The 121,896-nt window shown below is 43.6% G+C and overlaps 3 protein-coding genes across 4 annotated transcripts; 1 reads left to right on the forward strand and 2 right to left on the reverse strand.

Annotated features, from left to right (window-relative positions):
• Positions 1-7,657: 7,657 nt before the first annotated feature.
• On the reverse strand, positions 7,658-23,197 carry SKA1 (spindle and kinetochore associated complex subunit 1). Of its 2 annotated transcripts, XM_058170951.1 has the most exons (7): positions 23,079-23,197; positions 22,188-22,289; positions 20,900-21,024; positions 19,129-19,220; positions 14,651-14,788; positions 9,407-9,576; positions 7,658-8,145 (listed from the first exon to the last, which is right to left on the reverse strand). In XM_058170951.1, exons 1-7 carry the CDS (start codon positions 23,182-23,184, stop codon positions 7,997-7,999), a joined length of 882 nt encoding a protein of 293 aa, XP_058026934.1. In that variant the 5' UTR covers positions 23,185-23,197; the 3' UTR covers positions 7,658-7,996. The 2 variants fall into 2 exon arrangements, with proteins under 2 accessions (XP_058026934.1, XP_058026935.1); XM_058170952.1 differs by lacking the exon at positions 14,651-14,788.
• A 3,392-nt stretch (positions 23,198-26,589) lies between these two features.
• On the reverse strand, positions 26,590-64,324 carry LOC131192116 (tetraspanin-36-like). Its single transcript, XM_058170953.1, has 7 exons — positions 64,071-64,324; positions 43,029-43,220; positions 42,250-42,324; positions 40,707-40,802; positions 36,486-36,644; positions 31,069-31,146; positions 26,590-27,383 (listed from the first exon to the last, which is right to left on the reverse strand). Exons 1-7 carry the CDS (start codon positions 64,128-64,130, stop codon positions 27,297-27,299), a joined length of 747 nt encoding a protein of 248 aa, XP_058026936.1. The 5' UTR covers positions 64,131-64,324; the 3' UTR covers positions 26,590-27,296.
• Positions 64,325-76,294: 11,970 nt separating this feature from the next.
• On the forward strand, positions 76,295-100,313 carry CFAP53 (cilia and flagella associated protein 53). The gene is made up of 8 exons (XM_058170949.1): positions 76,295-76,361; positions 78,478-78,710; positions 81,646-81,819; positions 87,812-88,115; positions 94,410-94,628; positions 97,195-97,411; positions 99,029-99,131; positions 99,947-100,313. The coding sequence occupies exons 1-8, from the start codon at positions 76,296-76,298 to the stop codon at positions 100,173-100,175; spliced, it is 1,545 nt and encodes a 514-aa protein (XP_058026932.1). The 5' UTR covers position 76,295; the 3' UTR covers positions 100,176-100,313.
• The last annotated feature ends 21,583 nt before the right edge of the window (positions 100,314-121,896 follow it).

A 121,896-nucleotide genomic window follows, 5' to 3' on the forward strand; every position in this document is an offset into this window, starting at 1 on the left:
CTCATGAAGGCGGTTAAGAGTAACTCATTTCATTGTTAAATCTCCCCCCAAATGCAAAAAAAGGGAGGCAAGGAATAGAGGAAGAAACTATTAAGTCACTCCGTATCCCCCTTTTTTCCTGCTTAGATAAATATGCTTATATAAAAATGCTGCTAAAAAAAGATATTCAGCGAGATTGATAGCTCCCATTAAACTGTCTGCATTTTCTTAAGCTTTTAAGTAAGAATTAGAGAGAAAAACGAACAGTGCCAACCAGCTAAATCCTGATCAAAGAAGGCAGCCTGTCCCAAACAGGAAAACAAAAAGCTAAGAAAATAATATTCTTTATATTCTTGCCCTGCCAAAGGTTTACAGAACAAACTTTAAGTAGAGATATACTAAGACGGATAAGCTGGAATTTAAATAGCTAACAGTAACCTATAATCTTAAATATGTCTCTGAAAAGCAAAACTAAATGAACTTGACCTTTTAATAATTTGACAGAGGGCACAATTCAGAGGCCATTAAGCATGTTTAAATTCCACTGAAATTAATAGCAAAAGCTCAGCACTAAGCTCTCAATTTAAATGAGATTTAGACAATCACGTTATGATTTCCATGTAAGAAGAAGGCAGACCAAGAGGGAAATTTGGGCTCCATTATACTGGCACAACTGACCCTGCCACTTGAAAAAAAATTTTTTCAAGAAACTGACCATACCAGGGGTAGTCAACCTTTTTATACCTAGCGCCACTTTTGTATCTTTTTTTTTTAATTTGCATTTATATCCCGCCCTTCTCCGAAGACTCAGGGTGGCTTACACTATGTCAAGCAATAGTCTTCATCCATTTGTATATTATATACAAAGTCAACTTATTGCCCCCAACAATCTGGGTCCTCATTTTACCTACCTTATAAAGGATGGAAGGCTGAGTCAACCTTGGGCCTGGTGGGGCTTGAACCTGCAGTAATTGCAAGCAGCTGCTGTTAATAACAGACTGCATTAGTCTGTTGAGCCACCAGAGGCCCGTATCTCTGTTAGTGGTAAAATTTTCTAACCACCTACCAGTTCCACAGTAATGTGCCGTGTATCGTCATCTGCGCATGCCTCTTGCGCATTGTGGATTGAGTTGGGGGGGGCGCCAGCTACCAGCTCTGCTTGTCTGTTACAGCTGGGTGGTGTGGGGGGAGATGCATGAGCTATTCTGGGACGAGGCTCTTTTGTTTGCGGTCGCACTAGCGCGATTTAGTTTCACTTACGTAATGTGAACTAAACTTATGCGCAGGTTATACAAATAGTATATTTGCAGAAATTTAAATTGTCACGGGGAATTTTATGAAAACCTAATGAAAATGTTTTTAAATAATGCTATGAAATTTTTTAAAAAAACTAAATTAAATAAAAAAAAAAGGAAAGTGCTTCAGTATCAGACAAAATCCCTACCGCCCACTATGAAAGCTGGAACGCCCACTAGTGGGCGGTAGGGACCAGGTTGACTACCACTGGACCATACTATAAAAATCTGCTACCACCCAATAAAAACCATAGACCGATTTACTATTTACATCCTCAGTGGTTACAATTCCCACCAACTGCAGGAACAAGACTGAGGGATGCTGGGAATTGTAGTTCAGCAAGATCAAGGTTGCCAAGGGTACTTAATGATTTATTGATTACTTGTCATCAAGTTTGTTTTCAGCTCTTAGCAACCACATAGGTAGTTTTTCTCCAGCGATGGCATTGAAAAATTTCAGCAGCCAGTTTTGCTGCCATCGTCACTCCAGTTAAGTCCATCACCTTGTTGCTGGTCCTCCTCTTCTTCTGTTTCCTTCCATCTTTCCCGGCATTAGAACCTTTTCCAAGACAGTTGGGTCTTCTGGAAACGTGTCCAAAGTAGGATAATTTGAGCTTGCTCATCTGTACTTTGAGTGAGAACTTTGGAATGATTTATTCAATGATCCATTGGTTTGTTTTCTTAGCTGTCCACAGTATTCTGATCTTCTCCAGCATCAAAGTTCAAAAGCATCAATATCCTTCCTATCCTACTTCTTTCAAGATCCAGCTTTTGCATCCATCGAGCGTCACAGGGAATATCGCAGCATGCCTGATTTTGATCATCTCAGTGGTGGGCTGCAACCAATTTAACAATTGGTTCGGTGATCGCGTGCAAGCTTCGTGCACACACATGCCTTATGCGCTTGCGGGCAGCATTCAAAATACAGCAATTTGAAGCTCAGCTGCTTACCCGTCTAAGGCAGCCTCGCAAGTAGAACAGCGGAGGGGCGGAAATCAGCTGTGCTGCGCGAATCAGCTGAGCCAGAAAGAAGGAAATACAGGACAGGATAGGGTGGGGCTGGATGGGTGGGACCAGCTGATCATCGGAACTACTGGTTCACCTGAACTGGTCTGAACCGGCAGCAACCTACCACTGCAGCATCTGAATATCTTTTCTGGGCTAGCCTAGAACCTATTTCTTGAATTCTTGTTCCTTTACTTACAGACCCTAAAAGGCAGAAAGTATTTACCATTTTGATATTCTGTTAATTCTAAGGCTCTACTTGTTGTCATTAATTTGGATGTCTTTATATTTAATTTTAGTCCTATTTTTTCATGGTTTTTTTTACTTTTAAGACGACTTTCAAATCTTTTGCATTTTCAGTTATCAGCATACAGCAAATTATTGTTGGTTTCCTCCTGCAGTTTTAAAACCATGCTCATCTTCCATGCCTACTTAGTACTGCAAGACTTATATAGACCCTGAATTGATTGCCCGTTACTATGTAGGACATAAGGGAGGAAGCTAACTATCAGATTTCAAGAACACAAGCGAGGTCAGATGAGGAGACCCGAACTCATTGGTAGCCTCATACTGCAATGAACAAGGACATACATTCAATTCCGTAGTGCCTAAAATTATTGGCTGAGCAGGTACAAAAATAGCCAGGGAAATGATTGAAGCCTGGGAAAGAGGCCTCTTGTTAATCAATGCTGATTTATTGTTTGTGAGTGCTGATTTGTTGTTGCTGTTAGTTGCAAAGTCGTGTCCCACCCATCGCGACCCCATGGACAACGTTCCTCCAAGCCTTCCTGTCCTTTACCATCCTCTGGAGTCCAGTTAAGTTCACACTTACTGCTTTAGTTACTCCATCCAGCCACCTTGTTCTCGGTCGTCCCCTTCTTCTTTTGCCCTTAATCTTTCCCAGCATTAGGCTCTTCTCCAGTAAGTTCTTCCTTCTCATTAGGTGGCTGAGCCGGGAGCGTTTGCATGCACAGGGAGACTCCAGTGTGAAATGGCAGGAAGCGAAGGATGCCTTACGTGCAAATGTCGCGTGAAAGTAGATACAGAGCAGTTTCGTTCCTGCACTCTCTGGCTACCCTTTTCCCCCTCGTCCTCTCTGGACACCCAGGATAGCCTTGGCTGAGCCGGGAGTGTGCACATATGCAGGGAGACCCTCCTCAAGCAAGCACCAAAACTTGCACGGCACGCACGGGACAAGCAGCGGCTCGTTTACGAAGGGTCTCTCCGTGCATGCGCACACTCCCAGCTTAGCCACAGCCTGCCAAGGATTTACGAGAGGAGGTGGGGGAGGAAAGTGCAGGAGTGAAGATGCCTTGTACCTGCCTTCACACCACATTTATGCGTAAGGCAGCCTTCGCTTCCTGCCACTTCGGGCTGGAGTCCAAAAAAGAAATAAGAGGGGCGGGGCAAACCAGTGATGGGACAGGGAGCCACGGCAGAGGGCCCAAAGAACCACTTGTGGCTCTGGAGCTGCGGGTTGCCGACCCCTGTTCTAAAGAGCAGTCAGGGTTGATCTCCTCTAGGACCTACCGGTTTGATCGCCTTGCAGTCCAAAGGACTTGCAGGAGTCTTCTCCAGCACCAGAGTTCAAAGGCCAAACAGGAAAGTCAACATTACCTGAACCTCAATCACTGGATCCCTTCTACAAAGCAGCTCTGAAAAATAACAGCATCTGGCATGTAATAACTTTTTCCCTTAGAATTATTAGAGGCAGCAGAAATGTACAAACATCCAAGTAATTTAAATAGGGAGAAAAGTTGCCCCATCATCTTCATGGTTAACAATTGGCCATGGACATCCAGTTGCTTTACAGAATCCTTCCTTAAAGATGTGACCTTTGTTGTCAAGTTGTTTCAGACCTGCTCTGTGAACACCAGCCACAAAATGTCATTATGTCCTGTGGCATTCCCTCAAAGTAATTTCACCATGTCCATTCTGCTGCCAATATAAATTGAATCCATGAAGTCACCAGGAGTCAGGCTTGTCTTGAAGAGTTTACTTAATCCATGCAGTTAGAAACTATCACCAGCGAAGGATATTTGGGCGGATGAGTTAGAACCACCCTGTTCCTGATTTTATGGCAGGACAAAGAACATAAACTAATCTATTGTGGTGTGCTAGTAATACAGATAGCTGAAAAAAGTAGACTGACTTACTGTATTTTTCGGAGTATAAGATGCACTTTTTTCTCCCAAAAATGAGGGTGAAAATCTGGGTGCGTCTTATACTCCAAATGTAGCCCTGCCCAGCTTCTCAAATGGAGGTTTCAGAGGCTGAAAAAAAGCATCAGAAATGAAGCTTCAGAAAAGGAGCCTCCAAACAGAGCTTCAGAAAAGAAGCCCCCAAACAGAGCTTCAGAAAAGAAGCCTTCAAACAGAGCTTCAGAGGCTTTTTTTCTGAAGCTGTTTTGGAGGCTTTCAGAGGCAGAAAAAAGTTTTTTCTGAAACAAAATTTCAGAGGCAGGGAAAAAAAGCCAAAAAAAGCAAGGCACATTGCTCACAACCAAGGAACCTGTTGCTAAATTTCACCTCTGGGAACAGCTGATTGGGGGTATTCCAGGAGGCCAATCCACCTGCCAATCAGCTTTTTTCTTATTTTCCTCCCCAAAAACTAAGGTACTTATACCCCGAAAAATATGGTACCTGGGGCATTTTTTAAAAAAATGATTCCTCATATATTGAGATCTGGTGTGCATATCCAGGGGTACTATTTCCATTGATCATACCGCGTGCAGCAGTCAACAGCGTGCAGCATTTCAATGATTCTAGGTTTTCAGCATGCAGTTCAAGGTGTTGGTCATCACCTTTAAAGCGCTCCATGGCACAGGACCGGGTTACCTTCGGGACCCCCTACTGCCGCCTATAGCCTCCCATCGGCCTGTGCGCTCCCATAGGGAGGGCCTCCTCAGGGTGCCGTCAGTCAAACAATGTCGACTGGCGGCCCCCAGGGGGAGGGCCTTTTCTGTGGGGGCTCCAGCCCTATGGAATGAGTTGCCTCTGGGGCTGCGTCAACTCCCCGACTTCCGGTCTTTTAAATGCAAGCTCAAGACTTTCCTATTCCACCGTGCGGGGCTAGCTTGAGGAAATTTTAAGAGGGGTTTTAGGACTGTTTATTTTAGTGTTAATTTTAAATTTGGCCAGTTTATAATTAGTTTTTAGTATGTTTTTAAGCTTGTCAATGTACTGGTTGTTTTTTACTTGGCTGTTCACTGCCCTGAGTCCTTCGGGAGAAGGGCGGTATAAAAATCTAATTAAATAAATAAATAAATAAAATAAATAAATTAGAATACATAGAACAGAACAGGAATAGAATAGGAATAGGTGGAATAGTGAATCAATAGGCTAGAATAGTAAATAGAATCGAATTGAATCAATATAACTCATTAATTGAATCAAATAAATCGAATAAATAGAACAGAACAAGAATAGAATAGAATATTGAATCAAGAGGATAGAATAGTCAGTAGAATAGAATCAATTATCAAATCAAATAAATAGAATCAAATAGAATAGAACAGAACAGAATCCTTTACTGGTCAAATGTCAGGGTTCCAAGTAACACCAACGAAAGAACTCTGAGGCTCGAGTTTCCTCAAAGTTCCATTTTATTAGAGATGTCATATTGGCACATCTGGGAAAACCCAAATCTGAAAGTTTCCAGGTTTCCCCCACCCAAAGGAAAGTTCAAGTCCCTGCCCAACACCCACTTGTCCATCATCACATGGTCCAATCAAACCGCTGTCCCAACTGGAGATGCCTCCCAGTTTCAGCCTTCCAGGTGCAGGGCAAGATGGCCTTGACTCCTTGAGAAAGGAATGTTATTATGACTATATATCAGCCTGGCTCCACACCATTCCCCCTCCCAGTTTCCCACAGTAGTAAATGTGGCAGGCCTGAAGATCCAACAAAAAAGGTGGCTTCTAGGCCTGACACCAAGTATGATTGTACACCCAAGTAATTTGTTTCTGGTGCATAAACTCTCAGTGTACATGCAAAGCAACAGAATAATAATAATGATGATGATGATGATACCAATAAGAGAAGGTAGTAGAAAAAGATGAAAAGGATACAATAACAATTCAGCTCTACTACATGGGTACATCCATAGACATAAGACACTGCTGTGAGAATTAGGTGTTTAGCAGTGATGGAACGAGGGGGAAAACTGTCTGTGTCTAGTTGTTTTGGCACACAATGCCCTTTAGCCATGTCCCGAGAGGTTTGAAAAACCGTACAAGCTCTTACACCCCTCCAAAGGAATCCTTTATGCCAAGAGTGGGTGTCAGAAATTTTAGAAAGGGGTTCTTGCCAAGTTGCTGGTTGGGCGTGGCCAGGGTGGGCATAGCCTAGTTGGCCGCCTGCACCATGGCAGGGTGTGTGTGACGTTTTTGCCCTCCCTGTGCTCTGGAGGCTTTCCTTGAGCTTCCGAGACGGTGAAAACAGTCTCCCCAGGCTCTGGAAGCCCTCTGGAGGCTGGAAATGGGCCTGTTTCCGGCCTTCCCGAACTTCCAGTAGGTGTTGTATCTGCGCCCCCAAGCCGGCCCTCCTGCCAGAAAGTGACTTGGAGCCGGGCCTGCTGCCAGAAAGTCACTTGGAAAGTGAGGGGGAAGGGCCGTCAGGACTTACCTCGGGATCACCGGCTTCCCTGGCTCAGCTCCAGGAGCCAGAGGAAGAAATAACGAGGCCTCCATCCCCTGACTCTTCCCCCCCCGGGCCACGCCTTCTGACCCAACTGACGGCAATCAGGCTTGGTTGGATCCTAGGTTTTGTAGGCAGGAGAGGAGGGAACAACAGAAGCAGGGGTGGGGCAGGCCTAGGAAGTGCTGAGTCATGGAGCCATACCCCACAAGATATAAAAGGCAGCGAGAGCTGCTGTGTCTCTTTGTAACAGGCAAATCCACTGATTGACTAAGAGCTGAAGTTTGTTCTTGGGTGAGTCACCAGCGTCGTGGAAGATAATGGAAGCTTTTGGCAGACGCTGGCTATTCTGCTGCCAGAGCTGATAGTGCCGGCTAATTAAGGCATCACTCGGACGGAGGCGAAGGAAGACAGAACAGTAGGCCTGTTTTTCACCCTCCCCGAACCTCCGTGCACACCCTGCACTTACCTGCATCCAAAACAGGCTATGTGGGGACTCCTGGGAGGGGTGGGCGGGGCCAGCCAGGAGTGGGATTTGGAGGTTCTCTGAACTGCACAGAATTTTAGCTAGAGGTTCTCCTGAGCCCCTGCGAACCCCTAGCAGCCCATCCGTACTTTATGCTGAAAATCTATTTTGGGAAGAAATCTACACCAATGTTTTTTTCATGAACAGACACTGTGATTCCACAAACTCTCATTCACACCCAAATACGAGCCAGCACAGTTTTTTTGCACATTTATTCCTTCTCTGATTTATTAGCAACAAACAACTTCCATAGTTCTAGTTCCAAAGACTTTGAGGGAATCACATTTCAAACGCTTCATCTATGACGCTTCTCATGTTGCCGAATTAAAATGTCTTAAACCCACCAAGTAGAAAATTAAAGTGGAACGAGGAGATGGCAGGAAAAGCTGTGATATTGGTTCCTCTGCCTTCACCACGGCAAAAAGCTAAAAAAATCTTTGTCCCACAACAAACATTTTACTAATGCCGACCCATCTTTTCTAATAATAGTGGCAGGAAGGAAGCAAAACAAGAATCAGCATTGTCAGGGGAAAAACAGGGGTGACCAATAATTTTTAGCAGATGGCATAGCGGACTAGTCGGGATCCTCGGATTTCTCGCACTCGGTGGCAATGTCGCAAGATTGTCAGGATACTGTGAAAACGTTTGTCAGCCTTCAGCTGGGTGAACTCTTCGATATCAGCCTCCACAATAAAATATTCACCTGGGGAGACACAAGGTTTCATTTGGGGCAGGGGTGAAACGCTCCCGGTTCGGACCGGATCGCACAATCCGGTAGCGATAGGGACGGGTAGTTCGGAGAACTGGTAGCAAAAATCCCTGCCTCCACCCCCACCGCCCATGCCTCGCTGTTCCTATTCTCTGTCCCTGAAGCTCTCAGTGGTGATATAACTGCAGACGGCCTTAAATGACTGCTGCGGCACTTCAAAGGGCCGCACTACAGCTGATCAGCACTGTAGGCGGCTAGTAGACTGGTGCCTCTATTTTTAAAGAAGGTAGACCGGTGTGCTCCCAAGTTTTGTATACTTTGTTTATTATTTTTATTATTATTGGCCATGCCCTTTCAGTCACCTGACCACCAAGCCTCGCCCACTGGGTCACCTGACCACCAAGCCACGCCCACAGAACCAGTAGGGAAAATATTTAGATTTCACCCCTGATTTGGGGGGGGGGGCATACACACACACACCGCAAACCCAGTCTGAAAGCATCTGGAGGTCCTGTATTGGCCACAAGTATCTACCACAATTGCATTAGGAGCTGTGGTGACGCGGTGGTTAGAATGCAGTATTGCAGGCTAACTCTGCCCACAGACAGTAGTCCAATCCTGACTGGCTCAAGGTTGACTCGGCCTTCCATCCTTCCAAAGTCGGTAAACTGAGGACCCAAATTGCTGGGGGCAATAAGCTGGCTCTGTAAACCACTTAGGAGGGGACTGTAATGAACTATGAAGCAGTATATACATCTAAGTGCTGTGGCTATGCTCTCTTTGGCCATCTCTAAAGAGTCTTGTTAAGGGCTGAAAATGGTTGGCGATCCCAGGCTCTTCTGCACCATGATGTGATACAAAGAAGAGCGCTTGGTCAGTTTCAGAAAATATTCCCATATATAGATTTTCCTTCAGTTGTAACATAGAAACACAATAATTTTCATCTTGTTGTAGGAATGATGGCACAGCCTTTAATCGATTATTCTTTGGTCACAGAGTGAAGTTTCCCAAGCGTAGAAGAACTCTTTCACAGCTGATACAGGACTGACCAAAAAAAAATGGTGCCTTCTTCCCCGTGGTGAAATGCAAAATTTGTTACTGCCGGTTCTGTGGGCGTGGCTTGGTGGTGGCGGTAATGTGACTGGATGGGCGTGGCCAACTTTTCTTTTCTTTTTTAACTTTTTAAAAGCATTTTTTTCTACAACCTCTTCAGGGACCCCCGATTTAGAGACGTGCACTTCACTTAACAACTTACCTTTTGTGTCTTTGGTCTCTTCTTCCTGGAATCGGAAGTAGAGGTTCCTGGTTGGGTTCGCCATGGTTTTGAGAGGTTGGCGCATGATGCTGTATTTGCTAGCAACAGCTTTGTTGATCTCTGCAATGACCGCGTTCACGTGGCTGCATGTCAGACGCCCTTTCATGTACCTTCAGGGGAGAAGAACAAAATTTAATGTAAGTAACTGTTGTGACCCAGGCCCAAGTAGATAGTATTAAACGCAATCAGTTCAGATTGCTTTATTAGAACAGCTGAGAATTAACTCATTCTCAGCATAGTCCAAACTAAATCAAAGCAAATTCTTCATAACACAGTTCTTCAGTCTTATCATCAACCTTGGTCTAATTAGGCAAACTGCCAAAGGCTTTTCTTGGCAAAAGTTCAAAACCAGAAGACGCCGACAAGAAATAAATACAGCAAGACAAGGAGCAAGTCTATCAACGTTGTTTTTCGACAAAGAGCCCAAATGCCATTGCTGGTCTTTTAAGTCTTATAGGAGGGGGCAATCATCTCTTGGCCTTACTCCCGAGGCATCCTCTTTGCTTTAGCTGCTCTTGCCTTCTGGCAGTTGTTCTCATGCATGCATTAGGAACAGGCTCCTCCTGTTCCTCTGCCTCACTACTGTCAGCTTCTGGAGGCTCCGGAGTCCGCACATCACTCCCAGATGACCCTGGCCCCACCTCAGCCTCCGACGCAGAGCCCTCATCCGAGCCTTCCCCAGCCTCCAGGACTGGCCCATGTTCTTCCTCAGCCTCATTGCTGTCCAACTCTGTTGCCAGCTCTGCAGGCTGCTGGCGGACCACAACAGTAAGACTGAAAGCGTGTTTTCCAAAGGACGGATGCAATATGAGAATGACATACACAGTCTGTGGAGATTCTCAGTCATCCAGGTCATGGTTGTCCCAAAGGTGTTTTTTCAAGAGGCAACTGGACTTTCTGGTTTCTTTGAAGATATTTCACTTCTCATCTAAGAAACTTCTTCGGCTCTGACTGGATGCTGGGGAATGGTTCATACTGCTTGAATACTCCTAGTCATTTGCATTCTTTCAGAGAATTGTTGAGGCCACTTGGGGGTTTGTCTGTGTCCTTAGGGACACAGTGCGGAAGTATGAACGAATGGGGTGGGAGTATGCGCAGATTTCCAGAAAAATTGCAGACTACAGGAAACATTTGCACTTCCACTACTCAGGTGACCTTGAGGACACAATAAACCTCCAAGTGGCCTCAATGACTCTGTAAAAGAATGCAAATGACCAGCTGTCTGCAAGGAATATTTCATTCCAGTCAGAGCTGAAGAAGCTTCTTGGAGAAGCGAAACGTCTTCAAAAAAATTTATCAGTCGGACCTTATTAACTTAGCCAACTTTAAATGATATACTTCTGCGTCATTGAAGTGTATAATATTGGCAGTGAGCCCAAGGAATAGAACACAACTCTCATATAGAAACATCTTCAACCTACGCTTACCCCTCTACCCTTTGGCAGCCTAGGTATGCATCAGTGTCTATGTCAGGGTGTCAAACTCGATTTCATTGAGGGTCACATCAGGGTTGTGTTTGACCTCGGGGTGGGTGTGGCCAGCACGATGTCACTAGTGGTGGCCCGAGCGCTCTGCCAGGAGGAGGCTCTTGAGCTCAATTTTCGGCTGTGATGGCCTCCTGTAACCCCCTGCCAGTGAAAATGCGGCACGCAGCCCTCTTGAGCTCTGTTTTTGGTGGCAGAGGCACCGTGGACCGGTCCTTTGCTGTTTCCAGGTTGGCCCTGTGGGCCAGATCTAAGCAAATCTGGCTCACAACCCTGGTCTACGTGAATCAAGCTTTGTACTATCTCTGAACAACTCAGTGAGCCCAGAATAGGGCCTTGTGAGACGCCAATCAAGCCATTAAGGATCACTCATCGAATCTGGCTTTTGAGTCATGGCTGAGTCACCCACTGTATTATCTTTTTGCCCACATGACATTTTGAGGCACATTTGAGAAGAGTGCTATTGATTTGGCTGCTTTCTGAGCTTATTGTCATCCCCCCCAAAATTGACCAAGGATCCGATTATTTGTCTGAATCATTCAGCAACAAAACACAACTTAATCACATGCGGCTAAATATATCAGCTTACTCCAGCGGTCACCAACTGCTGATCCTTGGACCACTGGTGGTCTGTGAGAAAATTTTGGTGGTCCGCAGAAAAATTATTTGCATTTTTTATATTGCACTAAATCAGGGGTTCTCAAACTACAGCCCCTGTGCCGGATACGTGCAATGAACACTTTTGTTACTGCAGAGTCTCCCCCTTCAGGGTCTTTTTGTACAGGGTGGAGGGGGAGCAGAAATTCCGACTTGGGGTCTGTTTTAGCTTCCTGGTGTGGGGCTTTGGGGAAAGGCTGGAGTGAAGTACCGCTGGTGGCGAAGAGCTGGAGGGCCTTGTTCCAGTGGGACTGTATCATGGCCTGGAACTGGCTGACCATCTCAGCCCACTGAGCCTCCAGGCGCCAGTACCTGGTCTTGCACTTCTGCAGGTCTTCCCTCTGCTTGGAAAGCCTATGCTTGTAGTCCTCAGCGAGGTGCTTCTGCTGGGCCTCCTTCTCAATCAGATCCAATTTGAACTGAGCCAGCTGTTTTGCCAACTCTTTCTCATGGTGGCTGCTTAGCTCCAACAACTGCCTCCTGTTGAGGCCCTAAGGAGCCTGGGCAGGCAGGCAAGGAGTGGCTGGGAGAGGAGGGGAGAATAGAGGCCGTCAAGGCGCCCCTCGACGTGAGTGACATCAAGTTGGACATCCCCACCCAGTCACATGACCACCTAGCCACACCCACCCAGCCGGTCATTAAGCAGATCATATTATTGGGATTAAAAATTATGAATTTAGTGGTCCCTGAGGTCCAAAAGGTTGGTGACCCCTGAGCTACTCTGTAGGTGATTATATTTTAAAGAAGCAACAAAATATATCCCTCGGGCTCGAGATCAACAGTTAGACTAGGACAGTGATGGCGATCCTTTTCAGCACCGAGTGCCCAAACTGGAATGTCTGTGCATGCGTGTGCGCCAGAGACCTGAAGACCAGGTGGCCAGCGCACGCATGTCTGTTTTTGTCGTGTCCCACTCCTCCGCTGACGGCCGGGTCAGGGAAATCTGAATCAGGCTTGCCTCTGCAGCTCTGCCCAAAGTCCTAGCAAAGTCCTCAGAGCAGGCAGGAGACCAGAAAGTGACTTCAGCAAGATAAGTTCTACTTTGCCTGACTCAGAGACTGCCAGAAAGCAGATCCTTTATATAGGCCATGGGGTGTGGCTCCATGACTCAGCACTCATTAAGGCCTGCCCCTCCCTTCCTTCTGTTGCCTCCACCTATCCAGTCTTCTGATGCGAGGGTCACTCCAATCAGCAGCTGTTGGAAATAAACTTTCCTCAGGCTCACATGCTGTGGAGGAGGGGGAGGGGTCTAGCTGCTCCGTTTGCCTGGGCATGGAGCCAGGGCTGGGGCCGGGGGGTGCTCCCTCCTCTGCAGCCTGCTTGGGCATGGAGCCAGGGCTGGGACCGGGAGGTGCCCCCTCCTCTTCAGCTTGTCTGGGCATGGAGCCAGGACTGGGGCCGGGAGGCATACATTCCTCCGTGTTCGGGAGCAGATAAGAAGGCCCCGGCTGCTGTGAGAGCGGGCAAGACACAACAGTTTTTTTGGCCATTTTCAGGCTGCTTCAGGGCCATCTTCAGCTCCAAAAACAGCCTGAAAAATGGCCGTTTTTTGGCACTTCAGGACATGTGTGCGGCGGAAACCAGAAGAAGAGCTGGCGACGGCACGCGTGCCCACAGAGAAGGCTCTATGTGCCGCCTCTGGGACACGTGCCATAGGTTCGCCATCACGGGACCAGGATAAGGACAAAAGAATGGCACCCTTGTTTTCATCGTGTAACAACTGCACATTAACCGTAGACTTTTCCTCATTCTTACGTTTATGGATATAGAGGAAAAGAAAATCAGATAGAATGGCGCATTATACAATCCCAAAGCTGCCTCATTTCATTTGGAAGTCCACATGTTGTACCTCAACACCCATAATCCCCTAACCACAATTAATTTATCACTTTCCCCTCCACCTTTATTACAGGTAGTCGTCAACTTCCAAGAGGATTTGTTTAGCGACTGTTCATAATTATAACGTCATTGAAGAAGGTAACTTGTGATCGTTGCAGCATCCCCATGGTCATGTGATTAAAATCCAGACCCCTGGCAACGTATTTATGACAGTGGCACTGTCCTGGGGTCATGTGATCCTATTTTGTGACTTTCTGACAAACAAAGTCAATGGGGAAGCCAGTTTCACTTAATGACCATTTTTCTAATTTAACTGCAATGATTCACGTATGAACTGTGGCAAGAAAGATTGTAAGATGGGGCAAAATTCGCTTAACAACACTCAGGCTTAGCAATGCAAACATTGGACTCAATTATGATCGTCAGTCAACGGCTATCTGGAGTTTATAAATAACTTAAGACGATGAATATAACAAAATATAAGGTTAGATATAACATATATCAATCTCTTTCTTTCCACAACCACCCTTTGAGGTGGGTTGGGCTGAGAGAGATTGACTGGCCCAAAATCATCCAGATGGCTTTCATGCCTAAGGCGGGACTAGAACTGTCTCCTTGTGATTGGCCCAAAGTCACCAACCAGCTTTCATGCCTAAACTGAGATTAGAACCCAGTCTCTTAGTGATTGGTCCAAAATCATCCAGATGGTTTCATGCCTAAGGCGGGACTAGAACTCACAGTCTCCTGGTGATTGGCCCAAAGTCACCCAAATGGCTTCATGCCTGAGGCAGAACTAGAACTCAGTCTCCTGGTGATTGCCCTAAAGTCACCCAAATGGCTTTCATGCCTGAGGCAGAACTAGAACTCAGTCTCCTGGTGATTGTCCCAAAGTCACCCAAATGGCTTTCATGCCTGAGGCAGAACTAGAACTCACAGTCTCCTGGTGATTGACCCAAAGTCACCCAAATGGCTTTCATGCCTGAGGCAGAACTAGAACTCACAGTCTCCTGGTGATTGACCCAAAAGGGCTTTCATGCCTGAGGCAGAACTAGAACTCACAGTCTCCTGGTGATTGTCCCAAAGTCACCCAAATGGCTTTCATGCCTGAGGCAGAACTAGAACTCATTATGGTCATTATGATGGTTCAGATCCAGCACAATAATAGCAAGCACCAGATTAACTTTCCTGTTTGCAGTTTACTCACGAGGGAACGCTCTCAAACTCCGTGTCCGTTATGAAGGGTGCTTCTCTGATGCACTGGGAGATTTTGGCTGACTTCTTTGCAGGTTTATTCTCCTCGGCTTTGCACGGTTCCTTCCCCTTTAGAGGTACGCCTGTCGAACTGCAATGCATAACGAAGAGAGCCCATCAAAAGGTGACCAGGCCAGCAACTATAAATAACACTTAATCCCATCAACTTTGGTATTAGCCACAAGGAAAACAATACAATTTTCTTTGATTTCGCCGCATTTTTCGTGGCAGAGACAGAATTCTTTTGCAAAAGGCCAAGAAAAAGAAAATGCTCAAGTGCCAATTGTCCAAGAAATATTAATCGACAAAGGAATAGGTTTCTTTGATGTTCGCAAATAGTATAAAGAGTTAGTTTTGAGAGCTAAGCCTCACCTCTGAGGAAAACGTACTAGCAAAGAACAACACATACAGGTAGCCCTGGACTCACAACCACAATTGAGCCAACATTTTTATTGCTAAGTGAGACATGCGTTAAGTCATGGGTCCTCAAACTACGGCCCGCGGGGCAGATACCGCCCGCTGAAGCCATTAATCCGGCCCGCATGGGACCACAAGGCTGTCCCGCCCACATTGCCCCGCCCACCCGCTGGTCCCACCCTTCAGCCAAGCACAGGAGGGACCTACTGGAGGTGGGGGAGAGGCCAAAAACGCAGTCCTTTTTGGCTGGCGGAAGGCTTCTGGGAACCAGGAATGCCAAAAAGGCCCAGCATTACATCCTGTGTGGTTTCCCTTTCACTGGGACCGCCCCCACCCTGCCCCGCGTGGGAACGCCAGAGTGGCGGTAAGCACGGCCACCAGCAGCACTGCCAAACTCTGGAACCAGATGGGAATGAGAAGGCGGCAGGCAGGGAAAGTAGGAAGGAAGATGAGAAGGAAGGAAGGAAGAAGAAAGAGAGGTTCTTTTTGTGGGGAGGCAGCAAAAACAGCAGCATTCCTTGGCTGGGATGCGGGCAAAAGTGTTGTGACCCAGGCCCCAGTAGGTAGTATTTAAACGCAATCAGTTCAAAAACAAACAGACTTTATTAGAACAGCTGAGAATTAACTCATTCTCAGCGTCGTCCAAACTAAATCAAAGCAAATTCTCCATAACACAATTCTTATCATCAACCTTGGTCTAATCAGGCAAACTGCCAAAGGCTTTTCTTGACAAAAGTTCAAAAGCAGAAGACGCCGACAAGAAATAAATACAGCAAGACAAAGAGCAATTCTATCAACGTTGTTTTCTGACAAAGAGCCCAAACACCATTGCTGGTCTTTTAAGCCTTATGGGAGGGACCAATCATCTCTTGGCCCTATTCCCGAGTCGTCCTCTTTGCTTGAGCTGCTCTTGCCTTCTGGCAGCTCTTCTCATGCATGCATTAGGAACAGGCTCCTCCTGTTCCTCTGCCTCACTACTGTCAGCCTTTGGAGGCTCCGGAGTCCGCACATCACTTCCAGATGATCCTGGCCCCATCTCTGCCTCCGAAGCAGAGCCCTCATTTGGGCCTTCCCCAGCCTTCAGGACTGGCCCATATTCTTCCTCAGCCTCATTACTGTCCGACTCCGCTGCCAGCTCCGCAGGCTGCTGGCGGACCACAACCAAAGGCAGAAAAGGAAAGTAAATTTTAGACCCTGCAAACTACCGCTCACTGGAAATGGAAGGAAGAAAAAGGGGAACCCAAATCCCCAGGACTGTCATCGACTGGCTGGCATTTGATCTCCCACACTAGCTTCCCTGCTCAGTTTAGTAGCTTTCATTAGTTCAGAAGCAGCCACGTGGAGGGGGGGCTCTCCCTGAGTTTTTAAAGTCCCGAGGTTTTTCTTCCTATTCTACTGCAAGTGCAGCTCTCCAGCTCTGGGAGCACTGTTTCTGGGCTGGGAGCTTTTTCCCTTGGATTCAGAAAAAAAGGGGGTGGGAGTGGAAAATCAGTGTTTCTGATCAGTCCTCCTGATTTGGCCTCTTTTAAATTTAATCAGCATTAAGGTATTGCTTGTAACATTTACTTTATATATAATATTTACCTTTTAAAGCAGATTGGTGTGTGTGAGAGAGCAAATCGGTGGGGGTTGTGTTTGGCTACAGACAATCTCAAATCTCAATGAGGTTTATATAATTAGAAATCTGTTCGTTTTAAATAAAATAAGACATGCAGATTAATATTCCTGGAAGCAGTAACAAAAGATAATTCCAGAAGTTAAATGCATCAGAAATCAATTTACAACACATAAGAGAAAGATATATGGTGCATTCAGAGAAATGCAATGCTAATGGATTTTAGAGTGATTCTTTTTCCCAAATCTTGGGGTTTTTATTTGCAGTCTTAATTGGTGCAGTTCTCAGTCTGGTTTGTTGTGTGGTCTTCTGAACCATATCACCAGGAGTTATTTTGAAGGAAATCCTCTTTGTTTTATTCTTTTTTTAATGGCCTATTTTAAGAAGCCTGAAGCTGCTGTTGTACTGTGTCCTCTTTTTCCCTTGGGGAGGGGGTGTCTTATTAAATAAATAGAGGCCTTGGGTTCAACAAGTACACCTTAGGAAGGACAGAGGCAAAATGGACTGCTAAATTGACCACGCCCACCCAGTCACATGGCCACCTAGCCACGCCTACTCAGCCGGCCCGCCCCCCCCCAACAGTCTGAGGGACCGTAAATTGGCCCCGTTTAAAAAGTTTGAGGACCCCTGTGTTAAGTGAATTTTGCCCCACTTTACAACCATGTCAGTTGTTAAGTGAGTCACTGCACTTGTTAAACTACTGAACTGAGTAACAGATTTGATTAGACATCTTCTAAAGCAGGGGTGTCAAATTAAAGGCCGGGGTGCTGGATCCCACCCGCCGGGTGCTTAGATCTGGCCCGTGGAGTCACCCTGGAAATAGCGAAGAATAGGCCCGTTATGCCTGCTAGAGAAAACGGAGCTTGTGAGGACTGTGCCCCCCACAGCTCCGTTTTCACTTGCAGAGAGTTTTAGGAGGCTATCCCAGCCGAAAACGGAGCTTGGAAGGGCCACGTGTGGCCACCCTGAGCTCTGTTTTCGCTGGAGAGGGTTGCAGGAGGCCGTCGCAGCCAAAAATGGAGCTTGGGAGCCCGTTTTCACTGGCAGAACATGCGCCAGGCACTCCCCAACACGAGTGACATCATACTGGCCATACCCATCCCGGCCACCCCAGAGATCAAACACAACTCTGATGCGGCCCTCAGTGAAATTGAGTTTGACACCCCTGTTCTAAAGCCTCTTCCAACGATATCTTTTCTATGTGTTTTTCTGGTGAGACCGGTCTATCAGGGCAACCTGATCTACCCAAATATGGGACGGAGCATACTGTTGTGACCCAGGCCCAAGTAGGTAGTAGGAAACTCAGTCAGTGAAAAAAACCAAAACAACTTTTTTCGAATAACTGAGAATTACTTCATTCCCAGCGTAGTTCAACTAAATTAAAGCAAATCCCTCCCAACACAAATTCCTCAGTCCTATCATAAACCTTGGTCCAATTAGGCAAACTGCCAAAGGCCTTTCTTGGCAAACGTTCAGAAGTCACAGATACAAAAGTAAATTCAAGAAGATGAAGCTACCAACATTGTTTTCTAGCAAAGCCCAAACACCGTTGCTGGTCTGTTTTAAGCCTTATGGGGCCAATCATCTCTTGGCCCTACTCACAAGTCGTCCTCTTTGCTTTAGCTGCTCTTGCCTTCTGGCAGCTCTTCTCATGCATGCATTAGGAACAGGCTCCTCCTGTCCCTCTGCCTCACTACTGTCAGCCTCTGGAGGCTCTGGAGTCCGGACCTCACTCCCCGATGGCCCTGGCCCCACCTCAGCCTCTGATGCAGAGCCCTCATCTTGGCCTTCCCCAGCCTCATCGCTGTCCGACTCAGTTGCCAGCTCCGCAGGCTACTGGTGGACCACAACACATACTGGTTCCACTTTCTACATATCTTTTCTATGTATTCTAGCATTTGAGAGCCATTTTGGTCTAGCAGTTAAGGCATCAGGCTAGAAAGCAAGAGACCCTGAGTTCAAGTCCCATGACAGCTATCTGGGTGACTTTGGGCTAGTCACATGTCTCAGCCCAACACACCTCACAAAGTTTATTTATTTATAAAATATATTGGCCACCAGTCTTACCACAGAGTAATTGGGTTGTTGTGGGGAAAAATAGGAGGAGGAAGATGTGTTGGATATGTTTGCTGCCCTGAGTTATTTGTAAAAATAATAAAGGCGGGTTACAAATAAATAAAACAATATGGCATCAAATTGCAACCAAGCAGAAACAGGAAGGCAGTAACGCTTTTGTAGTCGTTTAAGATATCTTGCCTGTGATTCAGGAATTACTGTCGCACTGATACTCCATATAATTGTTCAGTCCGATTGTAAAACGTGAAGACACCGGCTATTTCTTCATAGTACATATATCTCTTTTGCACCTTGGTAACTAAAGTGATTGACAGGAAACAGACCTGCCTTGTGTGGCTCGGGGAAGGTAGATTGGCACGTTTTCTTCAAGACGCTGGGCTTCGAGGTAGTCCCTCTCCATCGAGTCTTGCAGATCCTGAAATCAGAAATATCAGTGCACAAGATTGGATTATTAGATATTGACGGTCATTTGGAACATGGAGAAAATCAAGTAGACCAGCTGGTTTCTCATTTGCGAGATGCCAACTCAGAAATGGTGAAGCTAAATCTACTTCAGAGGTCTCATACAGTAAGTATACATAGAAAGAAATATAGAACACTCTAGGAAAAATGAAAGCAAAATGATATCTTAGGGCATGGGGAAAAATCCAGGGGCCTCCCTAAAATTTTTGTTTTCAAAATATTATAATGACTATTTTCACATCAAAATACTGTGATAGGATTCTTATGATGCCTAATGAAATTACTTCAAATATACTAGTGATACAAATTCCAACCTATCTTGCATTAATCCATGAACTTGGATGCTTCTGTTGATTTCTAGCTAATGTGCAAATCTTATTTTAGTTCACTCTGAGTTAAGTTTAAATAAGGTGCACTTTGTTTACTTTTTGCATATTTAGAATAGAATATAATTTTTTATTGGCCAAGTGTGATTGGACACACAAGGAATTTGTCTTGGTACATATGCTCAGTGTACATAAAAGAAAAGATACCTTCATCATGGTACAACACTTATAACACTTAATGATAGTCATAGGGTACAAATTTAATACTTAATGATGCACTTAATGATAGTCATCGGCTACAATTAAGCAATCAGGAAACAGTCAATTACAGTATAAATCATAAGGATACAAGCAACAAAGTTACAGTCATAAGTGGAAGGAGATGGGTGATGGGAACAATGAGAAGATTAACAATAGTGCAGATTTAGTAAATAGTTTGATTACTAGATTTATTTCCCATCTTTCAGGAACTCAAGGTACCTTATGCAGGGAACTTCATTCTGTTGCCACAAGAAGTAGCTTTTAGTACTACAGACCACAAACAATTCTCCAAACACATTTCTGCAGCTAAGAGTGAAACACAGGTAGTCCTCAAGTTACGATCAGAATTGAGCCCAAAATTTATGTTGCTAAGTGAAACATTTCACCACTTTTCTTGCTATTGTTGTTAAGTGGATCATTGCATTTGTTAAGTTAGTAACATGGTTGTTAAGTGAATCTGGCTTTCCCATTGACTTTGCTTTTCTGAAAGTTGCAAATTTTGATCATATGACCCCAAGACACGGCAACCGCCAGAAATAGGAATCGGTTGCCAAGCATCTCATTTCGTGACCATGGGGATGCTGCAATGAGAGCCATGAAAAACGGTCATAAATCACTATTTTCAGTGCCGTTGTAACTTCAAATGGTCACTAAATGAACTGTTGTAAGTCAAGGACTACCTGTAGTTAGGATTAATTCATAACTCTTGGTCCTCTGCTGAAGAAGACACTATAGCAATTTTCTAGAATAATGTAAATACAGTAGTTCTTGACTGGTGGTCCACAGACCCCTGGGAGCTGCGATGTCATCACAGAGGGTCCACAAAGACTTGAAGAAATGTTATGATTTAAATCTTGAGTATTGGGAGTCTGTGGCCACAAAAGGTATTTAAAGAGGTCCGTGGTGAAGAAAAGGTTGAGAACCATTGATGTAATGTAGGCAAGTGGAACAATACTTGCCTCAGATGCTTAACATCTGTAGAGGCCCCCTTCATCTCAGAAGATATATTTTATTGTGGTTCTGAGGCACCAAATGTCATTAGTACCTTGAGTTGTTTCTGCAGTCTCTTCTGATGGTGACATTCCTCTTCCAATTTATTGAGGAGGCTATTTAAGAGAAACATTTCGTGGACTACCTTACTGAGCACTGTCTTCAAAGATGGATCCTGGTCTACAAATAAAGAAGATCAATCAAAACATGGAAAAACTGGAATGGAATATAGAACAGAACAGAACAGAATAAACAGCATTGGAAAGGACCCTGGACATCTTCTAGTCCAACCCCCTTTCAGGCAGGAAATCCGCCTATACCATTTCAGACAAATGGCTGCCCAATTTCTTCTTAAAAACATTGCTGGAACATTCACAACTCCTGGAGGCAAGCCATTCTACTGATCAATTGTCAGGATTTTTTTTTAGTTCTAGGTTGCCTCTTTCCTCAACTAAGTAAAGTAAATGTAGGTCTAATCCAAAACTGCTGAACAGTTTTGTTGAACACAAGCCAATTCCTCATCATGTTAGTACTGAGAATTGTTTTCTGAAGTCTTCTCCTTCATAATCTGAAATCCTTCATTCTTTCTATAACTGTTGTTGGCTATCCTCCAAGATGATGTCAGACTTTCACTAATACTTCTATGGGTTTTGATGCCTGTCATTTAAGAAAGAGCTTTATAAAATTAGCTAAAACATGAGCCAGCATTTGAGAGCCAGTTTGGTCTGGTGGTTAAGACATCAGGTTGGAAAGTAGGAGACCCTGAGTTCAAGTCCCAGTTTAGCCATGGAAGCCCTCTAGGTGACTTTGGGCTACTCACATTTCTCAGCCTAACACACCTCACAAGGTTTATTAATTTATAAAATTTATTGGCCGCCCATCTTACCACAGAGTAACTGGGTTGTTGTTATGGGGAAAACAGGGAGGAAGGTGTGTTTTGGATACGTTTGCTGCTCCGAGTTATTTGCAAAAATAATAAAGGTGGGATACAAATAAATAAATAAAATGTGGCATCAGTGACTATGCAGATGCATTGAGGAAGGCAGGCACACTTTTGTGGTTGTTTAAGATATTCTTCCTGTGATTCAGGAATTATTGTAGCATTAATTATCCATATAATTGTTCAGTCTGATTGTACAAATATCTCAATTGGCAAACACCGCAACCTTTGATGGCAGTAAATTGCATAGCTTATGTCTTGTACAAAGGGAATGAAATGATCTGCAAGTATATTTATCAGACTGGCATTTTCCACGCATACGTTCCCAACAGACTCCCAGATCAATTTACAAAACACTATTGCAAACACCAGATCTGCCCTAAAGAAAATGAAATGTTCTTACCTATTTTTCTCAACTGAAGTGACTTTTTGATATTTGAGATCTTGGAGTTGAGATGAAAGCATAAGTCATTTAAGTTTGAAGAAATTGTATCCCAATTTCTTGCTTTAAGGAAGAAGAAGGAAACAATGTTCAATTTTAAAGGTAACAATAGCTAATGTTGTTTTACACATTTTCACTTTGTAAGAAAAACAAGTATTTTTTACCCATTTGCAATAGACACAAAAATGTTTAATATCTTAGGTGGAGGGAACACAAAGGCAGGAATGGTTTTAAAAGTATTATAAAAATATATAAAAATTAGAATTAAATTATTATAATGGCACTTTTTGCACAACATTTTCACACTTTTCTAAGGATACAAATATTTTTACAAATCTGCCTACAAATAAATAGCAGAAATATTTAATATCATAAGACCAAAATAAAAATGAAAGCATTCTTTAGTTGAAAACGAAGAACAATTGATCTCTTTACTAGCAACACATGGTTGTATTTTATTAGAACTATTATTAATTTCCCAAAAGAATCACAGCCAGTTCCAAAAATACTAAAAGGGAAGCAGGGTTTGTATGTATGCACACACACACACACATGAATAGAAGTTAATTCCATATTATAAAAATAATGCGGTATAATAGCAATAACACATAATGTAATAATTTTATAATAATGCAAAATATAACAATCATTACATACTAAATATGTATTTATTTCAGCTAATGTAATATTAAACTTTATTATAATTTTGGAATTTTAAGTCTCCCAGGGTCACTGATTGAGATGGGCGGCTGGAGTAATAGAATAAATATATAAATAAATGTTAATAAACTGTTAATAAATACTATTTAAACTGTGTTCCAAAGAAAGACATAAAGGCCATCGTGATCTCACCTTCAGAATCACCGGGAGAATCCAATGCCGCCTTGTCCTCTTCCATGTCCACGATCACCAGCTGCACAAAACCAAAAATTTCAGTCCAGCGGCGACTCGCTCTCATTCAAACAACCCGCCCAAGCGGTTGAGCATCTCAAATCGCGCGAGAACTCCGGTCGTCTCTCCGCGGAGGCTTGCCCCGCTCATTCCCAATCTCGGAGGGAGTGACGAGTTTAGCCATAGACGAGAAATATAGAGCAGCACACAGTTTAGCCACTCATATATGAATAGTGAGGCATTTAGCCATTGACGAGAAATATAGAGCGGCACACAAGTGTTGGGAGATAGAAATGGTAGAGCCGCGCAGCATCGTCATACTTGGAGAGGGAGGGAGATGGATTTTACTGTTGGAAAGAGAAGGATTAAGAACTAGGTCCTTAATTTGAACTAAGGGGGTTTGCATCTGAATTGACAAGCAGCTTTATCAATAGGGTAGACCAGGGGTCTGCAAACTTGGCTCCTTTAAGACTTGTGGACTTCAACTCCCAGAGTTCCTCAGCCAGCAAAGCTGGCTGAGGAACTCTGGGAGTTGAAGTCCACAAGTCTTAAAGGAGCCAAGTTTGCAGACCCCTGCGGTAGACTTTAAAGTTTTGCTCGGATGGAGTTTTTCCTCCTGCGCTTTCAGACAATCAGCGATAAGACTTGTCAAGCTGTAAATATTTAAGATGAATGGACTTCAACTCCCAGAATTCCTCAGTCGGCAGAATTCTGGGAGTTGAAGTCCATACGTCTTTAAAAACAGTAACAGAGGTGGAAGGGAGCCTGGAGGTTTTTCTAGTCTAACCTCCAAATGCTGATCTGGACGGTAGCAAAGAAACAGGCAATTCCTGTCCTCACATGATTGTCCTCATTTCTGCAGCCCAGTTAGATGTCCTAGGTCGGGGGTCTGCAAACTTGGCTCTTTTAAGCAAAGCTCGCTGAGGAACCCTGGGAGTTGAAGTCCACGAGTCTTAAAAGAGCCAAGTTTGCAGACCCTAGGTGAAGGCAGAAAAAAACATGCCAGAAAAACCAGCCAAAAGGCAAAAAGTCCATTAGAAATATGCCTAAGTACAGTGTTTGTCAACCTTGACAGCTTTAAGATGGATGGACCAACTCCCAGAATTCCCCAGAGCCATGCTCTGGCTGGAGAATTCTGGGAATTGAAGTCCAACCATTTTAAAGCTGCCAAGGTTGAGAAACACTGCTATAATGAATCTATGCATTCTCTACACAAGGTGCTGGCCCTCTGTGCTAATTGTTGTATGGTCAAGATCATGAATTCCATAAAGTGGAATGGGAGTACAGGTAGTCCTTGACTTACAACCATTCCTTTAGTGACCGTTTGAAGTTACAACACTTTAAAAAGTGACTTATGACCAGTTTTCACACCATTGCACCATTCCCATGGTCACATGATCAAAATTTGGGCACTTGCCAACTGGCATGTATTTGACAGTTGCAGGGGTCATGTGATTACCAGTTGTAATCTTCCCAGATGGCTTCTGACAAGCCAAGCCAATGGGAAAAATCAGATCTGCTTAAGACTATATGATCCACTTAACTGCAGTATTCATTTGACAACTGTGGCGTAAAAGGCATAAAATGAGGCATAAACTCACTTAACAACTGCCTCTCTTGATAATTGTAAGTCAAGGACTGCCTGTACTTCATGGCAGGAATACTGACCAATAACAGAATATCAGAGTTGGAAGGGACCTTGGAGGTCTTCTAGTCCAACCCCCTGCTCAAGCAGGAGACCTTATACCATTTCAGACAAGTGGTTGTCCAGTCTCTTCTTAAAAGCCTCCAGTGATGAAGCACCTACAACTTCTGAAGGCAAAGCTGTTCCACTGGTTAATTGTTCTCACTGTAAGGAAGTTCTAGGTTGCTTCTCGCCTCAATTACTTTCCATCTATTGTTTCTTGCCTTGCCTTCTGGTACTTTCGAAAATGCAACTGTTCCAGTATTCAAGCATAAGGACTGGTTGAATCATGGGTTGTATGAATACAATCTTAGCAAACAAATGAGAAGATCCAGGAATTTGCTGTAATAGGATAGTTTGGCTTTTCTTTTGTCATTCTCATCATTTGTTCCTGGCAGATCTTGACTAGATTCTGAAACTCTTTGAGGGATGAGCCTGATTGGCACTTGGATGGGAGACCACCAAGTGATTCCAGAGTTCAAAATTAGAGTGGGATATTTTTTAAAAAAATTCAAGAAGGTAGCAATTACATAGCACCACCATACTGCCAGCTCCATGGAACTGTAAGTGGAGTCATGACCTAAATTCATCTTGGAGACTTTATTGTATGTGGTAGGTGAATTCCAGAGCAAATTGTCGAAAAGTCATTGAGTATTTTGTCATTTTATGTATTGATAAAAACCCAGAACATGTATTAAAAATTGGGGGGAAAATAATAATTTCAGAGCAGGACACTGGCAAAGTCCTTCTATATTTTCCAAGTTGTTTTGTGAAGTTATCAAAAGTTTAACTAAAATACCTTAGTATCCTTGTGTTACTTATTTTACACTTTGGCTTTTTCAATTCTCCTTATATTTTCAAATAAAATAAAATACTGCACTTTTTTTTGAAGTTTTTATTTAAGGTTTCAGGAGGCTCTTTATGTAATCTAAGTAGCCATTACAACACTCAAAAATTAAAGAGAAATAGTTTGAAAAACCAAAACTGCTTTTTCCCCCAGCAACACATATGTTATATAAGTTGTTTCGTGGCTTACAAAAACAAGAAGACAAAAGATAAAGAATACATCTGTTTGTGCCCCAGCAAGTCAACATCCTTCATCTGGAGAAATTGTTTTAATGCCGTCCAAAAATGCAGAATAATATCAAGCTCAGCTGTTATTGGAATAAAAGTAGCATCATGTTTTTAATATATTTCCAGGTACATCCTGAAATTTTACTCAACTGCGGTGCATACTGGATTATTGGGACCAAAAATAGACTGTATTCAAACTGGAGCATCCAGTGAATAAAGACTAAAAAATTAAACCACATACACCTATATCGGCCTTCTGTAACCCGGTGTCTCAGGAATACATACGGTAATTACTCTGTGCAGATGTGGCTGGGAATAAGTAATTAATCCATCACTTCTGAAGGATTCTTGCAACTCTGATTTTGTTCTGTAGCGCAACAAATTTATAGCTGGGAATTGTACTTAGCTTTGACAGACCAGAACTAAGGATGCAGTGGTAACAAGGAGTAAATATATATTTTTCCAGAGATAAGGCTATGATTGATATTTACAGCACAGTATCTTCTTTGCTTAAAACAGGGGTGTCCAACCTTGGCAACTTTAGTGGAATTCAACTCCCAGAATTCTGCAGCAAATATGGGTAGTTGGGGAATGCTGGAAGTTGAAGTCCACAAATTTTAAACATTCCAATGTTGGACACCCTGAAGCCTATTTTAGGGATTATGTTACAACTTTATTGCGCTTCCCCCTATATGAATTGTCAGTTGGGAGAACTTTTACCACCAGAATTCATCATGAGCTAAAAAAAAATGGAATCTTATATGCATTTCTGACCTAACTCAAGCAAAAGAGCAAAAGAATTCATACGGTCAGACATTTAATGGATATTCTGTTAGAAAAGCTGGTCACTCCCAGATAAAAGTCTGCCTATGTCTAAATCTCTCAAGTTACTCTAGAAAATGTCAGTCTAGAGTAAAAGAAATTGTCAGCATTCATACCTGCAACTTTTCTTGGGAGAAGAATCCAGCTTCAATCCAAGGCATGCTATATTCTCAACATTTATCTCAGAGTGGATTTCAACATGTCTAACGTTTAGCTATTTTCCACTGGATTTTAGAGATTTGCTATAAGCACCTAGCTCTTTACCATATGCCAATGGCCCAGCCAATCAGGGAAATATAATTTCTTTTAAGTCTCTTCAAGGATAGATTCACAAATTATATCAGCCACTGGAATCGCAGGCGTTGGTCTGCCTTTTCTGGTGAATGTCTCCATCTGCTGTTTTAAAAAGGGCACCTTAATTTCAACGATATCTGACAAATCTCAGGCTTATCAGGATGTTAATGCCAACCACCTTTAATATGACTTCTGAAAGCCAGTGTAATCTCCTTTGGGATTTCATAAAAAGTAGGCTAATGCTTTCTACTCTTTTCCATTTTTGTTCATGGAGATCCCAAAAGGAAAAGTCCTCGATTTCTTGGTCAGGCAAAGACTCCGGTGCTCAGGGACTGATACCCTTGGCTTTCCGTCTTGCAGGCCAACATGCAGATCCTAAGCATTCCAAAAAACTGAAATGAAAAACAAACAAACACCTGTAATTAATCTTTCAGTCTGCGTACATAGTAACAAAGAGAATATTTTTAAGTCAAGTCAAGTTGAACTGTGGGGTCCTTGATCCTTTTTGAGCTTGGCAGCTTTTCTTGAAGACATTTCACTACCAAACTAGGTAACACCATCAGGGCTACTGGTTTTAAATGTTCCTTCTAGAATTTTAGTTGATTAGCATCACCTGTATTGAAGTGGAGGCCTCTCTGTAAAATATTGTGTTCTGCAGTAGATAGTGAATGGCTGGACATGTTTACCACCCATTCCGACTCCGTGGCCTCTTTGATTCTGGGATTTAGTTTTAGGTAGTACTAATGATGTTACCTAGTTCGGTAATGAAATGCCTATAAGAAAGCTATCAAGCTCAGAGAGCACGAAGGACCCAATACTTGCAATCTTTACAGAATTTATAGTTGGAAAATAGATTGCTCTTCTCTCAAATCTGACGGTTAACACTCTTTCCACATCTATTAATTTTCATTATCAAATTCAGTTTTGCCCTTCTGAGTGCCCTCTAGATCAGTGGTCACCAACCAGTGGTCTGTGAGAAAATTTTGGTGATCCACAGAAAAATTATTTGCATTTTTTATATTGCACGAAATACTATTTTTCTTTTTTAAAAATCCATATTAGTGGTCCACAGGATTTAAAATTATGAATTTAGAGGTCCCTGAGGTCCGAAAGGTTGGTGACCCCTGCTCTAGATATTCTGGATTATAGATAGTCCTCAATTTATGACTGGTTGCTTAGCAACTGTTTGAAGTTCCAACTGAGCTCTATGGAGGGGGGGTACCCACAACCTAGATTTATTTATTTATTTATTTGCATTTATATCCTCCCGCCCTTAACATAACATAACATAACATCAGAGTTGGAAGGGACCTTGGAGGCCTTCTAGTCCAACCCCCTGCCCAGGCAGGAAACCCTACACCATCTCAGTCAGATGGTTATCCAACATTTTCTTAAAAATTTCCAGTGTTGGAGCATTCACAACTTCTGAAGGCAAGTCGTTCCACTTATTAATTGTTCTAACTGTCAGGAAATTTCTCCTTAGTTCTAAGTTGCTTCTTTCCTTGATCAGTTTCCACCCATTGCTTCTTGTTCTACCCTCAGGTGCTCTGGAGAACAGCCCAACTCCCACTTCTCTGTGGCAGCCCCTGAGATATTGGAACACTGCTATCATGTCTCCCCTAGTCCTTCTTTTTGTTAAACTAGACATACCCAGTTCCTGCAACCGTTCTTCATATGTTTTATCCTCCAGTCCCCTAATCATCTTTGTTGCTCTTCTCTGCACTCTTTCTAGAGTCTCAACATCTTTTTTACATCGTGGCGACCAAAACTGGATGCAATATTCCAAGTGTGGCCTTACCAAGGCATTATAAAGTGGTACTAGCACTTCACGTGATCTTGATTCTATCCCTCTGTTTATGCAGCCCAGAACTGTGTTGGCTTTTTTAACAGCTGCTGCACACTGCTGGCTCATATCTAGATATCTAGCCTTCTCTGAAGACTCAGGGCGGCTTACACTATGTCAATTTGAAGTTCTAATGCTCCCCTGCAGTCATTTATTTATTTATTTGTTTATTTATTTGTTCGTACTTTTATACTGCCCTATCTCCCTAGGGATTCAGGGCGGTTTACAGCCAAATAAAACATAAATATATACAGAATAAAACTTTAATTTAAAAAACTTATTAAATAGGCCGAATATTTAAAATAGAAATATAAATAATAAAACCCCATTAAAACCAGATTTAAAATTTAAAAATTCTAGTCCAGTCCTGCGCAAATAAATAGATGTGTCTTGTGGTCATGTGACCACATGCTGGGTACTTGGCAACCATTTGCTTCCAGTTTGGGGCTAAACTGGTTTGCTAAACAACCATGGTGTTCACTTAACTATCATTACATAAAAGATTGTAAAATCAGGCTGGTCATGTGAGTGACCTGTTTTATGATCATCACCACTTACAACCATGGGGCAGACTCCTTTACGGTCATAAGGCAAGGACTCCCTATATATGCTCTATCCATTCCAGTTAGCACAATCTTTGGTGCGCAACACATCAAGTGGGGAACCGACTGGAGAATACGAAGGTAGTTGTAACTCAGGTGTTCTGACCCAGCTCCCTGAACACAACAAACCCTCTGTAGTTAAATCAATGATTCCTTTATTAAGAGCGCCAGTAGCCCCGGCAAAAAGTCTCTCTCTCTTTCACCTCAAGCTAACAAGTCCAGCAGGGAGATGAATAGTTGTCTGCCACATCTATTCACCTTCGCCCCCTGCCTTTTATCCCCAGAGCTAGGGTGGGGCTTCGTTAGCAGCTGTGGCTCTTCCTTCCCAAGGATCAGCCCACAGATTTCCACTGCTCTCCTCTCCTCTGCCTTCTGTGCATCTGTGCGTCAGGTACTGGACCCAGCTATTCCTCCTCTTCCTCATCAGTCACCTCCAGATCTGGGGGCTGTTGACTCACCCTCTGAGGGCTGATGGATGGCCCAGGCTCCGCCCCTCTCTCTCTCTCTCTCTCTCTCTCTCTCTCTGTGCCAGCTCCATTCCCTCTTCCCCCTCGGAGCTCTCAGGTTGCCTTGATGCTGACTCTGACTCCCACACTGCCTCCTCATCTGATTCGATGGCTGACAGGCCACATCATCAGAGCTAAACAACCTGGTGCTCTCCAGATGTTTGCAGCTTCATAATAAAACAACAGAAGGGCTTGTACCACAGAAGTGCTCAATGGGATCCATAGACTGAAATGTCTGGAGGGACGCAGATTGTCCACCCACTTCTTCAAAATCAATCAAAAGGCAGTAAATTGGATTGCAAAATATTATACAGTCTTTTTTTGTTGTTGTTGCTTCCCTGCAGGTCCAGAGTAAAGATGCAAACAATCTAATAGTGGAGTTGATTCCATAACTCGCTTCGTTTTGGCTTATTGCATAGTGTAGTTTTAGTGTAGGTTTGTGGCCTCATGTACTGTTTGGATTCAGTCCATTACAGTTTATTCAACAACCAGGACTAAGCAAGCCATAGCTACATGTAGTATGGTCATGGGTGGCCTGGTTTATAAAGTAAATACTGCATGAACTCTGTGCTTCTGGGTTGTTGTTTTTTAAAGAAACCACTGGCTGTTTGTGGATTATGGCTGTGTATAATTATTCATAAGGGAAGATCCAAGCAAATAATGAATCAATTTCGTAATTGGCCCTGGAAAGACACCTACTAAGCTAGAAAAGGCAGAGATAGAAATATAACGGGATGATTATTGCTTAAGCATTCGAAGGGAAGATAAGAGCCCTTGGAATGTTCCACTTAATCTGGAGGGTGGAGTTTTCAATTGAGGAAACGAAAAGACAAAAACCTTTAGAATCAAAAGAACATTAGAGGAGACTGGCAGGATCAGGCCATGTTTCTCTAGCAACCGTCTATGAAATTCTTAGACACCATTTGGACAGAAACAGCCAATTTTGAGGCTTGTTGTTTTTCCTTTTTTAAAAAACAAACAAACCAACAAACCCAAATCAGGATGGGAACGAGAAGAGGCGGCCATTCGGATTGAAAGTGGATTGGAACCATTTGGGGTCCGCCATGCAGTTTTTTTCTTTCAGATCTAACTGAAAAGCAGGTTCAAACTTGGCAATTGCACATACCTTCACAATGGCAAAACCCAAGACAATGAGCATCGCGTAATTGAGCAGGTCACGGAGATCCATGGTCTTTTCACAGCCCTGCAGTGAGGGGAGATAATGGGGAAGAATTGATTACATAAGTTCAAGAGTTTTGTTCAAGAACTTGGTAAAGTTAGCAACAGCGCTTAAGACTTATATACCGCTTCACGGGGCTTTTACAACCCACTCTAAACCGTTTACAGAATCAGCATGCTGCCACCAACCATCTGGGTCCTCATTTTACTGACCTCACAAGGATGGAAGGCTGAGTCAACCTTGAGATGCTCAGAATTGAACTGCTGGAGTGAGCAGTGAGTTAGCCCCATGTACTGCATTCTAACCACCTGCGCCACCACGGCTCTGTAAGGATAAGGACACAAAGGCCTCTGGACCTGCCCAGAAGTTCATCTAGTCCCGTGATGGCGAACCTATGGCACGTGTGTCACAGGTGGTACGCCAGCTGTTCTGCCCCCCCACCTCAGTCCGCGAGGCACATGAACTGACTCAATTAGCCAGCAATTTAGTCCACGGCAGCTATCAGCTCTGGCAGCAAACCAGCGAGCGTCTGCCAAGGTTTTCTTTTATCTTCCTTGATGCCGGCGTGTCAGAAGCTCGTTACCGGAGCAACCAGGAAGTCAGGAACAAACAGCAATCCAAGCCAAATGCTCAGTCAAATAGTTCAGCTCAAGTTTTCTCCAGTCAGTTTGGTTTGTCTGTCACAAAGTAGTAGAGCAGCCCCTCCTGCTTTTATACCCTGTGGGGTGTGGCTCCGTGACTCAGCACTTTCTAGGCCTGCTCCAACCCTTCTTCTGTGTTCCCGCCTCTCTTGTCTATGAAATCTGGGATCTAACCAGGACTGATTGTCCACAGCTGGGTCTGGAAGCATTGCCTGGGCAGGGGGAAGATACAGGAGACAGAGGCCTCGTCACCTCCTCCACCTGGCCTGCCTTTGGCTCCTGGAGCTGAGCCAGAAAGGCCAGCCCTGCAGAAGGGAGCCTTGACGGCCCTTCCCCCTCACTCTCTGAGTCACTTTCTGGCAGGGGGCGAGGCCCGGGGGGGGGGCCTGGAGCCACAACACCAGCCATCGCCCCAGCCCCGCCTCACTGCACATGCATGGGGAGGTGGGGTCTTCCCCAATCTCTGCAGGTTCCCCCCCCCGTGTGCCCTATTTTTCTACTCCATTTCTGCCGCCCACACCAACCTGGAAGCCAAAACGGGGTGCGGAGGTGCCATGCAAGCCCTCCCCCGTGCCCCGTTTTGGGCCTGGAAAGCCTCCTGCACCAACCTGGAAGCCATAACGGGGCACGGGAGGGAGCAGGGCGCATGCGTGGGGGGGGGCAGGGTGCATGCGCAGGGGATGAGCTGTATGCGCAGGGGGCACTCACATTGCATTTTGGGGGTTCGGGCATGCGTGCGTGCATACACGCTTTGGGCACTCAGTACCAAAAAGGTTAACCATCACTGATCTAGTCCTATGTTTTCATCTTTGGCAACTTTGGGTGGGCTTTAATTCCCAGAATTCTCAGAATTCTCCAGCCAGCCATGAGTTGAAGTCCATTCATCTTAAAAGCTGCCAAGGTTGAGAAACACAACGAGCTAGTCCATTCTCATATTTTCCACAGTAGCCAATCAGAGACTTGATGATGGACTATAGAGTGAGGAGGTGGATCCTCAGGAGGGAGAGGGTGCAACAATCCAGAAGAATAAGAGGCAACTCAGCCCAGATATTATGTGTGATAGAAAGAGGATGAATATGGCTCCTCTCTAATAGTTCCCAGAGTATATTGTAGATGCGGATAGTAGAGTCCTACGTCTTTCAAGATCTTGTCTAACGTGTTTCCCCAAAAATAAGACCCTGTCTTTTTTACATAGCCTGACTAGGTGGCTCAAGTGGCTAAAACACTGAGCTTGTCTATCAGAAAGGTCGGCAGTTCGGCGGTTCGAATCCCTAGTACAGGTCTCCTGCGTGAGCAGGGGGTTTGACTAGATGAACTCCAAGGTCCCTTCCAACTCTGTTACCATTATTATATTTATACTTATATATATACATACATACATACATACATATGCAGGTTTTGGTATGTTCGGGTCTTTTCCCGTGTAAGATTGAAAGTATTTAGCCTAAATACTTTCAATCTTACACAGGAAAAGACCCGAACATACCAAAACCTGCATACATATACCCGTGAAAACCTACAAAAACAAATACATACATATACATATGCATATACATATACATACATACATACATATAAATGCTTCTTTGTTGGAGGGGGTCGTCCCTGCTGCCTTGAAAGAGGCGGTGGTGAGACCCTTCCTCAAGAATCCTTCCCTGGATCCGCCTGTTTTAGAAAATTATCGTCCAGTCTCCAACCTTCGCTTTGTGGCGAAGGTTGTAGAGTGTGTGGTGGCATGTCAATTTCCCCGGTACCTGGATGAAACTGTCTATCTAGACCCGTTCCAGTCCGGCTTTCGACTCGGTTATAGCACGGAGACGGCTTTGGTCGCGTTGGTTGATGATCTCTGGAGGGCCAGGGATAGGGGTTATTATTCTGCCCTGGTCCTATTAGACCTCTCAGCGGCTTTTGATACCATCGACCATGGTATACTGCTGCACCGATTGGAGGGATTGGGAGTGGGAGGCACCGTTTATCGGTGGTTTTCCTCCTATCTCTCTGATAGGTCGCAGACGGTGTTGATGGGGGGGCAGAGGTCGTCCCCGAGGCACCTCACTTGTGGGGTGCCGCAGGGGTCGATTCTCTCGCCCCTTCTGTTCAACATCTATATGAAGCCGCTGGGTGAGATCATCAGTGGCTTTGGGGTGAGGTACCATCTGTACGCTGATGATACTCAGCTGTACTTTTCCACCCCGGGCCACCTCAACGAAGCTATCAAAGTGCTGTCCCGGTGTCTGGAAGTCGTATGGGTCTGGATGGGGAGAAACAGGCTCAAACTCAATCCCTCCAAGACGGAGTGGCTGTGGATGCCGGCACCCCAGTACAGTCAGTTGCAGCCACGGCTGAGTGTTGGGGGCGAGTCACTGGCCCCGATGGAAAGGGTGGGCAACTTGGGCGTTCTCCTGGATGGACGGCTGTCCTTTGAAGATCATTTGACGGCCGTCTCCAGGAGAGCTTTTTACCAGGTTCGCCTGGTTCGCCAGTTGTGCCCCTTTCTAGACCGGGATGCCCTATGCACGGTCACTCATGCGCTCGTCACATCTCGCTTGGATTACTGCAATGCTCTCTACATGGGGCTCCCCTTGAAGAGCATCCGGAGGCTTCAGTTGGTTCAGAATGCAGCTGCGCGGGTGATAGAGGGAGCCCCTCGTGGCTCCCATGTGACACCACTCCTGCGCAGATTGCACTGGCTACCTGTGGCCTTTCGGGTGCGCTTCAAGGTTTTGGTTACCATCTTTAAAACGCTCCATGGCATAGGGCCGGGTTACTTACGGGACCGCCTACTGCCACCGACTGCCTCCCACCGACCAGTACGCTCTCACAGAGAGGGACTCCTTAGGGTGCCGTCCGCCAGCCAGTGCCGACTGGCGACACCCAGGGGAAGGGCTTTCTCTGTGGGGGCCCCCACCCTCTGGAACGAGCTTCCCCCAGGTCTTCGTCAACTTCCGGACCTTCGAACCTTCCGCCTCGAGCTTAAGACACATCTATTTATTTGTGCGGGGCTGGCCTAGAGTTTAGTTTTAAAGTTAGTTTTAAATGGGGTTTTGTATTATTTTAACGATAGTTTTAAATTCGGCCTAATGTAATAAGTTTTTTAACTGTTGTTTTAACTTGTATTTATTCTTATGTTTTATAAGGCTGTGAACCGCCTGAGTCCTTTGGGAGATAGGGCGGTATAAAAATTTGAATAATAAATAAATATAAATAAATAAATATATATCCACCAAAAAAGGCACCAGGTCTTATTTTCGGGGGATATCATCCACTGAGTAACCTCACTTGCGGGCGTCACCCCTGGCCTTCTTTTCACTGTCAGAGGCCTTCAGGAACTTCTTCTGTGGCTGGCAAGGCTTTCCTGAAGGCTTCTGCAGCCGATAACAGAGCTCCGGATCGATCCGGAGCTCTGTTATCGGCTACAGAGGCCTTCAGGAAAGCCTTCCTGGCTGCCAAAAAAAATGGGCCGAGGTGTGCAAGGCCTGGCTGCAGCTGACCAAAGGTAAGTAGTAGGCCAGTTCCACTACCCGCATCCCTACCCTAGCTCAATGTTTACCCGTGCGCCCTGGAGTGGGCGGGGTCTTAATTAGGGCTTATATTGGGGGTAGGGCTTATATTGAGTGCATGTGTAAAAATCAAGCTAGGACTTATTTTCAGGGTAGGTCGTATTATCGGGTAAACGGTATAGGTGTGAGAACAATAAAGAACTCAGCTTGGAAGATCATCATGTGTCGTTCTCGGATTAGATTATTCTATTCCTCTCAAAACACATTGGATGAAGCCCTATCTTGGGGCGGTGAATTCCACCAGTTAATGATAGCACGCATTGGTTTCATCAGCTCAATCCATAAACATGAAAGGGCTGGAAGACAAGCGTTTTCTTCGAAGTTAAATGCTGGGAGAGGGCTCTCAAAGGTGGTTTTTCAAAAGGCAACTGGACTGTGTTTTTTCCCCTTGAGGAAGAAGACGATGTTTTGCTTCTCATCCAAGAGGCTTCATCAGTTCTGGCTGGGTGGTGGTGGGGGAAGGGGGGGGAATGGAAGGATTAGTTCTGACAGGAGGTATTATATTCTTTGCATATAATATATATATTATATGACTGCAAAGAAATATAATCCTTCCATACACACACACACGCAACATCCAGTCGGAACTAATCTTTCCATTTCCCCACCGCCGCCACCGGCTAAGCCAGAACTGATGAAGCGTCTTGGATCGGAAGCAAAAGGTCTTCTTCCTCAAGGGAAAAAACAGCAATAGCACTTAGACTTATATACCGCTTTACAGCCCTCTCTAAATGGTTTACAGAGTCAGCATATTGCCCCCCATAATCTGGGTCCTCATTTTATCAAACTCAAGAAGGATGGAAGACTGAATCAACCTGGAACTGGTCAGGATCGAACTCCTGGCAATAGGCAGAGTCAGCCTGCAATACCGCATGCTAACGACTGCGCCACCGTAGCTCTTAAAAACATCTGTCAGTTGTCTTTTGAAAAAAAAACACCTTGGAGACAACCATGGCTTGGATGATTGAGAATCTCCACATAAATGTAGGGAGAGGAATTTTGTCTATGAAACAGGAGACATATATTCCAGAATAAGGTAAGTAAAGACAGCCAGCAAAGCCAAAAAAAAACAAACAACCATTGTAGGAAGCTGGTTCATACAATTTAAATTCTCATTTCCTACAACTTCGATCGCACTCAAGCAAACTCTGAATGCTCTTACTTGTGTGTTGAAAAGATGCTTCTCACTTAGCTGTCCTGTACAATTCTTGAAAGCCGAACCTTGCTTGCAGCAGCTCTGAGGAAGACTGTGGTTGCCTATAGTGTTGAACCACTGGGTCCCAATCCAGTCAGTGTAGTTTTGGATACCACAACACTGAAGCTGAAAGAACAAGAACTGTGGTTGGAAGAGGCACATCCAAAGTTCAGTTCATTTGCCTTAGAAACTTTGGAGGGCTTATCCCTCAAGGTCACCTTCTCCAGAACGTGATACCTTCCAGATGTGCTAGAATGGCAAGGCCCAGAATCCCCCAGAATGGCATGCATCTGGACAGTGCCAGGTAAAGAATGATCAGTAAGAGCAATAATAGCAATAGCAATAAGACTTATACACCGCTTCACAGTGCTTTACAGTCCTCTCTAAATCAAGGGTCTCCAACCTTGGCAACTTTAAGACTTGTGGACTTCAACTCCCAGAGTTCTTCAGCCAGCTGGCTGATGAACTCTGGGAGTTGAAGACCACAAGTCTTAAAAGTTGCCAAGGTTGGAGACCCCTGCTCTAAATGGTTTACAGAGTCAACCTATTGCCCCCAACAATCTGGATCCTCATTTTATCCACCTCAGAAGGATGGAAGGCTGAGTCAACCTTGAGCCTGGTGAGATTCAAACTGCTAAACTGCAGGCAGCCGGCAGTCAGCAGAAGTAGCCTGCAGTACTGCACTGTGCCACCGTGGCTCATAATATAATATAATATAACGATTCTCTTCCTTCTTGGGAAAACACTGCAATCAAGTTCTGAAATTGGCAACTGTATGTTGTGGAGACTCCTGCCCAGATAGAGTATGCTAGAGAACTTTCCAGAAACATCGAACTATTGTTACTGATGCTTCACAATGAAAAGAAAAAAACTTCAACTTCAACTTGACCTTCCCTTGTGATGTTTATGTGGGTACAACTATATAGGGTTTGTTTGTTTTTTGGCAATAAAGTAGTTTTTTATTGCCTTGTCTAGCTTTAAAAAAATAACCGTTATTTTCCAAGGCCTCCCATCTAAGGGCCAAACAGACATTCAACTTTTCTCAGTTTTGTTAAAAGATTCTCACCAGATCCTTCGCTATGTTCTGCGAAAGATTAATCCCTCTGGTGAAAAGTCAATTCATACAGTGACCGTAACGTTCTTTATTGTTAAGGAAAGGCCTTTATTTCAGAAGGCTGTCTTTTAGATGGACTTATTTTTCACAAAATCACTTTTGTCCTTTCTTTTAGGACAATTGTTTACTGTACAAAATGGTACCACGGTGCGCAGTTTTTCTCATTTGAGTGAAAAACATGGACATTGAATTGCCTTTTTCATACATTTATACATAGGGCTCAATTTTTTTGATATCTTTATTACAATATACATTTTTACAAAGTATTTTTTTGTTGGTTTTGCTCTCGAATTTTCCTTTGTAAAGCAGAGTTAGAAACAAAGAATTAAAATGTTTTATCTTTATGAATCTCTTTTATATTTGCCTCTTTTTCTGGTTTGTCCTTTTTTTCAAGAAAATACGGTCACCGTAACGATAGATTACATTAAAGATACAGCTAATGTACTCCTGCGAGTCCCTTGGACTGAAAGGCGATCCAGCTGGTCAGTCCTAGAGGAGATCATCCCTGACTGCTCTTTAGAAGGCCAGATCCTGAAGATGAGACTCAAATACTTTGGCCACCTAATGAGAAGGAAGGACTCAGTGGAGAAGAGCCTAATGCTGGGAAAGATTGAGGGCAAAAGAAGAAGGGGATGGCAGAGAATGAGGTGGCTGGATGGAGCCACTGAAGCAGTATGCGTGAACTTAAATGGACTCCAAGAGGATGGTAGTGAACAGGAAGGCCCGGAGGAACGTTGTCCATGAGATTGCAAAATGGGTCGGACATGATTTCGCAACTAACAACAAAATATACTCCCATCAACAATCACAATGTAATGTTTCTGGGTTTTTGACTGCAATAACACTTCTTTTTCCTTCTTTCCATCCTCCCTCCCTCCCTCCTTCCCTCCTTCCCCCACTTTAGGCTAATTGAACAAGTGAGATTTAGGAAGAGAACTGGTCTCTAATCTCCTTAAATATAGTATCAGCACTGTATAACTAATTTTTGGAACAAGAATGTATTGAAAATGTTGTGTTTTTTCACATGATCGGGAAATACTTGTTTAAATGCAATCATTACTTTGGAAGCAAAACCATCTGCTTCGCAACACTAACAGATATGATCTTTCATACCAAGCCATTCATCACAACATTAATATGATCAACATTTCTGCTGAAAAAAAGACCCTAAAATGGAATATATTAATTTTAAAAAATTACAATCAAAGCTAAGCCCCTTATTGAATATTTTATACTTTTAACTTCAGCTGTTGCAAAAACGAAGTGAAAGAATTAGATAAATTTATACAGAAGAATGGCCTTATTTTTGTGAACTGGGCAAAATGGTTTTGGTTCACCATACAATGTGAATCAATCCTTCTTGGTTATAAACCAAGCCTAAATTTTGGTGAATTTGGAAATCTAGCTGGCTACTCTTTAGTCAATAACTCTTGGCCTAACCATGTCTTAGCAAACCAGTGTCCTTCCAATATGATGTCCTCCAACTTGGCAAGGAATTCTAGATCTAACACCTAGATCCAGCAAACAGGTTGATAAAGCTGGCTTAGGCATTGTTTTTAATTAATCTCTAGCTGCTTTAGAGAACTCTATGGGGAAATGCACAACCTCAATCTATTCAAGATTTTCCCATTATTATATAATACGCATGCCTTTTTACTTATCTTTTATACCACCAATCGTATCTCCCCTACAAGGTGACTCTATCTATCTATCTATCTATCTATCTATCTATCTATCTATCTATCTATCTATCTATCTATCTATCTATCTATCTATCTATCTATCTATCTAAATATCTATCTATCTAAATATCTAAATATCTATCTAAATATCTATCTATCTATCATCTATCGACGTACGTATCTATTTAATCTATCTACAACAGGTGTGTCAAACTCTATTTCACTGAAGGCCGCATCAGGGTTGTGTTTGACCTTGGAGAGATGGGGTGGTGGTGGAGGGGCGTGGCCATGGTGGACGTGGCCAGCTCGACATCACTCGTGTCAGGGGCACCTGTGCTAGTCAAGTGCTAAGGCAGGACTTCCCCGAGACTCTCCCTCACTCTCATTATAATCTCCATCCTTCCCTTCCCTTCCCTTCCTTCTTTTCTTCTTTTTCTCTCCCTCAATTGCAAAAGGGGAAACATTTCTCCTTTTGTTTTGTTTTTAGTTTGTTTTGATAGCCCTCTACCAGTGAAAATGGAGCTTGGGGTGGGCAGGGTGTTTTCACCGGCAGAGGCGTCGTGAGCCAGTCCTTCGCTGTTTCCAGGCAGGCCCTATGGGCCAGATCTAAAAACACTGCCGGCCAAATCTGGACCGCGGGCTTTGAGTTTGACACTCCTGATCTATGGCATCTACCTACCTATTTACCTACAGCTGTTAAGTTAGTAACGTGGTTATTAATTGAATCTGGCTTCCCATTGACTTTGCTCGTCAGGTCTCAAAAGCTGATCACATGACTCTGGGCCACTGCAACTGTCACATGAGTCAGTTGCCAAGCATCTGAATTTTGATTACATGACCGTGTGGATGCTGCAGCGTACGTAAGTGTGAAAAACGGACGTAGGTCACTGTAACTTGAACAGTCACTAATTAAACCATCATTTGTGTTGTAAATGTTAAATGTTGTACCTTGATGAAGGTATCTTTTCTTTTATGTACACTGAGAGCCTATGCACCAAGACAAATTCCTTGTGTGTACAACCACACTTGGCCAATAAAAATTCTATTCTATTCTATTCTATAAGTCAAGGACTACCTGTATTACTGTCTCTATTCACTTTATGGTGGTTTTGCTATTTTTCTTTTATCTAGGGATCACAGATCTATGTCTATTTTATGTTGATTGCCCACAGTTCAATAATTCTTCAGTAATTGTTTTAAAATGTGTGTTTCTACCCCAACTCCAATTCAAAATCCAGTTTTCTGTTCTTAAAAACAACACCGCCACCAACTAGGGAGACTGCAGCCAGAATGAACATACAGCAGAATAAAAATACATCCATGTTTCCAAAACCAATATCGTCGTATCAGGAATTGAGACACAAATGCTAGCTCAAAACCAGTTTTTCCTACCTGCTGCTGCAGGTAATCCACACTACGAGAGTGTTCTGATTTTCCATCGTAGGCTGCAAATGCTTTCGACATAGAGTCATGGAACTCGGCTATTATCTGTGGCAAGAAAAGAAACGCACAGATTGTTATTACATCTTTTCATCCATCTGAAATGCAATGGAAAGCATTAAGCCTTAAAAAGGCAAGATTTGTGTATCAAATAGCAGCACCTCTAAACAATGAGGTTTTGCTGTCCTTCCTCCCTAATAAGAGTTTAAGCACTGGTGACCCAATTTAAAAAGGCAACACGTGATTATTTAACAACTGCGTCTTACAATAACCTGTAGAAATGACCCAAGGGCTGAATTTCTTTTATTACCATTACAGAGAGTATGTATAGCATTTCATAGTTCAGCTAACATATGTGTCACTTCATCATTGGTTAATAGTATCTCCAAGGCACAACAATTGGTTAGTTATCAACTTCTGCTTTCAGGCGAATATAATACTAATAACACAGTTGGAAGGGACCTTGGAGGTCTTCTAGTCCAACCCCCTGCCCAGGCAGGAAACCCTACACCATTTCAGACAAATGGCTGTCCAACATTTTCTTAAAATTTTCCAGTGTTGGAGCATTCACAGCTTCTGCAGGCAAGTTGTTCCACTGATTAATTGTTCTAACTGTCAGGAAATTTATCCTTAGTTCTAAGTTGCATCTCTCCTTGATTAGTTTCCACCCATTGCTTCTTATCCTACCCTCAGGTGCTTTGGAGAATAGTTTGACTCCCTCTTCTTTGTGGCAACCCCTGAGATATTGGAATGTTATCATGTCTCCCCTAGTCCTCCTTTTCATTAAACTAGGCATACCGAGTTCTTGCAAACTAGGCATACCGAGTTCTTGCAACCGAATATGCACGCATGCAAGGAACAACAAATATTTCATCTCATACTTTGTTTCATCTTGTGTCTTTGTACTATGCTGGGAACATTGCTTAACTGAGGTTTGACATCCAAGATAAGAATGCTGCCCGCATTCCAACATGTACAAGATGCTGTACAAAGTATTAACCCTACAATAACCCAGCTGAAAGCCCTGATAAATTACTTTCACTGAAACAACAAGTAGTCCTTGATTTACAACCATTTATTCAATAACTATTCAACGTTATGAAGGTACTGAAAAGAAATGACTTGCAACCAACCGGTCCTTGCACTTATGACCATCAAAGTGACTTTGTGGTCATGTGATCATGATTTATATGCTTGGCAACCAGCATGTATTCACAATGGTTTCAATGCCCCAGGATCACAAAATCACCATCTGCGATCTTCCCAGTGGGTCTCTAACAAGCAAGGTCAATGGGGGAATCCTGAAATGCTTAAAAGCCCATGAGGTTTGCTTAGTGACCACAGGGTTGCTGCAATGGTCATGTGAGGATCACTGCAAGTCACTTTTTTCCAGGGTCCTCATAACTTTGAACTATCATTAAACGGATAGTTGTTAAGTTGAGGACTACTGGTGTTGCTTCATTACCTGGATGCTCTTTAGATATTTTCCACTCACCTTTCCTTTGTAAACAAATCCAAGCACAAAGGCTGCCATTTCTGCAGTGAAGATCAGCAGGATAATGACAAAGAACTGAAGAAAAGAAAAGAAGACGACTTAAGAAGCGGGCGGACATGTGATCTTCTCCAAATGTTGCCAACAAACCAACCTCTGGAAGATTTGACTGTTCTATGGAAAGATCTACCCTCTTTTAAGATGTGTGGAATTCTGGGAGTTGAAGTCACATTTTCAAATTGCCATGGTTGAGAAACTCTGCTGTAGGCAACAGGGTTTTTTAGACATCTGTGGGCATGATGGAATCAACCCTCAAGCAAGTTGACAAGTTTCAGGGATTTCTGGATCACTTGAATCCAGTAATTTACTAAAAATACCCCTTCCTATTAGGCAACCGCAAGAGTCCAGGAATGGAGGGACTGGGAATGGGATAATCTCATTGTCCACCTCCACCATTGTGCACCTTCCAGCATCACCTCCATTATTATTATTTTTTTGTCTTTTAATGAGCCCGTAATCCTTTGCATTGGAGTGGAGTTGGGGCAACTGAATGGAGCTGAGTGTTTACCGGCCAGATGCCCTTCCTGTCACCAATGCAGAGTTCACAGCAGATATATTCTCATTGTGCCCAGAGAGAGAAATATCTGCCACTACCTAGGATTGAACTCCCAGACTCCTGATTGTGAGGCGAGAGCTCCACCTCTAGGCAACTACACCACTCTCCAGCATCACCTCCATGCAATGGTATTATTATACCACCAGCTGCCAGGTTCTATTCTTACCACTCCGAGGCCAATCTTGGATTCACGAAGGGTGGCACAGCAGCCAACTATGCCAATGACCATCATGACCACAGCAACGGCAATGATAATGAGGGGGGGCAAGAGAGCATCTCGGTTATGAAGAAAAGGGTCGTATTCCTTGTAAGCGTTGAGGATGTGCGCGCCAACATAGAGAAGTCCAGCTGCTGCACCCTTTAAAAGATAAGGAGATGGTTTCAAAGTGTAATCCAATCAATCAGCTTATGTTAGGATCTTCTATCACCCTACCTCCTCTATAAACCCAATGGACTCCTTCCAACAGCGCCTGATACAAGATTCACTCCAGATTCCATGTCACTGGCAGCCATCCATTTGCAAGCAAAATCTAATTATACTTATACTTTCATATTGTATTACAGTGTGTTTTGGAGGTATTACTGTTTCGGATAGGAAGGCTGTACAGAGAGTGGTGAGGACAGCAAAAAAAGATATTGGTCATTCACTTCCTCCTATCCAGGACATAGCATATAAGCGATGCTTGACCAGGGTCAGCAAGATTATCTGGAACGCTACACATCCTCTCCATGACTGATTTTCTTTGTTACCTTCTGGGAGGAGACTTTGCAGTATCCGAAGCAGAACGACTAGATTCTGTAACAGCTTTATACCACTCCATACAGTATCGACCAAGAACTTTCAAGGCTCTTTTGTTCTGCTATGTATTCTAAATTGTCTGTGATTTACACATACACACAAACATATACATACATACATACGTATATACATATGTACTGTGTTTCTCCAAAAAGGAGGTCAGGTCTTATATTCTTTTGACCCCTGAAAAAACGGCTAGGCCTTATTTCTGGAGGTTTCTAATTATTGACTCACCTTGCGGTAGTGGCACCGACAGCCCCACCCAGCAGGAGCCTGCTGCTGGCCCACTTCTTCTGCGTGCGCTTGCCTCCACTTGCATTCATCACCCTGGCTTCCGTTTTGCCTTCAGATACCTGCCGGAAAGCATCTGCAGCCAATAATAGAGCTCTGGATCTGTTATCGGTTGCAGATGCCTTCTGGCAGGCATCTAAAAGTGAAATGGAGGCCAGGGCGATGCGTGTGAGTGGCAGCAAGTGGCCGCAGAAGGCGGCGAGGAAGGTGTGTGAACTAGTAAGTAGGGCAGCTCCACCCCCATCCCCACCCTAGCTTACTCGCCCCACCCACTGAGCCCTGGGGTGGACAAGGTCTTAATTAGGGCTAATTTTGTGGGTGGGGCTTAATTTGATCGCATGCACTCAAAAACATATAGGGCGTCTTTTCAAGGTGGGTCGTCTTTTTGGAGAAACACGGTACATGTATACATACACACACACACACACACACACACACACACATGTATGTATGAATGAATGTGTGTATATATGTATGTAGAGAGAGATCATAATTTATTTTTATTAATCTTGTTAGAAAGAAGATTCTCAGTTATCTGGGTAGAGTTGTCTGGACGCTGAGTGGACTTCTTGAAGTCCAGTTGCCATGATTCAACTTCCACACCTTGATACGAACTGAGCATGGGAGGAGAGGTGTGGGGTTTCAATACATTAGCCACAGATGTCCTCTTGCTGAGAGCGTCAATACCACATGGAGCCACATCTTTTGAGTGACGAAGTGGCCAGATGCCAGAAGAATGATGGGACAGCAGAAAAAAGCTTACTCCACAGGCATTTTAGCCAGGAGGTTGAGAGACTGAGTGGTCTGCCCTTACCTGCTTCTTTCTAGGGCTAAGAGAAACTGGTCCATGATCACCCAGCTTGTTTTGTGCTCAAGGTAAGACTAGAACTCCCAGTCACTCAGTTTCTAGCCTGATATCTTAACCGTAACAAACCGGCACTCCTAACCTATAGTGAATTTTTCGAAATAAATAAATAAATAAATAAATAAATAAATAAATAACCTGAAATTCTGCACTTACACCGGATATAAATCTATAATCCCGTTGTATTAACTCAAGAGCAGTACTACGTACCAAGGGATGGGCAACTTATGGCCTCTTTACGACTTGTGGACTTCAGCTCCCAGAATTCCTGAGCCAGCATGGAATTCTGGGGATTGATGTCCACAGATCATAGAGAGGCCACAGATGCCCAGCCCTGGTCTACCACATGCATTCTGGTAACCAGTTTTGAAAACTGGCAAAGCACAGCGGAATATAAGTAAAAATATAAAAAGAAAGCAGGTGAGCTGTCAGAATTAAACTACTAGAGAAAAGGATGGGGAAGAGCCTGTTTCTCAAGTCTACTCACAGCTGTGGAAACTTACTAGCGGACTCTGAGCCCACCAGAATTACAAGTTGTGTTGTTGAGGAGAAAAACTGGCGAAGAGAACATTACGCTTGTGCCTGATTATTTTTTTTAAGGAGACGCATGATTTCGTCTAATGAGTGGAGGAATGCACGGATGAACAACAGATAAAAACACTTGACTATTCATCATATGCAAAATCAAAACTGAAAAGGCCACATGAGACAAACTCATGTGATGTAAATCGTAATTTTTTTCCTCCTCTGCCTAATTATCTTCAAAACTCTAGCAGGGGGTTGGACTAGAACAGGGGTCCCCAACCTTTCGGATCTCAGGGACCACCAAATTCATAATTTTAAATCCTGTGAACCACTAATATGATCTGCCTAATAACCGCTGGGTGGGTGTGGCTAGGTTTATTTATTTTTATTTATTTATTTATTTATCAAATTTTTATACCGCCCTTCTCCCGAAGGACTCAGGGCGGTGTACAGCCAAAGATAAAACACAGAATATGTACAATTAAAACCAAATTAAAAAATAGCAAATTACAAAAAAAGGCTGATAATCAAAATTTAAATTTAAATTTTTTAAAAAAATATTAATAAAACCCCAATTTAAAATCAACTATTATGCCAGTCCCGCTTGAATGAATAAGTATGTTTTTAGCTCACGATGGAAGGTCCGAAGATCAGGCACTTGACGTAGGCCAGGGGGAAGTTCATTCCAGAGCGTTGATGCTCCCACAGAGAGGGCCCTACTCCTGGGGGCCGCCAGCCGACACTGTTTGGCGGACGGCACCCTGAGGAGACCCTCTATGAGAGCGTACGGGTCGGTGGGAGGCATAGGGTAACAGCAGGCGGTCTCGTAAGTACCCGGGTCCTAAGCCATGGAGCGCTTTAAAGGTGGTAACCAAAATCTTGAAGCGCACCCGAAAGACCACAGGAAGCCAGTGCAGACTACGGAGCAGTGGTGTTATGTGAGAGCCACGAGTGGCTCCCATTACTACTCGCGCAGCCACATTCTGGACTAACTGCAGCCTCCGGGTGCACCTCAAGGGCAGCCCCATGTAGAGAGCATTGCAGTAATCCAACCGAGACGTAACCAGAGCAGGTTGTCATGTGACTGAGTGGCCGTGGCCAACTCAATGTCACTCACGTTGAGGAGCACCTCACTGGCCTCTACTTGCTCATCCCCTCCCAGCCCCTCCTTGCCTCCCCGCCCGGACTCCTTAGGGCCCCAATAGGAAGCAGTTGTTGGAGCTAAGTAGCCACTACGAGAAAGAGTTGGCAAAACAGCTGGATCAGTTCAAATTGGATCTGACAGAGAAGGAGGTTCAGCAGAAGCACCTCACTGAGGACTAGGAACATAGGCTTTCCAAGCAGAGGGAAGACCTGCAGAAGGGCAAGGCCAGATACCGGTGCCTGGAGGCTCAGTGGGCTGAGATGGTCAGCCAGTTCCAGGCTATGAAGCAGTCCCACTGAAACAAGGACCTCCAGCTCTTCACCACCAGCAGCGTTTCCCTCCAACCTTCGCCCAAAGCCCCACACCAGGAGGCTGAAGCAGACCCCAAGTTGGAATTTCCTCTCTGACCCACGCAAAAAACCCCCGAAGGGGGAGACTCGCTGCAGCAACAAACGTTCATTGCATGTATCCATCCCAGGTGCTGTAATTTGAGGACCCCTGATTTAGTGCAATATAAAAAATGCAAATAATTTTTCTGCGGACCACCAAAAATTTCTCGCGGACCACCAGTGGTCCATGGACCACCAGTTGGTGACCACTGGACTAGAAGACCTCCAAGGTCCCTTCCAACTCTGTTATCCTGTTATGTACATTAGCTTCATTGAACCCAAGAAGACCGACCCAATTGTCTATTTGGCATACTAAAGCAGGGGTCTCCAACCTGCTGGCTGAAGAACTCTGGGAGTTGAAGTCCACAAGTCTGAAAGTTGCCAAGGTTGGAGACCCTGTACTAAAGGTCAAATTATAGTATTGGTTCTTCTATTTCAGCTATCATCCTTAATGTATGGCCATAATTAGGATCAGAATTTATGTTGCTAAAGAAGGCAGTTGTTTGGTGACTTGCACCCAATTTTCCAACCTTCCCTGTCATTATTAAGAGAGTCCCTACAGTTGTTAAGTGAGTCATGCGACGGTCATTAAGTGAATCCAGCTCCCCCCACCCCTTGACTCTGCTTGTTGGAAGCTGGCTGGGAAAGTCACGACGGCAATCACATGATCCCAAATGATGGTAAACACATGATAAACACATGCCTGTTGCCAAGTCTCACTGGGTAGTGCCTGCCAACTTACACAAGGATAGGGTAGGTGTGTTTGTGTGGGTATTCAAATATTTTAATTTAATTTAGTTGGGATTCAAATAATTTAACAACCGGTTCTCTGCCGTAATGACCAGCTAGGTGGGCGTGGCCAATGGTGGGTGTAGCCAGGGATGTGTGACAGGCAGCATTTGCCCTCCTGCACCCGCCAGAAGCAAAAACGGGCCGCAGGCATGGGGGGGACTCACGGAAGGCGGGGGCAGCCAGCAATTTAACAACCGGTTCGCCCGAACCCACCCTTACCAGCTGAATCCCACCACTCTGTCTCTGTGTGTGTGTGTGCGTGTCTCAAATGTGCGTCCGGTGCGTTCCCACAGAGAGGGACTCCTCAGGGTGCGGTCAGCCAAACAATGTCGACTGGCGGCCCCTAGGGGGAGGGCCTTCTCTGTGGGGGCTCCGACCCTGTGGAACGAGCTTCCCCTTGGGCTTCGACAACTACCTGACCTTAGGACCTTTCGCCACGAACTTAAAACCTATTTATTCCATATGGCTGGACTGGCCCGATTTTAAATTTTTAAATTTTAATTCTGGGTTTTAAATTGTTGTAATTTGAATGGGGTGTAATGTTATTTTAAATTTCTGGCATACTTGAATCAGTTTTTTAAGGGTTGTTTTAATTATGGTGTATATTTCTGTTTTGTATTTTATTTGCCTGTTCACCGCCCTGGGTCCTTCGGGAGAAGGGCGGTATACAAATTAAAACATTATTATTATTATTATTATTATTATTATTATTATTATTATTATTATTATTATTATTATTATTATTATTATTATTATTATTATTATTATTATTATTATTATTATAATATTTGGTGATAAAGAAATATCTTTATCAGCAAATATAAATTTGGTATAAAATGGTTTGTGGTGAATGCAACTGCTTGAGGGCTCCTGGATTGGAGCTAAAAGGCAAAAGAGAGGCAGTATGCTCCCACCCCAGCCTTCGCAGAAGCAAGAAACAGACTCATCGGCAAAGAAAAACCCCTCTTTATTTACACCTTGGGAATTAACTGCTGTTGTGTCTCGTCCGATCTCACCACCACAGCCGGGGCCTTCTTATCTGCTTCCGAACGCTGAAGAATGTCCTAGCATGCCTCCCGGCCCCAGCCCTGGCTCCATGCCCAGACAGGCTGAGGAGGGGGCATCTCCCGGCCCCAGCCCTGGCTCCATGCCCAGACAGGCTGAAGAAGAGCAAGTATCTCCAGCCCCCAGCTCTGGCTCCATGCCCAGGCAAACGGACCAACTAGACCCCTCCCCCCCCTCCACAGCATGTGAGCCTGAGGAAGGTATATTACCAACAGCTGCCGACTGGAGTGACCCTTGCTTCAGAAGAATTGATAGGCGGCGGCGTCAGAAGGAAGGGAGGGGCAGGCCTGGATAAGTGCTGAGTCATGGAGCCACACCCCATGGCCTATATAAAGGATCTGCTTTCTGGCATTCTCTGAGTCAGGCAAAGTCTAAACATATCTTGCTGAAGTCACTTTCTGGTCTCCTGCCTGCCCTGAGGACTTTGCTAGGACTTTGGCAGAGCTGCAGAGGCACACCTGATTTGGATTTCCCTGACCCGGCCGTCAGCGGAGGAGTGGGACACGACAACTGCATTCACCAAACAGAAAGTCCAGGCAAGAGACCTGCAAGGAGTTAACTGAAGCAATAGTCCTTATCAGCTCGTTAAGATAAATGCAAGGTCGTGAGCTCCCAACTGGAAGGCTGCAAATTAAGTCAGAGAAATAGACAAACCTCAGTCCTGGCAAGGCAGACTTTGTCCCACAAAACACACAAGGAGTAAACTTTCTAGAAATGAGAATGGTTGTCTCCTATAACCAAACCACTCCCCTTTCCTCCTATTTATTCCCTAGCCAGGGAGGAGCTATTCAGCGTCCACGTTTGTTTTGCTTCCGAATCATTGTCCTCTGTTATTCACTTCTCCTATCTGCTCTGCGCAATTGGAACAGGCCCCAGCTGTTCCTCCTCCTCCTCCTCACTCATCTCTGACTCCAAAGGCAATTGCCTCTCCAGTGGCTGGAAAATCTCTATCTCTGTCGAGCATCCATCAGAGCCTTCCCCAGGTGCCAAAAGTGGCCCATGTTCTTCCCCAACCTCCTCCTCATCCGAGTCTGCGGACCACAACAATGTGTTCGGTTGAAAGTGATTTGAGTACGGCTGTTAACCAGAGTTGTGAGTAAGTGACCACAAGCCAAATCAGGGAGAGGGTATTATTAAAACAACAACTAAAAGATGTGATCTAATGACTGAGCTCACTTACAGGTAGTCCTTGACTTACAACAGTTCATTCAGTGACCATTTTAAGGTTACAATGGCACTGAACCAAAGTGACATGGCCATTTTTCACACTTACAACCGTTGCACATCCCAGTGGTCACGTGATCGAAATTCAGATGCTTGGCAACTGGCTCTTATTAATGATGAGTGCAGTGTCCTGTGGGGTCACACAATCCCCTTTTGTGACCTTCTGACAAGCAAAGTCAATGGGGAAGCCAGCCATGTTACTAACTTAACAACTGTAGTGGTTCACTTAACAACTATGGCAAGAAAGGTCATAACTCAATTAACAACTGTCTTGCTTAGCATCAAAAATCTGGGGCTCAATTGCGTTGTTAAGTGGAGGCATACCTGTATTTCTTCCCCATAGCTTATTTTTCATTAAATCTTGCCTGAAGAAGAATCTTACAGAGCTGGAAAGCTTGCATATTCTCTCTCACTTAAGTTCATTCAAATAAATATAGATTCTGAATCATCTTTCTCTTATGATTATGATTGATTATTGGTGAATTTTATTAGAGTGAATGGTTAGGGTTAGGGTTAATGCAACTGGAGCACTACCATTCTTGACTGAAATGGAGACTTACTCATCCCATTTTTGGTTGCAAGATAAACAAAACTAACAACTCTATACAGGTAGTCCTCAACCAGGAGTGAAATTCTCCCAGTTCTGATCAGATCTGGCAATCCGGTAGCGATCATGGCTGGTGGTTTGGTGATCGAGTAGCAATGGCGGAGCAAAGCAGGGTGTGTGCACTTCTGAATTGGTAAGGAAGGTAAGTAGATTTCACTCTTGTCCTCAACTTATGACCACAACAGAGCCCAACACTTATGTTGTTAACTGAGAAATTTGTTAAGGGAGTTTGCTCCATTTTATGATTTTTCTCACCACATTTGTTAAGTGAATCACTGCCGTTCTTAAATTAGTAACACACTTGTTAAGTGAATCTGCCTTCCCTGTTGACTTTGCTTGTCAGAAGGTCGCAAAAGGGTGACACATAACTCCAGGACCCTGCAAGTATCATAAATGTGAATCAGCTGTCAATCAACCAAATCGCATGACCATAGGGATGTTGCAATGGTCATACGTGTGAAAAATGATCGTTAACTCACTTTTTTCAGTGCCGTTTTAACTTTGAACGGTCACTAAATGAACTTTTGTAAGTCGAGGGCTACCTGTATACATTGCTGAAACTCAAGAACCCGTTTGCATTTCATCTACCTACATTTTTCTGCGGAAGCTTCACCCAATGTGTTGCAATCCTGCAGTTCTTCCCAGCATCTTCGTGGCTGGTGTAACCAACGTCCAAACATCTGGACCACATCAAGCAAAGTGGTCAATTGAATTGTTTGTTCATTTCTTGGCCTCCCCGGTACTCAAGGAGTTTCCTTATGGTTCTTCATACAAGTACACTCAACATTTCTGGTAATTAAAAACGGGATCTTCATATCAAGAGGTTCAATGAGAACAAAGGGTTAGTAGGGCAGGCAAATTTGATCATCCAAAGTTTACAAAACTTTGGTCCTGTTTGACCCCAGAGATGAAGCAAGAAAAAGAAGGACTCTTAGCTTACCATTTAGCCAATCCTAAGAAGACTTTTATCAATTGTTCTGGCTAAAATCCAGAAGATACTCTTATACAAGAGAACTACAGTAATAGTTGTATGGACATAATAATAACAACAACAACAACAACAACAGAGTTGGATGTGACCTTGGAGGTCTTCTAGTCCAACCCCCTGCCCAGACAGGAAACCCTACACCATTGCAGACAAATGGTTATCCAACATTTTCTTAAAAATTTCCAGTGTTGCAGCATTCACAACTTCTGCAGGTAAGTTATTCCACTGATTAATTGTTCTTGCTATCAGGAAATGTCTCCTTAGTTCTAAGTTGCTTCTCTCCTTGATTAGTTTCTACCCATTGCTTATTGTTCTACCCTCAGGTGCTTTGGAGAATAGTTTGACTCCCTCCTTGAGTCTATGTTAGCGTAAGAATGAGTTCAACCAATGGCTGAAATACTATATTTATTTAATCTTTATAGCTTGCCTTTATTATATTTATAAATGCAGGTAAGTCCTTGACTTACAACAGTTTATTTAGTGACCATTCAAAATTACAACAGCTCTGAAAAAGCTTACCAACATTGGTACACTTACCAACATTGTAGCATCCCCTGGGTCACGTGATTTACATTCGGATGTTTGACAACCGACTCACATTTATGACGGTTGCAGTGTGCTGTGATCATGTGATCAAATTTTGCAACTTTCTAACAAGAAAAGTCAATTAAGTGAAACCAGATTCACTTAACAACCATGTTATTATCTTAACAATGGCAGTGATTCGCTTAACAAATCTGGCAAGAAATGTCATAAAATGGAGCAAAACTCACTTAATGAATTTTTCACTTAGCAACATTAATTTTGGGCTCAAACGTCATAAGTCAAGGACTGTTTGTTGTTAATGCTTTAGTAGCCCTACAAAAGTATCTGGAAATGAGGCTCTCTTATCTCTGCCACTTGCAATGAGGCAAGGAGCTAGGGGAAAAACATTTGAAGATGCGTACTCAGTTTTCAATTTCTATCTCAAGACAATGTACTGTAGAGTTATCTTCAGGCCATCCGCCAGTACAAGATACTTCTTCCTCTTTTTAAATCAAAAATTTTTCAGCAGGGGTAGCTTCCTGCGGCTTACATTAATGTAGATTCCTCAAACAGTCTTCTATCTTATAATTATGGAAACTTTATGGGGAAATCGTGCTGTGTAAAAGCTAAAATCATTTAGCTGCAAAAGCTCATTATGTAAATTTATTCAGTATTTCTTGCTGTGAAATGGGAACATTCCTATTTAAAGCATTAGAAGATGTAATTTAACTGAGCTCTGCTACAATTTACTAATAAGCTAGTTATACAAATTAGAAGAATTAAGTAGAATTCCAAGGTATCTTTTTACTGGATGTTGTATGGGGTGAAATGTAAAATTTGTTACTACCAGTTCTGTGGGTGTGGCTTGGTAGGTGGAGGGTAATGTGACTGGGTGGGCGTGGCCAACTTTTAAAAAAAACTTTTAAAAGTATTTTTTCTACAACTTCTTCGGCTGAAGAGGTTGTAGAAAAAATGCTTTTAAAGGGTTCTTCTGATGATCCCAGATGAGCTGCGCGATCATCAGAGTCTTTTTTTTACTTTTAAAAGCATTTTTTCAGCCAAAGAAAAAATGCTTTTAAAAGTAAAAAAACAAACACTCTGATGATCGTGCAGCTCAGCTTGGCGGGGTGGGGGGAGGGATTTTTGCTAACGGTTCTCCGAACCAACCGCTGCCATCGCTACCGGATCGAGCGATCTGGTCAGAACCGGGAGTATTTCACCCCGATGTTGTAGCATGTTGCTTCCTCTCCCCAATTGAAATATTTAAGAAAGGAAAGGAACGGCACCTCCACATACTGTTTTCCAAATACAAAATAACTAATGCCGCTTCATGTAACAGGTACTGTAATCCTCGATTTATGACCATAACTGAGCCCACAATTTTGATCGCAAGTCATAACAGTTGTCAAAATAAGGCTGTGCCTAATTTTATGACCTGTTTTGCAATGGCTGTTAAGCAAACACAGCGGTTGTAAAGACAGCAACGCAGCCCTTAAGTGGATGCTGTGGTTGTTAAGCAAATCCACTCTTAAGGAAACAGCGTGGTTGCTCACTATAAGGCATTTTTTTTTGCAGGAAAGTGGAAGTAATGACCAGTATTTGGGCAAAAAACATTGTAAATTGTGGTCAGATGATCACGGGGCATTGTAAATGGCTGTAAATGCAGCCAATTGCCAAGTGCCCAAAATGTGATCCTGTGACCATTGGAATGAGATCAGATATTGGGATTCTGAATCCTGTTTTGGGGCTCTGACATAATTTTGAACAGTTGCTAAACAATCCATCACAAGTTGAGGATTACTTGTAGTGTTTATTCAAGCACTGGGGTAACAGGCTTCCTTACTGTAGTACAGTACAAGCAATTTTCCTACTATTAATTTTGATGTCAATATTCCATTTTCCTGCAGGTTTCCAATGTGATATTTTTCCTGTGGTTGCCATTTGGAATGAGACACACCTGAAGTGCCAATTAAACTGATTTTATAATTAATAATTGTTTCAGACTCCATTTATGTTAGAGATGGTGCAGCGCATTCATTCCAGGGCAAGAACAACTTCTAGAAAATAAATAAATAAAACCTTCTCTGGTGTGTCTGGAAGAAGCCTGAAAATCTAACCATCCTGAACTTAGTTGACCAAACAGGGAAGATATGTGCAACTTTTTGTGTATTGTGTAACCTCATCCTGTGGTTTCTTTGAGGTTTGCCTCACAATTTGTGAGAATCTAGGCATCGCTCTTGGGGAGATGTTTGCCTTGGGATCCTGTGGGTATCCTGCTTGTTGCGGTTTCTTCAAGAGCAAACCCAAAGATGGTTTAGTTTTGTGGTGCTATGATGCTCCTAAAACACAGTTTCTTAAAATTTGGCAACTTTGGCTGGGTGTTGGGAGTCCATACACTTTAAGTTGAGAAGGCTGAGAAGCCCAGCCCTTATATAATGAATGGGTTTGTCTGACCTCTGCAAGGATTATTGTTATTATTGCTATGGATAGCAATTAAATCAACTTTTTCCAGTTGAGTATGACTTGTTGCACAGGACAATTCTGTGTGTGTCAACCATCCGGCCTACACGCACAAAGCTGGAGGGTTGGTCTTGTTCTAGGCTTGGCTTGGAAAAGCCAGTGATATGTTCCACAAATAGTCCTCAACTTATAACCGTTTAGCAACTCTTTGAAGTTACAATGGCACAGATTCACTTAACAACTGCAGTGATTGGCTCAACAACCATGGCAAAACAGTCATAAAATCAGGGGTATCTCACTAAAGAACCGCCATTCTGCCCCCAATTCTCTGCAAAGTTGACAGCTTAGACTTACTGCCTTGCTCCTACGTTGTGTAATAATTGTTTAAACAATTATTTAAAACTTTCCTTTAATACAGGTAGTCCTCAACTTACGAGGACAATTGAGCCCAGAATTTATGTTGCTAAGTGAGGCATTTGTTAAGTGAGCTTTGCCCCATTTTACGACTTCTCTTGCCACGTTTGTTAAGTGAATCACTGCAGTTGTTAAGTTAGTGACACAGTTGTTACATGAATCTGGCTCCCCCATTGACTTTGCTTTGTCAGAAGGTCGCAAAAGAGAATCATGTGATCCCGGGACACTGCAACCGTCATAAATATGAACCAATTGTCAATCATCCAATTTTGATCATGTCACCAAAAGGATGGTGCAATGGTCGTAAGTGTGAAAAATGGTCATGCGTCACTTTTTTCAGTGCCGTTGTAACTTTGAACCGTGACTAAATGAACTGTGGTAAGTCGAGGACTACCTATATTAAACAGTCTTTATTTTCTACTTCAAATATAGCCCTGGCAGTGTCCTAAATCCAAAACAATGATGCAATCATTGTTAATACAAAGTTAATACAAAGAACACTTTGCCATTTACTTTTCTACTAGATAAAAGATAACTGAGATAATATATCTCACCTGCTTTTACTTTCAGTATCAAATAGCGAAATATTGGGAAGTAATCTAGCCAAAGAAAACTTCTGGATATAGACCAGTGGTAGTCAACCTGATCAGTGGTAGTCAACCTAAATGTAAACTAAATGTACCACCCACTAGTGGGCGTTCCAGCTTTCATGGTGGGCAATAGGGGTTTTGTCCGATACTGAAGCACTTTCCTTTTTTTTAATTTAATTGACTTTTTTTAAAAAAATCATAGCATTATTTCAAAACATTTTCATTAGGTTTTCATAAAATTCCCCATGACAATTTAAATTTCTGAAAATGTACTATTTGTATCACCCACGTATAAGTTTAGTTCACATTACGAAAGTGAAAGTAAATGGCGCTATAGTGCGACCGCAAACAAAGCCTCGTCCCAGAATAGCACGCGCATTTTCCCCCCACACCACCCAGCTGTAACAGACAAGCAGAGCTGGTAGCCGGCGCCCCCTCTAAACCCAATCCACGATGCGCGAGAGGCATGCGCCGACGATGATACACGGCACATTACTGTGGAACTGGTGGGCGGTTAGAAAATTTTACTACTAACAGAGATACAAAAGTGGGCGGTAGGTATAAAAAGGTTGACTACCCCTGATATAGAGGATAGAAACATATTCTGGATGAAAAGAGTTAATAGAACACTAAAAATCACTAAACTAAATGTAAACCTGTTGAACGTGAACTACATAAAATCCATAGATCTAATTTCATTCAGGAATGTTACAATTAATTTTTTTTGACTAATCACACTTACATGGCCCTCTGACTAAATTTACAGAGATTAAAGATAATCATGCTTTTCTTCTAAAACACCTGTGGTTGGCCCATAAAAATTCAGGAGTGCAACATCACCCATTCTGACAATATTTGACACCCAGCTGACATTTCTCCTTCAACAAACAGCTTTAAAAATCTAATAAATCAGCCACACTTCTTGTATTATTTGGAAGTACCACTTGGAGAATTCTCATCCACCCAAACGTTCAGTAATATCTGCTTTTTTAGGGAGAACATAAACCTCCTACAGAAAAACAAGAATTCTGAGAGCTGCAACACATCCACAGCCTGCTGAATTGAAGAGATCTGGACTAGATCTAATTTTAATGTAATTTGTTCAATTTAGGCACCGCCTGACTCCAAAATGACTCTGGTCAGTGCACAATAAAACCAAACAAAATAGAAAATAAAATATTGCATTATACAAGAAAACAAAACCCAAAGGAGAGTCCAGCTAACAATATGTATACTTTGAAAAAAAATCTGACAGGGGCCAGACCTAGGATAATGGCCTAGACCAGAGGTCTGCAAACTTGGCTCTTTTAAGACTTGTGGTCTTCAACTGGCTGAGGAACTCTGGGAGTTGAAGTCCACAAATCTTAAAAGAGCCAAGTTTGCAGACCCCTGGCCTAGGACAGTGTTGGCGAACATTTTCGGCACCGAGGGCCGAAACTGGCCAGCTGGTCTTCGCGCGTGGGGGAGTGCCAGAAACCGGAAGAGCAGCTGCCCAGTGCGCATGCCCACGTCAGGAAGATGATCTTCTGGTTTTCGGCATGCGCACCGGCTACCTGGTCTTCCGGTTTCTGGTGCACATGCATGAGCAAAGACTGGCTGGCCGGTATGCATGTGTGTGCCGGAAACAGGAAGATCATTTTCCTGTTGCGCGCATGTGCACTGGGTGGCTACTCTTCTGGTTTCCGGCGCTCCCGCACATGTAAAGACAAGCTGGCCAGCGTACCAGAACCTGGAAGAGCAACAGGCAATAACTCGCATGCCTGGAGAAATGGCTCTGCATGCCACTTCCGGCACGCATGCTACAGGTTTGCCATCACGGGCCTAAGACAACTGATTCCCTAAATTTTCTTTCCTTCCTTCCTTCCTTCCTTCCTTCCTTCCTTCCTTCCTTCCTTCCTTCCTTCCTTCCCTACATCCCTCCCATTTCCTTCCCTTTGTGAAATGTACATAAGAATATATTCAAAATGTAGTTTCAATTAGGAATCTGTGGCAGTTCCAATCCAAGCTAAGGTGATTTCCATAAATGCCATGTAAAAACTAACAAGAGTGGATGTGATTCTTTCTTCCGGAAATTTCCACCTTATAGCTGTGATTTAAATTTAACTTGAAAAAGAGAAGTAGATATGGAAATTGCAGAACAGCTTCATTTAGTTCCTTTAATTTCGGCATCTTTGCATTGGCACAGAGAGGGCGACTGTGCCATCATACACCCTGATCGGGTTTGAAGATAAAACACTGCATCAATTGTGAAGATCTTCCTTGCACCAGATTGTCAAATGCAGAAGCTTAAAGGCCTTGTTCTTTCCACAAGCTTTGCTTCAGAAGGTCATAAATCCCAGTGAAGATCAGAAGAGGGAATTTTTCTCAGCTAGCAGCCCTGCTCAACCTTCCTCTTAAGTGTGAACAATTCAAGCAGGCTGGGGATGGACATATTCCATGGAGATAAGCGTGCAAGATCAAACCTTCAGGTCTGGCACGCTGCTCCTTCAGAGCTGATTTGGACCTTCCTCCTTTTAGCAACCCCTTCTCCCATCCTGCCCTGCAGTGGCATCTAGAAAACAAGATCTTCTTTGTAACGCCAGGGGAATTTTCAGCAGGGAAGGAAGAATGAGAAGAAGACAAAGAGGCAGTTGAATAGAAGCAAAGTGTCCCTAATTATGGAAACACAGTAATGGTGCCACTGCATTCTGCATTTATCAGCTCTGACCTTCATCCGTCTCCTGTTTGGAGCTACATAATTTAAAGAGGTCTTAGATAAACTGGAACAGAGTCATAGAAGAGAGGAATGAGAGGAACAAGGGCAGGCTGGAAATTGAAAGCTGAGGATAGTTAGCGCTGACAAAAGAAGGAACATGATAGTACTTCTAAATACCATGAGGGGGTGTCCAGTTACAGAAAAGATAATTCCCATCGACGACAGATGAAAATTCGGTTCCATAGGGAGATGGCGGTCTCCCTGAATTTGGATTCCTACACTGAACAAGAAACGAACAAGAGGGAGTAGAACTCCATTCTAATTTTGGGCTGGTAGAACATTTGTATGCCCCAACCACATGTTGTGAGAGATGCTCCATAGCAGGGGTCTCCAACCTTGGCAACTTTAAGCTTGGAGGACTTCAACTCCCAGAATTCTGGAAGTTGAAGTCCTCCAGGCTTAAAGTTGCCAAGGTTGGAGACCCCTGCCTGCTCCGTAGCTAATGAACACAAACTTTCATTAACACCGTAGACTTGTATTTCTCAAACTGAACAATTTTAAAACGAGCAGACTTCAACTCCCAGAATTCCCCAGCCAGTATGGGAGTTGATCCATACATGAATTCTGGGAGTAAGATCCATACACATTAAAGTTGCAAGGTTGAGAAACGCTGATATAGACAAACAATGGCAAATAATGAGGTTCCTTTCAGTGTCCTATGAAAAATAGTCCATGCCTTAGTAACCCAGTACAGAGTTAAATCAAGGTGTCCTTGAACTCAATTCCAGAGAATTCTTTCATGGATATCCCATCCATTCTTTTATTGATTTATGTCAGTTCTACCACAAAAACAAAGATAGATAGATATATAATTGACGGACAAAAGTCAGGTTCCAAAGATTAAAAAGATTTAAAAAAGAGCCTAGTAACAATGGTTTTAAAAATTGCAATGATAATCTGGAGAGCAATGGGTGGAAACTAATCAAGGAGAGAAGCAACCTAGAACTAAGGAGAAATTTCCTGACAGTTAGAACAATTAATCGGTGGAACAACTTGCCTGCAGAAGTTGTAAATGCTCCAATACTGGAAATTTTTAAGAAAATGTTGGATAGCCATTTGTCTGAAATGGTGTAGGGTTTCCTGCCTGGGGAGGGGGTTGGACTAGAAGACCTCCAAGGTCCCTTCCAACTCTGATATTATTATTATTATTATTATTATTATTATTATTATTATTATTATTATTATTATTATTATTATTATTATTATTATTATTATTAGGTTAGATTGGCAAAGCATGTCTGGGGAATTCTGGGAGTTGAAGTCCAGATATCTTATAGTTGCAAAGGCTGGGAATCACTGTGTCAAGGCTCCAACTAATGAACCCAAGCAAATCAGAACTCTTTGAGACTGGGCTCCTTCTCAAAGGTCTTCTTTATTTGGGTACACCATATCAGCACAGCTTCAAAGGTAAACCAATTCTAAATCTTTCCCGCCATTACAGTATAATTAAACTAGGAAATAATCACCATCCCCAAGTGTCACAGGTCATCTTGGCCAACTGGGTTAAGTGGCAGGTTCCCCAGGCACTCCTTCCCTCACCTTATCCGCTGCAAGTAAGAGATGACCTTGGTTCTCAGGAGAATGCTCTCTGTTGTGTCTAGTCAGTTATTCCAATCCCCTCCCCCTCATCCCTCTCTGTGTGGCAACTGAGAAACAGAAAAATAGCTGTCTGCCAGTTTCGGTTCGAAGTTGTCATGCAGCTGTAAGGAATTCATAACCATCCTGTATATGAATGTTTGTATAAAAGTTCAGTTTTGAGCACCTAACACACTTTGAGTGGTTATAAGGTTCAGCAAATATTTTCCCCCCACTGTGGAGAACCCTACATTTTGTTTTTGTTTTTCTGTCAAAAATGAAAACCAACCCTTTGCTGAGCATATGGGATTATTCAGGAATCCAGATTCTGAGAAACAGCCCCAGTGCCTGCAATCCTAAAACAGCAGATGTGGTCTTCACCACTATTGCCAAAGATGACGCAAGATGGTGCGGGCAACCAGTGTGAGAAGACGGCGGTTAGTAAGATCAGCAACAGATGCATCCTGTTTCTCCTTTAAAAGTCAAACCATCTTCAAGTCATGCTTGACTTCTGATGAACCACACTGACATGCAATTTTCTTGTGAGGAAGTGCTTTGCCATTGCCTTTTGAGATTTTTTTTTCAACTTTCTAATCTATAGCTCTGGGATTTCCAAGTCCAATCCCAAGGGTAATTGGGTCCAACCCAGCTTAGCTTTTTTGGACCCAGTCAAAGTCAACAACTTATGAGCAGCTTTGGTGGAAATGAATCAGCAATCCAACAAGGGTACCCAAACTGTGATTTCCTCTTTGTCTGGTATTTTGAGTTCTTCACATCCATAACTTACTTTCTTCATTTTTCCTGTCTCATTTGTGGAAGTTAATTTGGCAAGGGACATCAACAGATGGATGAGTTCCTTCTGCAAGCCTTCAATCAGACGACTTGCAGAAGGAACCTATCCTAGAAGGTTATCTAGCCTGCTTAAAGCTAGATAACCCATTCTTACCCAACCAGCTAGCTGAGAATTTGAAGGGCATTTGTCCAAGAAACTTGGAGAGGGTCAACCAGATTAAAGAAGACTGGCCTAGTTGCTAGAGTTGTGACATGCTAGAGAAATGACAGAATATTTCCATTCATTTATACAGAAGACAATTATTATACATACTGTTGTCTTAATGCCATTCTGAATAGCATTGGTCCTGCTAAATGATACTGACAAACTTCACTTCACCACTACCAGGGGACTACTGGAGCTCTCTGTGTATCAACATACAGAGAACCATACATTAGAAACTCTCTTCTAATGGAGGAATTACAGATTTGAAAGCAGAAGGAAGCTAATATACTAGCAACTGATATAAACAACAATAAACACTGCTATTCCTTATCTGAAGTGGAGATTTGGCTCTTTGTTAGAATCAGAGATGGAAGGAACTTTGAAGGCCTTCTAATCTCTCTCACACACACACACACACAGCCCAGGGCAGGATTCTCCATACCATCTCAGACAAATGGCCCAAACTTTGCTTGATGCTTCCAGTGATGGAGTACCCACAACTTTGAAAGGCAGGCTGTTCCACTACTTAATAGTCTCAAAGTTCTTCCTTAGAGTTTGAATCTCCTCCTGTAACACTTCCATTCACTAGCACCATGCCAGAGGTGGCATGTGGAGCCCTCTCTGAGGGCACGTGAGCTGCTGCCCAGCTCAGCTCCACCGCGCATGCCTGCACGCCTCCCGCCAGCCAGTTGATTTATTGGTCTCTGGCGTGGGAGTGGGGAGCATGCAGGTGCATGCACCCCCCCCTCAGTGGCCCATTTTTGGTCCCAGGTGGCTTCATGGAGGCCTACTAGGCCCAAAATTGGCCATGGGGTGCCGCACACGAATGCACAGGGAGATAGGGCATGCGCAGGGACATTGCATTATGGGTGTGGGCACATACGCATGCAGCCCCCCCCCCGTGCTCCCCCCACTTTTGGCATGCGACGGTTAGTCATCACTGCACTCGTAATTCTTGTCCTGTCCTCTAGAACTATGAAAAATAAATTCACAACCTCTTTCCAATTAGTGCTCACATGTTTCCCCTTAGCCTTCTTGTCTTTAAGCCAGTATTCCTCAATCTTAGCAACCTTTAAGATGGATGGTCTTCAATTCCCAGAATTTCCCAGCCGGCATGGTAGCTGGGAAATTCTGGAAGTTTAAATCTACCTACCTTAAAGTTGCAAAGGTTGAGAAATACTGCTTTAAACCCAACATACCCTGTTCTTTTCCCCTTTATTTACAATATACAGCATCCACACCCGTCACTAACTAAATTTCATTAACTGTAATTAATGTACACTTAATTCAGAGTTGAACTTGAAACAGAATGTACAAATTCAGCAACGTATAAGATTTGTGGACTTCAGCTCCCAGAATTCCCCACCTACTACCATACTAGCTGCCGAAATTGAGAACCAGTACTAATAGATTGATGATTTTCAATAAATCTGCAACCATTACTAATCTCACTTGTTTCACAATAGCATCCACTTAAGATCACATAACAAAGCTTTTTTGGGGGACGGGGGGGATAGGGTGGATGGATGTGGGAAAGGACTCAATTCTCCAGGTTTTTTTTGAAGCTCAGTTTCTGAGTAACCATTGACTCAAAGTCATTTTTCTTCCTTATTCCCAAAGTCATTTCTTCCACAATCCTGCTGTAAAACCTTATATGGTTTACTCCTTATGATAGGCACTGGTTGATTTATCATCACAACTTCTCTAAGAATTCAAGGAAACATACACAACAGGCATTATTCACTGTATTTTAGCCCCACAACATCCCCGTGAGGTATATTTTTGGTTGGGAGATCCACATTCCCTGCATCCAAAATCCAAAATCACCCAATGGTGATGTAAAATTATAGTCAAGAATTAGGATTTAATTTGGAATCCTTTATGTTCAATTCCTGAACAATAATATTGCAGTGTTTTTCAGTCTTCTCAATTCCACAGTAAAGCTGGCTGGGGGAATTCTGGGAAGTGAATTTCACCTATCTTAAAGTTGGCTAGGAACTGGAAACTAAAAGCCATCTATCTTAAATTTGGCTGGGGGATTTAGGAGGTGAACCCCACCAGTTGGCTTGGCAACTCTGGAAGCAAAAATCCAACTATCTTACAGTTGACTGGAAACTTTGGGAGTTCAAATCCACCTTTCTTGGAGTTGCCACTAAACACTGCTTCAGTGGCTTTTACTCTGGAACTAGAACTTGGGTTTCTACTGACAAAGTACTTATCTTCTTCACTCAGTCTGCTACTACCTCTTCTGAATGGAGAAGCAATTCATGATTTCAGACAAAAAAAAATAATTACTCCACCTAAATTTTGCTGCTAAGGATCAGCAGAAGCAGCAAGAACTTCAGGAGGCTATCATCCTGTAACCTGGTTCTTTTGGAAGAAGGCTTAAACAAAATGGATCTTAGTTAAAGGAAGGTATCACAAATAGTCCAGCTTCTTAATGAGTACATCTCACCCCTAAATGATGGAAAATTCCAGTTGCAACAGGAAAAAAAGAAGAAGGTAAAAATTAATTTATACCCCAGAGATGTCAGACTGCATCTAAAGAATATCTTTAGACCAGTGGTCACCGATCAGTGGTCCGTAAACCACTGGTGGTCCTCGAGAAAATTTTGGTGGTCCGCAGAAAAATTATTTGCATTTTTAATATTGCACTAAATACTATTTATCTTTTTAAAAAAATCATATTAGCGGTCCTCGGGATTTAAAATTATGAATTTAGTGGTCCCTGAGGTCCGAAAAGTTGGAGACCCCTGCTATAGACAATTGCACTGGCTTATAATGTAACCCGGGAACTGGGTTTACACAAACTACGACAAACTATGGTTAACAAGCCCTAATGGCCAGTTTTCAAACAATACACCTAAGCCAGAATCACATTAGAGGTTAGTGAACCGTATTAAAGAAAACCATAACCATCTTTTGAGGCTTAACTCCGAGTTAAACTCGGCAAGAAAAACTTTCTAATTCGGAGCCAAAACTTGGGGAGTCAAATCTTCGCTTCTTTCAAGCCGCCATCCTGTCCAGGTTTCTTGCAAAATAACAGCTAGTCGGTTTTTAGAAACCCCAACCGTCCTCCGCGCGGTTGTATTAATTCATTAAATAAAATAAAATTAAAAACAAAAAAAAAGCTGCGTCTTCATTTCAGAGGAAGGTTTTGAGTAAGAAGGATGGCAGCTTTCCAGAGAGAGAGAGAGACTTACCCAGAAGAGGAAACTGATAAATAGCAGCACGGTCTTGGAAACGATCACCCCAAAATCCATCTTGTCCTTTGTATGTTTTTCCCAAAAAAAAAAAAAAGGAAAGAAGAGGGGGGGGAAAGGTGGGGGAGAATTAGAAACGCAGAGAAAGTAAACGCGACGCAGTTTCTGGCTGGCGCGATGAACTTTTCTGGGACGCTGAACTGAACTTCTGCCAGTTTATCACATGACGTCCTCGTAACTTGCTATTTCCTGGAGAATGAAAACCAACACCTTACTGTAAACTTCACCTCCCTCCCTCGGCTATTAGTTTGATTGACGAGGCTACTGCAAACTTGCTAAAATAGCCGCAGAACGAAAAAAGGGAGGTACCGAAGAGTTCCTAGTAGCAGGCTCGCCAGGAAAATGATTTTTGTTTTCCTTCTTCTTCTTTCTTCTTCTTCTTCTTCTTCTTCTTCTAAACAAGATCTTCTTGTCTAAATAAGCCTGGTGCAAACACAGGGTTGTGTTCACAAGACACCGTAACTTAACTCCCAAGTGCATTGTTGTTTACAGAATAGAATAGAATAGAATAGAATAGAATAGAATAGAATAGAATAGAATAGAATAGAATTTTTATTGGCCAAATGTGATTGGACACACAAGGAATTTGTCTTGGTGCATATGCTCTCGGTGTGAATAGAATAGAATAGAATAGAATAGAATAGAATAGAATAGAATAGAATAGAATAGAATAGAATAGAATAGAATAGAATAGAATTTTTATTGGCCAAGTGTGATTGGGCACACAAGGAATTTGTCTTGGTGCATATGCTCTCGGTGTGAATAGAATAGAATAGAATAGAATAGAATAGAATAGAATAGAATAGAATAGAATAGAATAGAATAGAATTTTTATTGGCCAAGTGTGATTGGGCACACAAGGAATTTGTCTTGGTGCATATGCTCTCGGTGTGAATAGAATAGAATAGAATAGAATAGAATAGAATAGAATAGAATTTTTATTGGCCAAGTGTGATTGGACACACAAGGAATTTGTCTTGGTGCCTATGCTCTCAGTGTACATAAAAGAAAAGATACCTTCATCAAGGTACAACACTTACAACACTTAATGATAATCATAGGCAGTGGTGGGTTTCAATTTTTTTTACTACATCTGTGTAGTATCTGTGGGTGTGGCTTGGTGGGCATGGCAGGGGAAGGATAATGTAAAATCTCCATTCCCACCCCACTCCAGGGGAAGGATACTGCAAAATCTCTATTTCCTCCTGATCAGCTGGGATTTGGGAGGCAGAGAATAGATAGGGACAGGACCAGTCAGAATTTTTACTACTGGTTCTCCAAACTACTCAAAATTTCCGCTACCGGTTCTCCAGAACTGGTCAGAACCTGCTGAAACCCACCTCTGGTCATAGGGTACAAATTTAATGATACAACACATAACAATAGTCATAGGGTACAAATAAGGAATCAGGAAACAATACCAATATAAATCATAAGGATACAAGCAACAAAGTTACAGTCATACAGTCATAAGTGGAAGGAGATGGGTGATGGGAACGATAGTCGTGCAGACTTAGTAAATAGTCTGACAGTGTTGAGGGAATTAGTTGTTTAGCAGAGTGATGGCTTTCTGGAAGAAACTGTTCTTGTATCTAGTTGTTCTGGTGTGTAATGTTCTATAGTGTCGTTTTGAGGGTAGGAGTTGAAACAGTTTATGTCCAGGATGTGAGGGCTCTGTAAATATTTTCACAGCCCTCTTTTTGACTCGTGCAGTATACAGGTCCTCAATGGAAGGCAGGTTGGTAGCAACTGTTTTTTCTGAAGTTCTAATTATCCTCTGAAGTCTGTATTTCCAGTTTCCAGCAGTTACAGCGCACATTGAATTATAAGGGGTTCTTGGTGCTCTCTGAGCTTGGCTGTTTTCTTGCAAGAAGTTTCATTATCCAAACTAGATAACATCACCAGTGCTGGGCCTAGCACTGATGATTTTATCTAGTTTGGGTAATGAAACATCTGCAAGAAAACAACCAAGCTCAGAGAGCACCAAGTCAGGTTCCACCCTGAACTATAAATATTCTCCTTTATTGAGACTGAATTGTAAGCTAGTGTGTTAGCTGGGGCTATATACTTTTATTTTCTTTTTGTCTTCAAGTTGTAGGAAGTTAGCACCTTTTGGCCATTTTATGGACACATCTCCCTAATCCAGCATTCCAAAATAGGCCCTCAATTTTCAGCCTAGGCATTGATAGATCGTTCTCCGAATGGGTTCGAATTTCCCGGCTGGGAGCTCCTCTCCAGCAGATTGGAGCGTTGCCGATGTATTAACTGTTTCAACTCCTACCCTCAAAACGACGCTATAGAGCACTGCACACCAGAACAACTAGACACAAGAACAGTTTTTTCCCGAAGGCCATCACTCTGCTAAACAAATAATTCCCTCAACACTGTCAGACTATTTACTGAATCTGCACTACTATTAATCGTTTCATAGTTCCCATCACCAATCTCTTTCCACTTATGACTGTATGACTATAACGTTACTGGCAATCCTTATGATTTATATTGATATATTGACCATCAATTGTGTTGTAAATGTTGTACCTTGATGAACGTATCTTTTCTTTTATGTAACACTGAGAGCATATGCACCAAGACAAATTCCTTGTGTGTCCAATCACACTTGGCCAATAAAATTCTATTCTATTCTATTCTATTAGAAGGAATTGAGATCGAAGCGAGCTGCATGAAAGCGAGGTTTCTTTATTTTTCAGGAAGACGAATCCAGCAAGCGCAAGGACCGCGTTCCTGGGTGAGCTGACAACCATATACAGTAAGTGTACATTTTTTATACTCTTTTTCCCTTTACATTTCTTTGTTTTGGGAGTACTTGATGGGATTTCCCTTTGTGTGTGTGCTTGCTAAGTTTTCTGTGTTTTGTCTTTCTGATTATGTTAATGTGGGTGGGTTTCGTGTTCGGGCGTGCGTTCCAGTTTAATCTGTTCTTTCTAACGATTTGATTTCCTCAAGTATTCTCCCTTCCGTTAGTTGTTTTCCATATGCTTTGACTGAAGTTAATCTATTCAGGCTTGTGATTGACTCTTGTCCTGATCTAATCTATTCCTTTATTTGGTCGGCTATGTCTGTGTGACCTAATTATTTCCTTTCCTGTATTTCTTGGTATTGTCTTTTAAATAGCCTTGAGGTTTGTGGGTTTTTCCCTGGCCAGATTTAATTCTGAGCCAGTGTCTTTTGTTATTATGATGTGCCCTTGCTTGGTTTCCTTTTGCTCAACACTGCCTAGGTGAAGTTCCCTTCCTACAGCATTTTTAGATTATAACAAAGCCAACCTCTTGTGAATTTACAGGATCCTGTCCTGTGGGCTCCCACCTTGCATTCAGCTGTGGTTTATTTTTATTTTTTAAATAAGCCACCTTGTCGGTATTTATAAACAATGAGAAGCTATAAACCACAGCTGGATTCACATAACACTTCCACCCACATTCAGGTTTAAAGACATAAGTGTTTCTGAATCTCAGTGCAAATTTATTTTCTGTAAGCATTGCTAATTTTAAAATTACCAAAGCTGAACAAAATTATTTTGCTTTATTTCTTTTGAACTACTCTTATTTTACTTGCCAGCTTTCCTAGAGATGAAAAAAAAGAAAATTTATTACCTTTCATCTAAATTCACTTTTTGAGCTATCATACTTCAGCAACAATTATTGCATTTAATGAAACTGAACAGGCACTAGAGGGCAGAATTGTCCTTTTAAAAAAGAAATTCCTTTTTAAAAAGAATGATAGAGTGGATGAAGAAAAATAATCTCTTTTCTTTAATAATTAAAAGTGATGTTTATTTTATTGCTGCCTATCCTACCATTATATCTTTGAAAGGCTACAAAGAAATACACCTTGTATTTAAAATATCCTTAAAATGCTTTCTTCTCTTTATTTAACATTGCCAAAAGATCATGGAAACAAACAGCTGAAGTCCCAAAGGTGCTTTTTCGAAAGGCAACTGGACTTTGTTTTTCCTTGAAGATGTTTTGCTTCTCATCCAAGAAGCTTCTTTGGTTCTGAACTAAAGAAACTTCTTGGATGGGAAGCAAAACGTCTCCAAGATTAAACAAAGCCCAGTTGCCTTTTGAAAAAGCACTTTTGGGACAACCATGACCTGGAAGACCGAGAATCTCCATATTATAGGCCAGGGGTAGTCAACCTTTTTATACCTACTGTCCACTTTTGTATCTCTGTCAGTAGTAAAATTTTCTATCCTCTACCGGTTCCACAGTAATGGTGATTTATAAAGTAGGGAAGTAACTTTACTTTATAAAATTTATATAGCAGAGTTACAGCAAGTTAAAGCATATAATAATAATTACTTACCAAATACTTTATGGCGGACTTTCGCTAAGTTTGGCAGAATAAATCTTTATAAAACAACTTACTGTAGTTAAATCTATCTTTTTATTTATACTTTGCATACATAGAAGCATAAATTATGAAAACCTAATGAAAATTTTAATGCTATGAATTTTTTTTTTAAAAGTCAATTAAATTAAAAAACAGGAAAGTGCTTCAGTATCAGACAAAACCCCTACCGCCCACCATGAAAGCTGGAACACCCACTAGTGGGTGATAGGGACCAGGTTGGCTACCACTGTTATAGGCAAAAAACTTAAGCCCATCTATTTTTTCTCACCTTGCTAGGCAAGTTCTAACTTCAGTGCCAAACGTCCTTAAAGAGAACTAGGTGAGCTGAAGAACTTCTTCAGAAGACAGCACTACCCAGAGAGATGCAAGGAAAGGAAGGCAGACTGGGTCTGTCAAATGACCGGGTCCTAAGTCATACAGGGCTACATATGTCATAACAACCTCTTTGCATTTTACCTAGAGACGGGCCGGTAGCCAGGAGAGTTGTCTGAACAATCAAACTCCCCTGTTTCATATCACCAGCCTGTGTCCTGATGTGGATTCAAGTGGCATGGTGGAGCAGCTGAAACTCCACACCTGAAGTGAATACCACAAAGGGGATATCATAAAGATGATTAGGGCAGGGGTCTCCAACCTTAGCAACTTTATGACTTACGGACTTCAACTCAGCTTTGCTGGCTGAGGAATTCTGGGAGTTGAAGTCCACAAGTCTTAAAGTTGCCAAGGTTGGAGACTCCTGGATTAGGGGACTGGAGGCTAAAACATATGAAGAACGGTTGCAGGAACTGGGCATGGCTAATCTAGTGAAGAGAAGGACCAGGGGAGACATGATAGCAGTGTTTCAATACATGACGGGCTGCCACAGAGAGGAAGGGGTCTAGCTATTTTCCAAAGCACCTGAAGGCCAGACAAGGAATAATGGATGGAAACTGATCAAGGAGAGGTTCAACCTAGAAATAAGGAGAAATTTCCTGACAGTGAAAACAATCAACCCATGGAACAGAAGTTGCCTTCGGAAGTTGTGGGAGCTTCATCACTGGAAGCTTTCAAGAAGAAACTGGACAGCCATCTGTCAGAAATGGTGTAGGGTTTCCTGGTTGGGCAGGTGGCTGGACTAGATGACCTTCCAACTCTGTTAATCTGTTAAGTGTTACCATGGCTGTCTTTGATGTCTGATATCAATATATTCAGAGAAATATTCCTACTCAATGCATACACTGTAGTTCAGTGCCAGTGGTGGGTTTCAATTATTTTTACTACTGGTTCTGTGGGTGTGGCTTGGTGGGCGTGGCTTGGTGGGCATGGCAGGGGAAGGATAATGTAAAATCTCCATTCCATCTCCAATCCAGGGGAAGGATACTGCAAAATCCCCATTTCTTCCTGATCAGCTGGGACTCGGGAGGCAGAGAATAGATGGGGGCGGGGCCAATCAGAATTTTTACTACCGGTTCTCTGAACTACTCAAAATTTCTGCTACGGTTCTCCAGAACTGATCAGAACCTGCTAAAACCCACCTCTGTTCGGTGTGCCCTGCCCATCCAGATACTGTCTCTGCAGGTTGTGAGAACCAGCCTCTTAATATAGCTTGTAGAGCAGCGGTTCTCAACCTGTGGGTCGCGACCCCATTGGGGGTCGAATGACGATTTGCCAGGGTTGCCTAAGACCATCGGAAATATGGGAAGTATATTTGCGAGTTGAAGAATCGTGCTCCAATGGTTGACTCCACAAGCCAACTGCAGGCTCTTCAAATTGCTAGCCGAATTCGGCTTCAGGCGTGATGAATTAAAAAAGAGAAAAATCTTTGCTCTGATATCTCCCTCTCAAGCCAGCTGCAATCACTCCCAATTGCTAGCCTAATCTGGCTTCAGGCGCGATAAACTTAATAGGGGAGGAGTCTCCGCTTTAATGCCTCCGTCCTCAAGGCAATCGCAAGCAGTTCAGATCGCTAGCCAATACGGCTTCAGGCGCGATAAATTCAAAACAAAAATAATTTTACGATTGGGGTCGCCACATCGTGGGGAATTGTATTAAAGGGGTCGCAGCACTATAAAGGTTGAGAACCACTGTTGTAGAGTAATTGATGTTCTCTGAATTTGGTTGCTTATAGATAATCCTCAATTTATGACCAGTCGCTTGGTCATAAATTTGACCAAGGTTACAACGAACCGAGAAAAAGGGACTTATGATCTGGCTTCAAAGTTCTGATATCTGTCCCTTCCCCCTCCCCCATGGTCACATGGTCATATTTCAAATGCTCGGCAAGCAGTCCATATTTATAACCATTTGCAGCAAACTTGCAGTCACATGACTACAATTAACAATGGTGTTTATTTCTAGCTTTCGGCAAAAACTGCCCCATGGCGAACAATGAGTTTGTTTTATAACTGTCCTGTTTGCTTTACAACGGCCGTTTTGCTTAACAACTGCCACAAAAGTTGTAAAAATCCAGTCCAGTCATATGGTGATCTGCTTTACGACTGTCACAATTTACAACTGGGGGCCTCAATTAGATTTGTTGCTTGAGGATTAACTGTATTTGCAAATGTTTCATTACCTGACCAGGTAACATGATAGTAAGTGTGGAATTTGCTCCCTGTTTGCTTGGCCTTCTAGTGTGGTTGGGGATGTTGTTTTCTCCTTGATAGCTCCTTAATAAGGGAATTGTTTTCTGTTTGCTTGTTTGTCTGGTGTTAATTCCTGATTATCTGGGTATTGACTGCTACAGAGGATGTGTTCTGATCTTTTCATTTCCTTCTTAGCTTTTTTATAATCTTTTGAAAGGTATGTAAACATAATTTACCTCTATGTATCTAATATTTCCTATGCACTAATCTGCATGTATCTAATAATGTTCTAATGTGATTTCTTTGGGCATAATAGCCTCTGTGAACTCTGATTATTTCGCTAATCTGTGTTGTGTGAACCTGCATGATTCTTTTGTGCAATTCTGCATAATCCTCATACAATGCAACATCCCTTTTCCTTTTCAACCAGCCCATGACTGATACCCAAGATCCTTCTAAAAGTTAAACAGATGACGACGACGATGATATTTTCCCTTACATATGAAACTTCCCTTGAGGATCCTCTTTGAGGAAAAAGAGATGATCACCTACCTGTTGTTCGGGTCCAGTAAAGTCAGAAAAAACAGGCTTACTGTCCCTTCAGTTTTCTTCCTCTTTAATCTATTACACTTCAGAACAGAACTGGAAGGGACTTTGGAGGTCTTCTAATCCAGCCCCTTGTTCAAGCAGGAGATCTTATACCATTCCAGACAAGTGCCTATCCCATTCTTATGATTTATATGATTTATCCTTTATATATTTATATATATGATTTATTTATATATATGATTTATGATTTATATATGATTTATCCTTATGATTTATAGAATAGAATAGAAGAATAGAATTTTGTATTGGCCAAGTGTGATTGGACACACAAGGAATTTGTCTTGGTGCCTATGCTCTCAGTGTACATAAAAGAAAAGATACGTTCATCAAAGTACGACATTTACAACACAAATGATGGTCAGTATATCAATATAAATCATAAGGATTGCCAACAACAAGTTATAGTCATACAGTCATAAATGGAAAGAGATTGGTGATGGGAACTATGAGAAGATTAATAGTAGTGCAGATTCAGTAAATAGTTTGACAGTGTTGAGGGAATTATTTGTTTAGCAGAGTGATGGCCTTCGGGGAAAAAACTGTTCTTGTGTCTAGTTGTTCCGGTGTGCAGTACTCTATAGCGTCGTTTTGAGGGTAGGAGTTGAAACAGTTTATGTCCAGGATGCGAGGGATCTGCAAATATTTTCACGGCCCTCTTATATTGATATACTGACCATCAATTGTGTTGTAAATGTTGTACTTTGATGAACGTATTTTTTCTTTTATGTACACTGAGGGCATATGCACCAAGACAAATTCCTTGTGTGTCCAATCACACTTGGCCACCTCCAACGATGGAGCCCCTGCAATTTCTGAAGTCGAGCTGTTCCATTGGTTAATCGTCCTCACTGTCAGGAAGTTTCTCCATATTTCCAGGTTGATTCTCTCTCCTTGATTAGTTTCCATCCATTGTTTCTTGTCTTGCCTTCTGGTGCTTTGGAAAACAAATCGACTCCCTCTTCTTTGTGGAAGTCCCTCAAATACTTCAGAAATTGCGGGCGCTTCATCACTGGAGGTTTTTAAGACGAGACTGGACAGCCATATGTCCGAAATGGTATAGGGACTCCTGCCAGAGCAAAGGGTTGGATTAGAAGACCTCCAAGATCCCTTCCAGCTCTATTCTGTTCTGTTCTTTCGATATTCTATTCCAGGGGTCTCCAACCTTGCCAACTTTAAGCCTGGCGGACTTCAACTCCCAGAATTCCTCAGCCAGCTTTGCTTTGCAGCTTTGCTGGCGGAGGAATTCTGGAAGTTGAAGTCGGCCAGGCTTAAAATTGGCAAGGTTGGAAACCCCTATTCTATTCTGTTCTGTTCTGCTCTGTTCTGTTCTTTCGATATTCTATTCTATTCTATTCTATTCTATTCTATTCTATTCTATTCTATTCTATTCTATTCTATTCTATTCTATTCTGTATTCTATATTCTATTCTGTCCTATGCTTCTCTGAAACCTGGTTAAATGAATCCATTGAAAATAGCAGCCTGAACATTCCAGGATTTCAAATTGAACGATCAGACAGGGTTCCAGAAACATCTGGTAAAAAGAAAGGAGGAGGCTTATGCCTATATATTAATTCAACCTGGTGTCAAGATTTTAACATAATTTACAAATTCTGTGACAACAATTTAGAGACTCTAATTATCAATTGCAAACCTTACTATTCGCCTCGTGAATTTTCCTCATTTCTTCTAATTGCTGTTTATGTCCCACCACAAGCCTGTGTAAACGAGGCATTACGAACTCTAGCTGACCAAATCATGGAGGCTGAAGCCAAACACCCTGATTCACTGGCCATTGTTTTGGGAGATCTAAACAAGGCAAACTTAAGGAAAGAACTACCAAAATACTTTCAGCATGTCAATTGTCCCACCAGAGGCAAGAATACTCTAGACCACTGCTACACAACACTAAAAGATGCCTATCGGTCTTTACCACGTGCAGCTGTAGGACACTCTGATCATTGCATGATTCACCTTGTACCTGCTTACAGGCAAAGACTTAAAGCCATAAAACCAATAATTAAATCAGTGAAAACCTGGACGGAGGAATCAGAATTAAAGCTACAGGCATGTTTTGACTGCACTGATTGGAATATTTTAAAGATACCTCTGCAGACCTGGATGAACTCACAGATACTGTAACATCATATGTCAGCTTCAGAAGACCTATGTGTACCTACAAGGAACTTGCGAATACACAGTAATAACAAACCTTGGTTTACACCTAAACTTAAGCAGCTACGACATTCCAAAGAGGAAGCCTACAGAAAAGGTGATAAAATGCTGTACAATCAGGCCAGAAATGCACTAACAAGGAGATAAGAGCAGCAAAAGAAGCTACTCTGAAAAGCTAAAGAATCAATTTTCAGCAAATGAACCAGCAAACATGTGGAAAACTCTTAAAAATATCACCGCTATGGCAAACCTCCTTCCCAGGCTGAAGGTAATCAACAACTGGCAGATGACCTGAATGAGTTTTACTGCAGGTTTGAAAGGAAACTACAGCCACCTATCTCCACAACCCCCATCTCAGACACAGCAACAACAGCCAAGCCTCCTACAACTGACCCCATTTCATTGGGTTCACAACCCCTAGTGATCACAGAAAAGGAAGTGCAGGACCTATTTCACAGACAAAAGCCAGGAAAAGCGCCAGGCCCAGACAAGATAACTCCTTCTTGCTTAAAAGTCTGTGCTGACCAATTGGCCCCATCTTCACCCATATTTTCAATAAATCACTAGAGATGTGCTATGTTCCTTCTTGCTTCAAACGCTCTACCATCATCCCAGTGCCAAGAAGCCCACCATCAAGGAACTGAATGACTACAGACCAGTTGCTCTAACATCTGTAGTCATGAAAACCTTTGAAAGGCTAGTGCTTTCCTACCTGAAAACCATCACGAATCCGCTTTTAGACCCCTTGCAATTTGCATACCGAGCAAATAGATCAACAGATGATGCTGTTAATATGGCTCTGCACTACATCCTACAACATCTTGAGTCTCCAAAGACCTATGCAAGGGTCCTCTTTGTAGACTTTAGTTCAGCATTCAATACCATCATTCCAGACATTCTTCTAACTAAGCTAAACCAGCTACAGGTACCGGAACAGACTTGTAAGTGGATCACAAGCTTCCTAACAAACAGGAAGCACCAGGTGAAGCTAAGCAAGATCACATCAAATACCTGTACAATTAGCACAGGGGCCCCCCAAGGCTGTGTGCTCTCCCCACTTCTCTTCTCTCTGTATACCAATGACTGCATCTCCAATGATCCATTTGTTAAGCTACTGAAGTTCGCAGATGACACAACAGTGATTGGTCTCATTCGAGACAATGACGAATCCGCATATAGACGAGAGGTCGAACGACTAGCCTTGTGGTGCAACCAAAACAATCTGGAACTGAACACACTCAAAACCGTAGAAATGGTGGTAGATTTTAGGAAATCTACTTCCACCTCTCACAATACTTGACAACACAGTATCAACAGTAGAAACCTTCAAATTTCTGGGTTCTATCATATCGCAAGATCTCAAATGGACAGCTAACATCAAAACATCATTAAAAAAGGACAACAAAGAATGTTCTTTCTGCGCCAACTCAGTAAGCTCAAACTGCCCAAGGAGCTGCTGATCCAGTTCTACAGAGGAATTATTGAGTCTGTCATTTGCACCTCTATAACTGTCTGGTTCGGTTCTGCAACCCAACAAGAAAAACACAGACTTCAGAGGATAATTAGAACTGCAGAAAAATAATTGCTACCAACTTGCCTTCCATTGAGGACCTGTATACTGCACGAATCAAGAAGAGGGCCGTGAAAATATTTGCAGATCCTCGCATCCTGGACATAAACTGTTTCAACTCCTACCCTCAAAACGACGCTATAGAGCACTGCACACCAGAACAACTAGACACAAGAACAGTTTTTTCCCGAAGGCCATCACTCTGCTAAACAAATAATTCCCTCAACACTGTCAGACTATTTACTGAATCTGCACTACTATTAATCGTTTCATAGTTCCCATCACCAATCTCTTTCCACTTATGACTGTATGACTATAACTTGTTGCTGGCAATCCTTATGATTTATATTGATATATTGATCATCAATTGTGTTGTAAATGTTGTACCTTGATGAACGTATCTTTTCTTTTATGTACACTGAGAGCATATGCACCAAGACAAATTCCTTGTGTGTCCAATCACACTTGGCCAATAAAAATTCTATTCTATTCTATTCTGTATTCTATATTCTATTCTGTTCCATTCTGCATTCTGTATTCTATGTTCTATTCTACTGATCTAATCTCCCTCCTTCTTTCATAAATTTGCTGCAATTATTTTTTTTCCCTTGCAGTTTTTTTTAACAAGGAAACTCATTTTCGACAAGTGGAAAAAAAAAAAGAGAGAGAGGAAAAAAAAGATCAGGCTGCAAATGCTCTTTGCCCCCCACCCAGTCCCTCCCAGGCAGGGGGATCCCCACGCAAAGCCCCGGCGGGAATCGCCCTTGCGTGGTGACGTCAGCGCCCCGCCCCCGCCCCGCCTCCCCCAGCGTTGGTTGCCGCGGCAACTGCAGCGCGTCGGAGTCAGCGGCGAGTCCGAGGGGCAGCCGGCAAGATGATGGACGATCGGGGCCGCGTGCATCGGGAGGTGAAAGGCCCCAAGCCGTACGTCGTGGCCTTAGTGAGTCGCCGTTGGGGAAGCGGGTTACCTTGGTGAATGGTGGGGGACGCTCACGGGACATTCGTTCCCGTCTTCTTCTTTTTTTTTAAACCCGCGGGCCAGCCAAGCAGCTAGTCCTCAAGGAGGACGTTCCGTTGCGCACGGCTTTCCAACGGCTCCACGCGTTGGGGGGAAGCCGTCTACCAAGCTATCCCTGTTCCTCTCCCCACCAGAGGTTGGAGCTGCAGCCCTGGACATTGCATTTTCCACTGAGAAACCCCAACAGCTTTGTGTAGCTGCCATGCACAATCATTGTGTTGTTGTTTCCCGGGTTTGGTAACTCTCCAAAGAGGCTCATAACTTCTTTAATAAACTGAGCATTTTAGACATAAAAGATAAGCTTGTTTTCCCCTGCCAACCCTCTCTGAATGCCTAATTCCTACATAAGTGCACCCGCGTGACTACCATCCCTGACCTAATATTCCTTTTTTTTTAACTTACTCTTTCCATGTATCCAAATTATGTTTATACTTTTGCCAGTTATCTTATATATGATTGACAAATAAATAAATAAAAATAAATAAACCGTCTTATGCTAAAGTAAGGTATTATAAATTTATATTCAGATACCTGTACAATTAGCACAGGGCCCCACCAAGGCTGTGTGCTCTCCCCACCTCTCTTCTCTCTGTATACCAATGACTGCATCTCCAACGATCCATCTGTTAAACTACGGAAGTTTGCAGATGACACAACAGTGATTGGTCTCATTCGAGACAATGACGAATCCACATATAGACGAGAGGTCGAACGACTAGCCTTGTGGTGCGACCGTAACAATCTGGAACTGAACACACTCAAAACTGTTGAAATGGTGGTAGACTTTAGGAGAAACCCTTCCATACTTCCACCTCTCACAATACTTGACAACACAGTATCAACAGTAGAAACCTTCAAATTTCTAGGTTATATCATATCGCAAGATCTAAAATGGACAGTTAACATCAAAAATATCATCAAAAAAGGACAACAAAGAATGTTCTTTCTGCGCCAACTCAGAAAGCTTAAACTGCCCAAGAAGCTACTGATCCAGTTCTACAGAGGAATTATTGAGTCTGTCATTTGCACCTCTATAACGGTCTGGTTCGGTTCTGCAACCCAACAAGAAAGACACAGACTTCAGAGGATAATTAGAACTGCAGAAAAAATAATTGCTACCAACCTGCCTTCCATTGAGGGCCTGTATACATCACGAATCAAGAAGAGGGCCGTGAAAATATTTACAGATCCCTCACATCCTGGACATAAACTGTTTCAGCTCCTACCATCAAAACGACGCTATAGAGCATTGCACACCAGAACAACTAGACACAAGAACAGTTTTTTCCCGAAGGCCATCACTCTGCTAAACAAATAATTCCCTCAACACTGTCAAACTATTTACTAAATCTACACTACTATTAATCTTCTCATCATTTTTATTACCAATCTCTTTCCACTTATGACTGTATGACTGTAACTTTTTGTTGCTTATCATTAAGGGTTAAAATGTTGTACCTTTGATGCATTTTTTTCCCTTTCCTTTTTCTTTTATGTACACTGAGAGCATATACACCAAAACAAATTCCTTGTGTGTCCAATCACACTTGGCCAATAAAATTCTATTCTATTCTATTCTATTCTATTCTATTCTACATGGTGAATTAATATGGTGAACCTGGCAACTGTTTGCAAAAGCTTGTTCGGGGCCAAGGGGGCAGCCCCCTTTCTTCTCTTCTGACTAGGTGGCTCAGTGGCTAATACGCTGAGCTTGTCAATCAGAAAGGTTGGCAGTTCGGCAGTTCGAATCCCTAGTACAGGTCTCCTGCGTGAGCAGGGGATTGGACTAGATCAGGGGTCTCCAATCTTGGTAATTTTAAGTCTGGTGGTCTTCAACTGCCAGAATGCCTCAGCCATCTTTGCTTTGCTGGCTGGGGCATTCTGGGAGTTGAAGTCCACCAGGCTTACAGTTGCCAAGGTTGGAGAACCCTGGATTAGATGACCTCCAAGGTCCCTTCCAACTCTGTTACTGTTTATTGTTAATTTACTGTTTAGTTGTGGACGGATGCTTCGATTTAAATCACGTTTCTTCCCTCAGAGAGCCAAGTTGCCCAATACAGCGGAGGATAGCCAGAAGCAGCTCTTTTATTGGAGGGCTCAGGAAGCAAAGCGCCATGAATTTGCCCGCTACGCCAGAACCCACGAGGTTGGGATCATTCAGGGTAAAATGGAGGAAATCAGTGAACGGAAACGACATCACCGGGAGGTTCAGAAGAGAATCGGCATGGAAATGCAGGCTTATCTGGCTGGCGAAGAAGAGAGGAAAGACAGGTAAAGAAGAAGACTTACTCGTTTTTTTAAAGATGATTTCAGTTAGGGGGGTTTGTGGGTTTTGATTTTGGCCAACTAAGCCTGAGGAGAGAAAAACATACACAAAAACTCTTATTGTCTGAGCAGTACAGGTAGTCCTTGACTTACAACAGTTCATTTAGTGGCCATTCGAGGTTACAACACTTTAAAAGGTGTCTTATGGCCATTTTTCACACTTAATGACCATTGTAGCATTCCCTCATGGTTGCGCGATTTACATTTGGGTGCTTGACAACTGACTCACGGTTTTATGATGGTTGCAGTGTCCCAGGGTCATGTGATTCCCCTTTTGCGACCTTCCGATGAGTAAAGCCAATGAGGAAGTTGGATTCGCTTAACGACCATGTCACTAACTTAACTGTGGTGATTCACTTAACGACCGTGGCAAGAAAAGTCATAAAATGGGGTAAAATGTACCTAACTACTATCTCGCTTAGCAACATAAATTTTGGACTCCGCTGTGGTTGTAAGTCGAAGACTGTCTTTAACAGAATTTTGAGTGCCTCTCATAGTTTATTTCTCTAACATCTTTACTCTAAATCAGGGGTAGTCCACCTTTTTATACCTACTGCCCACTTTTGTATCTCTGTTAGTAGTAAAATTTTCTAACTGCCCACCGGTTCCACAGTAATGCGCCGTGTATCGTCATCTGTGCATGCCTCTCGCGCATCGTGGATTGGGTTTGGGGGGGGCGCAGGCTACCAGCTCTGCTTGTCTGTTACAGCTGGGTGGTGTGAGGGGAGATGCGCGAGCTATTCTGGGACGAGGCTCTTTTGTTTGCGGTCGCACTATAGCGCCATTTAGTTTCACTTACATAACGTGAACTAAACTTATATGCGGGCGATACAAATAGCATATTTTCAGAAATTTAAATTGTCACGGGGAATTTTATGAAAATGTTTTGAAATAATGCTATGAAATTTTTTAAAAAAGTCAACTAAATTAAAAAAAAGGAAAATGCTTCAGTATCAGACAAAACCCCTACCGCCCACCATGAAAGCTAGCACACCCACTAGTGAGCGGTAGGGACCAGGTTGACTACCACTGCTCTAAATAAAATCAGGTTTATTTCAGTTTCCTTTCTCACCCTTTATTCTTGCTCAGCACTGAGTTATCTTTAAGAGTTCTCCCTTAATGGTTTGATTTTCCCTTCTCCAGTCCCAAAACCTACATTTCTTCACATCAAAAAGGAGAAGGTATACTTTAGAACAGGGGTCTCCAACCTTGGCAACAGCATGGCGCATGCTGGCTGAGGAATTCTGGGAGTTGAAGTCCACAAGTCATAAAATTGCCAAGGTTGGAAACCCCTGCTTTAGAATACAGGTAGTCCTTGACTTACAACCATTCGTTTAGTGACTATTCAAAGTTAGAACAGCTCTGAAAAAAGTAACCTATATGACCATTTTCCACACTTATGACCATTGCAGCATCCCCATGGTCACATGATCAAAATTCGGACACTCAGCAATCGGTTCGCATTTATGACGGTTGAAGTGTCCCAGGGTTATGTGATCACCTTTCATAACCTGACAAGCAAAGTCAATGGGAAAGCCGGATTCACTTAACAGCCGTGCTACTAATGGAACGACTGCAGTGATTCAACTAAAAACTGGCCAGAATGGTCATAAAATGGGATAAAATTCACTTAACAACTGTCTTGCTTAGCAACAGAAATTTTGGGTTCAATTGTCGTTGTGAGTCAAGGACTACCTGTAACTTGAAACAAGAGGTAGGTGTAAGGCACTTACAGTCATAGAATGAGGACTATTGTAGTACCTTAGCAGACTGCACGCATTTTATCTCCAAATGATCTTGGAAAGCTTTAAGCCTCGTTCACCTAAAATATTGAACCACAAATTATAATTCATAAGCCAGAGTGGAAGAAACAAGCATTAAAGCATTATGTGGTTTGCTTTGGCTTAATTAACAGATTAATTACAACAGATCCTTTATCTGAAAATTGGGAAAACTGGGGAATTCTGGGACTTGAAGTCCAACCTTCTTTATTTTCTTTATTTAGTTTGTCAGACATGTATGAGATAACAGATATAACTATAAACATGGACATGAACACAGGAAATGAGTACAAATAAATGGGGACAGTGGGACAGGGATAGTAGGCATGCTGGTGCGCTTATGCATGCCCCCTTACATGCTGGTGCGCTTATGCATGCCCCTATCTCTTAGGAATGGGGTGAGGTCCACGGTAGACAGTTTAAAGTTGAAGCTATGGAGGTTTGAGGATGTAACAATGGAGTCGGGTAGAGCATTCCAGGCCTTGACCACTCTGTTGCTGAAGTTGTATTTTCTGCAATCGAGTTTGGAGCAGTTTACCTTGAGTTTGTATCGATCGTTTGCCCTTGTATTATTTTGGTTGAAGCTGAAGTAGTCATTGATAGGTAGGACGTTGTAGCAGACAATTCTGTGTACTATGCTTAGGTCAGACTGTAGGTGGTGTAGTTCCAGGTTGTCCAAGCCCCAAATTTCAAGCCTGGTGGCATAAGGGATTCTATTGTGAACAGAGGAGTGGAGTACTCTTGTCATGAAATACCTCAATTGTATTAATGTCTGATATACAGTGTGGATTCCAGGCAGATGAGCTGCATTCGAGAATTGGTCTGGCAAAGCTTTTGTACGCCCTCGTTTGCAGTTTGATGTTACCGGAGAAGCTTTGCAAAATTGCCTTTTTGGCAATGCTGTTACAGTGAGTTCTGGGGCTTAGATCATTTGAAATGAGTACTCCTAGGTCCTTGACAGATTGGGGGGTTGTCTACGAGGTCGTATCCGCCCAGCTTGTATTTGGTATTCTTACAGCTTAAAATCTTACAGCTAAACATTTGTAAAATCTTTATAGCTTGATTTCAAGAAAAGTCCAATTGTGTCTGTCTCTTTTCAGACTTCGAGATCTCCTGGAAGCTGAAGAGAAGGGCTTCATTGCCGAAATGGAATCACAGGAAGAAACCATTGAGGGTCGTCAGAATAGCATGAGAATGAAAGCCAAGGAGCTGAGGGAGAAGAGGGAAGAGGCTCGGCGGAAACTAGTGGCGGAAAAACGGGAACAGCAGTTCCGGTAAGTGAGCCAAATCTAGGAACGTCCCTCTAGGAATGTCTGCGGAGATTTTCAGTCATCCAGGTCATTGTTGTCTCAAATATGACTTGATGTTTGACTTGTCTTGGATAGTTCTCTCTCCAAGAAAATTCCACAAGCAATGGCAACCTGATTCAGGTGACCCTGAGGGCCCAGATAAAGGCCAAGTGGCCTCAAGAGCTCTCAGAGAGAGTGTTGATTCCCACAATGGAGGAATAGCTGCAAACATTTATGGAGTTAGCAAAGATGGCTAAATTGACTGCTTTGATAAAAGGGAAAAAAAAACCCACACAATTTCTTTTGTTTCTACTTGGAAACTGCTTCTGGACTTTGTGCTTGAGATGGGGGGGGGGAATGAAATGCTGATTTTGTGTTTTGCCAGCTAGATAGGTTTGTTGTTATAGAAGTGGCTGGTTTATATGACTATTTAAAAGTAATAAGTGGAGATTTGATGCTATTATCTTATTCTATTGCAGGGGTCTCCAACCTTGGCAGCTTTAAGACTTGTGGACTTCAACTCCCAGAGTTCCTCAGCCAGCAAAGCTGGGAGTTGAAGTCCACAAGTCTTAAAGTTGCCAAGGTTGGAGACCCCTGTTCTATTGCACCAAAGGGAGTCAGAAGTCAATGCCCGAGTCAACCACAGCCCTGATGCCGCCCTCAATGAAATTGAGTTTGACACCCCTGCCATAGGGGTTTAGGCTTAGCTGTGCAGAATCCAGTAGGCCCCCTTTCTTCCCACTATTAGCTTGGGAGAGGAGATAAAGATTCAGAGGAGCAACAGAAGTAGCAGAGACTGGCAAGGAATCCCTTCTGAACTTTGTGGATAGAAGGGCAGCCATACTCCTGTTATGCCATTCCATCCATCCATCCTTCCTACCCACTCCTGTACACTTTGGCTTTCCTGATGGGCAAAATGGCTCTTTTGCCAGCTGAGTTAAATCTCTACCATTTTGGGCCTCCCCCAATGCAATACTAACATACCCAAATTTAATAGATGGGACTAAAATAATTAGATATAGGGATATATTAAATGAATTGGGAAAATTAAAAACAAAACAAGAATTGGAACAAGATCTGAATAGACAAGAAGACAAATGGTGGACGTATCTCCAAATCAGATCAAAATATTTAGAAGATTCTAAAACTAATCAGATTCAATTGGAACAAAATGAATTGGATAAAATAATATATGGGAAGGACCAAAAATTAATTAGCAAAACATACAATTTCTTGTTACGATACAAAATGGAAGAAGAAATAGTGAAAGATACCGTGATTAAAAGGGCAAGAAACTTTAACCATACAATAGAATTAGAGAAGTGGGAAAAGATGTGGAGAACAAACATGAAATTGACAATATCGACAGCATACAAGGAAAACCAGATGAAAATGTTCCATAGATGGCATCTACCACCAGCCAGAATAGCAAAGATGTTCCCCAATAACTCACCAAAGTGTTGGAAATGCAAGAGCAATTACGGAACATATTATCATCTCTGGTGGACCTGCCCAGTGGCGAAACAATTCTGGGCCAAAATTAAAAAGTGGTTACAGGAAATAATACAGAAACTAATAAAGGGAGAGCCGGAACAATTTTTATTAGGGATTCCAACAGAAAATTATAAAAACGATACGCAATATTTAATATTTCATATATTAACAGCAGCATGAATAGCCTATGCCCAAAATTGGAAGAATGAAAATCCACCAACAGAGGAAGAATTAATTAAAAAAATATTAGCATGTGCAGAGATGGACAAAACTTACAAAAGAAATTAAAGAGAAAGAGGACATAGAATATTATAAGGTCTGGAGCAAATGGTATGAATGGTTAGAAAATAGGAACGGTAGACAAATAAAAGTAGAGTAAGATAGAACTAAAATATGTGTAAATAATAGGAAAGGACTGTCTTGAATTGCTGATAAACAGTGATATCTATATAAATGTTGTATGTTTTGTCTTTCGTTTTAATGTGTTTTAAAAATAAAAAACTATACACACAAAAAAAACCTCTTCCAGAGATACTAGCCTGCATCCCAAAAGCCAAGTAATTTCTGACAGAATTCTTTTCAGTGATGGTTCGGTCTTAGACTGTCAGTAATTTATGTTGGTGTTGTGGTTGTTTGGGTTTCTCATTTGGAGAGCGACAAAGCCAACATGCTGAAAGTATATTCCCAGATGTCCTTTGACAGCGACACAAATCAGCCACAGAGATGGTTATAGTCTGGTTAATAATCTTGTTGGAAGGATAAAATTGGACAGGGAGCACCGTGTAAACGCAGAGGAACCAAATGGTGTTTTGCTAGCCACAAATGCCAATAATGGAGTGAGCTAAACAGTCCCTTTCTTTTCTTTTTTTCTTTTGGTGGTACCCTTTCAGGGTCCCTTCAAAAGCTTTCCAGATGTGACAAGAGAAAAACAAAAACATTGAATTTCCCCTTTCCCTACTTGGAGTCCCATTTGAAGGAGAACTTGGATATATTCCTAGAGAACACCCGGAAGGGTTTCACCCTCATTCTTGTAGGGCTTCTTCTGTTGATCTTTTAGAACCTAGCATCGCCCAGATTGGTGCCAGCATAGAAACAGTTGCTATTCAGATACGGATCCTTGACTTATAACCATTCATTTAGTGACTGTTTAAAGTTACAACGGCACTAAAGAAGCTTACGATGGGCTTTCACATTTACTACCATTGCAGCCTCCCCGTGGTCACATGATCAAAACCACTTAGCAACTGGTTCGTATTTATGACAGTTGCAGTGTTCGGAAGTCATGTGATCCCCTTTTGCGACCTTCTGTTGTGGTCCACCAGCAGCCTGTGGAGCTGGCAGTGAAGTCAGACAGTGAGGAAGCTAGGGAGGACTATGGGCCAGTCCTGGAGTCTGGGGAAGGCCCAGACAAGGGCTCTGCGTCAGAGGCAGAGATGGGGCCAGGGGCACCTGGGAGCGATGCGCGATCTCCGGAGCCTCCAAAGGGAGACAGCAGAGAGGCAGAGGAACAGGAGGAGCCTGTTCCTTGTGCATGCATGCAAAGAGCTGCCAGAAGGCAAGAACAGCTAAAGCAAAAAGGACGACTCGGGAGTAAGGCCAAGAGATGATTGGCCCCGCCCATAAGGCTTAAAAGAGCAGCAACAGTCTTGGGCTCTTTGTAGGAAAGCAACGTTGCTACATTTGTTTTGAGTCCGCGTCTCGTTTCTGAACTTTATGGGTTTTCTTTGCCAAGAAAAGCCTTTGGCAGGGTGCCGAAGAAGACAAAGGTTTAAAAACTTTGTCTGAAGGACTTGTTTTGGAATTATTTTGGACTAAGCTGATAATGAAGTAATTCTCAGCTGTTCTAATAAAATATGTTTGTTTAGGACAGATTGTGTCTGGTAATAACACTTGGGCCTAGGTCACAACACCTTCCGACAAGCAACGTCAATGGGGAAGCCGGGTTCGCTTAACAACCGTGTTACTACTGCTGGGATTCACTTAACAACTCTGGCAAGAAAGATCGTAAAATGAGGCAAAACTCACTTAACCCCTTTCTCGCATATTGATGGAAACTTTGGGCTCAGTCGAGGACTGCCTGTACGTGCTTAAAATTTAAATGATTTTTCCACTGAACAAATCATACCCTTTCTTCTCCTGCCCAGTCCTACCTTGATCTAGATAAGTGTTATTGTCAAATGTCTATGCAGATTCTCAGTCATTGTCGTGTCCCACTCCTCCGCTGACGGCCGGGTCAGGGAAATCCGAATCAGGTGTGCCTCTGCAGCTCTGCCAAAGTCCTAGCAAAGTCCTCAGGGCAGGCAGGAGACCAGAAAGTGACTTCAGCAAGATATGTTTAGACTTTGCCTGACTCAGAGAATGCCAGAAAGCAGGTCCTTTATATAGGCCATGGGGTGTGGCTCCATGACTCAGCACTTATCCAGGCCTGCCCCTCCCTTCCTTCTGTTGCCTCCGCCTATCAAGTCTTCTGACGCGAGGGTCACTCCAGTCGGCAGCTGTTGGTAATTGACCTCCCTCAGGCTCACATGCTGTGGGGGAGTGGGAGGGGTCTAGTTGCTCCGTTTGCCTGGGCATGGAGCCAGAGCTGGGGGCTGGAGGTATTTCTTCCTCTTCAACCTGTTTGGGCATGGAGCCAGGGCTGGGGCCGGGAGCCATACTAGAACATTCCTCCGTGTTCGGAAGCAGATAAGAAGACCCCGGCTGAGGTGAGATTGGACGAGACACAACAGTCATTCAGATCAGGGGTCTCCAACCTTGGTCCCTTTAAGACTTGTGGACTTCAACTCCCAGAGTTCCTCAGCCAGCTTTTGCTGGCTGAGGGACTCTGGGAGTTGAAGTCCACAAGTCTTAAAGGGACCAAGGTTGGAGACCCCTGATCCAGATCATGGTTGTCCCAAAGGTGCTTTTTTCAAAAGGCAACTGGACTTCATTTTTCCTTGAAGACGTTTTGCTTCTCATCCAAGAAGCTTCTTCAGTTCTGACTGAATGGTTGAGAAATGGAATGGAAGGATTTATATTCCTTGCAGTCATCTGGTTGCTAGCACTTTCTCTCAGAGTCACCGAGGCCACTTGGAGGCTGATCTGTGCCCTCAGGGTCACCTGAAGAGTGATCTTCAAGTGGGCTCAATGACCCTCAGAGAGAGTGCTAACAACCAGATGACTGCACGAACATAAATCCTTCCATTTTCCATCATTCGGTCACCCTTTAGAACTGAAGAAGTTTCTTGGATGAGAAGCGAAACGTCTTCAAGGAAAAACAAAGAAAGTCCAGTTGCCTTTTGAAAAAGGCACCTTTGGAACCTTTTACTGGCAGTTTATAGCACAATGAATAAATATATTTGGGCCTAATGTGTATCCATACTTATATAGCCTACCGTAACATGTTTATTTGCCACTGGTGGAATTCAATTTTTTTTACTACTGGTTCTGTGGGTGTGGCTTGGTGGGCGTGGCAGGAAAAGGATACTGCGAAATCTCCATTCCCACCCCACTCCAGGGGAAGGATACTGCGAAATCTCCATTCCCACCCTACTCCTGGGGGAAGGATATTGCGAAATCTCCATTCCCACCCCATTCTGGGACCAGCCAGAGGTGGTATTTGCTGGTTCTCCGAACTACTCAAAATTTCCGCTACTGGTTCTCCAGAACCTGTCAGAACCTGCTGAATAGCACCTGTTGTGGCTCCCGCCCCCGAACCTGGCCCCATGCCCGAAAGTGCCTTGGAGCCGGGCCTGCTGCCAGAAAGTGATTTGGACGGTGAGGGGGAAGGGCCATCAGGACTTACCTTGGGAGCACTGGCCTCCCTGGAGCCAGAAGCAGGCCAAGTGAAAGAGATAACGAGGCCTCCTTCTCCTGACTCTTCCCCCCCCAGGCCACGCCTGCAGACCCAGCTGACAGCAATCAGGCTTGGCTCAATCTCAGGTTTCGTAGGTAGGAGAGAAGAGAACAACAGAAGCAGGGGAGGGGCAGGCCTAGGAAGTGCTGAGTCATGGAGCCACACCGCACAGGATATTAAAGGCAGCAAGAGCTGGTGTGTCTCTTTGTATCAGGCAAATCCACAGATTGACTAGAGCTGAAGGTTGTGACTCACCAGCATCTTGGCAGCCAACGAGGGCTCTTGGCAGATGCTGGCTCTTTTGCTGCCAGAGCTGATAAGAGCCGGCTAATTAAGCCATTGTTCGGACAGAGGCGAGGAGGACATAACAAGCACCCCTGTTATTTGCCCAATTGCATATAAAACCTTCTCTCCTCATATGCAGTAAAACTTAAATCCATCGTCTACCATCCATCAACACATCAATCAACCAATACGAAAGCATCACATAAATACGAAACATATTCTGGTAGAGAGAAGTTCCCTGAGGATGGGCTCCAGTACGAGTCCGAAAGCTTCGGAAGACAAAACTTCTGGTTCCAGGGACCGATCCAGATTGGATCTTGCAACCCAAAATCAAAATTTCTCTTCTTATTATTTGCGTTTCAGAGAAACTTGTGAGGAGGTGCGGCTATTATTGAGCCAGCAGCACATGAAGGAGGTGTGTAAAGACCGATTGACCCAGCTGGCCCTCAAGGAGGAGCTGAACAAGCAGAAGGAAATGGAGGAGGCCATGTACAACACTCTGTGGGAAGAGGACCGCTTAGCCAAGGAGAAACGAGCCTTTGAGGAGGCCAACAAACGATCCGGTTGGAGGGAGGAAATGATTAACACGCTCAACGCCCAGAAAGCCATCGCGGATGCTCAAAGGGAAGAGGCGAGGCGACTGAAAGAAGAAGAGGCAAAACTGATGGTAAGGTAGCTTCTTATTTCCTGATTACAGGGAGTCCTCGAGTTACGACTGTAGTGGAGTCTGGGATTATGGTCGCACATCATGCTGGTCATCGAGGGGGGTCACCCTGTGACTGTGCCCCATTTTATAACATTTTTGCAGTGGTTATAAAGTGAATCCATGGTTCGCAATGAGCATTTTTTTGCCAGAAACTGGAAGTAAATGCCATTTTTTGGGGCAAAAATCGTCATAAATCGTGGTCACGTGACTGCAGGATGCTACAAGCATCATGTAGGTGCCTCGAGTTATGACTGTAACAAATAATGGCCGTGATTTCGGGATCAGTTACGGTCGTAAGTCAGAGACTATTGGTATTGTAGACATCAGCAAGAAGATTTAATGCCCAAATTGGAGGAAAAGTTAAGAACATGTTGGGAACATCCAATCCTTCTTCATTAACGAGCTCATTAATGTTCACAAGCTGGTTTTCAAAAGACTTCAGGGTGTAATTCACGGTTTTTGGTTATCAACTTTAAACCCCTGCATGGTACAGATAATCCTTGGTTTAGGACCCCGACTGAGCCCAAAATTTATGCTCCTAAGCGAGACATTCATTAAGTGAGATCCTGCAATGGGTGTAAGGGGGAAAGATTGTCATAAGTCACTTTTTCCAGTGCTGTTGTAACTTTGAACTGTCACTAAATGAATGGTTGTAAGTCGAGGACGATCTGTAAGTGGGATCCTGATCTGGCAATATGGGAAATGATGCAGAGGGACACAGCTCTCAGACCATTGCGCTTCCTACCTGCTGCAGTTGCTGAATATTGTGCAAAGCCACCCCATATATCATGCACTGCAGCTGTCACACCCAGAAGTGATGAGAATGTGGATTACTTGTTGCCTTTACCCAGGGATGAAATGCTACCGGTTCTGACCGGTTTGGCCAAACCGGTAGCGATGGGTGGTTCAGAGAACCGGTAATGATGGCAGCGTGAGGCTCCGCCCACCCACCCAGTCGTCCTTACTTCCTGGTTTTAACCAGGAAGTAGCCTGTTTTTTACCCTCTGCACATACGCAGAAGAGTTTGCGCATGCGCAGAGGGTCCGCACACGCATGTGGCACCTGCGGGTGGCACGTGTACTTCCGAACCGGTAGGGAAGGTAAATAGAGTTCACCCCTGCCTTTACCTCTCCATTTTGAGAACAGTTAGAAGTCACACTCCCCCAGCAGTTTGTTTGTTATTCCCTTGATTAGAACTAGAGTGAAGCGTGCAAACGTGTCAAAATCAGATTTACACAAGATTGGGCTCAGATGAATGAGAACTTATTTTTTTTTATGCTAGCTAATGAATATTATATTGCTGACATCAATAAGAGCAGCCCAATGCATTGTGTTCCTGGACACTAGTTAAGGCTCAATGAATGGTTTTAAGTCGAGGACTAGCTGAGCAGCTCCACAAGAAGTCTTGCTTCCGACACCTCCCCAAAGACGTGCTGTCAAGCCCGGTGTTGGGGAGTCGGACAGTGATGAGGCTGAGGAAGAGCGTGGGCCAGTCCTGGAGGCAGGGGAAGGCCCGGATGAGGGCTCTGTGTCAGAGGCAGAGATGGGGCCAAGGCCATCTGGGAGTGATGTGCGGACTTCGGAGCCTCCAGAGGCTGACAGTAGTGAGGCAGAGGAACAGGAGGAGCCTGTTCCTAATGCACACATGAGAAGAGCTGCCAGAAGGCAAGAGCACCTCAAGCAAAGAGGACGACTCGGGAGTAGGGCAAAGAGATGATTGGCCCCTCCAATAAGGCTTAAAAGACCAGTAACAGCATTTGGGCTCTTTGTCGGAAAACAACGTTGATAGAATTGCTCCTTGTCTTGTTGCATTTATTTCTTGTCAGCATCTTCTGCTTTTGAACTTTTGCCAAGAAAAGCCTTTGGCAGTTTGCCTTAGACCAAGATTGGTGGTAAGACTGAAGAATTGTGTTGTAAAGAATTTGCTTTGTTTTAGTTTGGACTACGCTGAGAATGATTTTAATTCTCAGCTGTTCGAATAAAGTCTGTTTGTTTTTGAACTGATTGCGTTTACTACTACCTACCTGGGCCTGGGTCACAACACAGGCCATTAACCGGTACTGGTCCATGGCCCAGGGATTAGTTTGAAATGTGGCAGCATTTAGGTCCCGGGTGGGTAAGTATGGTCTCTTTACAACCTGTGGACTTCAGCTCCCAGAATTCCTAGGCCAGCATGACAAGCAATGTTGTAAAATGGGGCAAAATTCACTCAACAACTGCCTTGCTTAGTAATGGAAATTTTGGGCTCTATTGTGGCTGTAAGTCAAGGACTACCTGTACAGGTAGCGTTCGACCTACAACAGTTTATTTAGTGACTGTTCAAAGTTACTTGGGCCTGGGTCACAACACCCAGTAAGTTTGGGTTCGATTGGCAGGAATTCTCCAGAGTTCCCGTTAAGAAAGTATGATCAATCCTTCTACCTTGATGCTTTTCCTTCTGATGGAAATGCCACGCTTAGTTACGGATCTCCCTTAGGATCATTACCAAAGGCTTGTTTCCCACAGCAATCTTACTCCGCGTTGCCTGGCAGAGATGAGTAGCTATTCCCAGGGCTGTTCTGTAGTGCCAGCATTTTCCCAGAGGTCTCTGACATGTGTTTTCTCGCTTTCCAATCGAGCGTGGATCTGTTGTTGGGGACCTTTTGGATTTTTTTTAGCATCCTCTTCGCATCTTTCCAGGACTTTGTGTCTCCTCCTTTGTGGACACAGTTGTGGGGTGGAGGAGGTGGGACTGTAGCCCATCTTTCAGGCCCTACTACAAAGGCTCTACAAGACCAATTCTTTGTAGAATAGAATATAATTTTTTTATTGGCCAAGTGTAATTGGACACCCAAGGAATTTGTCTTGGTGCAAATGCTCTCAGTGTACATAAAAGAAAAGATACCTTCATCAAGAATCTTAAGGTACAACACTTGATGGTAGTCATAGGGCACAAATAAGCAGTCAGAAGCCAATCAATATCAAAATAAATTGTAAGGATACAAGCAACAAAGTTGCAGTCATACAATCATAAGTAGAAGGAGATGGGTGATGGGAACGATGAAAAGATGAGAAGATTAATGCAGACTTAGTAAATAGTTACCACTCTAATGGCAGAAAGTGAAGAGGAACTAAAGAGCCTCTTGATGCGGGTGAAGGAGGAGAGTGTAAAAATTGGCTTGAAACTCAACTTTAAGAAAACTAAGATCATGGCATCCGCCCCTCTCAGTTCCTGGGAGATAGATGGGGAAGAAATGGAGGTAGTGACAGATTTTATTTTCCTGGGCTCCAAGGTCACTGCAGACGGGGACTGCAACCAAGAAATTAAAAGATGCTTGCTCCTGGGGAGGAAAGCTATGGCAAATCTAGACAGCATTCTAAAAAGCAGAGACATCACCCTGCCAACAAAAGTGCCTATAGTCAAGGCAATGGCTTTCCCAGTTGCAATGTATGGTTGTGAAAGTTGGACCATAAGGAAGGCTGAGTGCCAAAGAATTGTGGCCTTTGAACTCTGGTGCTGGAGAAGACTCCTGCGAGTCCCTTGGACTGCAAGGCAAACAAACAAGTCAGTCCTAGAGGAGATCAACCCTGACTGCTCTTTAGAAGGCCAGATCCTGAAGATGAAACTCAAATACTTTGGCCACCTAATGAGAAGGAGAAGAGCCTAATGCTGGGAAAGATTGAGGATAAAAGAAGAAGGGGATGACAAAGAACGAGGTGGCTGGATGGAGTCACTGAAGCAGTAGGCATGAGCTTAAATGGACTCCAGAGGATGGTAGAGGATAGGAAGGCCTGGAGGAACATTGTCCATGGGGTCACGATGGGTCGGACACGACTACACAACTAACAACAACAAAGTAAATAGTTTGACAGTGTTGAGGGAATTATCTGTTTAGCAGAGTGATGGCGTTTGGGAAAAAACTGTTCTTGTGTCTAGTTGTTCTGGTGTGCAGGGCTCTATAGCAGGGGTCCCCAACCTTTTGGACCTCAGGGACCACCAAGTTCATAATTTTAAATCCTGTGACCAGTGGTCACCAACTGGTGGTCCGCGAGAAAATTTTGGTGGTCCATTGAGAAATTTTCGTATTTTTTTGTACTGCACTCCAGCTATGGCCCCTGGGCCAGATATGGCCCCTGAGAATAATTAATCCGGCCCGCGTGCAGAAACACAAGGCTGCACCGCCCAAAATCACCCCGCCCACACACCAGCCTCCACTCTTAAGGCGGAGTCAAACCTCACCCTCAGTAGAGCGGTGCGAATTGGAACTGGAAGGTAAGAGGAAGAGCTCGCCACAGTCACCTGAACAGCTGCCCGGGTGGGGGTGGAGGGAGGTTCAACCACCTTTGGGACCGGCCATGGGGGGCTGGAAATCTGTGCCCTGGGGGGGGTACATGCAATGCCAAAAAGACAAACAAAAAAACAACAACAGCACCATTATTATTTCATTCCTTGCCATCCGGAATGAAATAATGGTGCTGTTGTAGCAGTGGGGGAGGGGGCGGCGCAAGCGGGCCGAAATGCTTGAGATGGCTGGGTTGGGTTCCTCAAGAGATGAGAGCTTGCAGAAAGGCGGATGCCAGATGCCTGACTTACACCTGAAGCCTTTTGGAAACCAGCTTGTGAACAGCCTTAATGCGCTCTTCCTCCAATTCTAGCAATAAGATTTCTTATTGATGTCTCTATGATGCAAGTAGTCCTTGATTTACAACTATGGTGGAACCCCGAATTACGGCTATAAGTTGCTAGAGTTGCAACTAGAGGCACCTACACAACAGGAAGTATTTTTTTTGCAGGAGTTGCTAAGTGAGCCCTTTTTAAAGGGTGTTTTTTTGCCGGAAACTGGCCAAAAAATAATAATAAATCACGAATGGTGGTCATGGGATCACCATGGCCAGTCCTAAAGTTGACCCACCTAACATGGGGTCACATGACCATGGTGGATGGCCTGTATATTTAGGACAATTGCTTTATGGGCTGTAAGCACTTGTCCTGGGGCTCATAAAACCGACTGCTGAATGATCATAATACAGCCGGTTGTTAAGTGAGGACTATTTGTACTTGATTTCTTGATCGTGCCTTGCAATACAATGCTTGACATTATATGAAAGAGAGAGGAGAAATTAGCCAATTCTCACTTCTCTGACTTATTTATTATGCTTCTACTCCCTTCTCTGTATCTTCAAAATCTTCTTATCAAGGACTGCTCAGGCCAAAGTCTGCGGTTTATATCCAAGGTCCCACCCGCCCTTCTTTCTTCAAAAGGAAAACTGGTGGCCCTTCAATTTGACAGTGGCCTATAATTAAACCTGAGTTATTGTGGCTTGCTATAATTTGTTGTGCATAATTATCTCCCTTCTGCTGTCCTTGCACTCAGGTTTAGATTGGATGATAATTTATGGTGGTTGGCTATATCATTTGGTTATATGGATTTTACCTATAGATCACAGGTGGGCAGCCTCTTATGCACAGGGGTAGCCCAATAATTTTGGGAAATACACAGCTGTAGACCCAGAGGTAATAATGTGAAGGGAAGGAAAGGAGAAAGGGAAGGGAAGGGAAGGGAAGGAAGGAAGGAAGGAAGGAGGAAGGAAGCAGAAAGGAAGGAGAAAGGGAGGGAGGAAGGGAAGGAGAAAGGAAGGAGAAAGGGAGGAAGGGAAGGAAGGAAGGAGAAAGGAAAGGAAGGAAAGAAAGGGAAGGGAAGGAAGGAGAAAGGGATGGGAAGGAGAAAGGAAAGGAAGGGAAAGGAGAAAGGGAAGAGAAAGGGAAAGGGAAAGGAAGGGAAAGAAAGGAAAGGAAAGGGAAGAGAAGGAGAAAGGAAAGGAAGGGGAAGGAGAAAGGGAAGGGAAAGAAAGGGAAGGGAAGGAGAAAGGAAAGGAAGGGAAAGGAGAAAGGAGAAAGGGAAGGGAAGGAGAAAAAATAGGGAAGGGAAGGAAAACATCATCTGTATTTGAAGCCAAAAATTTTCATTCTTCCATAGCTTTTAGAGGGGTGTTTGAGGGTGCCCAGAAGACTTTAAACTATATTAAACCTCTGTAGAATTAACACTACAGTCACTTCGTTGTCCGTCTCAAAACAACGGAAATTGTGCGCTGATTCTCAGGTTCATCAGAACCTCTTGATGAAGTCGGCCTTCCATATTCCCACCTACTTCATATATTATGCTCGCTTAACTCTTTTTAGCACGTTGTGGGCCATTAGGTCCAACTCCTGCTCCTTCAGAACTTGTCAGGCAGAAGGTGATGAGTAACCAACTAACTGCTGCTCCTCTTGCACAGGAAGAAGAACGGCAGCTGATCAAACTGGAGAACGAACAAGCCGAGATCAAAAGGCGAGAGAAACTGAGAGAATGCAGAGACATGTTGCTGGATTCCATGAAGAAGAAAGCGAGGCGTCTCAATGAAGAAAGGCAAAATGAGCTCGCTTTAGAAATGAAGATCTTGGATCACGTCCTGCAAGAATCCCTGGAGGACACGGAGAGCCAAAGACAAAGGAAGGTAAAGCCAACAGTGAACCTGGTTGTAAGCTTGATATATTATGCAAGATAGCCAGTGGTGGGATTCGAATAATTTAACAACCCGTTCTCTGCCCTCATGATTGGCTGGGTGGGCGCGGCCATGGTGGGCGTGGCCAGGGGGCGTGAGAGGCAGCACTCTGCCTCCTGCACCCCCTGGGAGCAGAAACAGGCTGCTGGGGGGGGGACAGGCTGCCCTTCCAAACTGTCCCCCCCCCCGTTTTGGGCCTAGGAGGCCTCCCTGGAGTCACCTGGGAATGAAAATGGGGTGCGTGGGGACTCCTGGAAGGGGTGGGGTGAGAAGGGGCAGGGCCAGCCAGCAATTTAACTACCAGTTTGCCCGAACCGGCCTGAACCGCCTGAATCCCACCACTGAACTATCACTGAACTATCACCGCTGAACTAGAGAGATGAATAACTATCATTCATCTATCATTCATCTCTCTCTCTCTCTCCTGTCTATATTTATTTATTATTTATTTATTTATTAAATTTTTATACCGCCCTTCTCCCGAAGGACTCAGGGCGGTGTACAGCCAGAATAAAAACAAAATATATACAATTTAAAACATTTAAAAAGAGCAAATTTTAAAGGCTGATTATTAAAATTTAGATTTAAAAATTTAAAAATATTAATAATACCCGATTAAAATTCAACACTAATTATGCCAGTCCCGCTTTAATAAATAAATATGTTTTGAGCTCACGACGGAAGGTCCGAAGATCAGGCACTTGACGCAGGCCAGGGGGAAGTTCGTTCCAGAGTGTCACTGCCCCCACAGAGAAGGCCCTACACTCCTGGGGGCCGCCAGCCGACACTGTCTATATATCTACTTATCTATATGTACTTTTCTATCTAGTGATCATTTACCACCTAGCCATCTCTATCTTACTATTGGTCATTTATCATCTCTCTCTCTCTCTGCTAGCCTGCCTTTCTCTCTATCATTTGTCTGTCTGTCTGTCTGTCTGTCTGTCTGTCTTTCTATCTATCTATCTATCTATCTATCTATCTATCTATCTATCTATCTATCTATCTATCCATGTAGCCATAATTGGAAGAGTGATTTGTGCTATAGGAGCTACAGTGCCACTAAGTTGGAGATACGTTCGTACTTGAAGCTTTGCAGATTGTTGTATTACACAAACATATATCTGGAAAAAAATGGTGGAACCTAAGTTCTTATAACAGGGACGCGGTGGCTTAGTGGCTAAGACGCTAAGCTTGTTGATCGAAAGGTCAGCAGTTCGAATCCCTAATGCCGCGTAACGGGGTGAGCTCCCATTACTTGTCCCAGCTTCTACCAATCTAGCAGTTCGAAAACACGTAAAAAATGCAAGTAGAAAAATAAGGGACCACCTTTGGTGGGAAGGTAAGAGCATTCCTTTGGCCTTCGGCGTTGAGTCATGCCGGCCATATGACCACGGAGACGTCTTCGGACAGCGCTGGCTCTTCAGCTTTGAAACGGAGATGAGCACCGCCCCCTAGAGTTGGGAACGACTAGCACGTATGTGCGAGGGGAACCTTTACCTTTTTAAGTTATTATATCCATACAAATGGAATGTTCTTTTGTAACTGTGTAGTTATTTAATCTTCCCTTTTCCCGGGCCTTGTTTTGGGTAAGGATGGCAATACTGTTGTGAAAGCATGGCTTGAGTATAATGAGGCCAGGCAGTTGCATAAAAATAGGCCTCGTGAGGAAATGTGTGCTCACCCACCATGTGATAGGTCATTCCAGTGGTTTTCAGATGCCTTGACCTCAAGCAGCCTTTAGTGTCAACCACTAAATTTCTTCTGCAGATTGGCTGAATGGGTGAACGGTGGCCTGAAAGATTCTCCTTAGCTCTGAAGTTATGTTAGTTGTAGGAAAACATTTCAGTTTGCCGGTTATGAGATATGGAAGGCATAAAAGGATAAAAGTCAAAAGGGGGATGGAAAAATTGTCAGGATTCCAGAACTTGCAGGTTTTTAAGCAGGGATGCTATCAAGTAATTCATAGAAATGGAAGTTCTGCCCTTCTTCCTCCTCCTCCTCCTTCTTTGTCTTTTCCTTCCTCCTCCTCCTCTTCTTCTCCTTTCTCCTTCCTCCTCCTCCACTTCCTCCTCCTCCTTTTCTTCCTCTTCTTTCTCCTCCTTCCTCCTCCTCTTCTTCCTCCTCTTCTTCCTCTTTCCCTTCCTTCTTCCTCTTCCTCTTTTTCCTTCCTCCTCCTCCACTTCCTCCTCTTCTTCTTCTCCTTCCTCCTCTTCCTCCACTCCCTCCTCTTCCTCTTCTTCCTCCTGCTCTTCTTCTTCCTTCCTCCTCCTCCACTTCTTCTTCCTCTTCTTCTCCTCCGCTTCCTCCTCCTCCACTTCCTCCTCCTCCTCTTCTTTCCTCCTCCACCACCTCTTCTTCTTCTTCCTCTTCTTCTTCTCCTCCCTCCTCCTCCCCTCCTTCTCCTCCTTTTTTCCTCCTCCTCTTTCTCCTCTTCTCCTTCTCCTCCTCCCCCTCCTCCCCTCTTCTCACCCTCTTCTCACCTTTTTAAAATCTCTCCCCTTTTTGCATTTTTCAGAGGGAACTCTTTAAAGAGCAGCAGATGTATCAGGCCTACTTGGCCCAGCGGAGGGAAGAGGACAAACGACAGGAACAAGAGCTGGACAGGTTGCGGGCCGAGGATGCTGCAAAAATGTGGGCCAAGAGAGCTGAGAAGGAAAAGGCCCTGAAACTAGCCAGAGATCGGTTGCTCAAAGAAGTCATGGACACAAGGAAACTTCAGATTGAGGAGAAATGTAAGGAACTGTTGATGATCTTCTGAAAGTCCAATTTCTCTCCAGCTTGCCATCATGTAGAACAGAGGTCTTCAACCTTGGCCGCTTTAAGACTTGTGGACTTCAACTCCCAGAATTCTCCAGGCAGCACAGCTGGCTGGAGAATTCTGGGAGTTGAAGTCCACAAGTCTTAAAGTGGCCAAGATTGAAGACCTCTGATGTAAAATAACTGGGTAATAATACTGGAGGTGAATCTCTCATTCTCTGATTTTTTTTATATAAAAAGTTTTTTTTGTTTTATAGACAAACATACATTTAAAACATCAGCAATTCCTTCCGTGTGACGTCCGAAAGAAAGATGTTTCTGTGAAAAACCATGTAGCTTGTTTGCAAATCTTCAAATTAACTGCATTGATATATTGTACATGATGAGTTCAGTTTTAATCAATTCAGGGGCATGGTCAAGGGATGATGTCAACCCAGGGGTGAAATCCAGCAGGTTCTAATACGTTCTGGAGAACCGGTAATGGAAATTTTGGGTAGTTTGGAGAACCGGCAAATGCCACCTCTGGCTGGCCCCAGAGTGGGGTGGGAATGAGGATTTTGCACTTTCCTTCCCCTGGAGTGGGGTGGGAATGGGGATTTTGCAGCATCCAGCCCCCTGGAGTGGGGAGGGAATGGAGATTTTGCAGTATCCTTCCCCTGGAGTGAGGTAGGAATGGAGATTTTGCAGTATCCTTCCCCTGGAGTGGGGAGGGAATGGAGATTTTGAAATATCCTTCCCCCTGGAGTGGGGAGGGAATGGATATTTTGAAATATCCTTCCTCTTGAATTGGGGAGGAAATGGAGATTTTGCAGTATTCTTCCCCTGGAGTGGGGATGGAATGGGGATTTTGTAGTATCCTTCCCCTGGAGTGGGGAGGGAATGGGGATTTTGCAGTATCCTTCCCCTGGAGTAGGGAGGGAATGGAGATTTTGCAGTATCCTTCCCCTGGAGTGGGGACGGAATGGAGATTCTCCAGTATCCACCAAGCCATGTCCACCAAGCCTCACCCACAGAACCAGTATTAAAAAAAACAGAATTTCACCACTGTGTAAACCCCCTGCAAATTCATCCAAGGTTAGGAAAGAGTTGCCTTCGGTATCAATGAAAATTCTCAGTCATCCAGAGTCGTTGGGAAGTTTCTGAAGGACCAACTTGGATAAGCAGCAAAACTTTTTCAAACTTTTTGAAAACATTTTCAGACCTTTTCGCTGCATAGCCAAGGAGCTTCTTCAGTAACTTCCAGACAACTCTAGATGACTGAGAAAAGAAATGGCTACAACTCAGCCAGCAATTTAACTACAGGTTTGCCCGAACCAGCTGAATCCCACTACTGAGTAGGACTCACTTAACAGTTGTCTTGTTTAGCAGCAGAAATTTTGGGCTCAGTTGTGGCCGTTAGCCGAGGACTGCCCATATATTTTAAACAAGAACCCTACAGTACATGGATTGTCTTTTTACGATGTAGTTAAATCTTGTAATGACCAAAACTGCATTAAGAAAGGGGAGGAGGAACTACTGAGCATGGCTGTCCAATGAGCCCCGTGTGCTATTTTGACATTAGCCAATAACTTTTGCCGTTTCCCACTTCTCAGTGCAGAGAAACGCCAAGGAGCAGGAAGATCTTCTACAGGACAAGGAATTATTAAAGGCAGCCATTCAGGAATACCAACAGACAGAACATGAGACCTGCACAAGGTAAATTGCTAATGGCCCTGTTAACAGGCCTGACTTTTCTCAATCAAGGGGCATTTCCTACTACAGGTAGTCCTTGGTTTACAACAGTTCATTTAGTGACCATTCAGAGTTACATCAGCACTGAAAAACGTGACTCATGTCTCTTTTTCACATTTACGACCCATGGCTCACATGATCAAAATTCACATGTTTGCCACTGTCTCGTATTTGTGATGGTTGGCAGTGTCCCTGAATCATGGAATCATCTTTGATAGCTTTCTGACAAGCAAAGTCATTGGGGAAGCCAGATTAACAATAGCCGTATTAGTATAGTGGTTCACTTAAGAACTATGGTAAGAAAGGTCATAAAACAGAGCAGGACTCACTGAACAAATGTCTCACCTAACAACAGAAATGTTGAGGTCCGTTGTGGTTGGAAGTCGAGGACTACCTGTACTTTCCCAGGGGCATCTTCAGGGAAGGGGAAGTGATGTCACGGGCACCATCACGCACATGATGTCATGAGAGGATGTGATGTCTGGTTTCTGCCAAATGCCCATGTGCACAGCTAGTCCTCGACTTAATAACTATTTGTATAGCGACAGGTTTGACGTTTCAACAGCATTGAAAAAAGTATCTTAAAAACCAGTCCTTGCACTAACAACCGTTGTAGCATCCCCTTGGTCACATGATCAAAAGTCAGATTAATTGGCAACCAGTATGTATTTAGCACAACTGCAGTGCCCCGGGAAAATTGCCTTTTGTGACCTTCCCAATTGGCGTCCAACAAGCAAAATCATGTTCTTCCAACAAGCTCCTGTACATGTTCCCTGCAGGCGTTTGCAGCAATCGAAACAATACCGGGAAGAACTCCGTGCTCAGATGGATCACCTCAAGGAAGCCCGTGAAATGGAAAAGGAGGAGGAGCGCCGTGAATATGCCCTGGCAGAAGAAGCGGAAAAGCTTTATCATCAAAAGTTGGCAGATATCCTTTCCAGACCATACATGAAGTTGAAATTTCTTCATCCTTTAAGGAGGCAACTAGTCATTAGCTCTAAGAGTTAGTTCCCTATATGGATATGTCAATGCTATCTGAGCCCAGGGATCGAAAGGAAAGGGGGGAGTTTGAAGGAATATCTTCATTATTCCTTTCAGTATTATTATTATTATTATTTTGTCCAGGTAAAAACTTCTCTCCTCACCACTTTTTTTCCCTCTTTAAATGTTAAAAGAATTATATCTTAAATAAAGTCTTCCAGCAATTAAACCTTTTAGAAATAAATACTAACCTAAAAGACGAGCTGCTGTAAATCATTTTTAAATCTTGTTCGGTTTGGTTTTTGAAAGTCTTAAATTTGACATTTTTAAACGATCCACCCTGATCTATTGCTAGTAATTGATTATTTCAGGGGCAGCATTTACAAACTCTTCAATCATACTGTGCATTTTGGAAAATCTAGCTTAGCATGCTGTGAGAATCCAACTATTTGCAAAATACGATTTAGAGCACATTATGTCACATGAACAAGTCCCTTATGATTTGGAAACCATTGTGAGCTGTTGCTCAGTAACAGGGTTCTACAGAAATCATGCTAATTACATTTGAAGAAATATAAATCTTTGCCCTACAGATTTCTATCTACGAAATAACAGAGAAGTCACAGCAAATAATAAAAATTATCTGGAAAAGACATAAACTACCATCTCAACAGTCCATCAGTGGGTAGAACTAAAGCAGTAAGACAAAGTGAGCCTGCTAAAGGCAGAGTTCATTTATTCTGAATTTAGGTAATATCCGTAAATCCTGTGTGAATTGTGTAGCACCATTCAAATTGATTTTGTCAAACTAGCAAGTGCGCCGTTTGGAAAATCTGACTGAATATACATATTTGTCTGAATGATGGGAAGGGATATCCATAAAGGATGGGTGAAGTCACAGTGCAGAGTGAAATATTGAAACCAATTTGAGAAAACAGAAATCAAAGCCCTGACGTCCAGATAAAATGCAGAAAAAAAAGAAAATGAACCTAAAAGTAGGAAAGGTTAAAACAGAAGAATTAAAATAGGAGGTTTTATACTTTGTGCCACTATTTTCATGATTCCTTACTGCAAGGCTCTGAGTGAGCATATCACAGATCTAACGGAAACTAACAGACTGTTTCCTCTTATATTAAGATTAGATTAATTTCACTTTGCAAAGATTTTTTTTTAAATGACAATTTTTTTAAAAAAAGCCTTAAGGTGTTGCTAAGGGGAGGAGGGGAATCCTGCCAGCTAATTTCCCTGGGAAGGGCTGATAAATACCACCAAATGTGTCTTCGATTTAGCATCTCACTTTTAGACTGCAGATCATAAGGATCCTATACTTTAAACAATATGTTTCCAAAATTATTTTAAGGCACTGATAGGCATTGAAGTTTATTTCTTTTATTGCATTTTAACACTTGATAAATGATTGTAGCATGGCGGCATGAAATGTCCCACAAGAAAATGTGTCTGTTAGTGCATCTACTCTGTTGCCGTATTAAGTGATTGATTTACCTTAGAATTTAATTTACAGCGAACAAGTAAACCTTCTCATATGTTTTACTGTGAAGTTTTATCAGCATTCTTCCCCATCTGGTTTTCTCAGCTCCCACATTACAACTGAGAGTTATGTGCTATAAATTACTCCTGCTTCCTCCATTTTAGATAACTTTCCCCAACCTGGATCTCTCTAACCAGATTAGACGTTCGTAACCATTGCTTTTAGTGGCTAAGGATGATGGGAACAGGAATTACGGTAAGCACATCTTTAAGGCTCCAGACTTCTAGGGAAGATATCTCATACCTCTGGATCAGTCTGCAAAAACAGGTTCAGCCCACTCAAAAATCCACTTTACAAGAAAATCACAGCCTTACTGAAAAATACTATAAACATTAGCTTTTCCTCCTTTAAACCATTCTAAAATGTGTCTTAAACTTTTACCTCCTAGACCTGTAATTCATTTTGTGCTTCATTCTCATAGTATCAACACTAAAAAGTTCAGCTGCATCCCTTTTATATTGTCCTTCCTCTCCAACAGCTCATTTACTGCTTCTGCAAAAATAGAGGAATTACATTTATTAAAAATTACAAATCTAGGCTGGAGTATTCCATAGTAACTTGAAGTAACAAGCTTTACACATTTAATACCCTGTTTTCCTGAAAATAAGACATCCCCTGATAATAAGCTCAATCGGGCTTTTGAGCGCATGTGCTAAAATAAGCCTCCTCCCCGAAAATATTTAAATGCAGAGATAGAAATCAGATAAGACGGCAAGAGGAACCCATCTTGCTCTACGCACTCCAAAATAATAAGACCTCCCGAAAAATGAGGCCAAGCACTTATTTCGGGGTTCAAAAAAATATAAGACAGAGTCTTATTTTTGGGGAAACACGGTAGTTTGAAAATTTTCTCTCTTTCTGTTTGTGTGTGTGTGTGTGTGTGTGTAAAACATTAGAAAGACACCTGGTAGTTTTTAAAATGGCATTTACCGGTATGTGAAACCCAGCAATTATTTTTATATCCCAAGTGAACAGATCATCATATTAAACTATATTATGGTTTATTTGTTTCAATATGGCATATTACATGGAGATAGCAATTTTATTTGCTAAATCTGTATTAACATATTGTGTGGATCCAAGTTGTAAAGTGTAATAACCAAAGATTTAACATAGCTGAATGAATGAATGAATGAATGAACATCCTTTTTTCTCATCTTTGTTTCCCTACTGTGGTTACACACCAGAAGCAAAACTAGCCTCAAACAACAAAGCAGTATGCTCTGAATTAGCATTTCCAATGATCACAATTATTTCTCACTTTTTGTTAATAAAAACTGTAATTACTGCTGCAGGATTTGGAAAGAGAGCTGGCTGGAAAGATGGCACTTGTTCTTCAGCATCTAGGACAAGAGTGTTCCATAACTGTTGTGTCTGTGCCTCCCGAGCCGGGCCCCCTGCCAGAAAGTGACTCAGAAAGTAAGGGGGAAGGGCCATCAGGACTTACCTCTGGAGCACTGGCTTCCCTGGCTCAGCTCCAGGACTAGAAGCAGGCCAGGTGGAGGAGATAATGAGGCCTCCATCCCCTGACTCTTTTCCCCCCCAGGCCACACCTCCAGACCCAGCTGATGGCAATCAGGCCTGGCTGGACCCTAGGTTTCATAGGCAGGAGAGGCGGGAACAACAGAAGCAGGGGTGGGGCAGGCCTAGGAAGTGCTGAGTCATGGAGCCATACCCCACAGGATATAAAAGCAGCAAGGAGTGCTATACCTTTTTGTAGCAAGCAAATCAACTGCTTAACTAGAGCTGAAGTACTGTTTGTTCCTGGTTGACTCATCAAGAGAGATAACAAAGACACTTGGCAGATGCTCGCTAGTTTGCTGCCAGAGCTGATAGTGCCGGCTAATTAAGTCATCGCTCGGACTGAGGTGAGGGGGACAGAACAATAACTATATGTCAGACATGAACAATCAGAGGCACAGATGAAGTGTTGAATTAGCTATTTTATTGCTCAAACCTATAACACAGGAATCTTCCCAGGCTACCTTCAATGACATTCAAGAGTTTGCCCTCTTATGCCCATGTAGCAGTGGTGAAATCCGATTTTTTTTACTTCTATGGATGTGGCTTGGTGAGCGTGGTGTGGTGTGGTGGGCATGGCTTGGTGGGTGTGGCAGGGGAAGTACACTGCAAAATCTCCATTTCCACCCCACTCTAGGGGAAGGATACTGCAAAATCTCCATTCCCACCCCACTCTGGGACCAGCCAGAAGTGTTATTTGCCAGTTCTCCGAACTGCTCAAAATTTCCACTACCGGTTCTCCAGAACCTTTCAGAACCTGCTGGATTTCACCCCTGCCATGTAAAGATTCCAGACTAATTCCACATATGATTCCTCCCCCTGGCTCAACCAGTGTAACTCTGACATCATGCACTGTTTGACTAGGAAAACTGGAATTGCTATCTGAATTACAGTGCTTCACCAATTCTTTTAAAGTTCTCCACGCACTACTTACAATGGTTGACTGGCCACAGTGCCTGGATTTATGCAACCTGCAAAGCAAATACATTGTTTGGTTGGTCTTAGTATAATGGGATCTGTAGTCAGGTTGTAGCCATCTGGTGAGCCTTAACTAGTGTCCAGAACACAATGCATTGGGCTGTTCTTATTGATGTCAGCCGTATAATACTCATTAAAGGTAAAGGTTCCTCTCGCACATATGTGCTAGTTGTTCCCCACTCTAGGGGGCGGTGTTCATCTCCGTTTCAAAGCCGAAGAGCCAGCGCTGTCTGAAGACGTCTCTGTGGTCATGTGGCTGGCATGAATAAACACCAAAGGTGCACAGAAGGCTGTTACCTTCCCACCAAAGGTGGACCCTATTTTTCTACTTGCATTTTTTACATGCTTTCAAACTGCCAGGTTGGCAGAAGCTGGGACAAGTAACAGGAGCTCACCCCATTACGCGGCACTAGGGATTCGAACCGCTGAACTGCCAACCTTTCAATCGACAAGCTGAGTGTCTTAGCCACTGAGCCACTGTGTCTCTATAATACTCATTAGCTAGCATTAAAAAAAAACGGTTCTTGTTCACCTGGGACCAATTTTGTGTAATTTTGATGCATGTGCACACTTCACTCTAGTTCTAATTGAGGGAATAGCAACTTCTGAAGGAGTGTAACTTCTAACTGTTCTCAAAATGGAAAGGTAACGGCAACAGTAACCCACATTCTCATCACTTCTGGGTTGGACAGCTGCAGTGCACGATATATGGGGTGGCTTTGAAAAATATTCAGCAACTGCAGCTGGCAGAGAGCGCAGTGATCTGAGAGCTGTGTCCGTCTGCATCACTTCCCATATTGCCAGATCAGGGCCCCACTTGACAGGTAGTCCTCGACATACAACCGAAGTCAGAACAGCACTGAAAAAGGTGCCTTATGACCACTTTTCACACCACCGTTGCAGCATCCTCATGATCTTCAAGCTGCCTAGGTTGAGAAACGCTGATTTAGACTATGAAACAGACGATTTGGTGACCCAGGTTTTTTTTGCTTGTATTTTTCAGCAAGGGTAGGGACAACTGCAAAGCACATTATCCTCCACCAATATTTAGCAAAGAGACAGATTCTTCCTTTATAATCATAGGGCTGGAAGGGACTCTGGAGGTCTTCAAGTCCAACCCTCTGCTGGAAGGATTGTGTTTATAATCTTCCACTCTGAGGACATCAGGTTTGAGAGGCGTCTCGATAACTCCATTGATCTAAAGCCACCTGTCAGAAATGGTATAGGGTCTCCTGCTTGGGCGGGGGAGGGGGTTGGACTAGATGACCTACAAGATCCCTTTCAACTCTGTTTAATCTATTAATCATATGATCAAAATTAGGATGCTTGGCAATTGGGTCATATTTATGACGGTTGCAGTGTCCAGGGCGTCATGTGAGCACTTTTTGCAACCTTCTGGCAAGCAAAGTTAACAGAGAAGCCAGATTCACTTAACAACCGTGTTACTCACTTTTCTTGCCGCGTTTGTTAAGTGAATCACTGCGGTTGTTAAGGTAGTAACACGGTTGCTAAGTGAATCTGGTTTCCCCGTTGACTTTGCTCGTGAGAGAGTTGCAACAGCGGATCACGTGACTCCAGGACACTGCATCCGTCATAAATGTGAATCGGTTATCAAGTGTCTGAATTTTGATCACGTGACCATGGAAATCACACAATGGCCACAAGTGTGGAAAATGGTCATGTCACTTTTTTCCAATGCTGCTGTAACTTTGAACGGTCACTAAATGAACTGTTGTTAAGTCGAGGACCACCTGTGTATAGAACACACAGAAGAAAAAGGAGGGAAAAAAGGGGGACACTCCCCCTTTATACTTACAGCAACCAATCACAGCATAGATTGCCTCAGGCATGAATCAGCACTCTTTCTTACTAATCGACTACAACTGTGTGTTCTGGCCCAGGGGTCTCCAACCTTGGTCCCTTTAAGACTTGTGGACTTCAACTCCCAGAGTTCCTCAGCCAGCTTTGTTGGCTGAGGGACTCTGGGAGTTGAAGTCCACAAGTCTTAAAGGGACCAAGGTTGGAGACCCCTGTTCTGGCCTATTGTACTTTACTCTTCCAGTTACTACATTCAATTCAATATCCTAACACAGGGGTCTCCAACTTAGGCCACTTTAAGACTTGTTGACTTCAACTCCCAGAATTCCTCAGCTAGCCAAGCTGGCTGAGGAATTGTGGAAGTTGAAGCCCACAAGTCTTAAAATTGGCCAAGGTTGGAGACCTCTGTCCTAACAAACTCTCAGAATTCCCCAACCAGCCAACTTTAAGACTTGTTGACTTCTAACTCCCAGAATTCCCCAAGCAGCATGGCTGGCTGAGGAATTCTGGGACTTGAAGTCCATAAATCTTACAGTTACCAAGTTTGGAGACTCCTGCTCTAACCCTACTTTTAGGGAACAGATAAGAATGTCTCAGTTGGCTCAGCATGACTGAATTGTTGAGGAAAACAAGTTCTTGGAGGAACGGAATGTATTGGCAAGAGAGAAACATAGAAGGAATGTGTGCTAATTGGGACAGCTTTGAAGTCCTCCATTCTCAGTACACTTTTGAGCCTCTGTATGCTTCATCAAGGGACGCGGTGGCTCAGTGGCTAAGACGCGGTGCTTGTCGACTGAAAGGTCGGCAGTTCAGCAGTTCGAATCCCTAGTGCCGCGTAACGGGGTGAGCTCCCGTTCCTTGTCCCAGCTTCTGCCAACCTAGCAGTTCGAAAGCACGTAAAAAATGCAAGTAGAAAAATAGGGACCACTTTTGATGGGAAGGGAACAGCGTTCCGTGCGCCTTTGGCGTTGAGTCATGCCGGCCACATGACCACGGAGACGTCTTCGGACAGCGCTGGCTCTTCAGCTTTGAAACAGAGATGAGCACCGTCCCCTAGAGTTGGGAACAACTAGCACGTATGTGCGAGGGGAACCTTTACCTTTACGTTTCATCAAAACTGCTATGGCAATGTAACTGATGTGGTTTTTTTTTTATTAAGACAATAATTCTTGAGGATAACAACAATAGAGGAGCGGGGAAGTAACTTGAGGTTTATTAATTAGGAATATTTATGCTTATACCATCTAATATCTATGCATATATATGATTGTATTATTTTATCCTCTTTTCCTAAAATGCATAACTATGAGTGCATCCTTTTGTCTCTAGGAATCCCTCCCATTATTTCCTGGAGAGAATTGCTCCTGTATAAATAATTACCGTAATGAGCCTTGATTATTTCTTTTCCAGGGTGTGTGTGTGTGTCTTGCATTTGATTCCACACAACAACCCCCAGTATCAAAAGCTGCCGAAAGTTTAAGGAAGAGCCACAGCGGCTCCAGAAGTTGTGGGTGCTCCAACACTAGAAGTTTTTAAGAAAAGATTGGACATGGTATTTAGAAGTGATTGCTAACCTTTTTTGCCGTTGCGTGCAAAAAGCGGGGCGAGTGGGGGAGTGGGTTGTGCGTGCGCCCACACCCATAGTTCAATGCGGTCTGCCCCCCCATATGTGCGCATGACCTCTCCTGCGCTCCCCCCCGCTTTTGGCATGCGATGATATGGTGGGCTCGGTAGGCCCGTTTTTTGCCCTCCAGAGTCTTTCTTGGAGCCTGGGGAGGGCAAAAATGGCCTCCCCCCTCCAGAGGCCCTCCGAAGGCCGTCGGGAAACGGAAAATCCTTTGCCAGCGAAAACAAAGCCCAGGCAGGCCACACGTGGCCTCCCCGAGCTCCGTTTTCGCTGGTAGAGGCCATCTCTGCTGAAAACTGAGTGCAGGTGAGCCATTATGGCCAAAAATGGATGAGTGACGCTGAGCTGGCCATGCCCCCCACAAGACCCTCCCTCTCCCCCGAGGTCAAATACAACCCTGATGCGTCCCTCAATGAAATTGAGTTTGACATCCCTGATCTACTCCTAGCAATTCCTCCACCGTCTATTTTGTGAAGTTTCTTGCTGTGTTCATCATAAACTGGGGTCCCTTCATGCCTCTGGTGACAATCCTTGGTCTCAGCAAATGAGTAGCAAGCTTGCTGCCACATTCAATATTCCTATATGGCTCTGGGCGGATGGGTAGACCTTTTAACCCCCCAAATCAAAGCAATTTCTAAACAGTTCTCTTTGTTCCCAGAAGTCAACCTCAGAGGGTTTCATCTCACTCCAGCGCTTTAGAATAGAGAACTAATTTAAAAGCATCTGTAAGGAACACTGATGCAGGATGAAAAGAATATCTGACTCGGCATATCGTTAAAACTACAGGGAAGCATTTTTAGTGGTTAGAAGCCTGGTCATTTCTAACCACTGAACTACAAAATTCAGCCTGACGTCTCATGAAATTCAGACTTTGGGCTGGAATGATTTTTGAGGATCTGTACAGAAATCACTGTAAGAGGTGCATTGCTCTCGAAAGGGAAGACAAGAAACAACGGATGGAAATTAACGCAGGAGAGAAGCAACTTAGAACTAAGGAGAAATTTCCTAACGGAGAGAACAATTAACCAGTGGAATAGCTTGCCTTCAGATTTAGAAGGGACTTTGGAGGTCTTCTAGTCCAACCCACTACTCAGGCAGGAAACCCTATACCAGGGGTCAGCAACCTTAAACACTCAAAGAGCCACAAAGGTCCTAACCGGAAGCCCCCTGTTCAATTCTAGAGCCAACCAGAAGTCCGGTTCCCCCACCATAGAGTCTCCTCCTAGCGTGGCGTCCTTTTTCCTCTACCTGTCCTAACCAAAAGCCCTTTCAATTGTGGAGCCGATTGGCGACAGGGAGCCGCAGCAGAGGGATGAAAGAGCCACATGTGGCTCCAGAGCCACGGGTTGCTGACCCCTGCCCTATATCATTTCAGATACATGGTTGTCAAATCTCTTCTTAATAACGTCCAGTTTTGGAGCACCCACAACTTCTGGAGGCAAGTCGTTCCACTGATTCATTGTTCTCACAGTCAGGAAATTTTTCATTAGTTCTAGGTTGTTTCTCTCCTTGATTAGTTTCTATCCGTGGCTTCTTGTCCTTCCCTCAGGTGCTTTGGAGAATAGGTTGACTCCCTCTTCTTTCTGACAGCCCCTCAAATATTGTAACACTGCTATCATGTCACTTCTAATCTTCTTTTCATTGAACTAATACCCAGTTCCTGCAACCGTTCTTCATGTTTCAGGTGCTTTGAAGTTAGGTCTCACCTGATCCTTTACTTAGGATTCAACTCCCAGAGTCCCTCAGCCAGCAAAGCTGGCTGAGGAACTCTGGGAGTTGAAGTCCACAAGTCTTAAAGGGACCAAGGTTGGAGACCCCTGCTTTAAAGAGCAGGTGTCAGCCCTGAAGCTCCAAAGGAAAGGCTGAGAACAGGTTGACCACTTCTTTTTTGTGGTAACCCCTAAGACAGCGGTTCTCAACCTGTGGGTCGTGACCCCGTAGGGGGTCGAATGACGATTTGCCAGGGGTCGCCTAAGACCATCGGAAATATGGGAAGTATACTTGCGAGTTGAAGAATCACGAATTCGGCTTCAGGCGCGATGAATTAAAAAAGAGAGAAATCTTTGCTCTGATGTCTCCCTCTCAAGCCAGCTGCAATCACTCCCAATCGCTAGCCTAATCTGGCTTCAGGCCTGATAAACTTAATAGGGGAGGAGTCTCCGCTTTAATGCTTCCATCCTCAAGGCAACTGCAAGCAGTTCAGATCGCTAGCCAATACGGCTTCAATTCAAAATAAATAAATAAATAAAATTCAAAAAAACAGTTTGCCGCTTTTCCCCCTCTTCTGCGGCTGCTGAGGCGCGCTGAGATCACTGCCTAAAAAAAATAATTTTATGGTTGGGGTCGCCACATCTTGGGGAATTGTATTAAAGGGGTCGCAGCACTATAAAGGTTGAGAACCACTGCCCTGGATATTGGAAGACTGCTATCATGTCACCTCTAATCCTTCTTTTCTCTAGACTAGCCATACCCAATTCCAGCAACTGTTCTTCGTATGTTTTAGCCTCCAGTCCCCTAATCATCTTGGTTGCTCTTATTTGTACTTTTTCTGGACTCTCAACATCTTTTTTACATTGTGGCGACCAAAGCTGGGTGCGGTGTTTTCAAGTGTGGTCTTTCCAAGGCATTAACACTTCCGTTGTCGGTGCTCCATCGCTGGAAGCTTTCAAAAAGAGACTGGATAACCATTTGTCTGAAATGGTATAGGGCAGTGGTGGCGAAACTTTTACCCACCGAGTACGAAACAGGTCCGTGCTTTGCGTACTTTGTGCACGCATGTGCCATCTGCACGAATGCATGGCTCCTCCCCATGCACTACGCGCAGAACCGCATCATCTGCGCATGCATGCAGCTTTTGTGCCCGCCCCATCATGTGCTGTGTGCGTAACCACACCATCTGAGCATGCGCACAGCTTTTGCATACATGCCCCACTGTGTGCTGTGCATGCAATTGCACCATCTGCGCATGCGTTCAGCTTTCATGCTGCTCCCCCGTGCACTGCACACGCAATGGCACCATCTGTGCATGCGGGTGGTTTTCACACACCCAATGCACACAGGTGAATGCCATCTGCACCAGCACTCTCGCACACACGCGCAAATGTACATGCACATGCACATGCGCAGGGGAGCTCCAAAGACCAGCTTGGTCCCCTGAATTGCACCCATGCACACTGGAGGCCCAAGCACCAGCTGGGGCACACACACATGCACAGCTGCAGGTGAGTTGGGCAACAGCTCGTGTGCCCGGAAAAAGTGGCTCTGCGTGCCACTTCTGGCAAGCGTGCAATAGGTTCCCCATCACGGGTATAGGGTATCCTGCTCAAGCAGTGGGTTGGACTAGAAGACCTCTGAGGTCCCTTCCAACTCTATTCCACATTGCATATGCTAAAGTAATGAATGAGATTTCCAGGCAAACAAAAGAACAAAACCCCTACACAGCTTTGCTACAGTTTTGGAAAGTGTGGGTACAGGAGGTGTTCCATGACTATCAGGAACTGTGGGTTTTCTCTTATTAAATCAATTAATTCTCTCAAAATCCATATTTTAGCCTAATGTGGTGTGTGATTCCAATGCAATCCAGAAGCAGCAATTTGAAGTAAACGGAATATAAGATCACAGATTCCACCCTTTTGAGATCTTTGCCAGCCTTCAAGACAGACACAAACCCCCGTAGGGTGCAGGACCTTGTGATTTATAACCTCACAGATAGATTGGAATCACACAGCACACTGGGCTAAAATATGGCTCCTTGATTTGTGATTCATTGTGTCACGTGAACACAGCCAAGAGAGAGATTAACCTTCGGACGGTAAGGTAGACTGAGAATCTTTGACTTCTAAATTCTTCTAGCCATTTGGCATATGATTGAGACAGTCCATATTTATTGCCAGTGCTTACCACGGGGTGTGGGTGTGTGCTTATGTGCAAGTTCACATTCCAAAAATGGTAGAAAGAGCAGCAAATAATGGTTTCGATATGAACATATGCTGTAACATCTAAGCGTGTAGGGCAAAACGTGGGATCCTCTTATTCATTGATTTTCCCACGCTTTAATTCAATTACTCACTGCATGTGATGCAACGAAGAAGCAATTGATTTAATAAAGGCAACACTTTCTGATATTCATGAAACGCCTCCTGTACATAGACATTTCAAAACCGTACAAAACTATGGTTTTTGTTCTTTCTTTTATCTAGAAGTCTTTCAAAAATTGCAGGGATGTCTAATTTACGTACAGAAGTCCTATCTGTGCCACTGTTCATCCAAGGAAGAGGGAGAGAGGCTCCCTCCCTCCCTCCCACCCACCTTTCTCCCTTTCCTTTCTCTTTCCTTCTTTCCTCACCTTCCTTTCCTTTCACTTCCCACTCTTTCCTGATTGCTTATTTGTACCCTATGACTATCATTAAGTGTTGTAAGTGTTGTACCTTGACAAAGGTATCCTTTATTTTATGTACACTGAGAGCATATGTACCAAGACAAATTCCTTGTGTCCAATCACACTTGGCCAATAAAATTCTATTCTATTCTATTCTATTCTATTCTATTCTATTCTATTCTATTCTATTCTATTCTATTCTATTCTATTCTACTCCATTCCATTCCCATTCTATTCTTCCTTCTTTTCTCTCACAGTTCTCCCTCAGTTCTTCCCTTCGCCATCCATTTATTTTTCCCCCCCTTCCCTTTCCCATTCATTTACTTTCCCTCTTCCTCTCTTCTCCATTTGGTCAGATGGTAAAATAGTCTGACAGATCCTTTCAGGCGAGTTTTATATATAGAGAAAGCTACATGATCTTTTCATATACACTACGGAGAACCATCTGAGGATCTTGCCAGAGCTCCTAATGTTCTCCCAGAAGGACAAAGTGTGTGTGGGGGGGTTTTCTCCAAGGACTTCAGGATGCCATCTTTAGGATAACAAGTAGTACTCAAGTTAAGGCTTGTTGTCATCTTTTGGAACCTGCCTGGGAAAAGAGGGATGAGGGGGGAAAAAAAAAGATGGGACCGGGGCGCAAGATGCGTCTCCCCCACTCCGGAGCGCCCCGCTTTCCCCAGCACGTCGCACCAGGCTTTCATTTATATTTAAAAAAAAAAGGAAAGGAAATTTGCCGCGCTTCCCCCGGGACCTTCCGAAGACGCGAAGAAGACGGCCGGGGGTGGAACCGCAGGGAAGTTAAAGATAAGGGACCACCGGAGCGGGGGGCCGAAGAGCCGAAGGGGTCCCTCCGAGGGCATCTAGCCGGCCCTCCGCAGCTCGGCGAGGCGCCATGGGGGTGAGGGGGCGGAGTGGCCGGACGGAGCGGCGCGGCCCTTGCTTCCCGGGCTCGGCCGGCAGAGGGCGAGCCGTGCCCGCGGGCTTGCCCGGCTCTTTCTCTCTCTTCTCCCCCACCTGCGCCAACCAGGCGAGCGCAGGGAAGCGGAACCGGGCGGCCGCCTCCCTTCCCGGCGAGAACCAGCGCCTCCCCTACCTGGCGACGAGGGAGCGGCGCCCGGCTCCGCCCGCCCGCCCGCTTTGCCGGGCAGCGGCTGCTCTTCTCTCCCCCACCCGCCACCCCCGCCACCTTTCCGCCTTGCAGCTCTTTCGCCGGCCGTTGGGTAAATAAGTCGTGGGCGAGAGGCCGGGCAAAGGTCGCGCGGGACGCTTTTTCCGCCGGCCGCCGGGATTGTGTATTCCCCCCCCCACCCCTCACCGCCGCCACCACCACCCCGCGGCCGGACTTGCATGCTTCGGAGTTGCCTCGGGACTTTCCTCCGGGGCGCCAGCGCCGCGCTCGCCTTTGCGCCCCTTTGGCTTTGCGCATCGCCGGCCGGGACATGTCGGTGACGGAGCTGTACAGCAAGGTAAAAAGGGAAAAAAAGAAGGGAAGGGGAGGGTAGGGTGGGAGACTTAAGGCCGGGGCTCCCCGGATCGGATTCCCCCCTCTCCTCCTCCTCCGTCTCTTTTCCTTCCCACCCCACCCCCGGAGCCCGCTTGCGGCGCGCCCTGCGGTTGCCTTCGCGGCCGCTCGACTTTGTTCCTGGAGAGTGAAAGTCCGCCCTGCGCCCGCTTTCGGGGCAGCCCGGCTGGGAAAGAGATCGCTCGTGTTGCCATTTCCCGGACGGGGAAACTGAGGCACGGATGTGTGTATGTGTGTGTGTATGTTTGTGGAGGGATCCCGCTGAACGCGGACGCTCCTTTGCGGCTCTTCAAAACCTGCTTGGCTCTTCTTCTTCCAGGGTGGTTGTGAGAAGAGCGCTGCCTGGACCCGCGAGTTTCCCCAAGTCCCGGGTTGGGGGTGGACTTGGAGGCAGGTGCGGCTCGAACCGAGGCCGATCTCCAGCCTCGGGGGTGGGGCTATCCCGGCTCTTCCCCCGTCCAGTAACGGTAACAAGAGTTGGAAGGGACTTTGGAGGTCATCTAGTCCAACCCCCGCCTCACCCAGGAGACCCTGTGCCAGGGATTCGAACTGCCGAAACTGCCGACCTTTCGGATCCACAAACTCAGCGGCTTTAGCCCCCTTGAGCCCCCTTCCTTCTTTCCGGGGCTTCCCCGGATTTTTATTTTTTTCTTGGCTTGCTTCGCCTTCCAACAACTTCTTGGCTAGGAAGCGGCGGGTTTCCTGGGATCCGCGTGGAAGCGGAGGAGTTCCCGGGGTCGCCCTCCTGCCGCTACCGACTCTGCTGACTAGGAGGAGTCCCGCGTGGCTTCGGAGAGACCCCCTCGCCCCTTCTGGCTCTTGGGGTGGGTGGGGGCCGCCTTGCCGCGGCCAGCCTTTTTTGGCGGTTTTGCCAATAGATTACAGGGGTCTCCAACCTTGACAACTTTAAGCTTGGTGGACTTCAACTCCCAGAATGCCCCAGCCAGCAAAGCTGGCTGGGGAATTCTGGGAGTTGAAGTCCACCAGGCTTAAAGTTGCCAAGGTTGGAGACCTCTGCAATAGAACATGCAGCAAGTAACCTTTTCCCCACGTAGACCTGATCAGCCCCGAGACCACAACTTTTCCGAATTGCCCCCCCAACCCACAACCAGCCAGCGTTGGACAGGAAATAAAATTCTGGGAATTGCAGTCCCAACTCATCCAGAGGGTGGCAGGTGAGACGTTTCGTAAGTGATTTCGAATTTTGAATAGAATGAGCGGGAAGGGGCCTTGGAGGTCTTCTAGTCCAGCCCCATCCTCACCTATACCATTTGAAGATAAGTGACGGTTTCTAGGTTCTTCTTAAAAGCCTCCAGTGATGGAGCGCCCGCGATTTCTGCAGGCAAGCTGCTCCACTGGTTAATTGTCCTCGCTGTTAGGAAGTTTTTATTTCTTTTATTTTTATTTATTTCGTTAGTTTGTCAAACATGTACAAGATAAAAGATAGAAGTATAAACATGGACGTGAACATAGGAAATGAGTACAAATAAATGGGGACAGTAGGACAGGGACAATAGAATAGAATAGAATTTTTATTGGCCAAGTGTGATTGGACACACAAGGAATTTGTCTTGATGCATATGCTCTCAGTGTACATAAGGTTCATCAAGAATCCTAAGGTACAACACTTAATGATAGTCATAGGGTACAAATAAGCAACCAGGAAACAGTATCAATATAAATTGTAAGGATGCAAGCAATAAAGTTACAGTCATACAGTCATAAGTGGGAGGAGATGGGTAATGGGAACGATGAGAAGATTAATAGTAGTGCAGGTTTAGTTAACAGTTTGACAGTGTTGAGGGAATTACTTGTTTAGCAGTGTGATGGCGTTTGGGAAAAAACTGTTCTTGTGTCTAGTTGTTCTGGTGTGCAGTTGAGGGTAGAAGTTGAAACAGTTTATGTCCAGGATGTAAGGGGTCTGTAAATATTTTCACAGCCCTCTTTTTGACTCGTACAGTATACAGGTCCTCAATGGAAGGCACTCTGGTGCGCTTATGCAAATCTCCTTTACTGACTTCTTAGGAATTTTATTTTATTTATTTATTTATTATTTACATTTCTATACCACCCTTCTCCGAAGACTCAGGGCGGTTTACAGCCAAGTTAAAAAGACCTATACAAAAATTAAAACACAATATTTGAAATTTAAAAATCTGAAACCATAAGGCCGAATATTAAAATAACAAGAAATAAAACCACTCAATTAAAAATTACTCTTAGGCCAACCCTGCTCATTGAAACGAAAAAGTCTTGAGCTCGCGCTTAAAGGCCCGGAGGTCGGGAAGAAGGCGTAGCCCCAGAGGCAGTTCGTTCCATAGGGTAGGTGCCCCAACAGAGAAGGCTCTTCCCCTGGGGGCCGCCAGCCGACATTTTTTAGCTGACGGCACCCCCAGGAGACCCTCCCTGTGGGAGCGCAAAGGTCGATGGGAGGCTATTGGCGGCAGTAGGCGGTCCCGTAAATAACCTGGTCCTATGCCATGGAGCGCTTTAAAGGTCCACGGTAGACAGTTTAAGGTTGAACCTGTGGGGGTTTGGGGATGTAACAACGGAGTCAGTTTCTCCTTAATTCCAGGTTGCTTCTCTCCTTGATTAGTTTCCATCCATTGCTTCTTGTCTTGCCCTCTGATGCTTTGGAGAATAGTCTGACTCCCTCTTGTTTGTGGCAGCCGCTCAAATACTGGAATACTGCTATCGTGTCCTCCCTAGTCTTTCTTTTCTGTTAGACTAGCCCAGGGGTCTGCAACCTTAAACACTCAAAAGAGCCATTTGGACCCGTTTCCCACAGAAAAGAAAACACCGGGAGCCACAAAACCCTTCCTGTGCCTGGCTATTTCTTGAGCGGCCACAAAACCAGCATATGTAGTTGAATTACACGTTCTGTTTTCTTCTGAAACTTTATTTTTCTTGGATTTATCCACGGTTGGCCTACCGAGTTTGAAAAACTCAATAAATCGCGTGTTGGCAGGTGTCACACATTGGCAGTTGTGACGCATATTTTGAGTGACAGGGAGCCGCAGCAGAGGGGTGAAAGAGCCACGTGCGGCTCCAGAGTTGCTGACCCCTGGCCTAGCCAAACCCAAATCCTGCGGCCATTCTTCGTATGTTTTAGTCTCCAGGACTGAGTTGCTCTTCTCTGAACTTCTTCCAAAGTTCAGGGAAGGGTTGACGATGATCAAAGGTGACGGAGGTTCCTGCTGGAAGAGAGATTGCCTCTTTGAAATCTGAGGTTTGTGGTGGGCCGCAAATTTCCAGAAGTGAGCTTTATTTGAGTTTCCTCCGTAGTGGTGCTGGGCCAGAAGAACGTTGGAGGTGCAATGTACGTCTTTAGAACATTCAGGGGTTTTCTCCTCCCATCCTCTCCGAGTTCGTGGTTCACCTGCATTTGAGTTCATTTTCCTCTGCTTTCGCTTAGTGTTACTGAAAAACAGCAGTGCAAGTGATGGTTTTTATTATTTAAATGTAAAGATAACCACCCACTCCGGTTGACTCTGGGTGGCTTACAAAATAAAACAGCAATTAAAACAATTACAAAAATTGTTCCTTTGAAAAGCATCCCTAAAGCTGGAAGTTAAGCAATTTCTAAAGATAAATGCAGTGATAAAGTCCCAGTGTCTTTTTTTCTCTCTCTCTCTTGCTCTGTCAATTCCACTTGTAACAAGTCATCACCTGGCCAGTTAAGCTGCGGCTTTGTGGGTGCTACTTTCCATTGGACTGGGTGCTGAGAAGGAAGTGGATTTTGATTGCTTTATTGCCTTTTAACTTTTTGTTGCTAGACCTTCACTTTCCTTTGACAGTTGAAATATGTGGCCCTAATTAGCTCCCTTTGTCTAGGATAGGTGCAAAGTACATTGTTTTACAGGTCGAAACCAAACCAAAGAGCCTAGTGCTCTAATGGTTAAGGTAACCAGGCTAGAAAGCAAGAGATCATGAGTTCAAGTCATGAAAGCTTGATGACTTTGAGCCAGTCATTCTCTCTCAGCCCAACTCACCTCACAGAGTTGTTGTGGGGAAAATAGGAAGAGGAAGGGGTGTTGGGCACGTTCACTGCCTTGGATTATTTGTAAAAAATTAACAGATTAGCAGAGTTGGAAGGGACCTTGTAGGTCATCTAGTCCAACCCGCCCCTCAAGCAGGAGACCCTACACCATTTCTGACAAATGGCAGTCCAGTCTCTTCTTGGAAGCTTCCGGTGATGAAGCTCTCACAACTTCTGAAGGCAACTTCTGTTCCATTGGTTGATTGTTCTCACTGTCAGAAAATTTCTCCTTATTTCCAGGTTAAATCTCCTTGGTCAGTTTCTATCCATTATTCCTTGCCTGGCCTTCCGGCGCTTTGGAGAACAGCTTGACCCCCTCCTCTCTGTGGCAGCCCCTCAAATATTGGAACACTGCTATCATGTCTCCCCTGGTCCTTCTCTTCACTAGACTAGCCATGCCAGTTCCTGTAACTGTTCTTCATATGTTTTAGTCTCCAGTCCCCTAATCATCCTGGCTGCTGTCCTCTGCCCCTTTTCTAGAGTCTCAACATCTTTTTTATAGTGTAGTGACCAAAACTGGATACAGTACTCTAGGTGTGGTCATACTGTCAGGAAATTTCTCCTTAGTTCTAAGTTGCTTCTCTCCTTGATTAGTTTCCATCCATTCCTTCTTGTCGTGCCTTCACGTGCTTTGGAGAATAGTTTGATTCCCTCTGCCTGTGATTGCTGACTGTTCTGGTGTGTTGCTACTACTGTTTCTCCAGGACTTTTAAAAGAACAAAACACTAAAATGCTCACAACACCCAGCTCCCTGTTCTAGTTCAGGAACCTGGGAAATTGTAGGATATAGGGTAGTCCTTGACTTACAACGGTTCCCTTTGTGACCATTCAAAGTTACAATGGCATTGAAATCAGTGACTTACCACCATTTTCACACTTACGACCACTGCAGCATCCCCATGATCTCGTGATTTACATTTGAATGCTTGACAACTGATTCACATTTATGACGGTTGCAGTGCCCGGGGGTCACGTGATCACTTTTTTTGACCTTCTGACAAGGAAAGTCAATGGGGAAGCCAGATTCACTTAACAACCCTGTGATTAATTTAACAACTGCAGTGATTCAGTTAACAACTGTGAGAAGAAAGGTCATAAAATGGGGCAAAACTCATTTCACAAATTCCTCACTTAGCATCACAAATTCTGGGCTCAATTGTGGTCGTAAATTGAGGACAGCCCAGGCTGGGCTGCCTGTTTGCAGATATAAAATTCTACCACCAGAATTAATGTGAATCGGGATGGTTACACCATCTGCTTTGTCTTTATGAAGAGAAGATCTAGGTTCAAATCCAGATTGTTCATAAAGAATTCTCTCTATGAACAAGCTGGATTTGAACCTAGAATCTAAATTAACAAATAGAATTATATACATAAAAATCATAAAGAGATTATTATTCATAAAGAATTCAGCTTGTTCACAAAGCTTTCAAAAAGAAACCGGGCAATTATTTTACCGGAAATTGTATGGGGTCTCCTGCTTGAGCAGGGGGTTGGACTAGAAGATCTCTGAGGTCCCTTCCAATTCTATTGTTCTAGGTTCATAGAATGCATGGAACGTTTAGTCCAATTTCACTTTTGCTCTGGTTACCAAACAGGGAAATGAGTGCAGGGAGTCCTTGACTGGTGACCTAAATTGGGACCAGAATTTCTTTTGATAAGCAAAGTGGCTATTAAGTGTGAGTTGCACTTGGATCTTTTTTGCCACGGTTATTAAGCCAATCACTGCAGCTATTAAGTGAATCATGAAGTCAGTAAGCAAATCCTGCTTCCCACATTGACTTCGCTTGTGGGAAACCAGCTGAGAAAGTCTCAAACGGTGATCATATGATGCCAGGACGCTGCTACCAGGGTAAATACATGCCAGTTGCCAAGCACCCAAATTCTGATCATGCCACTGTGGGGATTCTATGATGGTCATAAGTGCGAGGACCAGTTGCAAGTGACTTAATTTTCAGTGCCATTGTAACTTCAAAACGGTCACTAAATGAATGATTGTATGTGGAGGACTATTGTAGTCCTCATATAATGTCCCCCCCAATGTCCTTGGAGGGCAAAAAACGCTATAAATTGAAAATAGGAGAGGAAACTCCAAGAGCATTTTTTGTCCTTTCATGAAAAATTACATTCATATCAGGGGTGAAATCCAAATTTTTTTACTACCGGTTCTGTGGGTGTGGCTTGGTGCGCATGGTGTGGCTTGGTGGGCGTGGCTTGGTGGGTGTGGCAGAGGAAAGATAATGCAAAATCTCCATTCCCGCCCCCACTCTGGGGCCAGCCAGAGGTGCTATTTGCCGGTTCTCCAAATTGCTCAAAATTTCCACTACCGGTTCTCCAGAACCTGCTGGATTTCACCCCTGATTCATATTAAAGAGATATTGTAATTATATGAAAAAACATATTACATATGATGTATGTTAAAATTGTAATAAATATATTTAATATATTACAGACATTTTTATACTAGAGAAAGAATATTTCCCAATACATTTTAAACTTGTCTGGAGCTCATTCTGAAATATTGGCATTCCCAGTTCTGGAATTCCTCATATAACGGGTGGTTGTACATTATGATTAACCATAGTTAATGCACCCCTGCTTTCTGAATTAAATTGATTGCCTGGATTTGTCTAGCAAACCGAACCACAAATTAAAAGGCAAAAACTTCATTTGGGATAAGTTCAACCCTTGGTGACTTGATAAGGATTGACATTCATTATTATTGTTAGATTTACATCCAAGCTTAATTTGGGCATAATTTTCTTTCTTCCTATTTTCTTCCTAACAAGAACCCTGTGAGGTGGGTTGGGCTGAGAGAGAGGGACTGGCCTAAAATCACCCAGCCAGAGAGGACTAGAACTCACAATCTCTCAATTTCTATTCCACCAATGCTACCATTACATAAAACTGTGTGTTGTTTAACAGTTAAAAGTGGTTTGTCCTGTCCTCCCAAGATTTTTTTTTATTACTTTGCACTTTAGCCCACAATCCTCACTTTTCCTTATTCTTTTCTTTCAGGTATTAATAGCCATTTTTTTAAATTTTATTGTTGAGGTAAAGCCATAAATGGAAGTTCTAGTCCATTTATCCCTGGAGGAAGCCAAATTAGGAAGAACTGTTTTAACGAATTATGGGAAACTTCCATAAAATACTGTAAAAGCATAAAATGTTATTCTCAGTTGACATGTTTTCACATCCATGTAAAACGACAGACATCTTGAAAATCTATAGTAGTATTCTGCCTTGCGGTGTCTATAAAGTAAAATTAAAACAGCAGCGATAAAACATCATTACTTTTCAGGCTTGCTCACAATTGTTGTGTTTATTTTGTGTTGTTGTGTTTATTTTGTAAGTTTCAAGATCTGTACAGAAACATCAGAAATCCTTACATGCATTTTATTGCTTGTGGGTTTTAGCTATTGCAATTTTAAAAAAAAAAGTTTTATTTTTACAATCATGTCAAACAACTCATTCAATGTACAGTTATATACAATCAGTCGGGCTTGCCCAGTCACCACCCCCCTTTTTAACACTCTTCCCTCTTCTACCTTCTTTTATTTTCCTAACCTTCCTCTCCTTCTCTTATCTACATCCTCTCCTCCCTCCACCCTACACCTTCCTTCTCCCTCTTCTACCCCTCTTCCTTCCTCTTCTCCTCTTTCCTACCTCCTACTCTCTCTTTTCTCCCTCCCCACCATTCTAAAATGGTAACTGGGCAGACCCGACCCTACATTAATTATATTTATACATCTTCAATAATCCCTGTACATTAACCATCACTCCATCTCTAGCCTCAACCCCCAATTCCCTCCCCTTACCCCCACCCCACCCCGACTTCCCAGAACAAAATGCAGGGTATCAAAACTAACAATCATAATCTAAAATAAATCCTAAATTATAATCTCTAGTCACTCCACACTTAATCACACTCTCAATTCCCCTCTCCTTCAGAAATATATCTAATACAAAATATTTCCTAAATTTACTCATATGCTATTCGATATTTTATTATCTGAAATTTATTATTATTAGCTATTGCAATTTTTAACCCTGTTGTGCCAATATATTCTGTAGACACAATCATCTACAAAAATAATATTTCATGCATTTTCAAAATGTGGCCTCTGTCCTGTAAAATCTTCACTTTAAAAAAAGCCCCTTAATTTCTTATACCGTAAGTGTCAGCAAGCTCTTTCAGTATAATTCCAGGCATGGTTACTATGATGTAAACGTTTACAGACTTATTCTCAAGTCAGTCTGTTGAAGACTGCAGGCTCAGTTAATTTTGTTGTGCCATGCTAACATTGCATTTCCTT

Source organism: Ahaetulla prasina, chromosome 2, assembly GCF_028640845.1.
Source record: "Ahaetulla prasina isolate Xishuangbanna chromosome 2, ASM2864084v1, whole genome shotgun sequence".
Classification (NCBI taxonomy): Eukaryota; Metazoa; Chordata; class Lepidosauria; order Squamata; family Colubridae; genus Ahaetulla; species Ahaetulla prasina.

What these genes read in the sequence shown, in the direction of transcription:
- SKA1 (XM_058170951.1), bottom strand. Translation starts at nt 23,184, where the DNA reads ATGAGAGCGAGTCGCCGCTGGACTGAAATTTTTGGTTTTGTGCAGCTG. An exon ending in GACTGCAGAAACAACTCAAG is followed by an intron (nt 19,221 to 20,899) that starts GTACTAATGACA and finishes TTCTGATTTCAG; the next exon opens with GATCTGCAAGACTCGATGGA. An exon ending in CCCCGAGCCACACAAGGCAG is followed by an intron (nt 14,789 to 19,128) that starts GTCTGTTTCCTG and finishes TATGCATTGCAG; the next exon opens with TTCGACAGGCGTACCTCTAA.
- LOC131192116 (XM_058170953.1), bottom strand. Translation starts at nt 64,130, where the DNA reads ATGGATTTTGGGGTGATCGTTTCCAAGACCGTGCTGCTATTTATCAGT. An exon ending in TTATCAGTTTCCTCTTCTGG is followed by an intron (nt 43,221 to 64,070) that starts GTAAGTCTCTCT and finishes TATCTTTTAAAG; the next exon opens with GGTGCAGCAGCTGGACTTCT. An exon ending in GATTTGTTTACAAAGGAAAG is followed by an intron (nt 40,803 to 42,249) that starts GTGAGTGGAAAA and finishes TTCTTGCCACAG; the next exon opens with ATAATAGCCGAGTTCCATGA.
- CFAP53 (XM_058170949.1), top strand. Translation starts at nt 76,296, where the DNA reads ATGATGGACGATCGGGGCCGCGTGCATCGGGAGGTGAAAGGCCCCAAG. An exon ending in AAACGGGAACAGCAGTTCCG is followed by an intron (nt 81,820 to 87,811) that starts GTAAGTGAGCCA and finishes TTTGCGTTTCAG; the next exon opens with AGAAACTTGTGAGGAGGTGC. An exon ending in AAGAAGAGGCAAAACTGATG is followed by an intron (nt 88,116 to 94,409) that starts GTAAGGTAGCTT and finishes CCTCTTGCACAG; the next exon opens with GAAGAAGAACGGCAGCTGAT.